Source organism: Alnus glutinosa, chromosome 10 (genome assembly GCF_958979055.1).
Source record: "Alnus glutinosa chromosome 10, dhAlnGlut1.1, whole genome shotgun sequence".
Classification (NCBI taxonomy): domain Eukaryota; kingdom Viridiplantae; phylum Streptophyta; class Magnoliopsida; order Fagales; family Betulaceae; genus Alnus; species Alnus glutinosa.
The window spans coordinates 3,457,289-3,590,916 of record NC_084895.1 but is presented as its reverse complement, the minus strand read 5'-3'; the positions used below and the strand labels follow the sequence as shown (position 1 = coordinate 3,590,916).

Here is a 133,628-nt window from a genome sequence, read left to right as displayed (position 1 = left end):
TAAAAAATTTGGTCAACTTGTGTAGTTAGCACATACAGCTCATCACTGATCAGCTCTCCCTTGTGGACAAATTTTTTGAAGTTGACAAGGGCTAGCTCATACTCGTTCACCTTGTACCCTGTGTCCCTCTTGGTGTTTGCCTAATCACACTTAAAAATGATACACTTGGTCCTATCGAAGTATTCAACCTCAATTATTTCTGTTAACTTATCGTAGTATATTTTGCCATCAACGGTCGGCGCACACACGCCGCTGTTTTGAGTCCTCTTTCTCGCATCATGTGTAAGAGTGCGAAACAGTTTGACATTTACAACATATCTGTTATATCTGGCTGTTGTCTCCTTCGGCTCTCTACAATGCATCTCTAGTTTGTCACCCATTTCCTTCCTACGTTGATCATCCAATCAATCAACCTGCGAGTATATTACGTACAATAGGTGTGTACAAATGGGACGGTTATTAATCGGAAATAACCGGTAACCACCAACAACCACTAACCAGAAAAACCGAAAAATTGGAAATAACCGTAACCTGATAACCACTAACTAGGTGGGCATTCCTTGGCTTGATTTTCTTGATGGAGCTAATTTCTTGGGAACTATGCTCACGGATGGGTTTCTATGCCACGTTTGGGAGAAGGTGGATTTTATTTGGTACTACGAGGATGTCCTCATTAGGAGGCTTGTTCAGTGGGATTTCTATGATGGTAGTATGTACTGGTTTATTTAATTTTCTTTTGAAAATATAGTTTGATACTCTTTTGTGAAGTTATCCTAAAATTGTCTCAAAAATTAGGCTTTAAAGCCCTCAAAATTGATACCCATTTTTGCATCGGGTCAAAACCATACCCGTTTCAAATAATCTGGTTAAAATTTTAGAAATTTTCCAGATTGGGCAGCGTGGGGTATTTTGGATCTAATAGGCTGACCCAAAACTTAAAGCGACATCTCCTAAGATTTTCCAGACAATGGGCTTTTTTGCTAATGGGTTGAGAAAAAATAGGGTGGCCAAATCAGATCCAACCCATTCTCATGGTTGGTTGAAAATTCTAGGGATAGGGGAGGATTTTCATCCTATACTGCAATCTAACTTATTCAATCTATAAAAATAGTTGGTAGATCAAGATTTAAAACAAATGTAAGTTTTCTTTGAAAGCTTGACACTTTTGACTCAAAGTGTGTTTCGACTTTGAAAATCTTTGATAATCTATAAGAAAACTATGAGAAACCTATAATTTCTCTATTTACATACTTATAATCAAGCCAAAACATGCAAGTATAAAAGAATTCGAAATATCTTTCTTGAAGAGAACATACCTTTTCTGTTATCGGTTAATGGAATATATGACACGTGGCAAGGGCATTATAGGAATATTTTGACAAAAATGGGTCTTTTTGGCACACTTTGATAGTTTGATGAGTTACTTTAACACACTTGAAAATTCAGGGAGCTATTTTAAAATCGGCTGTTAGTTCATTGGCTTTTTTATATTTTTAATTCCCTTTCTTCTACCTTTAATTTGCACCCCAAATTAGGGTTGTATAGGCAGTGGCACACTGGCAGTTAGCGGTTATTTATGCCCAAACTGCATCGCAATAACTATCTGTCATGTATGAGCCTTTTCTTTAATTTGCTTCCTATTTTGATATTTTGGGCCTCTTTTTAGGGTTAGTTTTAAATAGTTTTGCTACTGTTTTGGGCTTTTTTTTTTTATTAAATAAATTCTGTTTTAAAGCTAAATTTTAAAATAAGATTTTAATATGATATATATAAGAGTAGATAGTTAGCGGTTATTAACCACTTCTGCTACTCTACCACTATTAGCCACACCGCTCTAGGCGATTAGCGGTTTTTGTCAATCGTCCACCCATACGGTTACATGGTTAGCAGTTAAAAATGGTTAGTAATCGTCTATCTCTACAATCCTACCCTAAATATAATGCTTTAAACCAAAAGTTAAAAAAATTAAAAATATCCTTTAAAACTACATGACTTTATCGGAATTTCTCATCTGTTTCCTTTCCTTTTCTCACCTAATTCCCTCCTGAATCTCTTTAGTTGAACTGGATCTGAGTGCTTTTATTCGTTCTGGATCAGGTTCATGGGATTAGTTTTACGTATAAAAAAGTTAGTTATTTTTCTTGTTAGGCAGTTCAAGTTACGGTTTTTAATTGTGGCTTTGGAAGACTCTAATTAAAAGAGAGAAATCTTAGTTGGGTTGATCAGTTCAACTAGAAATTCTCAGTGATTTTTAATAAATAGAAAAGAAAAGCAGTGTTGATCGAACTCATCAATGTCGACTAAGGCTTGGCGGCCATGGGCAGGGGCCGCAGGGGCAGGGGGGACAGACTTCTACCTCTCTATTTCCCTCGTCAGCTATCTTGACAAGAAAGTTCTTCTGCTGCTCTGCGATGGCCGATGCTTCATTGGCATACTTCGTTCTTTAGATCAGCACGCCAACGCTGTTCTTGAGGGTGCCTTCGAGAGAGTTGTTGCGGGTCATCTTTACTGTGACATCCCTTTGGGTGTGTTCGTGGTCCGTGGAGATGAAGTTATTTTAACTGGCGAGCTGGGGATGGAGGAGGAGCGTCTTCAACATATGACTCGTGTTTCAATGGCAGAAATCAAAAGGGCACGGAAAGATGAGAGGGAGGCTGAAGATCTTAAAAGATCCATAAGAAAAAGAGTACTGGGATTCCTTGATTTGGATTAGTTCTTCATGGAGTTCTTGATGATCATGATCATGTTACGTACTTAAATGCATGCATGCATGTGTTTGTTTTTCTTTTCTTTCTTTATTCATTTTCCTTATTAGGTTGTTTGGCTAATGCATGCATGATAGATGTTAGAATTTCAAGCTTGGAAGTTTTTTCCATAAGAAAAAAAGAGTACTGGGATTCCTGGATTTGGATTAGTTCATGGAGTTAATCTTGATTCTTGATGATCATATATCTTACGTACATGCATCATGCATGTGTTTCTTTTTTTATTCATTTTCCTAATTATCATAGATGTTAGAATTTCAATAAAGTATTTGTTTGCTTGATTGTAATTACAGTTTGAGAGGGATTTTGGATTGGTTTGAAGATTAATGGTTTAGATTTAGGATCTTCAGAAATATCCGACAGAGTGTAATTTGGGAATGAACCCCCACTTTCTAATCTGTAAAACGGTAGCACTCTGATTATTTTCTGTATGAATTTAATATTACGTGCAAAAGAGAGTAAGGAGTGTGGTTTAGCTGGAAGAGTATAAAGAATAGACATTTTGGAAACGTTACTAGGTTAGAATAAATTAATTATTCCGGTAATCGATATCTCCGTAATTATGTTAGCAGGAAAAAATAGTACATTTGTAAAGTAGTTATGGCATAACTTGTGGGATAACATATATACGGTAGTTTAAGACATAAAATCATGTTGATGAAATGTACAATATAATCTTTTCAGTTAATTTACAGCTTATATATGACCGTTCTCCACATGGCCTAACTAGCGATGCCATAGGGTGTGACCAAAATCTGTGCATGGTTGCGCCGATCATTTCCCGACGTTCGATCCAAGGCAACTAATACTAAACTAAACCTAGGTGAGATGTAAAATTTAGACCTTAACGCTCACAACCACCAATTATGCAAGAATTTAAGTAATGAAAATTATGGAGGAATACAAACAAAACCAGTTGAAAGCAATAAACACATGCGCACATCAACATATATGATTTTGTTGACGAAGTAAAATCATTTGAACTCTTCAAATGTAGAACCATTTTGAACTAGTCAAACCCAAAAAATTAACACTAAGAAATATTCAATATGTATGCATAGTACACTTATATTCAATCCCTTCCCCTTTATCTTTAGTTTCAACATCATTTTGTTTGAAATTGATCTTAGATCTACTACAACCTCTCTACCCATACAAGCCACCCACCTGTTTTCCACCATCTCTGGCCAACTCTCTCCCCTCTAACGTTAGCTGCTACAACGCGTGAGCTGCAAGTGCCAATTAATGCCCATTTTGTAAATAGTATGTGTTAGTTTTATTGGCTACATTTTGTTGACAAAATCACTGCCATGTAAGTGTGCTGCTGAAACAGGAACGACGTAATTATTCAGAGTTTTCAGAATATTCAGAAATTATTTCTCAAATATAGAAAGGGCTTTAATATGACAAGTATCAGTGTCACAAGCATCAAGAAGGCATTTTTCGGTTTCGAGGAAGATTCTACACACATCTCAATATTTTTATCATAACTTTCTACTCAAATATTAGATGAAATTTGTGTCCTTGGAAAGTTAATAAAAAAATACTACAACTTGACCGTCTGGACGGCCCATTGAAACGTCCGAATGCTTCTCAGTGTTCGAGAAGATTCTGAACAGCTCAGCAGACATGTCGGTGAAGACAGCAAGCAACCGTCCGAACACTATTCTGTGTTCAAGGAAATTCTGAACAGCTCAGCACATGCTTGGTAAAGACAGCTTGCAACCGTCCAGACGCTAGGGCAACACCGTTCGAACGCGGAGATTGAAGCTTAATAAGGAAACACGTGAAACCCGTTATGGAAGTCGATTGCTGCTTGCCGTCTAGACGCCCTCGGTCTAGGTCCAGATGCTGCCCAGAGAACTTCGAATCAGTGATTGTGATATGTGCTAGCTCTCTTAGGGTAGTTTCTATGTGATTTGATCAAGCTGTGAAGTCTAGCTTATGGAGGAGCCTTAAGCTAAAGGATTCCATTGAAGACCCTTTCAGGTAGGAGACCTGGTTGGGAGGAGTTCACGTTGGGTTACGTGTCAGAGTTCAAGGTACCATAACTGCATCAGAGGTATGTGAGTGCTACTTCTTTGTAACTAGCTTTGTCTTCTGAATAGTAGATATCCTAGGTTTGGCTATCACAGAGTGATTTTTCTCTTAATTAAGTTTCCACTTCGTTAACAAAATATATGCCTTCTTTAAATTCCGCGTTTAGATATTTTGTTACAAATTGATCACACACACACACGGTAAATTAGGAGTTTATTATTTTTCAGCATGATAATATATTTATCATGTAATAACATATAAATAATCAAATCTATAAAATTTAATCTAGGTCATAAAATAAAAATAAACATATTTCGTTACGAGAATACTCTCAATTTTACTAATCTATGAATCCTCAGAGAAAATAAAAGACTTGAAGAAACTGATATATTTCTGTTTAGAGAGGCCATCTTACCACCAATTTCATGGATATAGGCCTAATTTCTCGATTTGATTTTGAGTATTGTGGTTGGTTGCAATACCACCATTTAGAGTATTTATCAAATAGAATGTATTTAGTCATCCATAGCATGCATGCTGATGCAATGATCAACTACCCTCTCAGTAAAAAATAAAAATAAAAATAAAATAGCTTTACACTGCAAAACCCTTCTAGATCTCAGTAATGGCTCTTCCCTCCTCTGCACCTTCCCCGGCCAAATAACCCTTTACCAATCTCTTTTGGGAGACCCTTCTCTTTTCTCTTTAATTTCAACAACATTTTGTTTGAAATTTAGATCTTAGATCTACTGTAACCTTTTCATGATCATCCACACAAGCACGTGCCCCGGCCTCCATCATCTCCGGCCAACTCTCTCACTGTTGATGTTAGCTGCTGCAACGCGTGTATGCCATGCGTCGCCATGGCGTGCGTGGGTTGCACATGCCAATGCCTATTTTGGCTTCTTCTGATAGATCTGATGTTCTCTACCCTTGCTCCTCTGGCTCTTTTCTTGTTGAGCTCTTTTGCTACAAAATAAATAAATAAATTCAAATCCAAATCTAGACCTCAAAATACATTGAATTTCTTGTTATTTGTTTCGCAACAATGGTAGGGATTCCTTATCATTCCTTACAATCGGGTCTGTTACTACTAGCACCGACATCTTTCCCTTTTACTCCTTTCATCTTGAGGTTCCTCTTTGTGGCTGTGGAATGGATTGTTGAAATAGGTCGAGTTGTTTTTTTTGCCTATATTTTTGTTATCTGTAATTCTTTTTTTTTTCATTGGTTTTTGTTCTAATCTTATTTTTCTTTAACAAAAAAGAAAAAAAGAAAAACTCATGCCAGTCAATGACACTCTTCTAAATATATGAAGGAATAAGTACAAGAAAACAATTTTTTTTTTTCCTAAAGTACACCTATCATGGTGTCACTTGATGTAGTCCATGTTCTATGATGAAGGAATTTCTATATCCCACTAGGGTATAATTGAGTTTGTTTACAACACTTTGTCCAAGCTTTTTGCTTTTTATAAAAAAAAAAGGAAAAAGAAAAAGAGTAAAATTATTAACAAAAAATTCAAAACACAAAATACTCAAAACTATTTTATCCTTTATGTCAAATCAAAACATTTTTTCAAACAAAAAAATGGATTGAGATCCACCGCAATTTTGACAGGTCAAAATTTATTTGAGCAGGTAAGTCTCATATATGCCTCTCTCACAATAGCACCCTCTAAAAAAATACTCTAATTTTGGTAATTGCTTTTCTTTCACGTGATCCACCTTCTGAACTAACGTCTATGAGGTTCATTCCAACAGGAGCACAATGCCACTATGTGTAACACCTACCCCTAATGACACAATATTGTTCGCTTTTGACTCCTTCGAACCAGACTTCCTAGGAGGTAACCCATCCTAGTACTACTCTTGCAGAAACACGCTTAACTGTGAAGTTCTGATAGATTTATGACCATCACGGCTTTAAAACGCATTGTGTTCCATATTGGGAAGATGAGTAGCCTACATAGAGTGTGTGGTTTATAAAGATAGTTATGAGTGCTAATTAAGCCCACATTGCTTAATTATTAGGTGAAACTGGGTTTTATAAAGAATTTTAGGGAAATTCCAAATTGACTAGTCATTTTGGGGTGATAGCGCAGATGTGACTATAACTTTTTTCCTATGTCGTTTGTAACACACCAGTCCCATATTTTGGAAAGATGAGTAGCACACATAGAGTAGATAGTTTATAAAGATAATCACGAGTGCTAAGTCCCACATTACCTAGTTATTATGTGAAACTGGACTTTATAAGAAATTTTAGAGAAACTCCAAATTGACTAGTCCTTATGGGGTGATAGCGCAGATGTGGCTAACGCTTTTTCCTTGGGTCGTTACACTACGGATGTGTTAGGTAAAGATTGTTAAGTTGAATTATTTTCTGAGTAGTAGTAAGAAGTGATTGATGTAATATAAAGTAGAAATAATTTGTATGGAAACGTTAAAAAAGTTTTGTATTGTAGTTGATTTTTTTTATTTGAATAGTATAAAAAAAATTATTGATGTGATAGAAAAAGTGATAAAGGTTAGAATATTTTGAAGTCGATTATTTTTAGGAGAAGTGAAAATAAGAGAAGGAAAGGGAAGGTGTGTTATCGGACAGAGGCGGAGCCAGGAATTTGTCCTAGTAGGGGCAAAATTTGAATGATAAAATAAATCCTAAAGTACAAAGAAAATCTTCTCAAAAGATATTAATATTGTTCTTCTCTTAATAAGAAAATAATTATAATAAAAAATAATAGTCAATAAATCACATAAATGTAAAATAAATAATCAAAAATATTGTTAGCATAAAAAAAATTGTAAATTCATGAATACACCACAAGTGAATAATATTAAAATTATTCAAAAAGTCTACTAGATTAGTCTTTACGGTATATGATTATTCTACAAGGCTAGTCTATATACTGATTATTCAAATAAAATAAAAATAATAATTTTTATATTCTTCTAAACTAGCCTATTACTCGACCATTCTAGACTCTCTGATTAGTCAATCAATCAATATCACATATGACAGAGTGAAAGACTATGTGGCCTCTTTTGTGTTTTTTTTTCCAACCTATTATTTGTGTTTGTGTTTGTGAAAAAGAGAGAGGTGAGATCTAGTTGTAACTGTAAACGGTCGTGAATAATGAGAGAGTTCTGTGATATCAAGTTATCAACCCATTTGGTTCCACAAAAATAATGGGCAGATGGTTAGCACGAGTTCTACTTTTTCGGTGCTTAATTTATAGAGTAATGCTATACATCATCCCCTTGTCCTTCTTTTGTCCTCTCAAAATTGATGTGGCTCTTAAAATCACCATTGGATTAAAATTCAATAGTGATATATTAAAAATTCAATAGTGATTTTATGAGCCACATCAATTTTGGGGGAACAAAAAGAGGAAAAGGGGATGATGTGTAGCATTACTCTAATTTATATATACATACACGATCGAGTTAGGGCTGCCTCAATCATATACTTCCCTTATGTTTTTTGTTTTTAACTTTCTTCTTCTAATTACCTAATCTCTCTCTCAGAACAAGTCGCACACGGCTGGATTGTTTGTTCATAAAAGAAAAAAAATACCATACTAGTCTTCACATGTTTTTTTTGTTGTTGTGAAGAACCCTTATTATACAATTATTAATTGAGGGCCTTAATTAGATAACTTTTTTCTATATTAGAGCCTTAATTTTTTATTTTTTTAAGAAATATTTATTGTGTAACTATTAGTCGAGGACCTTATTGATATGGATCGTTACTTAATCAAGCTAAGTATCGTGGATTGACCTCAATTGTTATAAATTCGATAGGTACAAATATTTTCCATTACTTTGACGTATTCAAAGATTTACACACATGGGACACCCCGGAAATCTTCAACGAAGCACCCAACTAGCGCATCAGATCAAGCAAAGACTATTGTCGCTATTTGGCCTCATTGAAAATTAGGAGCATTTGTTATACTTTTTATTTTTATTTTTTATTGACATGGTGTAGAAATGCATTCAAATTGTTCTCAAGGGGTAACTCAATCGGGTGGGGAACACGCCTCATGAAGCAGAAGTCACTAGTTCGGATCCCCTCCATCTTTTATGTAAAGAAAAAAAAAAAAAAAAAAGGAAGGAAGGCATACAAATTAATATGCAATCATTTATAGCCATGGCAATAGTATTTGATTAATACAGATTCCCTTTTTGGCTGCAAGCACAAAATAAGCAATGAACCGACAAATTTTAAGCTAAAAAAAGAATCAATATCAATTAGGACATAGAATTAAACAAATGTACCTCATAGAACTCGGTGATATGACATGTTTAAATAAAATATTTGAACGTATTGTTGATAAACCACGTTATTGCAAGACAAATGCTGTATATTACATTTTGCACATGTAATACTGCCTATCAGAAGGATTAGCTAGCTGATTCAAAATAATAATAATAATAATAATAATAATAATAATAATAATAGTTAATTGACAATGTCACATTAATAAAGTTGAATAAAAGTGTAGTGTATGTTTAACATTGCCCTTACTCTTACGGCATTTAATGCATGTGACTCGTGAGTAATGCTCATGCTTTAATTTATCCTATGGTTAATTAACATATAAAAGTGTCAAGTTTTTTTTTATTTTTTTTTTATTTTTTTTATTTTTTATTAAAAGGCTAATCCAAGATTAGTTGACATTGTCAAAAAGTAAATAATAGTATGCACAAAGGATATGGCTTCAGTTATGTAGTTTAAACTACAGCACGTACACAATATATCTGCTGTAGAAAAAATAAAGGGTCCAAATTTAATTAAGACTTTTTCAATATAAACTGCATCGTTTCTTTTAACAAACAAAACGTCTGTTGTGTTTTTGTTTCCTTTCCTTTTCCTTTTCTTCTTTTCTTTCATTTCCTCTTCTTTCATTTCTTCTTTTCTACAAGCACAAAAGAAAAGGGTGTGTTGTGGTGTAGATATTTGCGGGGAGAGGGGTACTTGTGGACAAAAAAATGTAAACCATTTGATTGAAAATAATGAATGTTTTAAGGTTGACCACGTTTTTCGAGTGCAACCAAATACCAAAAAATGTTGTTTTATATATTTAAAAAAAAATTATGTTGCCATTTTCAATAATTTGTGCAGACAAAAAAAATATTCAATGAAAATTGTTTGCAAAGTCAACGAAAAATAAGGGGTTTACGGTAAAAAAATAAGGGGTTTAAGGTAGAACAATAGCTTATCTCTAGCTCTCAAGAGATGTAAGCCATTTTTTGCCCTCCCTCCCTCATTTTTAATGTCAAAGTGTACGTATTTTCCCACAAAAATTCATTGGACGACTTTCTTAAAAACAATTACAAAAGCACGCATGTGGTAAAAAAGCTAAAAGACACCCATTACTTCTTTTTTTTTTTTTTTTAAAAAAAAAAGACTTATGCAGTTATGCTTTAGCAAGTTTTTGGGTCGCCCGTCGAAAGACTATTAGGAAGCAAAATGACCTAGTTTTGGAGGCGAGCTATTCTCTTTTAGGGACGACATTTCAAGTGTGCTCCCAAAGTGCACTTTCAACGACGACGTCAATATTGTCCCAGAAGGCTCTTTTTCCCTGGTGACAATCCTTTTCTTTGGTAGTACTGGAGTTAGACGATAGTCGTTTTTGGATAATCAGCAGCTATCCTTAAAGATGATATCACGACGGTCGTCTCTGGACCGCCCCACAAGAAGGGATCTCTTTGTCAAGCTATAGGAATTTGTCGAAGATATGTTATATGAGTCATCATTTTTGTTCCCTTTAGAAAATATGCATGCCATGAGTATATATTAAGTGAAGTTAATTAAAAAGAGCCATTTTTGTTTGCCTATATACGCGGAAGCATTAGTCACGTCTACGCCATCCCATACCCCAATATCTTTACAATCAACCTGTTCAAAGTAGGAGTTAACTTTCTGGTGTCACATTAAAACTATTAAGCAAATGTTGCAGCATTGAGATAAGGAAGCAAACACCACTTTTATGTACCAAAATATAGGAGGTGACCCAAAAGATTTTGCAGCTTGGTCGCCTTTCCAATTTCCATCAAGAAACGTTTTTCTACAGTCTTACAATCTTAGGGTTAAGGATCAATCATCTTTCTGATGAAGCATGAGTATAGATTAATAGAAATAAATACAGAATTCCCATGTTATTTAGAATTTATAGTGACTTTGTTTAAGCCTTATAGATTTTTACTACATTCTTTTCAAGCAATATAATTGCAGAAGGAATTGTTAATATGGTATGTCATTTGTATGACTCTTGCTTATATAACAGAAATACTCTGAAAATAAACACAGGTAAAGCTTTGTTTGTTAAAGGTTTTTTTTTTTTTTTTTCTCCATTTTGTTTTCTCTTTTCAAAACAAAAAATTTACAAACAACCTAAAACACAAAACACTCAAAACTTCTTTCACTATTTTTTTCAAACAAATACCAAAAATACCATCCAAAAAGTATTAACAAACGAAACCAATCTAATTAGTGATTGAATTTATCTTAGAGGAGTCTCCATATTGAACCTAAACACTATCTTATGCAATGGGTTCTTGTCATGCATGTTGGTCTTGCTTTTTAATGTAAAACAAACTAGGGGAAGGAACGACATGTTACACATTGTCATTGAGATGGTGGCTCACATAGAAGGGGAGTTACTGTTTTGTAGCTTAATTAAAGAATAGTAAGCACCACCACGTCCAATAGCGAGGAGATCATAGTGTGATCCTCGTTCCTCAACCTTCCCATTACTTATCACAGCTATGGAGTCTGCCTTTTGTATTGTGGACAGTCGATGAGCTACAACCACACATGTTCTGCCTACCATCATCTTCTCCAATGCCTCTTGGACTAGATTTTCTGACACACTATCGAGGGCGCTGGTTGCCTCATCCAAGAGAAGTATTGCTGGGTCCTTGAGTATAGCTCGAGCAAGTGCTATCCTTTGCTTTTGCCCTCCTGATAGCTGGACTCCTCTTTCTCCACAATAAGTATCATAACCATCTTTCATAGAACTGCATAACAAAAATGGCATTTAACCAAAAACACAACTTATGTAACCTGTTTCTGTAGCAATATAAAGAGGAGAGATGCATACCATATAAATTCATGAGCATTCGCAAGCCTTGCTGCCTTCCTTACTTCAGATTCTGTAGCATCCTCTTTACCATAGACGATGTTCTCACGAATAGTTCCTCCAAAAAGGGTGGGCTCCTGACTCACTAATGCAATATGTGACCTTAATTTCCTCAAATTGTAGCTCTTGATGTCACGTTCGTCTATCAATATAGATCCATTTTGGGGGTCATAAAATCTTTCAATCAACCCAACGATAGTGGATTTGCCTGAGCCACTCTGTCCTACCAGTGCTATCGTTTTTCCACCTTCAATCTTGAGACTAAGGCCCTTGAAGATCGTTTGGTCAGGCCTTGCTGGGTAAGAAAAAAACACCTTCTTGAGTTCTATGCGACCCTCAAAAGTTTTTTTAACTTTAATACCATTATGGTCTTCAGGCTCAATCTCACTTTTTCTATCTATGATTGCAAAAACTGATCTAATCGCGCTGCCACCTTTGGCTATATCAGAAGTCATGCTTCCTGCATCTGCAATGTTTTTACCAGTGCTAATCAACAAGAAGAAAACTTGAAAAAGGTGTTTTGGAGTAACCAATTTCTGATTCACAAGCCTCCCTCCATACCAGTAAGTCAAAGCTATAGCAGTTGTCGTCAAAAATTGAGAGAAGAATAGGCCAAAACCTGAAAACCATGACTGTTTGACACTTTCTTTTCTAGGTCCTCTCATTGCTGCTTCAAATAGGCTCAATGTTCTCTCCTGAGAGCCAAATGCAGTGATAGTCCTGTGGTTGATGGTAGCTTCACTTGCTAGTTGGCTGCCCTGACTTTGTGCTGTCTTTGCTTTTCCAGACAGCTTTTTCATTAGAACACTCTTTGAATAGAAGCTTACGATGAGTAAAGGCTGCATGGCAATCATTACAATTGCTACCCTCCAAGCAACTACTAATCCAACTATAAAAGCCAAGCACGCACTAAAGAAAACCTGAACCAGCAAAGACATTCGTTCTACAATAAGGGAACGAACCATGTTGGCTTCAGTGGCTAACCGTGCACATATGGCTGCACTTGTATTATCATCTTTATCAAACCATCCAACCTCAAAGGTTAGCAATTTCTCAAGCATCTTTTCTCGCACCCTCTTCGTTAAACTCTCTCCCATAATTGCGAAATTGCAATGTTGTAAGAGATTGGCAATGAAGCTGAGAACTGCCAGGCTTAAGAAGATGCAGCAATAAACTCTGATTTCTGATTTGATGACAGACTTGTCATTTATGAAGTAAACAGAGATAATTGTTCCCAGGCAATAGGCTTGAATTGGGTGAATAGTTCCATTGCAAGCAGCCCCTAAACATCCTAGTAGAGCTTGCTTCCACTCGGGTGCACTCATTTGTACTAATCGCCATTGGGAATCTGGAGGATAATCATTTTTTTCTAACTTTTCATCATTATGGTAATCATAGGGTTGCATTTGGAATGTGTGTGTGAGATCGATGGAAAATGCTGAGCTGATTGGATAAGCTGGGCTGCTTTGCCAGCTTGATCTCTCACTGATTAATGGTGTTTGGGGAGTTCTATGACTAATTTGTTTCCAATGATATGTATGTTCTCTTTGATGATAGGGACTACTGAAGCCTTCATTTTGCATGCTCGGTTGCTGCAAATGCACCATTTTGCTATATGCCCCACCCTTTCCATTGTTCATACGCATTAGCTTATCATGAGAACCAGATTCAACCACTCTTCCCGATTGAAGAACCACTATCAAATCAGCCTTGAGGATTGTGGAGAGGCGGTGGGCTACGATGATTGTTGTCCTTCCTTTCGAAGCCTGATCCAAAGCTCCCTGTACTATTCTTTCCGACCCTGCATCCAAAGCACTTGTGGCTTCATCAAGCAAAAGGATTCTTGGGTCCCTGATCAAAGCTCTTGCTATGGCAATCCTTTGCTTTTGTCCTCCAGACAATTGAACTCCAAATTGCCCTACCTGATTAGATACAAGCAAAACATTTCCAAGGTGAAATTCAACATTAAAAACCAACTTATTATTGGACTAATTAAGGAGTAAGAAAAACATTTGTCGCTTACTTGACTTTCATATCCTTGGGGTAGTTCAATGATGAAGTCATGTGCATTTGCAGCCTTAGCTGCATGTATAACAAGATCCATTGGAGCTTCTTCCTTGCCAAACAGAATATTCTCTTTTATGGATGTAGCAAAGAGAATTGGCTCTTGGTTAACTAGTCCCATCTGGGACCTCAGCCATTTAAGCTGTAGTTTCTTTATTTTGTACTGATCAAGGAGAATATCTCCTTTGATAGGGTCATAAAATCTTTCAAGCAAAGAAATGATTGTAGACTTTCCAGAACCACTGCCTCCTACAAGACCTACAGTCTTTCCAGCTTCCACCTTGAAATTGAGTCCTTGAAGTATAGGTGTAGTAGATCTTGATGGGTAGGTAAAGTAGACCTCTTTAAATTCGATTTCTCCTCTCACATATGACAGGATTTTACCTTTTCCATCTGTAGAGTCTATTTCTGGAATCCGTTCAATCATCTCCAGAATCCTGGTAGCAGCAGTTGTTGCCTCTAAGATGGAGGAGAGATTTGGGAGCACATTCATAATGGACCTGAAGATACAAAGAATTCCCCGAATTATTTTAGGATAATTTCTATACAAATAAAACGAAGACTCTTCCCAAACACAAAACTTGTCATTTCTTATTAATGGGAAAAATGATAGCAGTATGAATGAAGTAAAGTAACTGACAATCCTCCCATCATGACACAGAGTCCAGAAACGAAAACAACGCTGCCTTTCTCTCCTCTTTCAGTGACAAGAACACTCCCAACCCAAGCCTGGAAAGCCCAAACTGCATAAATTATCCCCATGCTCCCCATCAGCAATCCCTTTACAAAACCCTGCTTTATTCCAAGATCCATAGTTTTCTGGAGTGAATAGCTGAATCTATCTAGTGTTTGATGCTCCCTTGCATATGAATAGACGGTGCGGATTGATGAGATTGCTTGTTCCACAATCCCACCGGCAATCCCATAAGCATCCTTCATCTTTCTTCCTAGGTCCTTCAGTACCTTACCAAATCCAACTCCTGGAATGATAACCATGAGAGAGAGTGGAAGAGCGGCTAGTGCAAGTCGCCATGAAAGCATGAATGCAACTACTATGTTAAAGATGAATGATGAGATGTGAGCCAGGCAGTTGGGTATCTACAGTTGAAGAAATATAGATCATGTTAACACAATAGCAAAAAGAAGAAGAAGAAAGAATATCTTAGACAGTCAAAAACCTTCTCAGCTATAGCATCTTGGATAAAATGGGCATCAGAAGAGATGGTAGAAACAACTTGGAAGGTAGTGGAAGAAGCATCCTTATTGTCGAAGAAACCAACTTCTTGCCTGAGGATTGCCTTTAAGTATTCCTTTCTTATGCAATATGTTTGTCTTTCTGCAGTTCTCGTCCAACATAGCCCTTCTGTTGAGTGTTAATTTAGTATTTGTGTATAAAAAATTCATTCACTATTATTGTACTATATACGATACTAAACGCTAATGTTTCATGTCCTTCTTACCAATTCACATTATCACTATTACAAGTTATATTTCGATCCAGTAGAAAAACCTCGAAAGAAGCTTTGGAATGGCTCTAGATAGAAATGCCAAAATCTAAACTAGATAAATTCATTTCCCAGTACTCTTTCTTCTTGGGGGTAAAGACCAGAAAAGACAAATAATTTGGATTCGTTGTATCAAAACATATGATTTAAAAATTAACAATTTCAAATGTGCAATTTGAAAAACACGATTTTTAAAAATGCAGTTAATCGTTTGATAAAATCGCAATTTAGCTTATAAAATGATGCATACCTTTGCTCGTGATTTAAAAATGGATATTTTTCTACGTTTTTAAGTTTCAATTTTTTAGAAACACACTTCCAAATGTTACATTTTTCACAGTTTTGTTTAAAATCATACTTTTGACCAACAAAATCGCAAGACCAAACAGACTCAAAAATGTGTACAGAAATATCACTTTCAATGTTGATCAAGACCCTTGAGTGCAAGATGCAGCTACAGAGCCAAATCAAAGCCAGCTGATGGGAAAAAGCTTGGTCCTTGCTACGGTGTAATATAAAAAATAAAAAATAAAAAAGGAAAAACTTCACTTACCGCTACTTATATTTCATCATGTTTGCAATCAAACCCTTAAACTTTAAAAAATGTCAATTTAAGGGTATAATCTTTCAAAAGTTTGCATGTCAACCCTCTCATTCAAATTCACCGTTAAATCCTAAAGGGGGAAGTGAAATCACTAAAATACTCCGTCCAAATTTACCCAAAAAAAAAAAAAATTAAAAAAGAAAAAAAGCTTTGACTTTGAAGTCCTACGTACATGGGCGTATATATCCTTAAATATGTTAACCAGAGCAAATTTGGGTCTGCCCAAGGCAGCGAAGGTTTGATGTTCAAGCAACGTAACAACTAGACTTGCAGTTGAAAATTCTACTTTTAAAACCGCATTCATTTGTTAAAACATAATATTTTATTTTATTTTATGTTTTTAAATCGTAATTTTTTAGAAACGCATTCTCAAACCATACAATTTTCCTAATTTTGTTTAAAATCAAGCAATTGGCGGGTGAAATCGCAGGGCGAAAAGAAATATTGAAACGCGCGCGTTAGTTAATCAAATTATTCTTACCAATGAAAGCCGATATCCCGACTCCAATGGCAACATAGAGCAGCCTGAGTGAGTACTGCATGTACGTAATGAGGCATGGGAGAGCTTGTGAGTTAATTATGCTACAAGTAAACCATATATATTCAAGAAAATTTCACCAATCTGCAAATTCATTGATCAGTACTTGGCATATATATATACCTTGTCAACGACGTCCATGGATAAAGCAAAACCAGCTCCTCCATACTCATTCATCAAACCGCTGAGAACGAACATCGTGAGCGGGCTCATCGACCCATCGCCAATGCAACCCAACGTCCCCAACAACAAGAGCAGCTTGTCCACACCATCGGCAAACCGAAGAAGCCCACGTTTGCTCTCCATATCAGCCACCGCGTACAGACACCAATCCTCCTTGTGATGAAGTCGAAGTCTTGGTCGATCTGCTCAGCTATCAGCTATGTATTATATATTCCAAGTAACATCCATATATATCAACCAAACGCGCTGTGACAAAGATAACAGATCGCTTATTAAGGCAGCCCTCACCCTTTGGTTGTTTCTTTTGTTTCTTTCACGTCTTTTGCCATCAGTAGTAGCTACTAGAGAAAAACTTTACTTCTAACCCTTAACTTTGTATCACTTATTAACCTTTCAATTTTTATTTTTTTTAATTTCAACTCATCGTTAGAATTTTTCGTTAAATCCTATAAAAAATCTCAAAATAACCGTGTTTATGTTTTTTTTTTTTAAAAAAATATATATATATATATATATCTAAAAAATTTCAAAAATTTAGGTACGGATATTTTGACATGATTTAACGAAAAATTCTAACGGAGTGTTGAAATTGAGAAAAATTGAAGAATGGATACTCTAAATTGACACTTTTTAAAGTTTGAGTACATGTTTATAAAAGTGATAAAAAATTAAGAGTTATAAATAAAATTCTCTCTAATTCTTTTTGTCAAGAAATGCACTGTAGATCAGGTGGTACTAAATTCACCCAATTCGATCACCTGCTAATGCCAAATGGGCCAATATAAATACGTGTCTTTTGCAAAGCCGGCCCTTTTTTTTTGTTTTGTCAGTACTGTCGTCTTGTCATGATGTTTATCTGTAAATACAAATAGTATGGATATTCGTTTAGCCATACAAATTGCAAACCATGAAATGTTGTCAATGGCCTCAACGTACACATTCTCTTACTCCTTTCTTCACGTCATATTGTGCTATAGATTATCATTTTTATGGAATATTGAATTTATAACAGCCGCATTCAAATTGTGTTAATTGGAATTTGTTGGTAATTCCTTTTTTAAAATAAATATAGACTTCTAAGCAATTTCAACCAAACAGTTAACTAAATATATAAAGCAATAAAAGTAAATAACACGGATATTTAGTTATGAAGTTGAAACTCTTTGCACCAAAAAGAAAAACCACTCTGGGACAGCCAAACTCATAAAATCAATTATCAAAAGAAATAGCTAATTACAATAAGTTCGTACCCACAACCATTTACAATAGTCACTCTCTTGAATTCTAACAAGCGTCTATTTGTCTGCCTCTCTCCCACACCCTTCTGGAGAGTTCTGCTATTAACTTCCTTAATTGGAGCTCTTCTCCAATTAGACTTCAATGGTTGAACGGTTGAACAACAAAATACATGAAACACTCTAAGAGAAATACATAAATATGTTTAAGCCTAAATAATCTTCTCTTCGCACAATGAAATTCTCTACTGGAATTCTAAAAGAAACACTGCCTAGAAACCCCTTTAAATAGGCTTTGGAAACCTTAATTCAAGTCAAGAACAAATATCTAGGCGGTGGTGTCCGAACATGTCAACACGTGTCCAGACATGTATCAGAAACTAAACTTTCTGTGAAGTGTGCCCGAACATGTTGCCCTAGTGTCCGGACATCTGCATGAAAAACTTTTTTGTGTCCGGACATCATGCAAAACAAAGACTTTTTGGAACTTACGTCCGCTAGGCTATCTAGACATGTGAGAGAATAGGACCTTACTGTGATATGCGTCCGCTAGGCTGTCTAGACATGCTGAGAACACAAACTTTCTGCCAGTTGTGTCCGGACACAGCTTCTGGCTGTCCGGACACTCCTCAAGAAAACCGGAATTTCAGGAGCACTTAATTCTGTAGAATATTTTCCAAGATACTACTCTTTCCTTTCTTAATTAATATTCTGTAATACTCTCATTGTTCAACTCTTTCATTTCTTGATTAATATTCTGCAAATTCTTCTTTTTCAGACCTTTCATTTCTTGATAAATATTCTTTCAGTATTTTTCTGAAAGTCTTCAATTCTGAGTAATCGAATCCCCAAGTTCTTCAATAGTTAATTAACCTTTTATCATCGGAATGTAGCCAATCACCAAAAACTAACACTTTTCTTTTGTTGCACCGATTACTAATAGCAAATAAGGAGAATGTGGTCATTTGCAATTAATAGGATATATCTTCAAATATTTTGTTTAAAAATTGTTATTTGGGGCAGAAGAGGTGATATCTGCAGCAACTATAGAAAGTGTCTAGTGTTGATGGGTCATTTCTGATGGTGTTGGTTTGTTCTGGTGGCGTTAAGAAAAGAAATGCGGGGAAAGGGGTAAGTTGCAATTGAAGAGTTTGGGGTTTGTTGCAGTAGTTGTAGTCTTCTGTAGTTTCCTCTGCAAAAGAAAAAATGTTGTGGTGATGGATTTTTTTGGTTGCTAGTTTGGTTCTGGTGGTGGTAAGAACAGAAATGAGGGGATGGGGGAAAGTTGCAACTGAAGTTGTAGTGTCTCTATGCTCTGTTATCTGCAGCTCTTGTTCTAATTGAAAAGGTTGTGTTGATTTCGTAATTGTGTGATGTATTTGAGTTTTGTATAGTTGTTGTTGTTGTTTTGGGATGGTCCTTATGTAGAGTGGTATAGATGGTCCCTTGTTATTTTAAGCTGCTTGTCCTTCTTGTTCTGTCAGAAGTGATATTACATGCATGGTTCTACCTATGTATCTTGTTATACATACTTTTGTAAAAAAATTCGAGTTTTTTTTTTTCAAATAATTATTGAGTTTATATGGATCTTTCAAGCATCTTATTGTATTTGTTGAGTTATATGCCGGAGACAACATCTTCCTCTTAATTCCCTGGATTTACTTGATTTTAATTGATGGTAATGAAGGTGGATAAATTCCAAACTAAATTGACCAACATCCAGTACAACCCAGGACGACAATAAACAAAGTCTAAACATATATTACACAATAAAAAAGTTAAAAACCATAACCATACGGCAATAGTGTCCATGTTTACCATATAGTAGTACAAAAAACGAGATAGTAGTAATAATTCCTTGACCAAGAAACTTGTTGCTGGCAACAGATATGCCAAAGCTGACTATGTTTTCTCCTTAATATATGCCAAAGCTGCAAACAACAATATCACAGACAGATATGTCACCATATGAATGAGCAGTACCCAAGAAAACTATTGGGGCAAATACAAAAGGAAGAATCAATTATAAGATGCAAGAGACAAGTATATCTCTGAGAATATGATCCTGCTCTTCATATATTGGGAATAACCATTCTTGACACCAATATAGAAAGCATCAAAACTAAAGACCCATAATTCCAAATCAAGCAAATCAAGAAGGGTTGGACAGAATCTTTACATGTGAGAGAGGAAGAGCAAATAGATTCTAAAGTCAGGTACTGCCAATCTCTAAGCTCTACAATTCAAATCCTTCGATACTACCATTTTTTGAACCATAATAGAAAATCAGATTAATTGTAGACATTTATGACAAGTAGATGCATGTTACTGATATATAAATTAAAGTAGTGTTTGAGTTTTGAGTTGTAATATTCTTGCTGCAGCTATGTCTTTAGTACTGCTGTTGCTACCATTGCTTTTTATGCTACCACTTATTGGTGCTTGAAAATTCCATCAATCGAAGCTCTGAATCTATGTCCTTTACAAGACTAGCTTATATGGATGCATCCAGAAAAGGACATGGAGAGAAAACATGGATTGCAGTAAACAAGGGTATCTAATAAATCACCAAAGCACGAAGAAAAAAGAGGCACTATTTAGAAAAGGGCACAACTATCTAATAACTAATCAATACTCAAAACTAAATAAAACAAAATTGAAGTAATCAAGCCAAGACCAAACAATTTCCAACTACAAAATCAAACAACCCACATTTGTAACACCCCTGGAGATCACTTGGACATTTGAAAGTTCAAACATAATTTCTTACAATTTTTCCTTCATTTTTACAGAAAAAGTCAATGATCATTGGTTTATAATCTTTGCAAATATTCTTTCATTATAGAGTATTAACACAATAAGTAAATGGTCATCGATTTATAATCTCATAGTATAATCTTTGATCGTTGATTGTAATTTTTAATTATTATAGTCAATGGTCTGTGAAAATAATAAATAGACTCCAAAATAACCGCACCCAAACAATTAACCAAATATGTAAAGCAGTAAAGTAGTTAACACAGATATTTGGTTACGAAATGAAAACTCTTTGAACTCAAAGAGAAAAATCACGCAGGTTAATACATATCAAGTCAAAAGTTAAACCTTATCATACTAGAGCCTAGTCACCCAGACTCACCCTCATCTAATAGACTCCTTCTAAGACATAGCACAAACTTAAACATAATCCTTAATTGACCGTCTATTTCTACAATGATTTGGTTACTGACTGTTTCTATAGGAACATATTAAGTAATAATTTGACACTGAACTTTAGTACATATATTCCTTTTTGAGAAAGTGTCTTTAAACCTTGGTGCTTAAATCAGATGGAAAGAATGCAGAAATTTTTAGGTTCTAGACTCAACTAGCGAGTTAATCAATTTGACCGAAAAGCTAGTTGACTTCCCTCACATGGTTGCCTAACAAACATTACCCTTGCAGTCAAGCTCAGCTCAAATAAAAGCTTTAAAGTATACAAAGATTAACATACGAGAAGTATACCACAAAAGCTTCAAAGAACTCTTTTTGGAAGCAGGTCCAATCTGAGCTCGTTTGGCAAATCAGATTTTATTTTGGTTTATGAAAATTGTTTTCGAAAACAAAAAGAGGAAACTGTTTTTTTTTTTTTTTCTCGTTAAAAAAACGTTTTGGCAAACTATTTCCGAAAAGAGTTTTTTAACGTCAACTAAGTTGCGAAATGCACCTGATTTGGGCAGGGTGCAGGCACATGCATATGCCCGAAACAGGCTGGCTCTGTAGTTGTAACACCTAAGACCTCAATTTTATATTTGAGAGCTCCTTCTGTGGGGTTGTGGCACAAACCCACATTTTTGTACCCTCAATTATGAAGTTGACACCTCAATTTGGAACAAAATAACCAAATACATCCAAAGCACTGAATTTATTAATGTTTTTGTTTTGAAAAGAGAGAAAGAAAAAAAAAGTACTATGATCAAACAAAACTATTTTTTTTTAGAAAGGCCAAGATGACTAGCAGCTAGCCGGATAAGGATTTCTTGTTATTAAGATGCTCAAATTTTATAGAAATGCGGATAACTTAAGAGAGAGAGTTGCGAGACTCGCTTGTTCCGAACTATTTAAGATATAGGACACACCTACTGAAGACAAGTGAGCTCTGTTATTCTCTCTCTTAAACTCTTTGAATTCCATAACAAATTCGGATCTAAGCCGATCAACTTAAAAAAAAATGACACTAGAAAGGTTTAGGTCCCTCGCTTTGTTGTAGACTTGTAGGAGCTTTAACGTGTGATCTTTTTGGTTACATATCTCATTCTTCTTAGTCATATGCCTAATCCTCTTTGGAAATTTGGGACCTTACGATCAATTTAGAATAAGGGGAGAGATTGAATACGAAGATTTGAGCTAATCATGAAATTTTAGAACAAAAAAATCCAAGGTTAATTAGTTAACACTCTTTTCCTCTCATTTTCTTTATGAAAAATGTTTCGTTTATTACAGTTTTTATTATAAAATCATTTAAAAGCTAACGTGACAGGCATGACATTGCGTAATTGAGCGAACTATTTTTTTTTTTTTTTACGAGAGTTTTGTATTTTGATTGTATATTAATATTTTTATTTTAAGATGAAGAAAAAAAAACTAAAACCAAAATTTTTAACCAAAAAAAAAAAAAAAATTACATAATTTTATAGTGCAAATTGTACTACCCTAACTAACAGCTAACATTACTCTTCCTTCGTCCATTGAAGTCATTGAAGAATGTCGTTTATGATATTTCTGATTATACAAATGTCGTAATTGGGATTTGGGAGTTGGGAAAGGCAGTGGGTTTGAATGTAAAGCCCCTTTCGTTTCAGTTTAATTTTTTTATTATTATTATTGTTTAGAGTACGTTTGGAATTGCGATTTTTTAAATGGGAAGTGTGATTTTAAACTAAATTGCAGAAAATGAATCGTTTGAAAATTGCGTTTTAAAACAATTGCGATTTGAAAACGCAAAAAATCTGATTTTCAAATTGCTAATAAGAGGGTTTTTTTTTAAAATTCATAATTTTAAAGGCTAACCTGTAATTTTAAAGTCCAAATTCCGATTTTACCAAATACTTAATTGGGTTTTTAAAAATCACTTTTTCAAATCCCACATTTTAAAATCGCACTTTTTGAAATCGCAAATCCAAACGGACCCTTAATACAACCAAAAATCGTGGTTAAACCGAAAATATTTTTTGGTTGACCAGCAAAACTTTGTGTTAAACTAAATGGTTTCTTCTTTTTAAAACTATAAATTATTTTCTGAGTTTGAGTTTTTCCTTTTAGTACGTACTCTCTCGCAATTTATTTTCAATTGCTAGTATTGGAAACCGCCGTCGGTTGCCGAAATTCGCAGTTGGCCGCCGAAGTATGTCACTAAAGTTTGCTGAAATCCGATCCGCCACCGGAGGTTGCCGGTCATTTTTCGACGTCGCTGATTTCCTGTATGAGTCAAACACCAAAAATTATTCTAAAGAAATTATTTTTTTCCTTAAATATATTTTTAGCCCCTAAGTTTGACGTCCAAGGACAAGAAAGAATTTTTTTGTGCCACTCACAGGCACGTCGCTCAATCATGAACAATTACAGTATATATATTGTGTAGGGCCCTGTCCCATGTAATTAAGGTATCCCAAGTGGATCCTTTTTTGCATTTTCTCTATAAAATATAAAATAAATAAATAAACCAATAAATTGAACAGCTGGGTATCGCCTAATGTCGTCCAAAATCCTAGCAGAAACAAAAACATAATTTGACCAAATAAATCTATAAAAGAAGATGAGGGTTAGTCTTAAGTTCATGCCAACAATGTGACGGTGCATCATATTATAAAATACAAAGTGGTGTACTAAGAGATCGATATAATTTTTTTTTTTACGATATAATAATAACTTTTTTATTCATTTTAAAACGACTCTTATGGGCAGGTACCACGAGATTTTCTTTCAAACTAAGTTTGACTAAATTCTTTCGATTCGGCTTATTAAATTTACATTTTAGTTTAAATTGCATGATTCTCACGTGTATTTTTAATTGGATTAACACAATACGTGATATTTATCTTTAAACATATGATTTTCTTACGTGCATTTTGAGCAAATTGTTGAGGCTGATGGAGAAGATTTTTGAACCCTTTCAACATTTTGCCACACTTGCTGGTAATGCTCTAAACCAACAAACAAAGTACAAAGAGCTATTTATGGCTTAATATAGAGTTTTCGTCTCGGATGCTAAGGGCATCTTTGGGTGTTGCTTTATATTTTATTATATTTTATAATATTTGAAAAAATTGTTTGGGTCGGTTTTTCAAGGTAAAATGTATTCGGATTTTATCCAACCTATTTTTAACCCAATTTAAAAAAAAAATTAATCAAACTCAAAAATAATAATAAATAAATAAATAAACGAAAAAAAAAATATAAAAAAAGAAAAAGAAAAACCAAGGGTGGGCGTCTTGGCCACCACCAGATGTTTGGGGCGGATTGGCCACCCCCAAAATTAATGGGAGTGATCGAGCCATCCCCAAGCAATTTTCGGAGGTTGCTTGTGGTTACGGGTCATTCCTGTCTAATTGGACTCTTAGACACCTTATTTGTGTGTTGTACAGCTTCAAAAAAAAAAAAAAACCAAGGTGTTCCAATGGCAATAGGCTAATTTAGGTCCCATTTAATACTCCCTCCCCTCCCCTCCCCTCCCCTCTCCTTATGCGGGGAATTTTTTTGTTGAGTGAAAGTAAAAAATGATTGATGTGATATAAAATAAAAAGAATTTATATAAAAAAGTAAAAAAAATAAAATAAAATTATATTGTATTGTAGGTAATTTTTTATTTAAATAATAATAAAAAATTATTAATGTGATATAAAAAGTAAAAAAAATTAAAAATGTTTTAAATTTCATATTTTTTAAGAGAAATAAAAATAAAGCCCATGTTTAGCCTCGCCCCTTCCCCTCCCTTTCTCCCCAACAAAATATCCCTGCAAGTGTCCTTTTGGCAGAAGACTTTTGCTTGTTTTGAAGCATGAAGTTCACCCCTCTCATGAAATTTCAATTTTACCCCACATGGCATAAAAAAAATCATTTCCTAAAAAAACTGATCCTGAAATTCATGCAGGATAAAATTGAAATTTCATGAGAGGAGTGAAGCTTCTTCACGCTTCAAACCAGTAAAAATTTTCTGCCAAAAGTCTGACATTCAGACCCGGCAGGTAAAGCTTGTCGTGGGAAAGGGAGGGGGGAGGGAGAAGGGCGATACTAAACTGCCTTAAATAGGGCCAAAAAGAGGGGAGGGGAGGGAGTTATTAAACTGCCTTAAAGCTTCTTGGTCCCAAACTCTGACAATCACGTGTGCGAGGTAAGTCATTTTCAGTCGAAAAAATAAATTTTATAACAATTCTTATTAAATAATAAATTATATTATTTACGTATTCAATCAAGCTTAGCTTTCACTCTTTCAGCGTCGTGCGCACAAGCAAACATGCGTACACGACACGGCATGCGATAAACCTCATAAATAACATGAAATCCGCAAATAAAAGTCAACTTTTCCCACATAATTTATCTCAAATCATATGAAATGCCGGCATCGGCCGGCGAAGTGCGGCCCAGATTGCGTTGTCCGTGATTTGTGTGCACAATCCTAAACCCCAAACACACGGTTTACTAAATCCGCGTTATGACAGACATTTGCATATGCTTCCACTAATCATGCTCTCGGCCTCTTCGAAAAATGCTATTTCATGTTCTGTGTTACATTTTTTAATGAACTTGAAGGAATAGAACGAGGAGGAATACAACAGCTTAAGACAAAATGGTGAAAGACGACGAAATCATCCTCCATCATACTTAAAATTGCCCTCCCTTACTCAAATATAAACTAGAGGCTCGAGTTTAGGATTGAGATTTTCTGCAATTTTTTATCCAACAAAATGAGAGACATAAGAATTGTAGAAAAATAAAAGGAGAGGGCCCTTTGTGCCCGGATGAAAAAATCACATCCAAATGGTAAAATTTGTGGCGAGAAATAAGGCAATTTGGAGGAGAGAGATATTTAGTGGTTAACGTGATTTTTTATTTTTTTTTTTTATTTTTTATTTTTTTTTTTTAACAAAGTGACATCTTCATTGCCGAAGAACCATCCCAAATGGGTAATGCAATCAAAAAACACATACAGAGAAACAAGGCACGGTAGGCACCACATACAAAGCTACAAGCGCCCAAAGGCGAAGAACAGCAAAGCCCGAAGGCCATATGAGTGATTAGAGAAAAAGATTCTCTACCTACAAAGCTAAAAAACCTAGCTTAAAATAGCTACCATTACAATAAACTATGAATCAAAGACAATAATATACAACCAATACAAACAGAAAACCCCTGGAAACAATAACCGTAAGAACTGCCGCCGGAGCCGGCGCTTGTAAAGCACGCGCCTTCACCGGGAACCCCCCTTGCGCCGGACGACCTTCAGGAGTTTGAATCATCACCGTCCGAGACCGGAGAAGCAAACGGTGACCCACACGCGCAAGACCAGGGAAAGAAAATCCCTGGCGTGTGCTGGTCACGCGCTGAACAGCAGCGAACCACATGGACTCGCCAAATGACCACCATGACCGGAGAAGGCTGACGACCGCAACAAAAAGGTCATTGTCGAAGAAATTCCAGCCGAGTCTTGTAGATCTAGCTTTGACAACATCTTTGCCGGAACCACCAACACATGTCGTTCATCACGAACCTGGACTAGAAAATCTCCTATTTGCACTAACACATAACAACAAAAACAAAGAAAAAACCAACCACCACCAGATCTAACTCTGGGGGGACAAAAACCACCATTAGAAACTAGCCAGGGGGACAAAACCCACCATTGAAAACAAGCCAGGGGGACAAAAAATCACCCTAGCCTACGGAGGCTAGGGGAAAAACCAGCGCCGGGAAGGGGAGGCGTGAGCCTCCCCGGCAAACGCATCTCACACTGAGCTCTCTCTCTCTAGGAGCTTCAAACACTCTCTCTTACAAAGACTATAAATCTATATTGGTTAACGTGATTTCAATTGATGACACGTGTTAGCAAGTTGGAAAAGAATTGTATATCTAGCGTTATTTTTAATCTTCATGTTTGCCTAATAAAAAAAAAATGCCAAATATACTATTATTTTACAATTTTTTGACAACTTGTGACACATGTCAGAATGTGATTGGACGGTTTTAAATGCTTACAACTTTTGGGTCTAATAACTATTTGGGTGGGGTTCATCAAGATCTGCATGGAGGATCATCCTTATCCTTATACTTAGCTTTCGCTAGTTTAGAACTTACTTGTTTTTTAGTGGAGTTTTAGGACTTATTGGTTTATGACTCTTTGGAGTAAAAATAACTAAATTATTATATCTTATGATAACTTGGAATGAAGAATAGCCAGGAGAATTTCTTTGGATTTGTTTATCGATTCTCTGTACTAAAGTCGTTATCTCTTTAGTCTTCACGTAGGTCTTTATAATGTCTTCAACATGAATATATAATAAAAGGGAACTGCTACATATCTCAAATTTAATTTTTTTTTTTTTTTTTTAATCCTAAATTTGCATAGAAATTTATACTAAAAAAAAAAAACCAAATTAGTATCCTCTCAAAGTAAACTTATTTATTTCCTTTTTATCATCAGTTTCCTATTTTCAATATATAAAATCAAAGGAAGAAGGATATTCTTTCAATATCATCCATCACATGTTCGATTACACAGGCACGGAATATATGACAAATAAAATCCTTAATGGGAGATATAAATTGAAATTTAATGCGTGTCAAAAATAAAATAAAAAATAAATTGAAATTTAATGGTGTTGCCCTTTTCTAATGTCAAATATATATGTTGCCTTTTTCCTGTGTTTTAAGTGTATACAGTATACAATAGCTTTTTTATTTTTTAAAATTATTAACAAACTTTCGTTTCGTAAAAAAGAAAAAAGAAAACAAGAAATCTATTTTCATTAATTTGGTAAAATTATTCAATATAGATTTTCATTAAGATGACAAGTTTAAGGAATGAAAAAAGAATTAATCTTCTATAATATAACCCATTTATCCAATAAAATTTTCTTAAATCTAACCATCCAATTATTTAGTCCAATAAAAGTTTCTTTGTCACGATGTCTGATAACTCCACAGTTGAATCAAAATTTTGAAATTTTCTCGTACTAGAAAGCCACCCAAACGGGATAGCGAAGGGAATGTGTTGGTAGTCCGGAGTACTACCACTTCTATTAGCATTGACCCTACAATGGCCGAAGCGTGGGCAACTGTTCATGCGATTATATGCATTATAGAAATTGGAATGTTTGACATTATCTTTAAAGGCAATGAGAAGCAGAGTGTAAACGAGATCAATTCAGATAGTTGGATTCTCAATAGATTTGGGCACTTCATCGAGGGCATCTGATTTGAATTATGCTCTTTGCAACCCTCTCATGTTGCTCATGTGTGGAAAGAAGCAAATTCAGCAGTTCATTGTCTAGTTTGAGCAACTGTAACTCATGCCACAGATAATATATGGTTGGAAAAAATTACACCCATTATCTCTAACATTGTTCATAGGGAATGTATTGTCACTCAATGTTGACCAATTGTGTCTCTCCTTTTATCAATAAGATTTAAATTTGTTAAAAAAATAAATAAATAAATAAACTATCCCCATTCCCCCTCTCCCATGTTGAATAGATAAAATAATAATAGGGGTTAAATACTTTATTGGTATCTGAATTTTAGGCTTTATTAAATTTAATATCTGAGTTTTCATTTGTTTAATAAGTGGTACTTGAGTTAGGGGTAAAACTCGTTTGGTGTCTTTGTTACATTTTCTGTCCAAATATTAACAACCTGCCATATGTCAACCGCTAAAATTGACACATGGCACTATATATATAAAAAAAAAAAAAAAAATTAAAAAAGAATTGAAAAAAGGGGGAAAAAAAAAACAAACAAATAAACAAGAGGGGTGGCTTGGTTCGGCCATCCCATGACAAAAAAAATAAAAAAAATGATGTGTTTTGGCCCATGGGGTAGTTCGGCCACCACCCATAGGCAAACCTTCAATTTTATTTTATTTTTATTGGTTTTGGCTCTTAGGAGTGGCCGAACCACTCCCATGACCCATGGGAGTTGTCTGGCCACCCTCATGAGCAAACTTTCAATTTTTTTTTTATGGGTTTTAGCCCTTAGAGGTGGTCGAATTACCCCCAAGGGACACTGAACCACCCCCAAAGGCCAAAACCCATCATTTTTTTTTTTTTTTTTTCTTCTGCCATGCCACCCCAAACCGGCCAGCCACATGGTGGCCAAGGGGGATGGCCCAACCACCCATCTTCTCTTTTTTCATTTTTTTAATTTTTTCTAATATAGTGCCACGTGTTAACTTTAGCGGTTGACACGTGGTGGGCCGTTAATATTTGGACAAAAAATGTAACAGAGGTACTAAACAGGTTTTTACTCCTAACTCATGTACCACCTATGAAACAAATAAAAACTCATATACTAAATTTTAAAAAGCCTAAAACTCAGGTACCAATAGGATATTTAACCCTAATAATAATAATAATCTCATGTCCAACTAATAATAAAATCAATTTTTTTAGATGAGTTTGACGCTTGGATTTAACCTATTTGTTCAAGCTAGACAAATAGATATTTTGCGACAATCTCGTTTTCCAAACACACCTTTACTTCCAAAATTTCTACCAGCAAATTTAGCATCCGTGATTTGTTCAATTTGGCCCATCAAATCGTTTGCGTCCTCAATGAGTTTATGGCATTTGGTGCAGCAACGTGTAATAATTCTTTCACAAAAGGATAACCACTAAGGCTTGAGACACATTTTTATTTTATTACAATATCAGTCTTTTGGCGTATGCCGTGTGGTAGTATCAATCAGCTTATGTTTTATTTTAAAAATAAAAAATAAAAAATAAAAAATTATGAATTGATTAGTGTGAGAGTGTAAAATGTAAATCAACCTTTTTTTTTTTTTTTTTTAAAAAAAAAAATCTTTTATATTTAAGAAAGCAGCTTTTTATGAAATCTTTCGGTGAAGGAATTGAGATTCTTTACAATTTAAGCATTGCATGCCTCCAATTCTTTACATAATCTTCATGCACCAAATAAATAAATAAGAAAAACTAAGACTAAAATAGTAATTAGACAACAATTTTAGATGATGCATTTTTTTACGTTTAAATATTAATAATTTTTTTAAAAAATTTTTAGACTACATTTATATATAATTTTTTTTTTCCGCTTTTGAGATACAACGTTGTTACATTGATATTAATAAATTTGTTAGAAATTCTTTTGTCGATTCAATTAATTTTTTATTATTTTATTTCTAACGTTTTTCATATCCCATATTCGAATGCATATTTTTAGCATACATTTATAATAAAAATATTTATACATAAAATTTTTAACAAAATAATACTTGAACCCGATTTATCAAAAGAGCTTCACTTTATAACAACATAATCTAACACTTTTGACCTGCACAGCAGCACAAGTAAACATAAGTAATAAATAGTAATATGTGGCTAATTAATAATCGACTATAATCATTTCATGTGCCTAATATTAATTTAGGAATTTGAGTTTTTATTGACAAAAATAAAACATAATATTGTTATATATATATATAAGAAAGAAAAATGTAAAATGTACTGTTTACGAGTAACACTGCGTCCTTAATATTAATATATCAGTTTTTATTATCTTTTGACGGTTGATATTTTCTATGTAGGAGTTCTAGAGTTTTCCAATGGCCAATGTTTTCATTTTTTAACAAAATTGTTGTGTTCCTGGACATGTAATGGGGTTTTTTTTTTTTTCGACAAAATCGTTTGTGTATTGTAATTTGGCCTTTTTTTCACCTCTACCTCTACTGAATATTGCCAAAAAAAAAAAAAAAAAAAAGGCTTTTTTTATTTTTTTACTACCTTGTTCTTTTTTTATTTTTTATTTATACTATTATAATATTGTTATTGGGGCTTTCTTCTCTTGAGGGCCTTAGGCCGTTGTACCCTAATTTGCCTAGTGTAGAGTGGCCCTTATAAAGAAGGATTTGTTTGGATTTTCGATTTTAAAAAATGCGATTTAAGAATGTGTAATTTGAAAAAATAATTTTTAAAAAATCAGTTAAGTGTTTGACAAAATTGTAGTTTAACCTTTAAAATCTCATGTTAATCTTTAAAATTCAGCATTTTCAAAAAAGTACCAACTTGCCTGCGATTTGAAAACGCAGATAATTGCGTTTTCAAATCGTAATTTTTTAAAAGCTCAATTCTCTAATGATTCATTTTCTATGATTTCGTTTAAAATCGCATTATTTGTTTACGAAATCGTAATCTCAAAGGAACCTAATACATTATATTTGTCAATAGAATATCACCAAAGTGTAATAATATTACAAAATCTAATAAAAACTGAAAGACAAATGAAACGATATATTGAATTTACTGGCCCATATATCAAACCGTATAATAAATAACAAATATTTCACAAAAAATAAATAAAAAATCTGCTGATATCTCAGATAAAAATGAGGTATGCTTTTCTTCATACCACTCCAACATCATGGACATTCTTCAAAGAGTAATATTACACATACTCTTATTTCCTTATACTTATTTTTTCACATTTATACGTGGTTTTTAAAATTACTATTTACTTTAATATGAATTTTTATTGAATTTTAATTTAATGGTAATTTTAAAAAGTCACCTAAAAATGTGAATAAATGAGCGTAAAAACGTAGGAGTGTGTTTAACATTAATCTTATTGAGAAAGAGTTATTTAATTATAAAAATATTAAAACATAAAATCTAAGAAGAAACAAAGAAGATGATTCCTATGTGAATAAAGCAGTTGAACCGTCCTTGGTCCCAAACCCCCCTCCCCCCATATTGATACAATCAACCGAAAAGCCCGGGGAATGGGAATAATGTCCCACCAAACGCGTTTACTTCCGCACCGGTTTGAATATAATACTTCCCTCAACAGAAAGTAGTGGAAAACAAAGCCCGGACTTTGCACGCAGAGACACCCACGAAAACGCCGCCATTTATTTTTCTTCTACAATATTCATTTGGGAGAGACCTGGTAAACATGAGGTCCATTCCTATACTTCATTTTAGACCAACCCTTTACTTTGTTTATCTTTTCCTTGGGTTTTACTCACTTGGGTAGCTCTGATTTGGTTTGAACTGTTCAATTTTGATGAGCTTTGAGTTTTCGTAGACTTCTTCTTAGTTTGTGTATTTATTTACTGGTTCTGAGATCCAATAGTTGAAGGGCCTTTTGCACTTTGTTGTTGTTATTGTTGCTAGATTTCATTCTCGATCGAGAAAGGTTTCAACTTCTTTATTTGTTTGTATTTTGTCAGACTGATCTCACTTCTAGACAATGGGGTGCAATTATTATCATCTCTGATGATGGAAATCAGCAACTGTTAGAGACAGAAAGGATTCTCCAAATTTGGTGAGAACTGCTTTTATTTGTTGATTTCATAGTTCATATTACATGCCGTAGTTCAAGATTTGACTTTCTTATCTGCCAAATTTGGAGTATGCAATAGGTTGGTTTGACTTAAATAAATCACTCAGAGACTCAAGATCAGATCTACTAGGCTCTGTGTCAACACAATCAGTAGGATTAGATCTTGTTGTTGAAAGTAGAGGAAGCGTAGAAAGAAATCAGTATAGGACAATATGGGGAATACTTGTGTTGGACCAAGCATTTCTAAGAATGGTTTCTTCCAAACGTTTTCTGCCGCAATGTGGCGTTCACGGACGCCCGATGACTCAGTTTCTCCTCATACTAATGGAGAAACAGTCAGTGAACCTGAATCGCCTTTGCCGGTCCAAAATAAACCGCCAGAACAAGTGAAAATGCCGCAACCGAAAACTAGTCAGGAACCGGAGCGACCCAAACAAGCCAAGAAAAACCCTTATATGAAGAGGGTGGGTAGTGCAGGGCTTCGTGCTGAGGTGTTAAAAACAAAAACTGGTAATCTTAAGGAATTATTCAGTTTGGGGAAGAAACTAGGACAAGGGCAATTCGGGACAACATTCCTATGTGTGGAGAAGGCGACAGGGAAAGAGTATGCGTGCAAATCTATTGCAAAGAGGAAGCTGTTAACAGATGAGGATGTTGAGGATGTGAGAAGGGAAATTCAGATAATGCACCATTTGAAGGGGCATCCAAACGTTATATCTATTAAAGGGGCTTATGAAGATGCAGTGGCGGTTCATGTTGTGATGGAGCTATGTGCAGGTGGTGAGCTTTTTGATAGGATTATTAAGCGTGTACATTATACAGAAAGAAAGGCTGCTGAGCTTACAAGGACTATAGTTGGAGTTGTAGAAGCTTGTCATTCGTTGGGAGTGATGCATCGAGACCTTAAGCCTGAGAATTTTCTTTTTGTCAATAATCAGGAGGATTCACTTCTCACAACTATCGACTTTGGGTTATCGATTTTCTTCAAACCAGGTATATTAAGATGGTTGTTGTACTTTTGGAAATTATTTGAATTGCTTTTCTGATATCTTTCTAAAATTGATAGTTGGGTGAGATTTCACAAGTTGATGACGTGAAGTAACATGCTATGCTACCTGCTTTCTGTGTAAATTATAAAACACTGCTAGAAATTTTTATCTCCTAAATAGAGAGATTGCTCATGGGATGTCTGAAAATCATTTTAAATCACCAGTTCTTGTACTCACCGGTCTTCCCAGATCCTATCAATTGGATACTTGGTCTTCTTTATGCAATGTATGGATTTGGTTTGAATTTTCGCTAAGGACTTTGTCACAATTTAAACTTTAGGTGCAATCAGATTTACATTATACCTCTTTAATCAGTGGAATGTGAACTTATAGATGATTATGGTCACAGAAAGTACTGATTATGATTATTTACCCCTAAATAAAAAACATGATGAAAATGCCTTTATAAGTTATTGAACTTTTTCTTTATGTAGGATTTCAGAAATGTTATATATATATATATATATATATTCAACATAGGTAGAAATGGTGGCACCAAGTAGGGGTGAAAATGCGTGCGAATAATATCCGCCCGCATCCGCTATCTGCTATTTGCATATGCGGATGTGGATGTGGTTAGCAAAAACAATATCCGCATATGCGGATGCGGATAGCGGTTTTAGGGAATGCGGATGCAGTCAATAACCGCATCCGCATTCCCTTTATATATAATATTATAAAGCATGTTTTCAACTTCTTCTTTTTTAGGTAAATTGTTGTTTAATTTGTGGTAGTGTGTTGCCTCTTATTGGCTCCATGGTTCCACCACTCTTTACTTCGCTTCTTCGTGACTTCATAGAACTAGAAGCAATGGATTTGATTTTCTAATTTATACTAAGAAATCGATGGTTCTTTTCCTTCCAGGACAAAAATTTAGAGATGTGGTTGGCAGCCCATATTATGTTGCACCAGAAGTTCTGCGAAAGAATTATGGTCCAGAAGCAGATGTTTGGAGTGCTGGAGTGATTGTTTACATTCTATTAAGTGGAGTGCCTCCATTTTGGGCCGGTAAGTAGTTGGGAATCTTATAGTTCTTGATATTTTACTCTATAGCATTTGTGTATGTCTAAATATGTTCCATTTTTTGCTTACTTTTTCCATTTTCTCCACTTTCTTTTCCATCCTTGTAATTATTATGTAGAAAGCGAGCAAGGGATATTCGAACAGGTTCTGAGTGGTGATCTTGACTTCTCATCTGAACCATGGCCTAGTATCTCTGAAAGTGCAAAAGATTTAGTGCGGAGAATGCTTGTTCGAGATCCTCGAAGGCGACTAACTGCATATGAAGTCTTGTGTGAGTCCTCCTTCGTTGTTTTGTTTTTTGATCAATTAATTCAGACTTGTAGGAATCATTTGGTTCATAGCTAGGGAATTGGGTTCAGTAGAACCTATTTCCAATGAAATACATATGAACCATGGAGTCTCTGAATTCACCTTGAATAGTTTCATTTTGGAGCTTTCAGAGTCACAATTGTGTTCCTTTTTGCACCAATCGTAACCTTGAAATCTACCCCTTTTCTTGGACTGTCATGATACACTGAGCTTTTGCAATGGAAATATTGGACTAGAACAATGACAAATGCAGTTCAAATGGCTCAATTATTATTCTATAATGATTTCTTTTAAGGTTTTTCTTGTGAGCCCTGATGAATGTATACCAAAACTACATTGAAGGAAAATGAGAGTTCTTCAATCTCATATTAATGTTAGTTTCTGCATTCTGAATGAAAGAATAATGAAGAGAGGAAGATTTGTCATTCGAGGTGAAATCTATTTCTCAGTCTTGATGGAGAACCACTACTGATGTATTTTTATAGTCTTGTAACCTCTGTTTTGGATCATTAAATTGCTGAAACCTTGAAAAGGTCTGAAGCCATTGAACCCAGGTTTGCCATTGTACACAAAATCAATTGTAATTTTATATGCAATTGGATACAAAGGATCCTGTACTAATTTTTTTATTTTTCCCTTTTGAAATTTCAAAAATCTTTAGAATGACCAGGTCATCTGCTTCTGCTGTTTGTTTTGAGTCATTATTATTATTATGAATGTATACGTAAATCCTTTAGTATTTATGCAAGGTTTCAAGCAGGGGTTTTCTTTTGATAGCTAATCTATAGTTTAATTTCCTGTCAGGTCATCCCTGGGTTCAAGTTGATGGAGTTGCTCCTGACAAGCCTCTTGATTCTGCAGTTTTAAGCCGCTTGAAGCAATTTTCTGCTATGAACAAGCTCAAGAAAATGGCTCTTAGAGTAAGCATCTGTGTAAAAGCTGAAGGCTATTGAATATAGGATCACTGAAAATCTCTATAGTTAGAGTTGCTACATAAAATTATGTATTCAGATACAAATTTGGTGCATAGTTTAGACTAAAACAAATGTTTTGATGTTCTGTTAGATAGAATGACTCATCTTTTTCTCAACCTCTTTGTTCTTTGCAGGTCATTGCAGAGAGCTTATCTGAAGAAGAGATAGCTGGCCTAAAAGAAATGTTCAAGATGATAGATACGGACGGTAGTGGTCAAATAAGTTTTGAAGAACTTAAGGCTGGTTTGCAAAGAGTAGGAGCTAATCTTAAGGAGTCTGAAATTTATGATCTGATGCAAGCAGTAAGTATTAGAGTGAATTGGATGCAAGTCTTTTGCTAAGTGCTTCAAAAGGTTTCACTTAATTGATATTATGCTAGGTAGTTCGAAAAAGCAGAAAAATAGTTTCTGAATATCAAACACTAGCAGAGTGGTAATGCATGTATATGAACAAAAATAAACGAGAGAGAGAGAGAGAGAGAGAGAGAGAGAGAGAGAGTCCCAATTGTAAGACTTTATATTATTGATAATCTGAACTCCAGGAAAAAAAAAAAAGAAAAAAAGAAAGAAGAAGAAGAAGAAGAAGATCAAACTGTATAACTTTTTTTTTTATTTTTCCTACAAAAAACAATATTTAGCTATCACTTTATATCAGAATTTAATTAATATGTGTACTAAAAGTAAACTTAGCACATCTTTAAAGTTACTTATTTAAGTATACTTACTTTCAACTAAGGAACTCGTGCTTATTTTATGTTGATTTTCCTGGAACTTTGTATATCCTGTCCAAAGAATGCTTGTATTCGGGCAATGGTGTTCATGTTGAAAATATTCGAAATTTTAATTGGGAGAGAAGACTATAGAAAAGGTCCAATCAAGATTTAGGTAATTTAATTTTCGATCATCAGAAGAATTTCACACAGAAATACTGTATGTTGTTTGGCTGGTCAACCACTCCATGAGATGGATGTGGAGATCCAGAGTGTTATTTAGTGGGCCCCTGCAGGTAGAGGGATTGACAGGAGGTTAAGAATTAATGGCTTCAAGCCTCAAAGTAATCATTAATGTGTATAGATAATATGACAAACCAAGCAATATGTTTTTTGGAAGAACCAATTTTCTTCAATATAATTGTTATTTTTCTCCCGTTATCATTAGGTCAATAAAATTTGAGTACAAGATCAGGAAGTTCTCATTATTTCCCTTATAACTTCACTGTTTATTTTTGTTTATGTTATTGTTTTGGGACTAAAGGAGCTCCTGATGTGCTACAAGAAAAGGGTGGAAGACATTAAAGAAATGTTTTTCTTTTCTATACTTCTGACTAACATGATATGTAGTGTATGAATAGGAAAATCAAGTGATTCTCTCTTCCTAATGATATATTAATTTGGATAAGCACAATTTAGCGGAGGGGATGATTGGGATGAGGATTATTACTTTGAGGCGGATAAATTTTATTTTTCTATCTATTATTTTGAGGTATATGGGAACATTAATACACTCTACTCTATCCTTATAAAACATGAAATGACTTTAACTGCTTTCTGAAAGAGCTCACTTGAGAAACGTCCCTAGTATCATTGCACCAATGAGTTGTTGACAAGAATATGAAAACAGGTTAAAATGTTTCTGGGAATCCGGTTTGCTGCAATAAGACTATGAAATAATGATGCATTATGTTTTTAATCTGCTTACATTATTGAATTGCAGGCAGATGTAGATAACAGTGGAACCATTGATTATGGTGAGTTCGTTGCTGCAACATTGCATCTGAACAAAGTTGAGAGAGAAGATCATCTATTTGCAGCTTTTTCCTACTTTGATAAGGATGGAAGTGGTTATATTACTCCTGATGAGCTTCAGAAAGCTTGCGAGGAGTTTGGCATAGAAGATGTTCGCCTGGAAGAAATGATCCAAGAAGTTGATCAGGACAACGTGAGTATTTTCTTTTATCATACTTCCACATTTATACTAGGGGAAGGGATTGAAAGACAAATCTCTCTTGCTTTTTCTCAGTATTTAGTTCAGATCAAATATATGCAGACAACTATTTATGGAGTTTGCCTAAATGAAGCATGACCTACTTTGCTTAGCTTAACAACAATTTGACTCAGAACAAGGCTTCCTCCAGAACCCAACTTTCTTCATTTTAAACTCGTGAGGCCTTGGCAACTCATTTAAAACCTGATTTGGGTATTACTAGGTTAAGCTCTGTGTCTACTCAAGATAACTCCAAAATAATTTAAGTTGGATTTGACTTATGGTTTTTCTGATGAAAATTAATTCGTTTTAAAAGTTAAGGCCATCCTACCATGGTGATTAGGCATTTGGAGTGGTGGGTGAGGTTGAGATATGGATCTTATTGTTGACCTCTTTAAAAAATAAAAAATAATAAAGTGACACAAATTTTACACTCGTTAAGGTGGGATGAGGGTGTAATATGTAGCTCAGTCACAGGATGATGCTACCGCAGTTGCAAGGAGAGCTTCTTTGATTGCATGGTCTGTCTTTGGCTTCTAACATCAAGCCTTGCCAAGGAGAAAGAATCCTCTATTCAGTAACTTTCTTATGCATTTCTTGTATAATAGCCTAATGATTCCTTGTTTCAAACAATTTTGCAGGATGGACGCATAGATTACAATGAGTTTGTGGCCATGATGCAAAAAGGAAATGCTCCGGTTGCCTGTAAGAAGGGCCTAGAAAATAGTTTTAGCATCAGTCTTAGAGAAGCTCTAAGACTATAGTCACATAGACAGCGGTGAGATTCTTGATTCTTTTTCTTCTTTGTTAAAACCTTTTTTGTGGGATCAAAGAATGTATAGTAGGCGCACAGGTGCTCATCTAAGAAGCAGCCAGGCCTTTTTAGAGTAAATTTTGTTGAATTTATTCAGAATTTCTTGTGCTATGAGTTTTGCAACTATAATCAGCCTTTTTAATTGTGTTGCATTCTATGTGGAGGAAAAGAAAAGAAAAAGACTTGTATGGTCGTCTGGATTTTTTTTGGTGTTATCTCTTCTCTATAATGTTCAAAATCAGATGTATGCCAAAAATATTTGGATATTCCTGGAAGTACAACAATTTGTTTCTGTTTTTAATTTGTAAGCTATACATGCACCCAGTGGATATTGAATTTTTTTACCTCATACTTCAAAATTTTCTTTTGAGGGTTTGGGTGGGAGAGGGGAAGAGATACCATTTCACATTGCTAATCTTGATTTTAGCTTGGTTTTAATAATCTTTTTCTTGTTTGAGTTTCTTAAAATTGGTAGAGGATGTTAACCAGCTAATCAGCTCTTGTGCTAATCAGGAAATAGGATTGTCAAATTTTTATACGACTCGCGAACCTAACAAGAATTCAACATAAAATTAGTGGGTTAGGGTTGAAGTGTCTGGCCAATTTAATTAAATAGATCGGGTTATGATTGACCTGTATAGTCTTATATTCATTTTTCGACATAAACTGAACCTGATACACGACATTTAGGACTGTCAATTTTGACACGACTCACGAACTTAACACAAAATTAGTGAGTTATGATTGATGGGTCTAACATGTTTAATTAAATAAGTCGGATTAGGGTTGACCCAAAATAATCTTATACGTATGCCCCAACATAACCCACACCCGAGTCCCGACAAACAAAAACAATTTGCATACCCTACCAAAATGGGTCGTGAATGCTCAACATATTGGAAAGCTAGTGGGTTGTGAAGCTGAGTTTGCAGAGATTTATGTACACAGGAGCCTGAACTAAAAATCTGCTTGACCATAATCATTAATAGTGTGAGAGAAGCAAGCCCTTTTTCTCAAAATAATTTGAGTTTAGTGAAAAACACACCCGAGTGTGAGAAAAACAGGGGCTCATGAACCCAACCAAGAATCTAATTTAGATTTTATGCTCTTTACCCTAAAGTCAATTTTTTTTTTTTTCATTATCTATGTTAAAAATGCATTCCAAAACACATATTTAAACATGATCTGACATAATAAAATTTCAAATTACAATTTATATATATATATACACACTTTAGGGAATAAATATAGTTTAACCCCTAAACTAATAGCGCCATTTTTTATTTAGGATCACGAACCGACATGTGTGACACTTAGGTAGTGCTCACATTTGTTTATTAAGATAAATCAACAATGGACTCATCATCAAGAGTGAGGCTTACAGGCTAGTTGAGTTACCTTTGGATATGATGATTTCAATTTTTGTACCTAATGCTAAATTTTCGGTTTCCATTCATATGGGGTTCTTAGCAGGATCTTTTCCCCCAAGTGATTGGAATTTTACACAACTCAAGTAGGGCTAAGACCAAAAATGTTTCTTCTAAGCAGTTTTAGAAGCCGGAACATCCGAGATGAAGGACTAATTAAGGCACAAACATAACTAGCACAATTTTATAGTCTGTCATTGCTAAGCTTTTGCAGAAAAATTCAAGTTGTGTCTTCTAATTTGCTACATCAGCAGAGCAACGAAGCAGATTGATAGTAACTGAAGCCCCTTTTGTTTGCTCTTACACCAGTTTGAAGAATTAATCCAAAATTCCAAAATGGTTGTTTATGTTTAGAGAGATCAACGTAAGCTCTTAATAGTTTGTCATGTCTGAGCATAATAATTTTTTTTTTTTTTTTTTTTTAGATAAATGAAACAGAATTACAACAGGAATGAAAAAGAAGAAAAACAAGTGCCGGATAACCCGAAATTTAAACTAAAAACGAAAACACACAGGGATAATGCTTCAGAAGATGCGGCCCTGTGATTCATAGCACGAATATCAAAAACCGAGGCCACCGGTTAAGGTGGTAAATAATATATAAAGAGTCCCAAGAAGAGAGAAGTTCCACCAGAAAAGCCCAAAAGAAAACGTAACAGCAAAGCAAAAACATGAAGATAGCCAACAACATAATCTTGATCAGAATGCGAACCCCACTAAATCAAAAGGCAAAAGTGACACTTTCCAAACACCCATTCTCAACAGTGACGAAATGGACCAAGACAAAGCATGCATATTTGTTTCAGACATTTTGTGGCTTTCTTCGCTCTCTCTCTCTCTCTCTCTCTCTCTCTATGTTCCCTAAATTCCTAACCCCAGCTTTCTCTCTTCTCTCTCTAATGGACACGGCGCGGGAGGGGAAGCCCCACGACGCCGTTTCGGGGGAAGGATTAGGCGCCGGAGGCAAGTTCCGGAAGCGGCCGTTCCGGCGGGGCGCCAAAACCTCGCCGTACAACCGTCCGCCGACGGCTCTCAGAGTCAGAAGCAGATCCACTGCCTTCAGCAGTAGCAGCCTCTCTGTCTCCACTGGAGCAGCACCTTCATTTTCAGCAACAGCAAATTTTAAATTTGGATGTACAGTTTCATCAACTTCAGCATCACCGGTAGCTGCTACTTCTGGAATAGAATCAGAAGCAGTCAAGACTAGGCCATATACAGGCTTTGGCAATCTCAGCAGCAATCCTTTTGTTGGCACATCTGCTGCAAATGCAAGTACAGGAAGGAGCAATTTTGGATTTGGTGCTGCAGTCACTTCAACTGCTAACGATCAGTCTCAGGGTTCTCTTTTTGGTGCTGGCAGTGGATCTGTGCTTAATTCACAGGCATCTTTTAGCAACAGCATGCCCATGCATTTCAGTTCGACTTCATCGTCCCAATCTTTTGGATTGGCTAGGAATACGGCTTTCTCTTCTGGCAGTTCTCTGTTTGCTGCCTCAACTTCTGCTGCGAAACTTTTCAATTCAGGTGCTGCTTTTAGGCTTAGCTCTTCTGCTTCCTCTTCTGAGGCCAACACCAGTAGTGCCATAGGTGGTGCTACTTCAAGCTTGTTTGGTTCCGGTTGGCAGTCTACAAAGTCGAACCCAATATTTGTTTCGGCTTTTAATTCTACCTCTTCCTCAGCTGGGTTGTCCTCAGCATCTACAGCGTCTGTTCCTGCTACTACGTCACCATCAACTGGGTTTCCCTTCACAGCATCTACAGCTGCTGCTAATGCTACATCTCCGCCATCTGTGTTTGCATTTGGAGCGTCTGCACCTTCTGTTGCCGCTACTAGCAGTTCACCTGGTATATTTGGATCATCTATTGGGGCGTCATCTGGTCCCGCCTACTTGTTCACTTCAGGTATGGCTGCTCCCTCGTCGCAGCCTGTCTTTGGTAACCTTAGTCCGGGCTTCGCATTTAATTCAGCTGCTTCAGGAAATAATGATCAAATGAATATGGAGGACAGCATGGCAGAGGATACTGTTCAAGCATCCATGCCTGCAGTTCCAGCATTTAATCCACATCCTGTCGCACCTCCTCAATCTAGCTTTGTGTTTGGTTCAACGCCTACATCAACAACAAATACCTTTAATTTTGTGGCCCTCCAACAGATTTTGGGCACAGTACAGAACCCATTTCAGGCTAAAAACAGTTTAGGAGGGAGCTTCTCAGTGGGTGCTAGTGGCGGGGACAAGTCTGGTCGAAAGATTGTCAAAGTTAGTCGCAAGCTGCGGAAGAAGTAAATTTATCAATCATTACAGACAATTGGTACCCTTGTCAAGTTCTACAGATGCAATTAATGGACAAATAATGATAATGGTAAGAGGTCAACAGCAAGAGACGGCTGTTTCTGTCGGTCGCCTGGATTTGATCGGTGCAGACAAAGGTAAATGACAAGTTTACATGGTTTCTTGCTCCTCTACAAGTTTTCTTGTCTTAAAGGTTGCAGTGCAGTCGTAAGTTTTCACAATTTTGTTTTAGTCTAGCAAATCTGACAACATTTGTGCTTGTACTAATTAGTAGACGTGGTTCTTAGGATTTGAGCTTGGGCAACTGTGCCATTGATGGTGTCAAATGTGAAAGCTTGTGAAAGAAGTTATCGAGAGAAAACAGAGAAAGCAGAGAATGGAGAGAAAGCAAAGTGCTCTGTGTATTGGATAATCTCGAATAATGAATACAAGAGGATGTTTATGTATATATACAGAAAGAAGCTAAAAAAAAAACCAAGTAACTAAGCTGACTAACTATTACATCAGTAAAACAGAAAAACTACATTCACTCATCCTCTAATTATCCCACGGGGTTAATACAATAACTGATTCTCTAACCGCTAACACTCCCCCTCGAGCTGAAGGGAAGAGCTCTTCAAAAAATAAAAAATAAAAAGATGAAGGGAAGAGATTAACAACATTCATCTTGGAAATGAGATGAAAGAAAGGATCATAACAGCTATTTGGTGTTGAGTAGTGACATGCAGTGTCCGAATCAAACCATCTTGAATCTTGTCTCTAACAATGTGACAATCAACTTCAATGTGTTTAGTACGTTCATGATACACGAGGGGTTAGCTGCTATATGGAGAGCTACCTAATTATCACAAAATAATAGAAAAGGTTGAGGATGATGTACATGGAGATCCTTAAGCAAACTAAATAACCAGATCAGTTCACATGCAGTAGTAGCCATGGAGCAGTATTTAACTTCAGCTGAAGATCTAGAAACTGTCACTTGTTTCTTTGATTTACATAAAATCAATGAATCACCCAAGAAGACACAAAACCCAGTAACAAATCTTCTGGTATCGGGACAACCAGCCCAATCTGAGTCACAAAAGCCTTAAGATGCAAATGAGAGTCAGCAGGATAAAAAAGACCTTGAGCAGGAGCTGATTTCAAGTATCTGAGTACACGAACAACATCATTCATGTAAGGTTGTCGAGGGGAATCCATAAATTGACTGAGAATCTAAACCGAATAAGAGATATCAGGTCTTATAATGGTAAGATATAGCAGTCGACCTACTAATCTTCTATAAGAAGTTGGATCCTACAGTAAGTCGCCAGAAGTGCGGCTAAGTTTGAGATTTGACTCCATGGGAAAAGTGACTGGTTTTGAGGCCAATAAACCAGTATCTTCAATAATCTCCAAAGTGTATTTTCTTTGGCAAACAAAAATGTCTTTAAAGCTTCTAGCAATTTCAAGGCTAAGGAAATATTTTAAAGGACCAAGGCTTTTGAGCTTGAATTGAGTATTAAGAAATGAAGTGAGATGAGAAACTTCATAAGTATCATTACTAGCAATAATGATATCATCCACATATGCCAAAAGAGCAACAAAAATGTCCCCTTTAACTCGGGTAAAAAGTGAACAATCCACCTTGGATTGTTGAAAACCATGTTGCAACAAAGTTGTAGAGAACTTAGCAAACCATTGCCGGGATGCTTGTTTGAGACCATAGAGTGACTTGGTAAGTTTGCACACACGATGCTTCCCCTTACTAGCATAACCGAGTGACCGAGTGGTAAACTCATATAAACTTTTTCACCAAGCTCCATGAATGAAAGCATTGTTGACATAAAGTTGATGGAAAAACCAATTCTTTGATGCAGCAAAAGCCAACAAACATCTAACTATAGTGATCTTAGCAACTGGTGAAAAAGTTTCGTAACAGTCAATACCTTCACACTGTGTATAGCCCTTAGCAACCAACTACCTTTGTCACTCCATTTGGTCATTACGATTGAAATGTAATGTCGTTCAGTTTAAAGAATGCACCTAGGGAATTCCAAAATATCATGAACGAGATAATCAATCCCTTTAGTCACTTTTCTATAGTCTATATTGATGATGTTCTCATTTTCTTCAAATCTATAGAAGAACACTGGAAACATCTAAATACCTTTGTCAACATTGTCAATGCCAATGGTTTAGTAGTTTCTGCATCTAAGGTTAAATTGTTTCAAACTAAGGTTAGATTTCTTGGGTATAATATCCATTAAATCCAACATTAGTCCTATAGACATATTCATTTAGTTTGCTAATAAAGTCCTAGACGAAATCCTTGAGAAAACCCAGTTACAGTGATTTTTAATATCCCTCAATTATATTACTGATTTCTATCAGAATCTCAGAAGACAATGTAAACCATTGTTTGATAGACTTCGTAAAAATCCACCTCCTTGGACATCTGTTCATACCTCCATAGTAAAACACATTAAAAAATATGTTACTTTGCCATGTCTTGGTATTCTAACAGTCAACTCTTTCAAAATCGTTGAAACAGACGCCTTCAAAATTGGTTATGGTGGCATTCTCAAACAACGAATTTCCTCCAATTCTCCTGAACAAATTGTTTGCTTCCATTCAGGAGTTTGGAACCTAGTACAAACCAACTATAGTACTATTAAAAAGGAAATTCTTTCCACAGTCTTATGCATTTCAAAATTTCAAGATGATCTTTTGAATCAAAAGTTTTTTGGATTTTTCGGCTGGGATATTTCATCGGCCCAACTTGTAGAAACCTGTAGATGAATGTTGACTTTGACCACCCAAACTAAGGTCCAGTATCACCTTGGTTTCACTGGCTGCATGGCTTCACGTGCAACCAACTCCTAGTGCAAGTGAAACTTTCGATGTACCTACCAATTTACAAGGAAGAAAAAGTTCCTCTTACAATCTTACAATAAGAAACGGTGCTGCTTTAAGACTAAACCAAATCCAACAAAATAAGTGAAACTGTGCGTTTGAATAAGTTTTTCTTTTTGTAAACTCATAGCTTAAAGATGCGTTTTGCAAAAATTAAAACAGGTCATCTTCAACCTTGGTTTCGTTGACCTTCACCTGAATTTCTGAATAACTCTAACCTAATTTACCAAAAACGACTAAAATAGTGACAGATCGTTGGCTTGAGTCGTGAATCTTGATCCTCCTGAAAAATATTTGACTCCTAATGAGTGATTGAGGGCCAACAAGGATATTTGAAAAAAATTCACAAGGAGTAAAGAAAATTTTAGGAAGGTGAGAGGGGGCAAGTGCCTCCTCTCGACCCCCCCTCCCTCCGCCCTTAATCCCTACCAAATACTTCAGTAAAACAACTGAAACCTTATGGTCAGCCAATGGCAGTAAAATGGAAATCGATTATAAGATTCCAAAATCCCACTTTTGTCAAGACAATGTGATGAAAATCAACATGCACCATTAAAGGATTCATTGCATGTTCCAGTTGGGCCTATTACTATAGGAAGATCCAAGAAGATTAAAGAAGCACTTAATAGGCTGATTCAAGAGATTTGGGGTAATTCTAAAACAGGGCATTCCAAGCTTGGCCCAAAGGAAGATGCATGCGTAATAAATTTAATCCAAGCTATTGATGGGGCTGATCTTGCTTGATTGAGCGTAGATTAATGGCTGTAATTTCCTTATAAATGGCGTGGATTAATTGCTGATTATGGCTTGATTGGGCGTGGAATTAGAAGGTGGAATTAGAAGGAGAAGGCGGCTGATTACTTTCTAATTTCAGACCAATTAATTGGTTGATTGACTTGCCAATTCTATACCAATTAATTGGTTGATTGGCTTGCCTATTATTAGTTCTAAATTTTAGGCTCCTATGTTTTTAGTCCTTCTTTTTTTTTTTTTTTTTTTTTTTTTTTTTTTTTTATCTATTTTCTTATTTTCGAAATACGTTAGTTTCTTTTTCCTTATAGTGGGCGTGTAGGGCTGAAAATGTTATAAATAGCATACACTTATTGTAATGAAATATCATTGAATCGAAAATGTAAGGTTTATTTTCTTCTATTCGTTCTTCAGAGACCTTGTGAACTTATCAAAATTCTTCCTTGTGGCATTCAAATTTTATACCTTTTGTTCGTGATTCAATTATAATAATTGGGTCGAGGTTTGTTACTTTATACCTTTGATTCACGGTTGATTTATAAATGTTGGGTCAGAGTTTTCTATCAAAAATTTGAATTTTAGCTTTCTTGGACAAATATTCCAATATTGTTTTTTGGGTCTCAAAGCGTATCGGTTGAGGTTCGCATCACAATGTTTGTTTCAAAGATGTACTCAGGGAACATCTCACAGCAGAGTCCAGAGAAGATATTAAACAATCTATCAAACGAGATAGGGATTGAAAACCCACGCTTGATGAAGTAAATAGAGCAATCCCTAATGCAGTTAACACATTGTTTTTCACAATAGTAGAACATTTCATAAGTACCCCCAGTTATATAGCCTCAAGATTACATGATCAACTCAGTAATCTAAGATGCCAAATCCAGAGTGATTTTAGATGGTACAAAGATGTATTTATCTCTAGAGTCATGTTGAGAGAAGATAGTAATCAACTCATAAATGGTTTGCCACACTTGTTTACTCATAAAATCAGACAAGTTCTTAGTAGCAAATACAACATAATAAATTATGATAAACTCACATACGGAATATCTACCCGGTTATCGGTTATAACCGGATATATATAAATGCTAAAATCGGTAACTAGCTTCGGGGTAGTTGGTTATCGGTTATTTCCAATCGGGTACCAAACCGGTTTATCGATTATCGATTGGTACCCGGTTACCAGTTATCGACCGGTTATAACCAGCTGAATTTACACCCTTAATCAGTAATAAGATATGGATTGTTCAAAGTAGTGATAATTGGCCACATTTTACATGTAAGCAATGATATGGAAACACTGGTTATGAAATGTGCATGATATTTGCTTGTCCAACATGATCTAAACATGTTGAACATCTTTACATATCTTCACATGTGATATGTGTGCCACGTGGAATAGTAATTTGAGTTGGACTAAACACATGGAAGTTGGGACATGTGTCAGCATTTTGGTGGGAGTGACGTTGCCTACCGTTAAATTTTTTATTTAATTAATTTAGGTTGCTTGTGACAAGGGGTTGTTGTGAAGATGGGCTTAGCAGTTTGAATAAAGTACATGCAGTTCTTACCCTTCTTCGTCTGTGGTACATTGGTATTGGTGGTCTGTCTTTTTCATGGTGAGGCCCAGACTGAGGTCTAGGCTTTTAAAGGTGGCTATGGAGGGAAGGTGCAGAGTTTGATGTGTGTATATATATATATATATATATATATATATATATATATTTTTTTTTTTTTAATTTTTGTCATTCTCCTTTTAATTTTTTGCTTTCAAAACAAAAAATTAAGAAATAAACTAAAATACAAAATATTCAAAATTATTTTTATATTTATATAACTTCATAAATTTTTTTTTTAAAAAAAAACAAAAAAACAAAATATATCCTTTAAAAAGTATTAACAGACAAAATCATATGGCTATATAGAGAGTAGACTCTCAATAGAATTCTGAGTGACTTGTTTTTGAGATCGAGAATAGCTTGTCTTACATAAAATAATAGAGGTTGCCCTCTACTAAAACCTAATTAATTTAGAAAAATAAATAAATTTGAGTATTACAATTTTTATTATAATATTCTTACAATCTCATATTATCACGCTGTTTATAATTAAATTTAATTATTTAGTGATTAGCGTAATAAATGTTACATGAATTTAGAAATTGAATGTGGCCGTCCATGTGGCATTGTCAAGTCAGTCACAATCAAATTTATTTGTTTAATGATTGGCATGATAAGTGTAATGTGAACCGGCACATTAGGTCGGCGATATTAATTTTGAATTAATTCCCCTATTTTAAAAGTTCTTTTCTCCTATATTTTTTAAAGTATATATTTAGTTCACTAACAATTTTAATATGATTTAAAGATGGTTGATGTTATAATTATTGCCCACAATCTAGTCCAATGAAATATTAAAAAACAAAAAATAAAAAACAAAGAACAAAGAACAAAAAAGAAAGAAAGAGGAAAAAGATTCCTAGATCCAAACATTTTCTTTAAAATTTAGATCATCTACAGCAATATGACCATGCGACACATCAGTGGAGTGACTTTTGTAAGACCACACTACTTCTTCTATTGTCGGTGTACGGCGTACCCGTCACTTTGTGGCTCTCTCTCTCTCTATATAATTATATTTTATAAAAAATGTTATATATTATATTTTTATTTTATAATTATTTTATAATAATGGCACAGTAGCTCAATTAATTTTTATGTTTTTTTTTTAACAATGCTTTAAATCACATTTTTATCTTATAATTATTTCACAATATATATATATATATATATATATATATATATATATATTTTTAATAACAAATGAGTTGATCCAAAACACAGGATCTATGGACCACATTGTTCCCTAATAACAATACTAAAAATACTCAGTGGAGTATCCTCCAACCAAATACAATCTATCTTTTTATGAGCAGCCTCCTTAGCCAATACATGAACTACAGAATTAAGATCTCTAGACACATGAGTGAAGCTCGCAGCTCTAAACCATTTCAATTCTTGTTGGATGCTCTCTATTAAGTGTCATGTCTTTGATAAGTAGAAAGAAACCATATTGATATATGCAACTATTTGGGCAGCGTCTCCTTCAAGGAGGACTTCAAAAAATTCAGCTTCTTTACTAAACTTTATTGCACACATAGCTGCCAACACCTCAGCCGTCTTTCAATCGACCTGCATTGTCCGAGTAACACTTCTAGCTCGAACAACGTGCCAAATCTAACTAACTATTAATTATCATTTTTTAAGAGTTAGTTGAGAGTATGACCTTAGTATTGTAGAATAATTGTAAGATAAAAATGTGGTATATTACATTTTTTTTTATAATGACTAATTTAACAGTTGGTTAGAACTGTCACGTTAAGACTGTAAAATAATTATTAGATAAAAATATAATTTATATCAGTTTTTTTTTTTTTTTTTAGAGAGAGAATTTATGCCACTAGGATATATATTGGTTTGCGCCTAAAAATAGACACTCAGCATATCCCACTTTTTGGGCCATCCACGCTCCAGCACCCATTAATTATGCCACTTCAAAAAGCTCCCACCCACAATTTTAACTAAATTTTAAATACCAAATCAAAATCTTTATTGATAGGATCTATCATTACTAACGTTGTCTCAAAAACCAAAAAATAAAATAAAATCGAGACCGTCCATTTTGTTGAATACGTAAATTCTAAATGCACTTTCCTGTCATCCTAGCCTGCCCCATAATCCCAACACACAAAAAGTGCATGCGGCGGCCCCCAGAGAAACAAAAGAAAAACCCAAAAAACAAACTGAGGTTTCAAACCCAATATCAAATCGGAACCATCCATTTCGCTGAACACCCGAATCCAAGGTCCACCCTTGCCTGTCATTGTGTCTAATTCCCGTTTTGCGCCACATTAGCACTGCCTCATAATTTCCAAAACACAAATAACCAAAAACTTTTGGACCGTTCACTCTCATCTCTCTCTCTTTCTCTCTTATTGACGAATATTTTAATTTATATTTTTTTTATTATTGTGTCTGTTACACTAAAAACCCTAATTTTCGCTCCCTTCGCTTTCTCTCTCTCTCTCTCTCTCTCTGCATCTGTTCCCTAAATTCCTAACCCTAGCTTTCTCTCTTCTCTCTCTAATGGACACGGCACGGGAGGGGAAGCCCTACGACGCCGTATCGGGGGAAGGACTAGGCGCCGGAGGCAAGTTCCGGAAGCGGCCGTTCCGGCGGGCCGCTAATACCACGCCGTACAACCGCCCGCCGACGGCTCTCAGAAACCCTAGCATCGTCAACCACAACAACAACGGCAATGGCTGGCTCTCGCGACTCGTCGATCCCGCTCAGCGGCTCATCGCCTCCAGCGCCCACCGTCTCTTCTCTTCCGTCTTCCGCAAGCGCCTCCCTCCGCCGGCGCCGCAGAAGCCTCCGGAGTCACCTTCCACTTCGGGTTGGTCTTCTTGGTTTTCCTTTTCTTTGTTTTCGAGAGCGATTTCACGTTGTTGGTTGTGGAAATGGTTAGGGTTTAATGTTCGTTTTTTGTTCTTAGTTGAGATTTAGGCTTCGTCTTGGGGATAATTTAGGGCCTTTTTAATTAATTATACTTGAATTGATAAGTAGGTTCGAAATTTTTGTATGTTCTTGAATTTAGGTTCGTTTTTTTTATGTTGTTAAAATTGTTGATTTGTATCTTCCTGTATGGAAAGTAATAAATTTGCTTTAATATGTGCGGTATTGTAGTAGAAGAAAGTCAAGAAATCTTCGTATGTTTTGGAAATGATTTGATCTTTCAATTGGCTAGAATTATCTCGTAGTGGAATTTTTTGTTGTATATTTGCCAAATATGGCTCCCGACTGTTGGCATATTGTCTTTGAGGCTTGCTCAAATTTGCATTTTTTGGCTTACTGATGAGTGCAATAGGGTCTGTATTTTTTCGTACTGTGTATTGGTGGAATTTTCTCATGGTAATATCTTAAGAATGCTTAAGATTAAGCTAATTGTTTGTTATAGGAAAGCTCTCCCACTAGATGAACATATCTGTGAAATCTGCATTGGGACACTAAGCTTAAAAGGATTCTATTGTTTTTTTTTTTTTTTTATAAGTAAGAAGCCAATCTCATTAAAAGCTTGAGGCGCCCACTGGGAGTATACAAAAGGAAATGCCTAACTAGAGAAACGAGTAAGGAAATCAAGAGAGCTTTATAGAATAAATTTTATTGTTGCATTTGCTTTATAGAATAAATTCCAAGGAGATAGTCATTCCAATTTGAAGTTAGGATCGTTGTGTTTTATTTTCATGAATCCTGTAACTTGAATTTGATTTCTGTCATTTTCATTATGATTTTTTTTCTTGTCAATGGGTCGCTATTACCGTTTTTCTTCTGTAGGTTGCAATAGTTTTCTATTAGATTAATTTTGCAGCTACTTTATGAGTTGCTTTACTTTTGGTGGCATGAGATGTGGATTAGTTTGCAATTTGCATAATCATATTCTCATATCTTACAAATGTAATGTTTGACCAGAAGCAAACCGGGAAGTGAGGGATAAAGAACAGGAAGCGAGGGATAAGCACCAAGAAGCGATTGTCATAGTAAGTCAAAATGCTCTTATATATCACTCCCATGTTTCAAGGTTTCTGGTGTTGTCCTGTTAGACAGCATACTTAAATTTTGTTAATTTTATCCTTACACATAAAATTGTGGCGTATGTTAATTTTGTCAATAGGCTACTTGAGCAAAAGATTTTAATTGATTTGGTTGGCAAAAGTTTCTTGGCATTGTACCAAAGAATTGGGATCAAATCCTGCCTTCAGAAGTATTTGGTTCTATAAGTGGTTGAATATAGGTTGCTCCCACTGTGTAGCACATACGTAAAACAGGCATCAAAGGGGTGTCCTTTCCCCCGAAAAAAGAAGGGTTAGGGGGGAAGAGCTGCATGGCCCATTTTCTGTGAAATCATTTTAGAAGTACAAGCATTTCAGTAAAATTTTGATCAGTGGTGATTTTTAGACACTAGGGCATCCTTGATTTGGAGCAGAAAGTAACTTGCTAATGCAATGTAATTTTAAACTATGAGCACATTGTTGGAATGTTCAAAGGGTTGTTTGAATATTCTACAATTTATAACTGGTGAACTTAACCTGCTTCTTAGATGGGTATCTGATATTTATAAAAGAAAGGTGATCTGTTTATTCATTTGACTGGTCAGCTACTGTATTTAATGATCCACCACGTGCATATTATATTTACACAACATGTCTGCAAAATATACCTTCAAGTCAGAAGGAATCTAGTTACTCTCCTGTGCATCATTTGCCTAAAAAGTTTAAATTGAGTTTTAGCTTTGAACTTATGTTTGCAGTGTGGGGACCGTTTATGTTTTGGTATCACTAGTGGCACAAAATGGTGACGTGAAACTAGAAAATTAACCCATAATTTAATCATTGCTCTGACGAATAACCAGTAGCCATAAGATGTAATGAAATTTTAGAGGGGCTAAAAAGGGATGGACTTGGTGAACGGAAAGAAAATATGCAGGAAGAAATGTGCATAATTTCTTTTTTTGGTTCAGGAAAATTACACAATTCTGTGATGGAGCAACTGACTTGGATGTAGAAGAGGCTTGGTCTGGAAGAAGAAACCTGAGCTTATTAGACAGCTGAGTTTCTTTGGGCCTATTTTTGGTAGAGATCCTATGGTTTTGTAGACAGGATTATTAGAAGCTGTTCTATTGCTGGAAAATAAGAACCGTTTGTTGTCAATTGTCATAGGTGATGTAGTTGGTTCTACTTCTTTCTATGTATGGTACTTTTTTCCTTTTCCATGGGAGGGAAAAAAAAATAGGAACATAACTTTTGAATCGCTGCATGTGTAAGGGTACCTCAGTAGCCTTGTGGTACCATAATAGTAGAATTTAATTGCATTCTAAACTCTTGGGCCGCTCATTCGTCTCTTGGTGAATTTTTTTTATGACGGCTCTCATTGTTGACATGTTTCTGTACATCTGTTATCCATTTAAGTGGAACAATCGGAGATAACTAGACATCTCGAATCTGTTCAGTTGTGTGGTCGTATTTTGCTTCCGAGTAAATACTTGCCAATTTTTTTTTTTTTTTTTGCTTCCGAGTAATTATATGCTGTGTATCATGTTGATTTGTCTGTGCTGTTTGCAAATTTGCCTGCAAAGGATTCGTCTGGACTGCAACCAGGGGCCATTGATCGGGGTGACAATTCACGTAGTTGTTCTGACAAAGGTGGTGTGACTGAGCTTGAGCAACTTTTAAAGCAGAAGACCTTTACAAGGTAGTCTTTATAATATTTATATTTTATTGACCTTGTACTGAAAATTCTTCCTATTTTCAAAGTTTTGGTCCTTGGACCATGAATATTTTATTTCTCATTATTGTTTGTACTGATATGCAATTTTTATATGAAAATGAGATATTGATTAGTTCTTTGGTGCTTTGTCCAAGTCGGATGCTGTAGATGTGGAGTTTATTATCTCCTTTTGTTCTTTTTTCCTCTGAGAAACTTGAAGTTTGGTAGGCACGGGATGTCAGTGGAAGTTGTTTTTGCCAATTTGGGTTGCACCTGTCCCTGTGCTTCTGTGCCTACATTCAGTAGCAGCAATGGCTTCTGATTTTGCTGTTCCAACTTAACCATCTGTGTCATATTACCATTTGTGGCAGTTAATATTCCTTCATATCATGCACATTCCTCTTCTTCTTCTTTCTTCTGTTTTTTTATCATGACTTAATGCTAAATGCATTTTTATCAAAAAAAACTACTATGCAGATCTGAGATTGATCGCTTGACAGCCTTGTTGCATTCAAGAACTGTTGATATACATATTGGGGATGAAGAGAAAAAGTCTGAAGGAATTTCACCAGAAGCATCAGTGTATCATGACAGAAGGGAGGAATTTACAAAAGCTCCAGCTTCAGAAAATGGGATTGGAAGCCACCTCATTTCAACCCCTCTCATTAGTTCAAGAGTTAGTAAAACAGCTTGTGCTCTTTTTATGGTTTATGTAATTTAAAATTCTTTTTGGTGGTTGTCCATGATGCTCTATCTCATGAAAAATAAAGTATATACATATTGCATGCATTTCTTTTCACATGCAGTGACTAAAAATGTCTTCAGGTCCTTGATGAGGATGTTGCTTCACCTGCAGAGCTTGCAAAAGCTTACATGGACAGTAGGCCTTCAAAAGTATCCCCATTAATGCTTGGTATACGCAGTCAAGGATTTGTGGAAGATCCAATCGTGATTAGTAGTCGGCCTTTTCCGCCAAAATCACCCATTATGCCACTTGTGCCACGGTCCACTGGACATGCTGGGTATCCTGAAAATGGTTTTATGACACCGAGATCTCGAGGCAAATATGCAATCTATAGCATGGCTCGAACACCATATTCCAGACTTCAACCAGCCTCTACCCTCAAGGTTTAAATGCTAGGAAATATAACTCTCTTTAGAACATCGATGTAACTCCAGATTTAAGTTCTTATATTGTTTTTCCATTTTTCAGGGTGTTGGGCCCATTGTTGCTTATGATGGGCCTTCATCGTCATCTCAGGCTGCATGGGAGCAGAATAAACTTTCTGACTCTAAACAGGGGGTATAAGTCCCACAGATTATCAGATGCTATGCTCTATGTTTTGGTGTTCACCACCAAGATCATATCACTGAATATGTTTCTTTCCTTTGCAGGCTTTAAAACGTAGAAGTTCAGTCTTAGACAATGATTTGGGATCTGTTGGTCCTATACGTAGAATTCGTCATAAACCTAATCTTCTATCTTCAAGAGGGTTGAGTTTCCCAGTTTCTGGTAGTCCTCTTTCTATTCGTGGAACTGGATTTGGTCCTGGTGCTGCTCAACACCCTTCCTCTTCAGTGCAAAAGCCACTTTTACTGGTTGAATCTAAGGGAAACTTGACAAAGATGTCCACAGAAATTGGGGATAACAGCATGCCAACTACAAGTTTCCCCCCTGTTTCCTCCAAGTCCAGTGAGATGGCTTCGAAAATTTTGCAGCAACTTGAAAAGTTGGTTTCGCCAAAAGAGAAATCATCTGAGCTCAAGCTAGGTTCTTTGAGGGACAGCTCACCCACTAAGTTGTCGACATCTATGTTACATGGAAAGGCTCTTAGAAGCCTGGAGACTGTAGAATCACCAAAATTTCTGGAAAATGGACGAGATAATAATAACTTGGTTACATTATTTGACACTGTGTTACCTGATACTCTAGACACAACTTCTCAAAAACAAAACAAAGTAAAAGAAAATGGCCTGTTGAAGCTTGTTGCTCCTTGTGACAGATCACTTCCTGTAGTAAACATGGATTATAAAGCTCCAAACAAGGACACCTCGCCCAGTGTCAAAACTGCAGATTCTGCATTGATGAACTCTGTCACCCATCCTTTACAAACGAAACGGGCTTTCCAGATGAGTGCACATGAGGTATGTGTTTTTTCATGTCGCTTTTGGTCTGTCTTGATGCATGCCTCCTTCAACTTGCTCCTTCTGTCATCCTATCTGATATGACAAAGATGTTTTTTTTTCTTTCTTTTGTTTTCTTTTTTCCTTTCTCAAATTTCTGGTTATTGATGAGATCACACTTATGAAATTATGTACTTTTTTATATTGGCGAAACCAGTTCTATTCCCTCCAGAGGTTTCTGATACATCAAATATGTCCAATGCTATGGATCTCCTTGTAGGATTATTTGGATCTGGATGATGACCATCCTGATGGAGCTGCACCTACTCTATTGGTTGAAGAGAGAGACAAGGTTGATGTTTCTGTGGCAGAGAGGAAACCCAATTTTGCCGAAGCAGCAACACCAGAGAATCCTCCATCTCTATTGGGATTTCAGCTGCCTGCAATTTCTGAATTGAACCGAAAATCAGATTTGGTTACTTCTGACAGACCTGTGGTTGCTGAAAATAGCACTGGCTTTTCCTTTCCAAAGGCTACTTCTGCCAATATAGCTGCTGTCCAGCCTGCTACAGCAGTGAGACAGTCATCCTCAGCATCTGATAAATCTGCACCACCAAGGGAATTAAATGTTGCACCTCCCATTTTTAACTTTGGAGATAAAATTGCTTCACCAAAGGAACCAAATGCTGCTTCCACAGCTGCTACCTTTGTATCTATTTCGAGTGCTGATAAAGTTCCACAGTTTACATTTGTTTCCTCGTCTTCGGCTGGTGAATCTTCAGGCCTCCAATTTGGTGTTTGTTCTGACCCTAAACCGGAAAGCACAAGCAGGTGAGTCTATATTGTTTTAGGAGTAACCATGTTTATCCTCCTTTTTATGTTTTATGTGATGGGTGGTGGAGGGGGTCCTGTTTGAAATATATGATCAGAAGCTGTATTTGATATTGTGTTTGATTTCTTCTTCTTCTTATTTTGGGGTGGGGTAAAAGCCAGTCTTAAATTTGTTCCAATATTGTCTTGACTGGAGTCTTCAACTATTTTAGAACTCTTCTGTAATGGCTTGTGGCTGTGCGACTTTTAATTTCTTATTGATAAAGTGGTTATTTGCGTGCAAAGTTTAAAGTTACATTTATGTCTTATATCTGGTTTGTCAATAATGAAAACATTTTGAATGTTTTGGTACAGCCATTTTCAGCTTTTAAACTACGATCCCTGCCTACATAAATTTTACTTTTCTAACATTATCTGATCCTTTTACCTTTATACCCTCAAACCTGTGTTGCCTTTCACAAGCACACACTTCAAGAATGTGCATTGAATGTTTAATGATAAAAGAGTAATGCTGTAAACCTCATTTTTATCCCATAATTGTTTACTTCAGCAGTGTATGATGGATTTTTTTTTTTGAAGATTTCTGTAATTGAGTTATATTATCATTTGGTATTTATGGGATACAAAAGGCATTACTTCTGTTTGTGTTCTATGGTAATTTGATATGCATTAATAATGATGATTCACTTTGGCAGTGCTGCGACATAGTTTGTGGATTTATGAAGCCTTCTATGCACATTTATTTTCTTCAGTTTCACTTCCTAAGTTAAAGCCCAAAAGTTTTAAGACATTATGCTTGACTTCTTAGATTTAAATCTAGTTCCTTACATTTTATAATTGGTCTTAATGACTTGGAGATCTTTAATTCATATATATCTCTATGTGCAGCTTTTTCACTATTAGTGCGACTGATTCTGTACCAAAAGTACCTGAATTGGATGGAGCTGGAATCACTTCAAGGACACCAGAAACTGCACTTTCATCTGCTACATCATTACCTACACCTACTGCAAGTATTGGTGCCAATAATTCCATCTTCAGTAATGGGTATTTTGCTTCGATCCCTTCTTCAGTCTCTATCCCCATTCCACCTGTTTTTAATAGTGTTCACGGTCAAAATTCATCCAATAGCTCTACCCCTGCTGTTACTCCCACTGGCAGCAGTAGCAGCAGCACCACCACCACCACCACCACCACTGCCTTCACCGCCATTACTGGCAGTAGCAGCCTCTCTGTCTCCACTGGAGCAGCACCTTCATTTTTAGCAACACCTATTTTTAAATTTGGATCTACAGTTTCATCAACTTCAACTTCACCGGTAGCTGCTGCTTCTGGAATAGAATCAGAAGCAGTCAAGACTAGGCCAGATACAAGCTTTGGCAATCTCAGCAGCAATCCTTTTGTTGGCACATCTGCTGCAAATCCAAGTACAGGAAGTAGCAATTTTGGATTTAGTGCTGCAGTCACTTCAACTGCTAATGATCAGTCTGAGGGTTCTCTTTTTGGTGCTGGCAGTGGATCTGTGCTTAATGCACAGGCATCCACTGCTGTCTCTGGGGTCTCAACTTTAAGCAACAGCATGCCCATGCAATTCAGTTCGACTTCATCGTCCCCATCTTTTGGATTGGCTGGGAATACAGCTCTCTCTTCTGGCAGTTCTCTGTTTGCTGCCTCAACTTCTTCTGCGAAACTTTTCAATTCAGGTGCTGCTTTTGGACTTAGCTCTTCTGCTTCCTCTTCTGAGGCCAGCACCAGTAGTGCTATAGGTGGTACTACTTCAAGCTTGTTTGATTCCAGTTGGCAGTCTACAAAGTCGAACCCAATATTTGGTTCGGCTTTTAATTCTACCTCTTCCTCAGCTGGGTTGTCCTCAGCATCTACAGCATCTGTTCCTGCTACTACATCACCATCAACTGGGTTTTTCTTCACAGCATCTACAGCTGCTGCTAATGCTACATCTCCGCCATCTGTGTTTACATTTGGAGCGCCTGCACCTTCTGTTGCCGCTACTAGCAGTTCACCTGGTATATTTGGATCATCTATTGGGGCGTCATCTGGTCCCGCTTACTCGTTCACTTCAAGTATGGCTGCTCCCTCGTCGCAGCCTGTCTTTGGTAACCTTAGTCCGGGCTTCGCATTTAATTCAGCTGCTTCAGGAAATAATGATCAAATGAATATGGAGGACAGCATGGCAGAGGATACTGTTCAAGCATCCATGCCTGCAGTTCCAGCATTTAATCCACATCCTGTCGCACCTCCTCAATCTAGCTTTGTGTTTGGTTCAACACCTACACCTACATCAACAGCAAGTCCCTTTAATTTTGGGGCCCCCCAACAGAATTTGGGCACAGTACAGAACCCATTTCAGGCTTCAAACAGTTTAGGAGGGAGCTTCTCAGTGGGTGCTGGTGGCGGGGACAAGTCTGGTCGAAAGATTGTCAAAGTTAGTCGCAAGCTACGGAAGAAGTAAATTTATCAATCATTACAGACAATTGGTACACCCTTGTCAAGTTCTACAGATGCTATTGATGGACAAATAATGATAATGGTAAGAGGTCAACAGCAAGAGACGGCTGTTTCTGTTGGTCACACGCCTGCATTTGATCGGTGCGGACAAAGGTAAATGACAAGTTTACATGGTTTCTTGCTCCTCTACAAGTTTTCTTGTCTTAAAGGTTGCAGTGCAGTCGTAAGTTTTCACAATTTTGTATTAGTTTAGCAAATCTGAGGACATTTGTGCTTGTACTAGTTAGTAGTCGTGGTTCTTAGGATTTGAGGTTGGGCAACTGTGCCGTTGATGGACGATGGTGTTATGTGTACTCTTATTTGTAACATAAATAGAAAAGGGCATGAATCTGTTTAAGATAGCAGATCGCTCACTCTGATTTTTGTTTTGGCAGGATGCCTTTATGGGGGCCATATTTTCTTGTTTGAGTTTTAATGTCCGTCCTATCACTTGTCTGTGGTCGTTCATGGGCGGAATCTTTGACATATAATTAGTGGTAGAAGGAAGAATTTTACAGTCAATGTAAGGATTGTTGCTATGACCATGAAATGGTGTTAATTAAGGATGATGATTCATCTTCCCCGAACAGCTATAGCTTAGGATTCGGGATTCATCTGCACAAGGCAGGTGAATCTTGTAACAGAAATCCGTGCAGCCTAATAACAGGGAATTTCAATTCGTTAATTAATACTTGTTCAATATCAGAAACACCATCTTCACCCAATTTCATGAGGCGTAGGAATCGTTGGAATTTTAACGATTAGTCCCCCCAGGAAAAGGTCTAGTAGCACTTGTAACCTCAACACCTCAAGGGAGGTGGTGTTGAGATGAAACATTCATATATCGTGTTGTGTGTGCGTCACTTACCAATGAAAAAGGGGAAAAATGTCATATGGGCTTGAAATCCAAAACGTGTACTATTAAGGATCTCTTCGAAGCAAAATTATAGGGTAATTTTTGACCCTTGGATAAAGGAGCCACCAATTATAAATATATATATATATTGCACATCCATCCTCTCCCGTTATACACACAGGTCTTCGTGATCATCAATTTTCTTTCAATATATAATAAATTTTGCACATTCTTCTTCCTCAATTTTTATTTTATTTTATTTTATTGAATTATACGGCCTACAGATATTAGGGGTGTAAACCTGGAGCCCGTTTCCGTTTATTGGGTAATAATCCGAAATTGGCTCCGGGGTCATCGGCTCCGAAACCGGGTACCCCGGTTATCCGGGCCGGATAGTTTTTTTTTTTTTTTTTTTAAAAAAAAAAAAAAAAAAAAAAAAACCTTTTTGTGCCTATTTCAAGTATTGAACATATGGACTTCATTTAAATTTTTTTGGGCTTTATTTAAACGATTTTAGCCCATTTTTAAGGTATTGGGCCTAATTCAATCAAAAAATTAAATTAAGGATGTAAAAATCTTAAATTTCAAAGGAAATTTTTTTGTTTTGTTTTTTTGTTTGTTGTTGGATGAATCAAATTCTTTATAAAGTTCAAACACAAAAGAATATACACTCCAAAAAACTAGATCACGCCACTTAAACAGCAGCAGCAACTAATCACTCAACTATTCACAAATAGCAACAAACTAAAACAACAAAACAATCAAATTGTAAAAACAGAGCAACAAACTCAACCAGAAAGTCCTTATACACTAGGAAACCCCAAAAAACGAAACTAACACCACTGCAATCCACATAACCATCAACCCTTGATCAATTTCTGTAAATTCCAATACTGAACAAGTCAAACCTCCATAAACCTGAAATTTAATGATTAAGAACAAGTCTACTAAAATTCAACCACCATTTTTAAACAAACCAACAACCAAAAGTTCATAAACATATTAAAAAAGTTCATAAACATATTAAACATATCTAAGCATGGTCCGGTTTCTGACTTTCTGCAGCTCTGCTCACAATCATCTATAACTACAATAAAAAAAAATAAAAAATAAAAAAAAAGAAGAGAAAAAAAAAAAGAGTTAAATGCATAAATAACAAAAATGAATTAATAATAATGAAGAGTAAAATGATTTTGGTGAGGACTAACAGAAGCTCTGCTCTCATCATTTTGGTTTTCTTCTACAATATTCTTTTCTTGTGGGGACTAACAGAAGCTGCTTTGTGCCTCAAAAAAATTCTATTGAAGAAAAATTGATTTGATTCAAATTTGTGTAACATGTTTGAGTGCTCCCTTTTCTCAGTTTACGACATTACCCATATAAGAACATCTAGCAAGTTGGGAGTTAATTGATTTAAAAACTTATATGTAGAACTATTGTACATAAAACTCAGGGCAGAACCAAAGATGGTTGATTAAAGTTTTTCGTGAATATTAAATCTTGTTTATTTATGCTTCTTTGTATGTGATGCTAGAAAGAAATATCTGTTTTATATACTCAAGCACCGCTGCACCATATCAAAACAAAAAGTATTCGAAGTATGTGATTTAAAGAGATCTAAAAACAAACATAACAGAAAGTATTCAAATTATCAAAACATATTTAAAAATGAACCAGATTTAAAGAATGAAAATTAGCCAGATCTAAAAAAATGAACCAGATCTTACCTAACCGTCTGTTTCTTTTGCTCTTTATGCTTCAAAAATCACCAGATCTGTAGAGAAACAGAGAAAGACGAAGTCAGTAAGGGTGAGAAAGAATAGAAAGATCAAAGACGAAGGCCGATTAAAAAATCACCAGGTCTGTCGTGGGTGACAGTGGAGAGCCGAGAGCGTTTCAGACTTTGTAAAGAAGAAGAAGTAGGCGGCAATAAGAGAAAAGAAAAGCGAAAAATGGAAATAGGAAAGGGTTAAGGGGCGTGTTTCAGGTGTAGCATTAGGGTAAAGGGTAGGGGTAATTTTTAATTTTTTTTTAATATATTATACACTTGGAGCCGGTTACTCGGTTATAACCGGATGTCTAGAAAACTAATACCCGGCTCCGGCTTCAGCTTCGGGTACCCGGTTACTCGGTTATAACAAGAGGTGGTCCGACCACCCAAAACAAGTAGGTGGTTCCGAACCACCCACAAAGCATCATTTTGGAGTTGGTCCAACCACCACAAGCATATTTTGGAGGAAGTCAACCCTCCTCAATGTGAGGAGTGATTGGACTGCTCCCAAAACATGCTTTTAGGGGTGTTCCAACAACTCACAACATATTTTGGAGGTGGTCTGATGAGTGCCAAAAAGTGTATATTTGGACCCCTTAATTTACATTAGTTAAACCTTTAGCTTTGTTATTTTCTAATGCTTTGGTTAGTTTTAGTGTTTTTATATTTTGTAGGACAATAAGAGAGAAATGATATAATTCAAGCAAAATACAAGGAAATTCGGATGCAGCAGACTATTAGATTTAGACTTATCATAACAGGACCAAACGATATCCGTTTTGAGAGTTTCTTAGGTCTAAATTGAAGTTCAAGATGTCAGCTTTCCAACGCAACAAGTTTCAGTCAGTTTGGAGATGCGTGGAAAAAGATATGGCTGTTTTAATTTTAGTCGTTGGATCATCCCGAAAATCCGGAAGTTTGTCCATCTCTCTTATTTTATTTTATTTTGTTCTATTCCTTGTCTCCCCAAGCTGCACGTGAAGAACAAATCTGGACAGCACATATCTCCATAATGGGCAGCAACTCTACACTTATTGACAACAAAGATTGAAGAAAATTCAACAAAGTGGAAAAGTCCAAAACTAATATTTCAACAAAGTGGAAAAATCCTTGAGTTATGCATGTTACTTTCATCATAACTTTTGACTCGAAAATCGGATTGCGTTGATTTTGGTGGCGTTGGAAAGATCATGAAAAATTCAACAAATAAGTCTGAAATAGGTTTTTTCTATTTCGGACTTTTACTATGCCCAAATTGCCCCGCAATAAAAGTGTGCAAATCTGTGCGAATTTGGAGTTTGTCTTTTCCTGCTTTGATTGGATTTTCTATAAGTAGAGAGAAAGGGAGAGAAGGAAGGGTGTGTGGAATGGGGCACAGCCCTCACGCACCAAGTCTCTCTTCTAGTTGTTCTTTCATTTTTTATTTGTAAGTGTTTAATTTTTATACTTTTAATTTAATGTTTTAAGTAGTAGTTATTTTTATCCATGAGTAGCTAATATTTTCAACTAAGGTTGATGATGAAACCTCACATTTGAAGAGCAATTATATTTTTATGTGAGTGTATACCATCCGATTTAATTAGATTTAATATTTCCAAAATTCTACTTCTTTTCAATTGTTGAGATGAATACTTGGGTATCTCTTGTGATTTCCGGATACAAGTGATGATTTGAGAATAGTCTCATTTAATTGATTGCTTGGATTTTTCGTTTATCAAAATATTGGATATTCATTGTGTTTCGTTCTACGGATACATTTGATGATTTGGTTAAAAACCGGATATCTTTTGTGATTTGTGCAAAAGAACGGATTCATTGAATGATTTAATTAATTTTTGAAGCATAGTAGAACATTCATAAGATTTTTACGGTGAGAACTTCGGATGTGTATTAACGAACATGAGAATGTGTTGCTGTGATTTGGTGGGTGTGGATTCTAAAACCTTAGTACATTTCTCTTTTCTTTTCCCTTTATTTTATTTTATTTTTCTATTATTCACCAAATTCGGAACTAGGTTAAAATAGAATTAGTTTAAATAGAAATTAATTTTCACAACACAATTCCCTGTGGGATCGACCTCGCACTTGCATAACACTATATTGCAAAACGATTCGTGCGCTTGCGAGTATTAAAATTTGCACATCAAGTTTTTGGCGCCGTTGCCGGGGAATTGTTTTGTTTGTGGAAATTGATTTTTGTTTGAATTGATTTTATTTTTCTACTAGTTTAGATAGACTTTTGTTTTGTTTTTCTTCTTCCAATTTTTGTTTCTTTTTATTTTTATTTGTTTTTGCTTTATTGCCTAACAAAAAAAAAAAAAAAAAAGAGCAAGGTTTTCTGTTTTATTGTTATTTCAGGTTGTGCGGAATTTTGCGAAGTCAATCGATCGAGCCAATACTGGAGGTGTTACCTGGAAAAGTTCAGTAGCAGAAATTCTTGCCAAAAAAAAAATTATTTTTTTGGTCCAAATTTTTTTTTTTTGTTGACATGTGTTTTGGTGTTTAAGTTTGGGGGACGCATTGACCTTTCACACCTCGATGTTTCCGTATTTCTGGTAATGTATTTCTACACTACACATTGCGGACAATGTGTAATTCAAGTTTGGGGGTATGGAAAAGCACTCTGTCCATTTGTTTGTTTGTTTATTCCATTTGTTTGTTTGTTTATTTTTTCTGTTTGTTTAGTTATTTTTAGTTGTCAAAAAAAAAAAAAAAAAAAAATTATGTTGTCAAGTTTGAGTTAAGCCATAGCTGTGGTTTGCATTTCATCGGCTTGCTTAAAGTTTTGAACACATCATGTCTTTGGGAATCTGAATCTTTTGACTTATTTTTGGGCTAGTGAGACTTCACTTGTTTGAGTTGAATTATCACGAGCACATTAGCATGTAATCTGTGGGGTATGAATTTGTGCTTAATTGTGTATTTTGAGAATTGTTGGATGACTTATTGATAAATAACCTTGGCTTGCAAGATATTTATATATATATATTAAAAAAAAAAAAAGGAAGATCATTTTGAGTTTTTCACTGAGTAACCGGACCTCTTGCCTCACTAAGCATTGAGTGTTCGCGTCAAAAGGTGAGAATTTCAATTTGGTTAATTGTATGGCTAGTTTGGCTTCGTAGCCTTTTTGACTTGAGTAATTAAGCCCTTAGGGATGTTTCTACATCTAGTGCCCTAAGACCATCTGGTTTGGGAGCCACTGGCCCAACACTCGTTACATGGGTCAACTAGAAAGCTTAAGGGAGCCGAGCATTGCACAGCCAACATATTAAAAAAAAAACAAAAAAAAAAAACAAAAAAATATATATATAAATAAAATAAAATAATTTGCATATCTTGCCTTGGTTGTTTCATTTGATAGGGATTCCAATGATTTTTGAAGTACTTATCTTGAGATTAAAATGAAACCTCATAATTGCATGTTGATTTCACTCTACACTTTTGAGGAAATGTGATGTCTTAACTGTCCATTTATGAGTGATTTGATGATTGGATCTCCTGTTGATGTTTATGATGGGGTTTGTCTTTTTAAGCATGCCAATGACGTATGAACCATGGTCTGGGTAAAACTCTTTCTCGTTGACAGCATAGTGTTTGAATGTTTGTGGGTATCATTTCTGGCAAACCCTCACGAGACTTCACTCGTCCACTTTTGCATTTGCTAAATGCAATCGTCTCTCCCACGAAAGCGGATTTATGTTTCTTGCTTTGATTTTATTTTTCATTTTGTTTTGCTAAGGGACTAGCAAAATGTAAGTTTGGGGGTATTTGATGAGTGCCAAAAAGTGTATATTTGGACCCCTTAATTTACATTAGTTAAACCTTTAGCTTTGTTATTTTATAATGCTTTGGTTAGTTTTAGTGTTTTTATATTTTGTAGGACAATAAGAGAGAAATGATATAATTCAAGCAAAATACAAGGAAATTCGGATGCAGCAGACTACTAGATTTAGACTTATCATAATAGGACCAAAAGATATCCGTTTTGAGAGTTTCTTAGGTCTAAATTGAAGTTCAAGATGTCAGCTTTCCAACGCAACAAGTTTCAGTCAGTTTGGAGATGCGTGGAAAAAGATATGGCTGTTTTAATTTTAGTCGTTGGATCATCCCGAAAATCCGGAAGTTTGTCCATCTCTCTTATTTTATTTTATTTTGTTCTATTCCTTGTCTCCCCAAGCTGCACGTGAAGAACAAAGCTGGACAGCACATATCTCCATAATGGGCAGCAACTCTACACTTATTGACAACAAAGATTGAAGAAAATTCAACAAAGTGGAAAAGTCCAAAACCAATATTTCAACAAAGTGGAAAAATCCTTGAGTTATGCATGTTACTTTCATCATAACTTTTGACTCGAAAATCGGATTGCGTTGATTTTGGTGGCGTTGGAAAGCTCATGAAAAATTCAACAAATAAGTCTGAAATAGGTTTTTTCTATTTTGGACTTTTTTGTTGAATTTTTCATGAGCTTTACAACGCCACCAAAATCAACGCAATCCGATTTTCGAGTCAAAAGTTATGATGAAAGTAACATGCATAACTCAAGGATTTTTCCACTTTGTTGAAATATTGGTTTTGGACTTTTCCACTTTGTTGAATTTTCTTCAATCTTTGTTGTCAATAAGTGTAGAGTTGCTGCCCATTATGGAGATATGTGCTGTCCAGCTTTGTTCTTCACGTGCAGCTTGGGGAGACAAGGAATAGAACAAAATAAAATAAAATAAGAGAGATGGACAAACTTTCGGATTTTCGGGATGATCCAACGACTAAAATTAAAACAGCCATATCTTTTTCCACGCATCTCCAAACTGGCTAAAACTTGTTGCGTTGGAAAGCTGACATCTTGAACTTCAATTTAGACCTAAGAAACTCTCAAAACGGATATCGTTTGGTCCTGTTATGATAAGTTTAAATCTAGTAGTCTGCTGCATCCGAATTTCCTTGTATTTTGCTTGAATTATATCATTTCTCTCTTATTGTCCTACAAAATATAAAAACACTAAAACTAACCAAAGCATTAGAAAATAACAAAGCTAAAGATTTAACTAATGTAAATTAAGGGGTCCAAATATACACTTTTTGGCACTCATCAAATACCCCCAAACTTACATTTTGCTAGTCCCTTAGCAAAACAAAATGAAAAATAAAATCAAAGCAAGAAACATAAATCCGCTTTCGTGGGAGAGACGATTGCATTTAGCAAATGCAACAAGCCTTTTAAACCCCTAGGACTCCCTAGTGGACGAGTGAAGTCTCGTGAGGGTTTGCCAGAAATGATACCCACAAACATTCAAACACTATGCTGTCAACGAGAAAGAGTTTTACCCAGACCATGGTTCATACGTCATTGGCATGCTTAAAAAGACAAACCCCATCATAAACATCAACAGGAGATCCAATCATCAAATCACTCATAAATGGACAGTTAAGACATCACATTTCCTCAAAAGTGTAGAGTGAAATCAACATGCAATTATGAGGTTTCATTTTAATCTCAAGATAAGTACTTCAAAAATCATTGGAATCCTTATCAAATGAAACAACCAAGGCAAGATATCCAAATTATTTTATTTTATTTATATATATATATATATATATTTTTTTTTTTGTTTTTTTTGTTTTTTTGTTTTTTTTTTAAAATAGAGCGTATAAACAAAAGAACATTCCTTACCCCCAAACTTCAAAAGCATGTTTTAGGAGTGGTCCGACTACTCCCAACATGTTTTGGAATGGTCCGTCATCTCTTGAAAATTGTTACCACCTTTGGGTTTACTTTTTTCGCCTTTTTATTTTTGTTTTTTGTTTTTCTTCTTTCTTTATGATGTGGCTGAATCATGTGGTTGAATCTGATTCTTTCGATGCAAATTATATTCTCTTGCAACTCCTATTCTCAATCCAATTAGATTGGGATCATTGTTACTTAAAAGCTGGGTTATGGCTAGTCATAAATAGTTACACAAGTACATTGATTTCTTTTCACATGTGGGATAATAAATACTGGTCCTTTTTTATTTTATGACAAAATAAACATTATTAGGAGTGACTCTTACCATTAATTGTGTATTGACCTATTAACCATTTAAACAACAAAACCATTGCACCAACAATCAAAATAATGTCCTTAGGAAAAAAAAAAAAAAAAATCAACATCGTGAATGAGACTTGACATTTGTGTAGGGGCCTAACAAGCACAAACTATATCTATAACTCAACCAAAATAATATAATACAATGAGGATAGCTAAGAGAAAAATAAGGAAAAGAAAAAGAAAAAGAGGAAGAAGAATGAATAGAACCAGAAGAAAAAGATGATTTATCGGATTCATTGAATAGTGAGTCTTCTTCAAGCTTTAGTATTTTGTAATATGTATCTTTTATGCTTTTTGCATAGTAAAGAAAAAAAAGAAAAGGAAAAAAGTGAGGGCATGAAGAGAGAAAACTGAAAAGAAAAGGAATAGATCGAGAAGAAGTTCTAAAGAACAGTATGGGTAAGTAAAAAAAGTGTGAAAACGTGTCATATTATGTTTTGAGAGGCCATTCTATATAATTTTATCTTTTCAAGAGATAGGGCCTTCTTTTCTTTTCTTTCTTTCTTTCTTTCTTTCTTTTTTTTTTTTTTTTTTTTTTTTTTTTTTTTTTTTAAAAAAAAATTTAGAAATTTTGATAGTCAGTCTAGGAGCTTTTTTTGGGTTTAGGCTTAGAAACTGGCTCTGTTTGTTAAAATTCTTGTTTTTTTGTCTTTTTTTTTTTTTTTTTTTTTTCTCTTCTCAAAATAAAAACATTAACAAACAACCTCAACACAAAACATTCATAAAAATACAAAAAAACCATTTTCCACTTCAGAGCATTTTTTAAAACCAAAAACCAAAATCACCCCCAAACATTAACAAGCATAGCCAACAAACCTTTTTTATTTAAAAAATTATGTCAGATGGGCCTTTTCTATATAATTTTTTTAAGGACCCAATCACCACGAGAATTTTAAGGAGAAAATACAATTAACCCCACCAAAGTTTGACCACTTTTTCAATTCTGCCTCAAATGTTTAAAAATTTGTAATGTGCCCTAACCAAGTTTCCAAATTTTTCAATGTGGCTAATCCGTTAGTTATTTCCGCCTGCTATGATGGAAAGGGCCTCACATGCTTCTCTATTTTATCCTTAGTTTGACGTGGTCAATTACCAAATTGACCTTCAAATAATTCATTAGTGTTTTTGTCCATACAAACTTCTCAATTGCAGCCCATAACTTATTCTTTAGGGTCACTTCTCGATGCCCGTCATCTCTAAAGTTGGCATATAAATGCCTAACACAAATCCAATAATCTGCCATTGGAATCACATCCTCAAAGCAGGCATAAGACCCTACAAAATCAAATAGTATCAAAGTTGGTCATAAATAAAATGACTAATGGTATACAAAACTTTGAAGTAATATATGTCACCTTCCACCGATCTGAAATAAATGTAAGCGTAAGATGCCGCTCGTGTGGTCCAAGATTTGACACTAGAGTTTCTAATAATCAAGTTCAATTGTCTTTGGTCTCGGCTTCAATAACCACAAATGCAATCGGATACATATTGTTATTGCCATCCTTACCAACTGCAACCAAGAGTTGGCCTTTAAATGACCTTTTTAGAAAACACCCATCCACCCCTATCACTGGCCTACAACCATCTAGGAATCATTTCTTCATGGCTGCCAATGAAAAGTATAGTCATTGAAATTTTGGTGACACACCAAAGTTTGGTCTTTCCACCTTCATCAACACACTTCCTTTATTGGTCCATTTCACTGTTTCACAATAATACCTTTTATATTGACCCTCCAATTTGCCATGAATTTTCTTCTCATCTTCTCCTTACCCTATACATAAAACTTGGAGTTACATCTACCTTCAACTTTTCTTTCACTTCATTTTATATCACATCCAATGGCATGTTGGGTTGAACTTTGAACTTGTCAATGAGTTTGTCAGCTATCAAAATTGAGTTTACAATTGAATTTTTATATTTCCTGCCACACACATGTTTAGGCTGCAAAAACCTTATTTGAAATGACTATTCATCTATCATCTATCATCTGTCGGGCATACACTCAATAATGACACTTGGGATCTTTGCACACTAATATATACTTTCTGCTTTCATTTTTTAAAAATCTTATGTTTTTCTCCATTCTCACATTAAACTCCTTAATAGCCTCTCTAGACATTTATATGTATTTCATTCGAAGATCCAGGACTGGATCTTTTAGGTCCACTGCATGGAAATCATAATTGGGTATATGTGTACCTTCTTCATCTTGTCCATTAGGACATGGTGACTCCATATCACATCTACTCGTTTCTAAGTTATTGTCAGCATCATCACCATATTCAAATGATCTCATGAACTTACCACCGCTTTGAGACCTATCAACATCATGCATTTCATTATGATCCTCAGCCTGTTGACCGTGAGAATTCTCAACAAATCTCTCATCATCACCCCTCTTCATAACTAACATATCCATAACCCTCTTCACCACCTTCCACATTTTCATCATACCGACTACTAGCTTCTACATTTGAAGTGCTACCATTTCGTATGGAGGGTCCAACCCCACCACCACCTTCATCCACATCAACATCAAACCTATCTTCATTATCTCTCGACTTATCTGCCCACCAAGGATCACGCAGATCAACCCTACCTCTATCATCATCTTCTTCTTCATAATATATTCATTACCTCCTCCTTCCCCAAACGATATAATATATTAGTGCACATAAATGGCCAATATGGGAAGAAGACAAAAACAACACATCATGGTTAGATGTTATTAGGTGCAAATCATTAACTAGACTCTTCTTAGGGTCTCTAAAATACATTAAATCTCCGAAGTAATAGCCATACGGTTTTGAAAAATCTTACAACTCAAAGTATGACAACTTTTCAGGATCATAACTCTCGTGATGCACTGCAACTTCACCACCCACATATTTACAGCCAAAGTGTAACGATCCACTCCCAATGACACAATATTGTCCGCTTTTGGCTCCCCATACCAGACTTCCCACTTCCCAAGAGGTCACTCATCCTGGGATTACTCTCGCAGCGGCTCGCTTAACTGCGGAGTTCTGATAGGTTCATTGCCATCACGGCTTTAAAACGCGTTGTGTCATAAATGGTGCATTTATACATATAAGCATATCCTCATTCCCAGGCGATGTGGGACGTCACAATCACCCCCCCCCCCTTGGGACCCAGCGTCCTCGCTGGCGACCCTCATGGGATCACCCCATTCTTGGCATCCCAGCGAGTGCCCGCCGGCAACCCTCTTGGGCTTGTGCACGCTCCCACCATCTCAGGCTGGGCAATGGCTCTGATACCATTTGTAACGATCCACCTCCAATGACACAAAATTGTCCGCTTTTGGCTCCCCATACCAGACTTCCCACTTCCCAGGAGGTCACCCATCCTGGGATTGCTCTCGCAGCGGCTCGCTTAACTACGGAGTTCTGATAGGTTCATTGTCATCACGGCTTTAAAACGCGTTGTGTCATAAATTGTGCATTTATACATATAAGCACATCCTCATTCCCAGGCGATGTGGGACGTCACACAAAGTGCCTATTAAACCTACCCCGTAATGAACCTCAAACACCAAATTGGGGGACCCCATCTTACACTGTGAATTAGTAACATACTTAGAGTGTTGCTTCCATTTAAAAAAAAAAGGGGGGGGGGAGGGATATGTTTATGATAAATAGTATTTTACCTATGTTATGAAATTATTACTTAATCACAAGTGTTTGTCAAAAATTTTGTTTCTTCTGCATAGTAAGTACATTAAACAAGACATAGTAGGCGGTGACATATTAAAGAAGAATATTAAAGTTTCACCACATACCAGACAACGGCGTTGAACAATTAAAAAAAAATAATGAAATCTATTTGGGGAACACTATTGTTATTGCTACGCACATGGACCAAACTTCACAAAAATAGACAGATAATACATCACCAACACAATCTGTGTACACGTAAAAGCAACATCTGAACACAACTCACAAACTAAAGGCGACCCAAAACAAGTTGTCGATAATAAAGTATCAACCCCATCATTTACATGTGAAAGCAACATCTCAACACAACTCAAGACATCATTTATCAACGAAAAAAACAATAAATTGAAGGAATTTCAGAACAAAATATATGGACATTTCATATCCAAACAATATAAACCCAAAATCCCTAATTTCCACACAACCCTAATTTTAAAAGATTCATTTTGTTACTAACCTCCAACTGGAAAAGGGAAATCAGTGGCCTCGTGAGAGAAATCAGAAGATGAAGACCATATTTTTGTAACATGATTACTATGTCACACTTTGTTGATTCGTTCAGAAAGTTGCTATCTTTGGACTTGTCAAAGAATTGAGTTTGACGAAGATGGCTTGTCGTCTAAAGCCTTACTAAACATCAAAATTAAATTTGTCCGAAACACGCATGAATTATTTGGAAGTCAATTTGGTAATTGATCGCGTCTAACTGAGGGTAAAATAGAGAAGTTCGAACGAAAAAAATCACGTGTGGAGCATGTGAGACCCTTTTCGTTAAAGTAGACAGAAATCACTAACGGATTTGCCACATTGAAAAATTTGGAAACGTGGTTAAGACACATTGCAATTTTTTAAACATTAAAGGCATAATTGAAAAAGTTGTCCTACTTTGAGAGGATTAATTGTATTTTCCCCTTTCTTTAAAGTTTTTGCAGTAACTTGGCTTTGGGCTTAAAAGGTCATGTGATTTCTTTTTGGCTGCGGGTAAAATTTTTTTATTATTATTATTATTATCATTGGAATTTTGGAGGGGTACAGCCAAAAATGAACTTTCAAACCTAGCCCAATATAATTTGTCGGGGTGGACCCCTCTTATATAGTCCGTCGTATACGGGAGAAGTTCATATACACCATAGTCCATAGATACTCACATGCAGTTGAGATTATGACCCAACTCAAGCACCCATGTATTTGTATGATACAAGCTTCAATTATCAACAACCTACGACTACAAAAGCCAAATGGAATGCAACCAGAAGAAAGATTGTAAGGAGAGGACAGGAGGCGTCAGTATTTACAGTTCTTCAAGTATATATGGGTGTTTTATAAATTATTTACGGGAAAAACTAAAGAACATTTATAAGGACCTAGAAACAAAAGAAAGAGTATAGTGATCTAAGTTAATAAAAGGTTGAGGGAACAATGATCATTTCCATTTCAAATGAATGGTCGAGATTTAATGTTATTGCATCTAACATTATAAATAAGCTCACATCATTTATTTATTTTTAATGACGTGACAACATATTTATCACGTAACATCGTCTATACCGTTAAATACAACATTAAATCATGACTTCCTCTTCATGAGGAGAGAATCCTATTGCAGAAGTATGTCATTAGTAATTGTGGGCAGCATTATTGTAAACCCGGCCACTAGGGTATGGAACCCTAACCTCGGTTCCCCGAGTTTTCTCCCTCCTGAGAACAGGAGGTAGTTCTCTATATGACTCAAACTGACTAGTGGCATAATCTCGATGAGCTTCAGCAGCAACTGCAACTGGAGTTCCAATATAGTCATGAGCATCGTGCAGACCTGAATTCCGGTAGTGAGTCGTCCCGGGTTGCTGATACCGATTCAACCGTGCCTGTAATTCCTTGCGGAGGAATTCTTCTCTTGCAGTGGCTTGTTTAGCATGAAGCGCTGATACTATTTCCTGATGCCTAGTATTGATCTCGATTATTTTCTGAGAAAATAAATAAATAAATAAAACATCAAAGATTGCTCTAGAGACAACTTATTCAAGGTACAGCACAAATATGATTAAGAGTAAATTGTGGTTCAATCATCATAATATGCAACAGTAGCACTAATAAGTATGATTGGCTGCTCATCATGTCTGCTTGAACAGTATCAATTCTGCTAATTCTTCATGTCCACAAATAGTGTCAATCGTGGCAATAAACAATTTGAATAACTGGCAGTAAAACTAAAAGGCCTATTCATACATTATCAAGTTCTGTATAAGTAGCAAAAATGAAGAATTGTATTGTTTTTTCAAAAGAAAAAAATATTCAATAGCTTTTTCCAGATTGTAGAGCATCAAGTATATTCTATGCTTAAACACAAGTCACACATGTATGCATATGCATGTATGAGCTAATTAAGAAAAAAATGACTATTGCATCATGCCAAGTCCAAGTAATTTTCTTTTCCCAAATATTGTAACCACAAAAAAAGAAAAAAAAAAGAAAAAAAAAAAAAAAAAAAAAAAAAAAAAAGAAAGAAGAAGAAGAAGAAGAAGAAGAAGAAAAGAAAAGTAACCATTCACAATTAAGCATTCGAAGATCGGGTCCTACAGACCCCACAAAGACATACAAACAAAACCAAGAAAAGAGATCCCGTTCTAGTATTTGCGTAGTTTAACGACTATTTTACTCATCGCCTCATGCAAATTTCACTTTGATCAAGATTATGAGCCAGCAATTTATTTCCCACTCTTACAGATCTAGATGCAGCATAATTACTGCTAAAAGTCAGTTGGGAAAATATATATCACAATCTACTGACCTCCCTGTGCCTTGCATTTTCCACATCCTCTGCATCACACTGTTCCTTTGCCAAGTTCATGATTTCATCAATGAATTTTCTCTCAAGACCTTCAAAAGTCACTGGTGATGGATTGTCTTCATAGCCAACTTCCATATCTTGCTCATGAGATAGGCTTCTAGGTTCTCCATCTGCTTGGTTATCTGAACTGCGTCTCTGATCTGGCATCTGATCCTGGTAATACGATCTTGTCCCATTGCCCCCCAGACCTGTATCACCAAAAGAGAAAAAAAAGGGAAGAAATATAAGATTTTCTTTTCTTTTAATTTTTTAATGGTTTTGGATAAATGTCACAAATACAAAAATTCATATTATTACGGTTATTCCATTTTTTTCTTTTTCTTTTTCTTTTTTTCTTCTCACAAATCTATATCAGAATCTCCATACAAAGATAATAGATCGAAATGCTTGTTTAACTACATTACATGTACCTTCAACTTTGCTTCACATAAACAGCTTGGTTAGAAGGAATCGTAAAAAATAAGAACATCAGACAGTACTCACATCAAAATAAATCATGGTCTTTGATAAAAATTTCGCTTTCTGACAACATTGAATATTGATACAGATTATGTCTAAGAACAAGAACAACATATCAATTATGGAAACTCTTCTCACGATTACACTTGTATAAAGAACCCATAATCTTGAAGCCAATTTACTATCATTGCAAAGCAGGAAACTCTATAGGATGTCCTGTAGGCTGGAAGGCACTAATGGCTTGGTGCGGGGTTACACAACCTCAACGATCAGGCTTCCTGCAGTGTATTCTGGACTAGAAGATTGAATTGACACTAAACAATTCCTTACTATCCCAAACCCCTCATGCAATTAAAAGAAAAAATTAATATATATATATATATATATATATATATATATATATATATATATATATATATATATATATATATATATATATATATATATATATATATATATATATATATATATATATATATATATATATTTTTGTTCCCTACAATGTTCAATCAGAAGAAGTGCAAGTCTTTGGAATATGAACTTGAACGATACCTAATAAGAATTCACTCCGTTTGATCTTTGCTCATTTTATGAATAACTTGAATTACAAAAAGAAATCAAGACAGGTCTTGGAGAAGAATTCAAGGAGGGATTTCTCCCAAAGGAATGGAAAAATACACCCATACAATTTGATACACAATGCTGCCAAAGGCGTAAAGATGTGTCACATCAACTTATGTGACTAACATAACAATCACCAACTAGCAAAAACTTAAAAAGAAAACATCAATGAAAGTGGGGGAAAAAAATGAAAGGAAAGATAGACATAAGGCAGACTGAACTACATGATAAGGACATTAAAACCTTTCTGACTAGTGAATCCACTTAGCTTATGCACTTTTGATGCTCTGGCACCAACCTACTAGGACAGAGAGAACTCAATTCCAACAAGCCAGCACAATGACAGAAAGCATCTAATTTTGGATTCACAGATGCACACATTTGTGCACAAAAGGACTTTTTCTGAAAAATCATGGGTTTTCTGAGAAATTATATATATGGGTATGGATAACTTGGAACTTGGAGAAATGGAATCCATCAGTTTTTATTTACCATACCCTACTTATTACTTCAGCATCTAGTTGTCACAATTAAAAACTACATGGCCACATTTGCATCGGAACTTGACGCACATTGATGCAGCTATTCAGTTTCTGATTGTAGCATATATGTGGTTCCGTATTTGGTTTGGATCTTCAATGATAAAAAGGGGGAGAATTTGTTAAGCATAACCATTCTAGTAATTTCTAATTATTAATATCCATAAACATAATTTCAAAAATAGAAAACTCATGATTTTTCTAGTGAAATGCTATGGATATGTACATGTGTGTGCATGTGTGTATATATATAGATGGATATGTAGATGCGTGTGTGAGTATGCAGAGTAGGTAGATAGATAGATAGACATACATAAACAGACACAAAGGCTGATTTCTATGGCAGTATTAACCAGGGCCTTTCATCCTTGCTTCATGTAGCTGCTTCAAGTAGATAACGTGATCTAACATGTCTTGAACACTTGAAATCCTAAAAAATTGAAAAGTCGTTATCTCTAGGGCTCGCTTGGTAAAGCTTTCAAAAAGTGGTTTTGTTTGAGTAATAGCACTGCCAATCAACCTTTGAACTTTTTTTTTTAACAAGGGTTGATCCAAGGACTGATTGGTAGTGTCACATCAGTAAAGTGGGATAAAAGTGTGTTTTTAGCATTTCTTTTTTTGTTTTATGTTTTGAGATGTTGTAAAAAATAAATAAATAAATAAAATGTGGAGGCCACATCTAAAGAAGTGTTGCCTGTGGGGACACGTCTGAAAACTCGATTGGATAACACTACTTTGAAAGGTGTTTTTGAAAACATTTTTTTCAAAACATAATCGGACCGCCAGACAGTTCGAGCGGCATATATGATACTGGTTCTTATTTATTTATTTAATACTAGTTTCCATACTGTTACCAAACCTGTTTTTAAGAAAATAATCAACAAAAACCTTCTTCTTCTTCTTTTTTTGTTGTATTTTGAAAACGAAAAAAGGAAAAATATTGTGGAGGTCACATTTGAAAACTTGTTTGGATAATAATTTTTGAAAAGTGCTTTTGACCAATGGTTTGTTACTGACCTTCTGAAGAATGATCGCCAAAACAAACTTTGCACAAGGCTATCAAAGACAATGAAAACTTTGACAGACAACAAATGATCTAGTTGTGGATAATCTCAAGAAGATGCATGTTATTATAGTGAACAGATGCTGCTTGTGCAAGAGAAATAAGGAATCAGTGGATCACCTTCTTCTTCATTGTGATGTGGCTTCCGCTCTATGGAATGCTTTCTTTACTGGTTTTGGTATGTCTTGGGTTATGCCTAGAAGAGTTATCGACTTGTTTGCTTGTTGGTGCTAACTAGAAGATGGTGCTAATTTGCCTTTTTTGGTGTGTTTGGAAGGAAAGCAATAATAGGTGTTTCAAGGACTTGGAGAGGTCCATGAAAGATATTTCAGCTTCGTTTTTTCATACTTTGTATTTTTAGATGGTGGCTTTTGTGTCCCCACTGTCGCTTAGTTATATCGATTTCCTTATTTGTTTTTCTCTTTCTAGTTAGGTGATTTTTTTTGTATACTTTCAATGTACTTAAGGACGTCTTACACTTTTAATAAGACTTGATTTATTTTTTATTTAAAAAAAAAAAAAGAAGATCTAGTCAATTACTTAGCTATTAAATGAATAAATTATCAACAGATAATGGACCAATGGTCTCTAAACGCAACACATAAACTATCTGTGACGAAGAAGAATAAATCAAGTTGTATTGCTATTTGCTAATATTCACACAAAAATATATCATGCATGTCTACCGCCGGTAACAAAGTTCATATAAACTGTCTTCAGTAATTGCATCTTACCAACACAATTAACACCTCATCACTAGTTGCTCAAGAACTCAATGCATTTTGGGGCCAATAATTGACACTCACCAGTGCCATAGTCTTCTCCATGCTGGAATAAGCCCCTAGGCCACCACTCTATGACACTTTTTTTAAAAAAAAAAAAAATTAAAAATTTATGAATGCCACTGCTCTATGACACTGAAGTATTATTATTGAACAAAACTCCTTCTAGGACGCATAATTAACCACCATTAAGTAGATACCATGTAAATTATACAAGAAATATTAGAGTCATCATCATTATTAAGACTACATAACCAACCAACCCTATGCATAACTTATTCACATTTGTGAAGTGGCTGGACGCATATGGGACTTAGAGCATCTCCAACAGAGTAGCCAAATCTCTAATAATAGATAAATTTGACTATTATGAGCCAAATTTCATCTCTAATAGATAGACTCTTCTGCCTATTTACTGTTCACACTAGATTTTTTTTTTTAAACATTACTCTCTTGTTGTCACAAACCCTAGAAGGAACAAAAAATTGGGAAGAAACAGAAAGCCTCAACAAAACGAAAAGCCACCCAGTACAAGCCAAAACCCCACAACCACCCTCCTCAACAATCCCACTAGTAATCCCATTGTCCCCAAACCCTAACCCACATCCCTCCACCGGAAGATTGTTGTGGATTTAAAAATAATAAAATTAATATTGAAAATTAATATTTAAAGAAAATATATAGTAGGATAGATAATCTGTTGGAGTTTGTATTGAAATACTACTAGCTAAAATATAAAAATGTGTGTTTTGAGTATCTAAAATAGAAAAAATGTGTATTTTGAGTAGCTAAAATAGCCACTACTACTGGAGATGCTTTTGGAAGTGTCATTGTGGTTGGTTGAAGTTGTATATGCAAAAGGAGTGGATAGGTTGTAGATCATCTTCTTCTCCATTGCGAAACTACAAGTGCTTTATGAAATGCTATCTTTAGTCGTATTGGGTTGGACAAGGTTATGCTTAGAAAAGTTGTTGACCTTTTCGCTTGTTAGAGAGGGTTGAGAGGTAGTCCTCAATGTGTAGTTGTGCGGAAGTTGGTTCTAGCCCACCTTTTGTGGTGTCTTTAGAGGAAAATAAATGATAGATGTTTTGAAAATCGCAAGAGGATAGTGGCAGATCTAAAGTCTTTCTTCTAAAAAATTCTTTACCTCTAGATAGCTGCATTAGATTTTTATATGCCTAGTTTTCATGATTTTCCAACCTGATTTCCCTTTCTACCTAGGTGTTTCTCTTGTATACTCTCTATGTACTTGGGTTGATATTTTGTTTACTTCTTAAAAAAAATTAGTTCTATTATCTCAACTCTGCTCTCAAACTCATATACTAGAACCTATGTTTCTTAAGAAAAAAACTTAACCAGCATTTTCTTATGCAGGGTAAAACATCAACATATAAAACACAATAAGAGCTCAAATATTAAGATACAATATCATGACCCCAGTACCGCTATTAGCTTTCTTCTAGTTGCATGATCTCATCAACTAACACCACATTGTTGGAAAACATATAGACACACACCGTGATTCCTCATCTTGAGAGCCTGCCTAAGCCTAGCCAATTCATTGCCTAGATGTAAGCCAAACATGCTCGAGCGTCTTCGTACTAACTCTCTAGCATGCATGTCCTTGATCACTTCAATATAAGTTGTATTGATAACCCTATTTTTCCCCACGCTTGACCTATTGTCTACAAAGGAAAGTCTAAAGATTTTGTTATTCCTATAAATAATAGTGCTTCACAAACACATTACATATCTAATATGCCTTAAAACCTTTACATAGCCCAAATATAGATATCAGAAAGATGATTAAAAATTACAAGCCTGTATGGTGTACAAAAATGGCAATAGAAAAGTGTCAAACTTTCCTTAAGGAAATGATAATCACAGTTTCTAGGAATAATATGAGTTTAAGGACAGTACTTGCCTTCATTAAATGAATAAAGCGATATTTGATTTGATACATTTGGTGCATCTCTATCCCATTTCCATTGCTCCTCTATTTTTGAAGACTTATATGAATGCTCTTCCTCAGTAGAAAAAGAATCTGGACGCCCTGGAAAATCTTTCATTGCAGCATTCAGCTGCATTCTTTGTGTGGACATGTGCTGCATTCTCTGTGTAGGCATGTGCTGCATCTGAGAAGCAACATATGGATTGATTTGGGAATTGGTGTAAGCTGGATTCACATGGGAATCAGGATAAGATGCCCGCCCCTGCATCCTCCCACTTGACTAGAAAAAAATGTTTACTCCAACCTAAAAACACAATAGACTTGAATAACAATGATCCAATTGGAGAGAACTCAATAGTCATGCCAGAAGTTCTAAATTCTGTATGAAACAAACAAAAAGGAATAAACAATTCAAACCGCAAGTAGAAATCCTGATATAAGTATTCTATGCTAAAAGATCAAGGCAGGATAAGTAATTTTTTTAGAGAAAAATTTCAATGCAGGCAAGGATATATCATATAATGGCACAACCAACATTGAGGCAACGATAGACAAACATAAAAGCAAAATATGACCACAGCAATCTAAATGTCATGAAAACCAAATAAAAATGGAGTCTAACAAGTAGAAGGAGAGAAAAGAACAAGAAAATTATGAAAACTAAGCTCCCAAGGAGCTACAAATGCAGCCATCCAAGTAAAAACAGTAAAAAAGAAAAAGGGGTAATTACCTTTTCCCCCATGAACTACCAAAAAATGCGCGATGCCCCCATGAACTACCAACTCGACCAAAATAGAGCATTCAACTACCAAAGACAACCCTTTTCCCCCCTTCCGTCAGTCAAAGGGGTTAAAACAAACGGTCAACGGGACCGTCACACGCCGTTTTACCCTCATTTTCTTCCTCTTTCCCCCCTATGAACTACCACTATCTTCTAACAGGCCCCCATGTAAAACGGCACATGACCCGTTGACTGTTTCTTTTAACCTCTCTAACTGACGGAAGGGGAAAAAATTGTTGTCTTTGGTAGTTGAATGCTCTATTTTGGTCGAGTTGGTAGTTCATGGGGGCATCGCGCATTTTTTGGTAGTTCATGGGGGGAAAAGATAATTACCCCAAAGAAAAAAGACTCGAGCTCTGCTGAGGATCTCTCACGGTCCTTAAAACTTATGTAATTTATTTCTCTCCAAAGACCCCACAAGAGACAGGAAGGCACAATCTTCCACACAACAGCACTCCGGGTTTTCCCACCAATCCACCAAGCAGCAAACAAGTCAGCAACACTACTAGGCATCACCCAAGATAGCTGAAAACGACTGAAAAAGGCATTCCATAAGGTGCAACAATGGAGGAAAAGATGATCCACAGACTGCTCATTTCTCATGCACATACAACACCTATCAATTTTACAATGTCATGCCGCTTCTTGAGATTGCCCATAGTAAGGATCTTCCCTAGAGCCGCCGACCAAGCTAAAAAGGCCGCCCTCAAGAAACCTTTGTCTTCCAAATACTCTTCCAATGGAAAAACTCTTAGCATGAATTATTCGGAAGGAACAACTTGACAGGCTCTTAGTCAGAGAATATCTACTTCCTACCCACCCTTCAAATCCAAGCATTGTAAGTAAAGACATCTTCATAAAATTAAGTAGACTAACAGAAACAAAAAATTGGAGGAAAACATGTCCACTACACGGAAATTGCAAATAGGGGAGGCAGTGAGATGAGAACGAAAAAGTTATCCATCCTCATGATTTTCCCAGCAAAATTTGAATCTTTTTACCTCTTTTTCACATCTTAACAAACCCTAAATTTAGCAATTCGTAAGACTCAAGAGTCTGAACAGGGAAGTATCAACAAACAGGGTTAAAAAAAACCTTTTTTCAACATTATGAGGAAACCTTTTGCAGGCATTGATTACGTATGTAGCAACTCTCTGTTTGGTTGATAAAGAAAATTTAGGAAAAGAAAAAGGTGTCAAAATTTTGAAGAACACATATTCTCTTTCATTAACTGCAGCAGTAAATATCAAACAACCCAAAACCCACAAACGGAAAAAGATACAACTATTCATAGTCATAGAATTTTCGAATACCCATGATCCTATATCTTCCAAATTTTTTCTCAGGAACCATAAAGAGAGTAAAGAAACCGTTTTTAGCACAAGCAGCGTGAGCCTAACCCAATACACCTCAAGTAAAATAACTAAAAAAAGAGCTCGAAATCATAGCACATACCCGGTGCTTGCCTGCTTAATTCTTGTTCTTTCTGTTGTAAAAAGCCGTATAGACATTGAATGAGCCGCAGAAGGAGGATGATTTGGAAGTTGGAGGGTTTGGTTTCTTCTGGTATGTTATTATATAAATCTAAGTTTTAGGCTTCAACTACTTTTGCACTGGAATGGTTTTTGTTTGCTCGTTTGTGTCTATTTTCTGTTTTCGCCTCTCTTTTTTTTTTACCCATTTTTGTTATAAAAACGTCCAAGATTTTAAATATGTTTTTGGAAAAGTTTGAAAATAAGTTTTTTTTTTTTTTTTAAAAAAAAGACAAAAGTTATATTTCCTATTTTCTAATGTCTCTTTTTAGTTTTTACCCTAGTAAAATTTAGAGTTAATGTTTAATAAAATTTAGAGTTAATGTTTAATAAATCATTGAGTTAATGCGTGATTTAATTTAAAGGGTAAATGTCATAAATCTTTGAGTCGGAGCGCCATTTGAATTCGACCCCTCACTTTTTAAAAATCAATATTCAGTACTTAACTTTTTCGCGAATTTGAAATAGGTCCTTCCGTGATTTTTCCGTCCATTTTCGCAACCACCGTTAGTGCCACGTTAGCATTTTTGCCACATCATATTAAAATATTAATTTTTTATTATATTATCAAATTAAAAAATTATTTTGTATTATTATTAAAAAAAAAAAAGAAAAAAAATATATTTTTTGTACAAATCTTATACAACTCTAACAACCTTTTTTTAAGATCAACTATTTAATATTTAAAGCTTACATGTAAGAAAATAAATATAATAGTTAATCATTAAAAAAAAAATTAAAATTATGCAAAAATTATATAAAAATTGTGCAAAAATTATTACTCTATTAAATTTTTATAGGGTGTTAAGCGGACGCCTACTCCGCGGAAAGCTTCAGCCGCCCTGTCTCATATCCGTTTTGCGCACATAGGAAAGCTTTCTTTACCGCTGTCTGCCACCAAACCAAACCAACTGTCCGTGCCGTCTGTACGTGCGCAATTGTTCATAACTTCCGAAACGTCGTCCAATGTTTGAGCAATCATTACAAGTAGCAGTGATCGGAGCCGGCATGGCTGGCCTGCTCACCGCCCGTGAGCTCAAAAGAGAAGGCCACCGGGTCATAGTCTTCGAGAAAAGCAATAGGCTTGGTGGCACCTGGTTGTATGACCCACGCGTCGAAACCGACCCGTTGGGTTTAGACCAAGGTCGCGAGATTGTCCATAGCAGCATGTACCGCTCGCTCAGGGTCAACCTTCCGAGGCGGCTCATGGGCTTCTTGGATTACCCATTTTCGCCGAAAGAGGGTGGGGATCCGAGAGAGTTTCCGGGTCACGAGGAGGTTCTCCGGTACCTTGAAGATTTTGCCCGGGATTTCGGGTTGATTGAGTTGATACGGTTCGGGCACGAAGTGGTCCGGGTTGAACGAGTCAATGAAGTGAGTCATGAGTGGGTCATTGAGTCGAGGACTCGGAAAAGTGAGTCACAGGTGGAGGAGGAGGTGTTTGAGGCCGTGGTGGTGTGTAATGGTCACCACACCGAGCCAATAATTGCCGAGTTTCCAGGTATCTTTATTTATACTTTTATTTGTTGTTTTAATATATATTGCTCATCTTTTTAATAGAAATTCGGGCTCTAAACGAGCTCTGCGAGTAATATATGCGTAAGCTTGGTTCATTTAAATTTATCACGAACTTGAACTTGTTTGAGCTTATTTATCACGAGTTCAAGCCGAGCTCTCATGACGAATTTGAAAAATTAAGTTCGGCTTAGCTTGCAAAGTGATCAAGTTATCACTAATTCCTTGTTACATAGATATGACTTGAGCTTGGCATCTTCTTCAGACGACCATGGGCCTTTCTTGACGTTTGCTTTGTCATAGCAAGGAGCTCTCCCCATGTTATCTTTTGTGTTATGGGTATGCGAAAGACCTGTTCTTTGGTGTTTTTAGGCTGTGGATATGTAAAAAGGTTAGATGGATTTGTGAAATTTTGTTAAGAATTTGAGTGTTAAAAACGCTTCGGACTGTGCCCTTTTGCCAAGAGAACCCAAACCCCTTTCAACAACGGTAAAGGCCTAAAGGGGGCTTTTGGTGGAGGATGGGTCATCCACTCCCCCTACCCCACGCATCAGTTCATGCGGTCATGCATCACCCCTCTTTTTTAAAAATTAATATTACATTATATAACATATAAACAATATATATTTATATTGTATGTTAAATAAACTATATAATTTACAAAAAAAAATTAAAAAAAAATAATAAACTATATACAATTAATATATATATATAAATATACGAGTCGAGCCTAACAAGCGAGTCGAGTCTAATACGAATTTGTTCACGAACATTAACCGAGTCGAACCGAGTTTTGAACGAGTATGTATCGTTTAATATTCGAACTTAGTTTCATCTTCACGAATAGCCTATTTAATAATCGGACCAAGTTCGAGTCTAACTTAGTCGAGCCGATTTCGAGCGAGTTTACGGGTAGCTTTGTTCATTTACAGCCCTAATTAGAATTTTAAAACAAACAAAAACTACAAAATCTTGAACATTTTTTTTTAGATGAAGTTGTTTTTAATCTCTAATTATCTTGGTATTTTGTAAGCTCAACAGTGTTGAGTATGTGGAGGTGATAAATGTAAGGGTAGATAGTGAATGAAATATTGTTATTACGAGAAATTATTGAAAAATCTTGTAACTTCACCATGTGTATTTGAACTTAAATATTAACCCCGAGAATTGAGAAATATTTTGTGGCATAGGCTAACACGTGTCTCAAAAACTCTCTCCATCCCTCAACACATTTCAGCCATGCAAAACTTGTGAAGGAAAGAGCCACGATCGTCCCCTGCTGTCATTCTCTCATAAAAGCCTAACACTCCTCTCCTTTCCTTTATAAATGGAGTTTCTATAAAAGATTTTTCCCTACTCTTTTCTCTCATCTGCTCTCTCTCCCTATTTCTTCTCTCTCGTGGAATATTACCTGGATTTTCGTGGGTTTCATTTATTTGATGGGTTTGGTTGAATCTCTATATCTAACCTTTTTTACGATGGATTTTAAAGAAGAATTTCTTGGGTCCTTGTTAGAGGATAAGATATCCTCTGCAAAGGACTCTCAAGACAGGCATGAAAATAAGCCTACAGCAGCCCCTCAATCCAAGATTCACTCCACTCTACACGCAGCCTAGACCGTCTCAAGCTGAGCAGTTCTAACCCATGTTCCAAGCTGACACAAGACAACAGCTCCATGCATCATGCCTGACAGCAGCCCAACTCCCTTGACTCACGCACTCCATGTTTCCAGCATATTTCATTCCATGTTTTATGGGATATGCTTCCCTTTACAGCCCTATATATTATTCACTCTTGTAACTGAAGTGAGTACTGAGAATTAGTAAAGATGTAGTTCTTGAGTTTACCTGTGTTCTTCTCTTCTCTGTTTTATGTTTTTTCTCTTGTTATTTTACACGGTCTAGGCTGCGTGTAGAGTGGAGTGAATCTTTGATTGAGGGGCTGCTGTAGGCTGTGCTGTAGGCTTATTTTCATGCCTGTCTTAAGAGTTCTTTGCAGAGGATATCTTATCCTCTAACAGTCCTTGTGTTAGTTTCGGTTATGTTGATTTTTATTTTTATTTTTTAAGGGAATTTTAGTTAGAACAATTGTATTTGATGATTGTTTTTGAGATACCCACTTCCTGGTTTAACAGGATTATCGACAAAAGTTTAGAGAACCAAAACTGGGATGGATTACTTGAGAAATGTTATGCTGAGTTTTGATAGACCCATTTAGTAATACCCATGGAATTTATGGTTAGATTAATAGACCCATTTAATGTTTTCCCTCTCTCTGTTCTGAGTTTTGATTATTGTTGTAAAGATGATTATATGGATGAATGTGGCTATGGAATGGGACTTAATATGAGAGTTCCTGAGTTTGTTGAAGGGAAATCTATGGGTATTCTTATGTGTTTGACTTTTATCTTTGAGATTTGCTAATCCACCCTTATATGTGTATAGATGTACTGATTTTGAAAAGAATATAATGTATGTATACTTGTGGTATGAATCAGTGGGACATGATGATTTATTAACGTGTTGAACCTCTTGGAGTTAGAACCTTTCATTGCATGTCTCTAATATTAGGTAGAATGTTGATACGCTGAATTGTTTTGAAATATTAGTATGGGCCGTGACTTAGTGTTTTGAGTAAGATGATGTGAATGTATCCATTTGTTAGTACTAGCTAGAATTATTGGTAACTTTTTCTAAAAATTAATTTATTTGAGTTTTTATACTTCAAATACTATCAGCATAGCATTGAACAGTGCAATGTGTTTCTTTTGGTGATCTTTTTAATTATTTGGAACCAAATAACAATTAAAAATTATATGCTCCATGTACCTTTCACCTGGAAAGACCAACTTAATGACATCTTATAAGGTAATATGTAACTTGGCCCATGTTGTGTAAAGAATAAACTAGGGATCATAACTACTCTTTCTAGTCTTTTTAAGTTAAAGCCACCAACCATAAATAAAATTCTTATAAACAATAATTTTGCACTACAAGTGACTCAAAAGTTTTATCCAGTTTAAATAATTTGTACTACTATTGTTGTATTGTGTTTACTTTTTGAGTTGTCAAACTCATCCATTTTTTTCCTTATAAACGTTTCAGATGGCTCTATTCATTGTCGTCCTCCTAACTAGAATACCCATTGTGGTCGCAACGTTTGACGACCCAAAGTTTTGGTCCATTAATGAGAACAAATGGGCATATGTATGCTTTGAATAATAGTATTTAAATAGTTAGGAGTCTTTTGATTTTGTATAGTATATAGTAAACACTGTGTGACCAGATTATAGAAGTTTGATACCACCACCGTCACGCCCCAGTTTTGGGAAATAAGGGAAACGTGAACTTGAGCTTATAAAGATCAAAGTAAAAAAAATAAAACATCCACACAAATCCATGAAATAACACAGAGTAGAAATTTAAAATCTCTAATATATATGCTTTTTAATAAAAATAACACAGAGTAAAAATTAAAATCTCTAATATATATTCTTTTTAATAAAATTCTTGTAGTTAGTACAATCAAATGCCAGGGGTTAACAAAAAGAAACGTTGTACAATAACATAACAAAAGTTGGTCTAATTTATGAAGATCTACTGTGTTGGGGAGGTCATCACCATCCCATTTCTATAATTCTGCCACACAGTGTTTACTATAAACTATACAAAATCAAAAGATCCCTAACTTTTTAAATACTATTATTTAAAGCAAACATATGCCTATTTGCCCTCATTAGTGAGCGAAAACTTTGGTTCGTCGAACGTTGCGACCACACTAGTATTGGTGTAACGTATAGAAACTGCTTTTGCACGTCTTGTGCACAATTACATAACTTTCATCTGTGATGGGAGAGGTATTAGGTGTCCTTTTGAACTTGAGTGCATTGATGATAATGCCCCCATCTTAGTAACAGCGACTATGGCATTTATCAAGGAATGGGGTGGATTTTTAGGCTCAAATCAGTGTTTTATACCTCTTAAGAGTTAAATGCATAATTCATACATGTTTTACTCTTTATTAAAAAGGTACCTGGGGTTTTAAAAGTAACAAAGCTATATTTTTCAAGTTTTTCAATTTGATACTTGCGTTCATATGTTGTTTAAAAACATAACAAAATTTTTACGTGTATAAAAAGTAATTGAAAACCAATAAAATGTCACCACAGCTTGACACTTGATAAAAAAAAACAACAAAAAGAAAAAAAGGGTGGCAGAGAAGGGAGAGGGCTCTCCCCCACTTGAGGGTGCACGCCCTCACCTGGGGGTGGGGGGTCCGGCCACTTCTTAAGAAGGTTTTGGGGGCGTTAGAGCACCCCCGAGGGGTTGTCAGACCCTCCACCCCCAAGTAGAGGTCTTTTTTTTTTCTTTTTTTTTTTTTTTTTTTTTTTTTTTGTTAGGTGTCAAGCTAAGGTGGCATTTTGTACCTATGGCAACATGTTTTTGTTCTTAGATTACTTTTTGTACACGACAAAAATTTCGTTAAGTTTTTAAACCATAGATTGACGAAGATATCAAATTGGTAAACTTGAAAAGTATGGGTATCGGTTTTGTCACTCATAAAAAAAAATAATAATAAAAAAAAAGGCATCAGTTTTGTCACTTTTTAAAACCCAAGTACCTTTTTGATAAAGAGCAAAACCACCGGTATCAATTATGCATTTAATCCAAAAGAAAATGCAATCCTCACTCAGCCTCAAAGATCTCCCTTTGTCCAAAGCTAATATCTCTATTTGCGATTCTCAATTTCTCAAGGTATATAAGTACCTTGTGGTAAAATTACTTTGTTCACTTTACATAGAGAGGCATAAGCACCATCTCCATGGTAAAAATAATTTGTTCGCTTTTCAGTTGCATAAACCTTTTCTGTATTATGTTACAGGCATGGATATTTGGCCAGGAGTGCAAGTACACAGTCACAACTATCGAACTCCTGAATCATGTCAGAATCAAGTATGTAAATGTTGGTGCTTTTTTTTCTTTTCCTCATCACAAATTCCCTTACTTCTAAACTACTCTTACACTGTGTTCCATGATTGCATACAATTGGAAAGGATGTACTCGTGCACAGGGATTTGTGAACTTTTAGTAATATCTATAGCTGTATACAGTTGGAAAGGATGTACCTATTGAATTTCTAAACACTATATCCTATTGAACTTTTAGTAATCTAGGAACAGATCTTTATAGTCACTGGGACTCTCATATAGATCTTGCATACCCCCATACCCATGTCCTGATATGTCTATACATTGGCACCTATTACATTCTGAAGTGGCCATTTAAAATAGCTTTTCATGATATGTTCTGAACATTTGCTTCAGTTCTTGCATCCCAGTAGGTACTGCTCTAGGAGTTGACCTTGTAGTTTCATGGCTTCACTATAATACCAACTTTACCTAAATTGCTGATTTAAGAATTGTTAAAATATTAATTAAATGATTAAGTTTATCATTTCTCATGAGCTTAAGCATTTGGGACAACTAGTGATTAAATATGGTATCTGAGTAAAGATCTTGGTTCGAACTTTTAACTCCACGGTTCATCCCCTTTCAATTAAATATTTCACGTGTTTGGCCTTACTTGTGAGGGAGAGTGTTAAAATATTAATTAAGTAATTGAATTCATCATTTTCTATCCGCTTAACATTTTAGAAAAATTGGTGATTTAAAATAAATCATTAGATGTTTTGAAACATAAAAAGGGAAAAAAGAAAAAAGCGTAAGATGTAACCTTATTTTTGAAGTAGGTGAAATTCATTTTGTCTGCAATCAAATGAGTGGCTCCTTGCTTCTTAATTTAATTTCATTCCTGTAATGGCAACGCTTGTTTCATTAAATCTCTTAAGAGTTGCTATGCAATCATGTTTGACAGATTGTGGTGGTAGTTGGAAATGGACCTAGTGCACACGACATCTTGAGAGAGATCTCCTCTGTTGCAAAAGAAGTTCATCAAGCCCTGCGTGTCTCAGATGTGCATTTTAAAAAGTTGGAAAATCACAATAATATCTGGCAGCATTCAGTGGTTTTGTGTTCTTTCTACCAGAAAATGCTATTTCCTTTGATATCAGAAACTTCAAAATTGATAAGTTGCACTTCTAATGGGTAGTAACTTCTGCAGATAAAATGTGCTGATGAAGATGGTAAAGTAGTATTTCAAGATGGATCATTTGTGTATGCAGATGTCATCATCCATTGTACCGGGTATTTGCTATAAATGTGATTTCACAGTCTCTGCTTTATTTTCTTTTTCTTATTTGATCAATTAACAACTTTTGTTTTCACATCCCTGAGTTATTATTTATAAAGTTTAGAACCTCTCTTTTTTTGTTGAATATTATTCTCCTCCTGCAGATTCAAGTATCATTTCCCCTTTTTAAGAACAAATGGAATAGTGAGCGTGGATGACAATTGTGTTGGACCTCTGTATAAACATGTTTTTCCACCGTGCTTAGCTCCTTGGCTTTCTTTTGTAGGACTACCTTACAAGGTATGCTATTATATAAAATATATTACGAAGTTGATGCATTCTAGAAAAAACATAAATGGTTCTTGAAGCAATTTGTTGTTTGGAAGATTTACTAAACACATGGATTTCCCTTCTTTTAACTAAGAGAAATGCTATTTAGTTGACTGGTATATTACTGCCATATGACTGAAATGACATGACAATAAAAATTAGCTATTGATTTTTCTTTTTTACAAACCCTTGTTGATTTAAATACTGATTTTCACTATCATATCATCTTAATTGTATAACAGTCATAGAATAGTCTACTAAATAGCATTATTCGTTAATTAATTGCCAATTTTTTTTATCCAACTTTTTCTTGTAAAGAAGTGGTTTTGATAGTATCTGTTTGATCGCCATAGAAACGATAAGATGAATGTTGATGTTCGATGTTTTCTTTCGGCACTTCAAGTTATCTATTATTGCAACGTTATAGCCATCAAAGAAATGATTTATTTTATCTTGTTGAGATGATGATATCCAATTTTGATTGTGCTCTTATAGTATACCTTACAGCTCTCTTTTGGTATCTCCAATACTTCTTACTAATTCATCTGTTTGGTTAATTATGATAATTCATTTGCAATTAGGGTTCTCCCAGTTTAATAATTGAGCTACAATCCCGTTGGGTAGCAAAAGTTTTATCTGGCAAGGTGGCACTGCCAAGTGAAGAAGAGATGGCATCATCTGTTGAAGAACTCTACCAGCATATGAAGGAGAGTGGATTGCCTAAGCACCACACTCATCAACTTCAACAAAACAAGGTTTTAAGGTCTCATATTCAATAATCTTTCTTTGATCTCAGGCATTGCTTATTGACTTGATCTCTTTGGTCTCAGTTCGAATACGAAAACTGGCTAGTCACTCAATTGGGATTACCACCCCTAGAGCAGTGGAGAGAAGAGATGTATTTCTATGCGTTGCAGAAGATTACTTCACATGATGATGAATTTCGGGACACCTGGGATGTATCCCATAGGTGGATAGAGGTGTACAAGCGGGACGGTTATTAACCGCTTGTAACTAGTAACTGCTAATAACTACCAACAACTACTAACCGGATAACCGGAAAACCGGAAATAATTGCAACCGTATAACTGGGTGCTCCAGTTGTGGTTACCGGTTATAGAGTTTTAGGAAATCTGGTAACCATATTATATATATATTCCAGCCAAGGCCTAAACTGAATTTCCACTTGAACCTCTAATAAAATTAGTGTATTCCAATGTATTGTTTATAATAATACTGAGTGTACTCCAATGTATTAGATTGTTACTATATAATGTGTTGAAGGCAATGATAATGTGTAGGAAAATCAAATATTACAATAATAATGTGACTAATATCTGGAAAGTTCTTTGACTTCAAAAATATATCAGTTTATAAGGTGACATTTGCTCCTTGTAGGTAGATAGTAAGATCTTCGAATTACATTTAAATTAATTTGGGGTTTACATTATTTACAAGAATCAATAGCATTGCCAATAAAGGTAGCACAATTTGGTGGGAAAGACTATTCGCTATACAAATAATTATATTTATTGTAGATGGCCTCAAACTCAATTTTTGAAATCAAGGAATGAATCATCTTAAGTTTTTTAATACGAAGGTTTGGTATTTTTTTTGAATTGTCATCATATTTTAATTACAATAGAATTGTCATTATATTTTATAATATTTGTTTGTTTGATTATTTTTTTTTTGGCAATCATTTTATTTATTCTATGGACTTGATTGTGAGCTTGTTAAGAGAAATGAATGGTAAATGGTAAATACAATTATGCACATCCAGTAGTATTTTCTATTTAGTATTGAATATTGAATGGTTGGATATTGGATTAAAAAAAAAAATTGAAAAAAATCAACAATGTATGAAAACCGTATAATTATCCGTTTAATAACCGTAAAACCGGTTGCGGTTATTTAAATGAGAATAACCAAATACTTTGATTGCGGTTGTGGGTATGAGGAAATAATCGCAACCGCAACCAATTATACACCCCTAAGTACATGTAAGGATACCACATCATGCTAAAGGCCAATTGTTTGTAAAGGCAATAGAGATTAACATGAAGTATATTATTCAATGGATGGGCCAAGTTACTAGAAATTTTATTCTCCTCTTCTAGTTCTTCTTGGACTGCTTACACAGCCTGTTCCCAACCTCATCAATGTTTAAAAGGGAACAATCTAACGTATGAGGCTTTAAATTTAGGATTAGAGTCAAGAGAAAGAATACATACCCCCTTCAAACTACCACATAGTCAATATTCTCTCAAAACTATCACCCCAATAACAAAAATGCCCTCTATAATTTTTTTATTTTTATTTTTTAAAAAAAAAATCTAAAAAATTTTTAAAAAAAACTAAAAACTAAAAGAAGAAATATATATTTAAAAAAAATTAAGGAAAAAAGAAAAAAGAAAAGAAGAAGATAAAGTCTCCCAAGGGTGGTTGAGCTGCCCCCTTGGCCAATGAGAAGTGGCCGAACCATCCATAATGGCCGTGAAGGTAAAGAATCAATATTAAGCTTTTAAGGAAAAGTATACATATTTCCTCTCAAATTATCATACCATTACCAATGTTCCCTTCAAACAATTTTTTTTTTTTTTTTTTTTTTTGGAGGTTTGGTGGGGGAGATTTCGATCTGAAAAACACTTTTCAACTTTCTGTCAGATTAAATTTGCGTCTGGAATTCTAAGGTCGGCATGTTGTTTGGACCTCTGGGCGTGGCCTGATTGGCATCTTGTTAACCCCAACAATCCTCATGGTGTCTACAATGAATCCCTAAAAGAAGAATGGTTTAAAAAAAAAAAAAAAAAAATGAAGAAGAAGAAAAGAAAGAAAGAAATAAACGGCAATTAATTATTTTTTCACACTTTGTTTGCTCCTGTCGATTTTGTTACCAATGATTTCATCCCAGAAAAAAAAAGAGAAGAAAATTATTTATGGGACAAAATTTCTCTAAACAAAGTTGGAGCCTTGAGGAATTTCTTTCTATAATGCATGTGTATTTTTAATAGATGTTCTCTAACCCATTTTTTTTAATGGATATTTATTAATTCTATTAAAAATGTATGTGATAAGACGTACATTAAGGACACATGTCACTTTCGGACGTCTATATTACTGTGCAAAAAACATTAACCACAAAATTATTTTCAAGAGTGTGCTACCGATGAGGTCACAAGTTCGAAACTTCATAAGGTGCAAACTTCATCTTGGGGCCAGCCACCCAGGTTGTGTGGGGGGGGGGTCTTCGGGCCTCTGACCATCTGCCTGCGATTTAATGCACAGTGCCTGGAGTGACGTCGAATATTGGGCCGGAAATTAGTCTGCAGTTCTTGGCAGGTGGTTACTGCGCTCGGAAGATTCGACTACCATTTTGTGTGGGCCAGTCGTTCAGCAAACGAGGTACATTATAGTTATAGGTACGGTAAGATACCCTGATAAAAAAAATAAAAATAAAAATAAAAAAATAAAAAAAAATAATAAAAGAAGAAAAATGATGAATCTCATCTACTCTTTTCTTTCTTTTATTTACTTAACAAGAATAAAATGACAGTTTTCAATAAGACGGGAAGGTCAACAGAGCTTCAATCTCAAGCCCAAATTTCAAGCAAAGACTGAACCCAATTCCAATATGCATGGGTTACGATTTTTAAGGTCGGCTATTTTGTGGGGACCTCTGGGCCTGGGGCTGATTGGCTTGTTGTCACCTGAACCGCTAACGAACAAAAAAAAATAAAAAATGAATAAAACAATGTTAAATTAGTCCAATTGGTTTTACAAATTTGCAATTAGCTCTCAATGATAGAAATGGGCTGACAATTTCCTTTGGTTAGCAAAAGAAAGAAATAGGTTCTTGCATTTAGGGTTGCACCAGGTATAAAACAATTGTTGGATCAAAAGCCAAATATAAAAGTAAATCTCTTTAATCACAAGGTCAAGTCCGTATAATAGTAAACACATAGCCGTAATACCGCACATACTAATATACTATATCATACGATGCAAATATTGTTTGTTTATATATATATATATGTGTGTGTGTGTGTGTGTGTGCATTTATATAATTGAAGCAATTTAAACATGTTATAAAATCAGTAAGCTGATGACATATCATTGTGAAGAATAAAGTATGCTCAGTCTGTTGACATATTGCACGTTAACGTGAAACTAGTTTCGTAAGCATTACTATCTCAAATGTTTATCCATAGACTCAAACATCTCAGACTCCTACTATTCCGAAACATACCCTCTTATTAAACATAATATAACAAGAGTTCTAACCCATGTAATTAAAAAACTCTAATAACAACTTAGGTATGCTAATCTATTATTAAAACTCTTATTATCTATTTTTGCTCACTGTCGAACATTCGATATCGAGGTTGAGCGTTCGATCAACAAGGGTCGAACGTTCTATCAATAATAATGAACATTCGAAGGGTACCAAAATGCATGAAAAATTCTAAACTTCTACCTAGACAATTTTCTATCCTGACCAAATCTCATAATAGTTTTATAAAATCATGTTGAACCATATCAACGTAAAGGTTTATAAAAAAATGAGGGTAAGCCCCCGACTGTTTAAAAATTATTCACTTTTAAGAGAGATAAATTATGAACTTTTCATGGCATGCATGTTTAAGACTCATAAAAAAGTATGGTAAATTACATGAATAGAACATGAACAAATGGGTTGGTGTACTAAGATGCATGGAGAATTTGTGAAGTCTGAAGGGTGTGGGGGTGGCTTTCATAGGCATGATTTGAAATAGATACAGCTGAATAATACGAATAGCAGGTTAAAATTGTTTTTAGGCAAGGTCAAATGTTCAGTGTACTACTTCAAATGTTCGGTGTACTACTTCAACCGTTCGGTGTACTACTTCAAATGTTCATGCACCACCTCCAGCCCCATTTAGGGTAGCTTGCTGGCTACCCTTAAGCAAGGGGTTGGCAGCAAGCCACTCGTAGCGTGCTACCCTTGGCCTATGGGGTGGCTGCGCAACCACTCCAGATGGGGTTAGGGTGGCACGCGGCCACCCCCAACCTATGGGGCAGGCGGCGAGCCACCTCAAAGGTGGCGCTAGTCGCCTATGGGGTGACTAGCGCGCCCCCCCCCCCAATGGGCTGGGGTGGCATGCTAGAACAGGCATGAAGTGGCCGTGCAGCTACCCCATATGCTTAACCACCCCATAGGTGGCACAGGCCACCTTTGGGGGTGGCTCGCTGCCAACCCCTTGCTCTGGGATGGCTCACGAGGTATGTGACATCCCACATCGCCTAATAATGGATATATGCTTATATGTATAAACACATCATTCTTGACACAACACGTTTTAAAAGCCATAATGACCATGAACTTATCAGAATTTTGTAGTTAAGAGTACTTCTGCGAAAGTAGTATTAGGATGGGTAACCTCTTGAGAAGTCTGGTTTAAGGAAATCAAAAGCTGACAATATTGTGTTATTAGGGGTGGGGTCTTTACAAGTTACCCTCAAACCCCATTTTCGTTTCTTTTTTTGAGTTTTTTTTTTCTTTTTATTTTTAAATAAAATTATTAAAAATATAATATTTTAAAGTGATGTGGCAAAAAGACTGTGTGGCACTAACGAAAGTTGAAAAAATAAACCAAAAAATCACAAAATGACTAATTTTAAATCCGCGACAAACTTAAGCAGTAAAAATTGATTTTTAAATAGTAAAAAACTGATTTCAAATCCCGTGTTGACTCAATGATTTATAAAACATTTGCCCTAAAATTTAAACGCGTGAGAATTGGGGCTAATTTTTAAGGGTTTGTTTAGATGTGCAATTTTTTGAAAAATTACAAATATCGTGAGAATTTACTTTTTTAAAATTATATTTGAATAGTTTTAAAAATTTGAGATAAAATTAAAAATATGTTTTAAATAAACTCTCGGTAGAATTTAATATTTGATCATCGGTTTGGAGAATGGCGGCCCCAAAGCACGCCGTAATAATAAGGGAGCAATTTTCCTACTATGTTAAGAGCACTCGAAGCTCCGAACACATTTGTCTGAACAGCGAAACTCCAACACAGCAATCGAGCAATGTGGAGGAAACCATTGGCAGCTGCAACCGGCAGGGCACTGCGCCATCCATGGCGCACCACCACATTCCGCCAATCAACCACCGCCTCCTCTGCCGTCAACTCCCTTCTACTCCGCTCCCTCAAAGACCACTATCTCGAAGTCTCTAGAATGTCCCCTCCTGCTGTAACAACCTCTCTCTCTCTCTCTCTCTCTCTCTCTCTCTCTCTCTCTATATATATATATATATATATATGTAAAACCCTCTTTCTGTGTGTGTGTGTTTGTGGGGTTTTAGGGACTGGTTTTGATTTTGTTTGAAATCTGAAATGTGAAACACAGAAGGTGAGCCCTCCCGCGCCGTTCACGGTTGTGAAGGGATCGCTGGACGGAAACGGTCCGGTCCTCAAGCGGAGCTACGGCAACGACGAGGAAATCAACGTTTCGGTGATGCGATTGGCGAACATAGTCCCCGGTGGCGGTGGTGAGGACGATGGCGATGACAGCATTAACCAGTTGTTTGTTCACGTGGACGTGTCGAAGCCCGGGCAGCCGGAGCATGTGCACTTTCTGTGCGGGTTGTACCCGGACGCGCTCGGGATTCACTCCATTTCAATGCGGCCCAAGGCCGAGAACTCGGGGTTCCTTGTCGTTCCGAATCAGTACGCTGGGCCGGTTTTTCAGTGAGTGAAATTCGTGCTCTGCTTTGGCTCTGATTGTTTTACTTGTAAATGTGATTTATATGATTGCTAGACGTTGTGGGCCTGTGGCCACTGATTGATGGTAGAGTTTTTGTTGGAATGACATGAGTAAGCAAAATATGTTAAGTTGGTGTGACTGACGTTTAATGATTGAAGTGTTTAGGAATGCTTTGGGGAGAGAGCTGAATGCAGTGTAGTGTTTCCAGTGATGTGGGTTCGTTTTTCACCATCTCAGACTAGAAAGTTTGCTAAAGTAGTTGCATTAATGATGCTTTGATAGATTGTGTATAATGAAAATGATACTGGTCATTTAAGGGCCGACCAAAATATCTTGTCTTTGCCTATTCTAGATGGGCTTTTCCTTGTATAGATTGACTTAATTCTTATTGTGTTCAGTTTGATGAGATATTTGTCTATTTAGGTTTTTGGTTTTTAACAAAAAGTGACATATGACATTAGCTACTGTAAAATACGCAGAGGGTGCTAGGTTCAAGACGATGTTCTTGAGGGATCTATTCTGGAGAGAGTTGAGGGCTGGTTGGTTTTTGTCTTGGGTAAGTGTAGTTTGTCTTTTCTAAGAGAATTGAGCTTTGAGGAAGATGATAAATGGAGTAAAGATTTATTGGTAGGTTCAGTTGAAGGAACATGCCATTTTTAAGATATTTAAGTGCCAAACAAAATGGAGGAAAATCACTTGCAGGAGTAAAATGTGAATACAATACTTGGGAGGGAATCCATCGAAGATAAGAGGGCCTTGTATTTGTGACACATTCCGAATTTCAATGTAGAAATATGGGGAGTGGAGTTGTTTTTGTCATAGTTATTCCTATAATACAGAATGATTATGAAATTGGGGACTTCTCTTGACAGTTTCCCTTGATTGCTTTGACTTTATTCATCCTTTTTTTTTTTGATAAGTACTTTGTTCATCTTTTATAGGTATGGTAATGGTTCTTGGCCACTATTAATGAGCTTAAGAATGGTACTGCCAAAGGACATATAAGACTTAAAACTGTGTTTGATTAAAAAAGAGGGGTGTAAACTTGGGAATTTGTTCTAGAAAATCACCATAGAGCATTATCATGTTTTTTTGAGTGATAAGTTACACATGTACTGAGTGGATGTTGAACCCATGACTTCACCTTCACCTTGCTTTTACAAGAGAAGATGCCATTTGAGTTAGAGATCATTGGTGTAAAATATTATCATGTTGTTATCAGCTGCTTAGATAGGACTGATATTCGGTTGAGAGTTGTATCCAAAACTTTTCAAAACAGGGAAAAGAGGCTCCATTATTATTCATCAAAAAAAAAAAAAAAAGATTGATATTTGGTGAGAATAGTATCCAAAACTTTACAAAACAAGGAAAAGAGGCTCCATTTTTTTTGAATGTTTTCATTTGGTCATGACATTGTTGAGATACATCTACGAAATATATTGCTTTCCCAATTCGGATTATCTTCTAAAGAGGCCTAAGGGGGGTACATCCCTTGTATATGGGATCTACAGCCCTAAAAGTCTCATTAAACCCGCAAGATGAAGAGTTGACAGTATGAATTGTTGTATGAACAATTAGTATTCACCGTCTTCTATCATGCAACTCATATTACCTTGACTAGTGGTGGTGGTCGTGTTGCACCTCCACTTCGCCTCCACTTTCAGCTTCATCTTTGCTCTGCCACATGCAAACGTTACTACCAAGGGAAAATGGAAGTTGACAGTGGTCTATAGAGACAAGGTAACAGGATCTGCTCACAACAACTGCCATCATCATGTTATTGTGCTCATGAATTGGGATGATAGAGAAGGGTCGCAAGCATACGTGCCCAGCAATTGTATCAATCGAAATTTGAATCCCCGCTAGTTGAGTGTTGCCAATAATTGAGAATGTAGTATTAGACGGGGCAAATGCATGACAAAAATGCTTACATCCACCTAATCGAGTCTGAATTGGTTTGATTGAAAAATGGAAGGACACGCTGGGTACATTAATCGAGCCTGCCCCATATGATATGTTATAACACGTATCCAACACGTACTTTTTGGAGGCCCAGGTGAGGTTCCCAGCTTGCGCAATGAAAGAGTTGCGAAACACCTTATAAGCAGACTTTGGTAGACTAGTCACTTTGGTGCCCGAATCCAAAACAACTCCTCCATCACCCTTTTTGGTCAATCGATAAATGCTTTTGGGAATGGGTACTTGCATGTGTCCAACTTTGAGGCCTAAGAGTCCAACATAGTACAAGCTCAAATGCCGTCAGTTGTGGACCAAAGGAACCCGTGCAGGTCCTTCAGTTAGCACTCCAACAGGACCATGCCCAATCTCCAACCACCTGAATGACCTTGTGGTGGCCCGAGGTGGCAAACGGTAACTAAAGACGCTACCAGGCAAGCCACAAAGCTGAAGTTGGCTCAAAAATGACATGGGCCCTCGTCCAAAATCGAGCAAGTCGTATGTTCCAGCGAACGGGCCATTGCTCTCATGTGCGCACCCGATGATTACGTTTGAAATATTGGTTTGCTCTAATGTAAGTGTTTCTAGCACAAGTGTGCCCCTGGAGTTGGACATGTCACCATAGTTCAAATGGGTATTGGCACTGACCTTGGTGGTAACTGGGCTTCTGGAGGTCGTCACAGAAGGTGGAGCTGCATGGCACTATGGCAAAGGAAGCAGAATTGGATGGGTTGAATATTGGGTTTGGTTGGGGGTAACACTCACAAGGGTTGCATTCAATCCACATAAGGTTACTTCCTGAATCGAAGATTACATACTGGGTCTTCGGAGGGATACCCACGTCTATTTGAATGAGATATTGGGTAACTCCTAGAGGCAAGCCCAAAAGTATATCGGTCCCTAGAATCCTCGCTTGAGAAGTACCAAGTGTGGCATTAGTAACACTGAGGCGGCAAAACAGGCTTGTGGCAGAGGTGAAAGTGAAGGAGGAGGCGAGGTGGAGGTGCAACACAATGACCACCACCACTAGTTTGGGTAACATGAGTTGCATGACGGAGGACAATGAATACTAATTGTTCATTCCACAATTCATACGTAACTAGTGAAATGGTTTCTATTTCAAAAGAGTTGCATATAATATCATCAAATAAACTTCGATATATAAAGCCCATGGACCTCAAGGCAGCTTTTTCGAACTTGTTCAATTTGGCTTGATGTAAGACGCCTCCATGGCAAAACATTTGGTGCTTTCGAGCGACTCTCATTAGTGGAATGTTAACTTTCTCATAGCGGCTCATGAATAGGAGGTGGATCTCTTTATCATGTTCTTTAGTTTGTTGTACTCAAATTGAGACAAGGTGACAAAGACAAACTTTGTTGGGTACCATTCAAGAGAGGGTTGTTTGAAGTTAGATCTTACTATATATTCATGTTCCCAATAACACTCATTTTCCTTGGAAGGGAATTTGGCGTGTTCAAGCTCCAAAGCGGGTGGCGTTTTTTGTTTGGACCGCAGCTTTAGGAAAGATCTTAACTCATGATAATTTACGTAGGCTTGGTATGGTAGTGGTAGAGTGGTGTGTTATGTGTAAGAAGCATGGGGAAACCGTTGATCATATCCTTCTTCATTGTGAAGTGGCGCGGGTTGTTTGGAGTTACTTTTATAGTTTGTTTGGGGTGGAGTGGGTTATGCCTAGTAGTGTTTTGGAATTAATGAGTGGTTGGGGCACCTTGCTGGGTCGTGGTTCCACTATCCGTATTTGGAAACAGGTTCCTTTATGTGTTATGTGGGGTTTGTGGTGTGAGAGAAATTCTAAGTTCTTTGAGGATGTGGAGGTTACAGTTGGGGCTATTTGTAGAAATGTGCTTCAGATGTTATATTTGTGGGTGTCTGCGCATAGCCTGGGTCGTATGTCGTTTGCTGATTTTTTACTTTCATGTTCATTTATTTCCTCTGACTAGGGGCTCTTTTGTATACTTCCTGTGTACTTGGGTTGCGCCCCTTTGCGCTTTTTTATGTATTATTACTTATAAAAAAAAAAAACACTCATTTCCCTTGGATGAGCATTTGGCGGAATAAGTCTTCCTTGGAGAGTGTTTTTCTTTGCTTGCTCAGCAGTTTTGGGGAAGATCCTAACGATGGATAATCTTAAAAAGTGGCATCTCTTTGTGGTTCATTGGTGCTCTATGTGTAAGAAGAGTGAGGAGTCAGTGGACCACCTTTTACTCCATTGTGAGATGGCTATTGCCCTTTAGAAGACCATTTTTAGCAGTGTAGGGTTGACTTGAGTAATGCTTTCTCAAGTAGTAGACCTTTCTTCCTGGTATAAAGGGCAACTTGGTAGGCTTCAGAATGCTGCTTTGTGGAAGATGGTCTCGTCGTGCCTTATGTGGTGTCTTTGGAGGGAAATAAATGACTGATGTTTTGAAGACCGTGAAAAAAAGATTGGGGAATTAAAGGATTTTTTTTTTTTTTTTTCTTTTTCTTTAGGGTTAAAGACCTTTTTAGTACTTGTAGTTTGGAAACTTTATTTTTTGGTACCTCAGTTTCAATTTGCATCGTAGATGGTACATAGGTTTTGGGAATAGACGGACTTCGTATCTTCGTTAGTTTTTCCATCCAAAACTAATGGTTGAACACGTGTCAACTCCTGAGAGTAGACACGTGTCATAATGTAAAAAAAATTAAAAAACAGAAAATAAAAAACTTTAAAAATTAATAAAAATTGAAAATAATTAAACTTAAAAAAAAAGTATTAAAAACTTATAAAAAATAAAAATAAAAAAAGAAAAAAGAAAAAAAGAAAGAAAGAAGAGGGGTGGCTCAGCCACCACCTTGGCCACCCCATTTTGGCCATGCCGGAGTGGGAACTACTATCAATATAACCATCGAACGTTGTATCCTTCTTATTCCTTATTTTCCTAGTTTCAATGGCAACTATTATCAAACCAAAGATGCAGAAAAGGGAGAACAACAATCCCATTGTCACGGTCCCTACAAGGGATGTTGTGAGAAATTCTACCACTCTATGCATACCTGTTCCAAGCAACTGGGAGAAATTCGATGTCAGGATTTGCAAATCGTGGTAGGTAAAATTCAATGGAGCACCTTCCAAGATCAAGGAGTTCTCCATGGCTCTCTTTAAAGCTCTTTTTCTATGAACATTGTAGTACAATAACAAACAAAGCAGCCCAATGAGAAACGTCATGCTAAGCACGATAGGAATAACCAAAACCTTCTCTTGCCTTCTACTCCCGAACCCTTCCGAAGAACCCCCAGAATTTCTGTCTGGCGTGTTCGAACCATTAGAGCTAACCTTCACGAAAAGGGTTGAACTAGCGTCCTCAAACCCACCAAAATCCAAGTTCTTCAATACCCAACAGTAAGGATTCTCCTCATTAAGCCCATAGACAGAAGCAACACACTAACTATCTGATAAACAAGCATCCCCACACTTTGACATCCTTGAAACATCGAATTTCTCACAACATCCCTTGCAAGGAGTGTGGCAATGGGATTGTTGTTCTCCCTTTTCTGTATCTTTGGTTTGATAATAGTTGCCATTGAAACCAGGAAAAGAAGGAAGAAGAAGGATGTAGCATTCGATGGTTATATTGACAGTGGTTCCCACTCCGGCATGGCCAAAATGGGGTGGCCGGCCACCCCCATGGTGGCCAAGGGGGTGGCTCAGTCACCCCTCTTTTTTTATTTTATTTTTTTATTTTAAGTTTTTAATATATATATATATATTATAAGTTTTATTATTTTCAATTTTTATTAATTTTTGAAGTTTTTTATTTTCCTTTTTTTAATTTTTTTACATTATGACATGTGTCTACTCTCAGGAGTTGACACGTGTCCAAATGTTAGTTTTTTTATGGAAAAACTAACGGAGGTACCAAGTCCGTCTTTTCCCAAAACTCAGGTACCATCTGCGATGCTAATTGAAACTGAGATACAAAAAAATAAAGTTTTCAAACCACAGGTACCAAAAAGGTCTTTAATCCTTTTCTTTAAGACTTTTTACCTATGGAAAGTTGCCTTTCACTCAAATATTTCTTGTTTTCATGTTTGTCTTGAGCTTTTTTTTTTTTTTTTTTTAGTTAGGTATTTCTCTTGTATACTTTCTGTGTACTTGAGTTACACATTTTTAATAAATTTCTATTATTTATAATAATAATAATTAGCGTAGGAATGGTACTACCAAAGGACATATGAGACTTAAAACTGTGTTTGATTAAATAAGAGTAAACTTGGGAATTTGTTCTAGAATATCATCATAGAGCATCATCAAGTTTTTTTGAGTGGTAAGTTACACATGTACTGAGTGGATCATGAACCCATGACTTCACCTTGCTTTTACAAGAGGAGATGATGCCATTTGAGTTAGAGATCATTGGTATAAAATATTATCATGTTGTTATCAGTGGCTTATATAAGATTGATTCGGTTGAGAATAGTATGCAAAACTTTTCAAAACAAGGAAAAGAGGCTCTATTTTTTTCATTTTGAATGTTTTCATTTGGTCATGACATTATTGATACATCTACAAAATATATTGCTTGGGAGGTGGGGATTATCTATTAAAGAGGCCTGAAGGGGGTACATCTTTTTTACATGGGATCTACAGCCCAAAAAGTCTCATTAAACCTGCAAGACTAAGAGTCAGGTGAAAAAGTGGGGAAAAGAAAAGAAAGAAAGAAAATGATTCATAGACAAAGTGAACAAGCTTCTTAAGAATACAAATGTTGTCTCATGCAGTGGAATTTGAATTTGAACTGATTTTCGGTTTTCACATGCATAGGCCAGCAGACCATGTTGACTTAGTATCCTATTTGCTAAAATCTAACATACTAGCCATGCCTTTGAATGCTGTAATTCATTGCTCAGTGTGTGTATAGATATATATTAAACGTTTGTTTTGTTTTGTTTGCTTAATATCTTGACATTGCTGATAACAAACTTAAAGCTTACCTAATGGAACAATTGTTAAATGTTTGCATCTGAAAATCTTTAGTCCAAGGCATTCATAATTCATCAGAAAATGTATATGATACTCTAAGCATCTAATGATCTTATGCAGTATATGTTCTGATGGCTTGTTTTCAAATTGTCAGAAACTTTTATCTATAACATTTGGCGTAGATATTTCTAGATAGGAGCCATACTCTTATTGGAGGATGTATATTGGATGATAATTGGATTTCTCATATGTTTACTGATATGTATATGACAGTATATGTATCCAATATACGGAACTGACTTACAATTTTTAAACATATTTGATTACTTCTTCTATACTTTCAACTTACTAATGGATGATGCCAATGGTTTTGGACCAAATGGCATCTTTTCAACCCATAATTTGGGGGTGGCGGCCGGGGGGGTTGTTAGATTGCTGGTTCAATTCTGTATGGGTGCTTGATTATTTTGACCTATTGAAATGATTAGTATCGGATAATTGAGCAGCGGGATAAAGCCCTATTCAATCACATGGTATAGATGGAGAATATTTAAACAATTGAAATATTGCTTATTACTGCATTCCCCTGTATAAAATCCTACTTTTAAAAAAATTTCTGCATCAGCATGTTCGTATTCTATCAATTCCTGTATCTTATATTCATATCCATTCTTCCTAGTATGCAAGGCCGAAACTGAATTTAATGCGTTCTTTACAAATTTGATGGAATAAAAATAACTTTACCATGCATTTTCTACTTGGAAGTGTACTCAAATGGCCCCATGATTATATGTTCTACCGAGCAGACGCCTAATATCTTTGTTGTTGTTCTTAGACATATTATTATGCATTTTTAAATTAATCTATGTTAATTGACAGAGATCTTGATGAAAGTATGAGAGATGCCCTTCACAGTTACATAGAAGAGCGTGGAATAAATGAGAGTCTCTTTCCGTTTCTTCAAGCATGGCTTTATGTGAAGGATCACCGGAATCTCATGCATTGGTTCAAATCAGTTGGCACGTTCATTCATGAAAACAAGGCAGCTAAAGACAGTTAACATAAAATGGTTTCCACACCAAGTTAGTCATGTCATGTGTCTCCTATTTGTTTAACTGGCACATGCTAATATTTTAGTGAAACAGTTTTGTAAGACAGTTCAGGCACATGTTAATATTGTTCCTTTTGTTTCTGAATTATAATTTTATATATTTAATTAGCCTATATTACAAATTCACATGTGAATTATTTTTCTTCCTTTTCGCAAATATTAATGTCAATTTGCAGTGTATAATTGGTGCCCATCCATTGATATGGACTTAGTTATTTGGGTGGTACTTGATTTACCAACATATGCAGCTAATCATATAACTATTGTGGCAAGTTGTGCCAATTTCTCCTCTATTTATGCTTATTGATTTCTAGAAATTTGTGTTATTTTGTCTACACAGGTTTAATAGTGATTAAATAACAAGCACTAGCAGCCTCTTATGATGTTTGGAATAACATGGTTTTTTTAGGAAATAGAAACTTTAGATCTTTAGGAAACGAATTCCCCAAGTAGCATTTCAGCCTCTTTTTAGTAGTGCCTCTTCAATCTTATTTTGTAATAGATCACATCTTCCCAATTCAACATCTAAGAGATGGTAAGACCCGCCATCATTAAATTATTATGGACAAATTAGGAAATCACATCTCATATACTTTTCTAGTTTTCTTGTTTGAGCTTATAGAAGGTAGAACTTTTTCCTGCCCCTTGCTAGTTTTGATTAGGCTTAACCTTGGGTTATTTAATCACGTTTTGTGTCTATGCCACCGTAGTTTGAGCTGCTGGACTGAAGCATTCTTGTATTCGTGTTAAAATAATGCTATTTTTCAAACTCATTTATCATACCTATGTCATACTGACTGACATGTCGTGTTTTAAGTGGCTTATATGTCAATAAGCTACTTAAAATATTTCATGTCAGTCTGTGTGACATAAGTGTGAAGTGTAACATTACTCTTGGTGTTAAGTGTTAACCCTTTACTTTGTATACACATTAGTTGTCATTTGTCAATAAGTGTCATTTGGATGTTTGGACTTGGCTGTCCATGGGCACATATCTACCTGGTTACCTTTTCCCTTGGGTCTTTTAAGTTTGTATCATCCATTCTTTCTCTCGTCTTCTCTTGCTCTGAATTTATTTTAGATTTAACCATGATTTCTCTTTTGCCACTTGCAGTCTCTGTTTTATGTATTTTGGTCACAGATTTTTGCTAGGATCATCCTAGTCTATTTATATGCTTTTTTATGTTTGAAAGATAAAAAATTAGGTCCATTTATATGCTTTTTTACTTGCAGAGGCTCGAGGGAAGTGTCTTCTGGTTTGTGAATTGACACATATCAGAGAGCTTTGGTAGGTATGAGTGTCTTTTTTTGACCGGGACACTCCGATACAGGGGCGGAGCCAGCTTTTAGGCTATGGGGGGGCCAAATTGAAAAAAAATAATTTGGAGGGCCAAAACTACAAATTTTTTAAAGAATAAGGATAAAAATTATATTTTTTCTTTTTTTTTTTTTAGATTTTTTTTTTTTTTTGGGGGGGGAGCCCTTTGGCTTGGGGGGCCCAAGCCCCCCCCCCCCCCCCCCCCCAAGCTATAGTGTGGCTCCGCCCCTGCTCCGATATCAGAGTACATTGCAAAAGCAATTGGGCCCAGATTTTGGACATTCAATTTCCATGCTATCCATCTCTGATTATTGGGATTTGAGTTTAGAATTTTTTGTCTGGTTCAGTAATTGGGCTGGCTTTGTGTTTGAGAAATTAATAGGAGTGAAAACTGAAAATGAATTGGGCCTGAAGAGAGTATATATATATATATATTTATTTATTTTTTATTTTTCTTCAGAATTTTCCCACAAGTTATTGTTTGATAATTTTAATTTTAGAACAGCTGGACTCATTTACATATTAGATGCTTGGGACCAACCTTGTTATGGTAAAATCCTGGACATACTAGTTGCATTTTCATAGGGACATATATAAGGTGAAGGGAAACTATAGGGTGGCTGGAGTCAATAGGTCGGTATCCTTCTTGACTAACATTCTCAAAGGTTATTTAAGGGTGTTGTTAGGAGTATTATAATTTTTACTACAAATACCTTACAAACTGACGTGAACTTGGCACTTATCACGTCAGTCGTTAAAATGTATACTTATCATATAATAGTCTAAACTAACATGTGGCAGTATATGTGACATTCACTTTCATAAAATATGCACCATCACATAAGTTTGTAAAGAAGTTATAGATAAAGTTAGAATTTCTCAAGCATTTTTTTATTTTAGGAAACTCAAAAGGAGATGCTTTTAGATGGCTCAATGCAATTTGTATCCGCAAATGCTATGTACAATTGAATAATCTGGCTTCTTTCTGATAAACCAATTGTTTTTCAAATGCTTCTTCCATGTTAAAATTGCAAGATGCTAACAATTGGGTTGGCTTGCATTACAATTGTAATATGGGCAATGGAAACTCTTTTTTTTGGAAAAGAACTTGTAATTTCATTAGATATTAGACAAATGAAGTTCATTACAAATAGTTCCTGAGATACACGATGGAAAAGAATCCACCCAAACTTGGTTAAGTTCCTGGTTAGTGGCAAACCTAGCAAGAAGGTGGGCTGCATTGTTCCCCTCTCTCCTAACAAGGTTCACTTTCCAAAAGTGGGCAATGGAAACTTAGAACAATGGAATTAGAAAGCTTTTAATTATTATTATTATTTTTTTATTTTATTTTAAAAAAAAATTATTATTATTCTTTTTTATTCTTTTATTTATTTTTATAAATTAGACAGCTTTAATCATTCTTCGGTTGACCTATGGGCGTTTGTGTAATATTAAATATTTATTTACCAAACCCAACATGGATGCGGTGGATTGGATGTGTGAGGCTTAAAGTCAACGATATCCTTTTAGTTCCGGCTTCAGTGTTGTACTTTAAAATAGTGGCATTTTCACTTCAAAAAAAAAAAACGGTGACTTCTTAAGCCGGAAGAAAATTAAACCAAACTTGCTGTTTGACGCCGTCTTAGAAAAATCTTCTGTTCTCTCACGTCTCTCTCTCTCTCTCGCTCAAATTTTCCTCCAATGAGATTCTAAGTTCTGACATGGATTGAGATTAAATTGATTATTTGTTGTTTTTGTTATACCCATTAGTTGGTTTAACTAAAATTTGGTAAATCCTAGAAATTGAAATTGATTGGTTGAACTTTGCTGAAATTCTGGATTGAAGGAAGCTTGATTGTAATTTCTGATTGGGTTATTGAAGTAGCCGATTGTGGTAAATTTTATGGTTGATTTTGTTGGCACGGCTCTCTGTTGGTTCGGCTGAGGATGCCAAATGGCCAATTGGTTTGCGATGGCTGAATGGTTCTGGTTTGGCTGATTGGGAATGCTATTCTTGCGGAGGATGATTGTTGATAAATATTGATTCCCAATAAAGCTCTGAATAAATTTGGTGGAACAATTATTACAGTAATCAAACCCAGAAGAAAATTAGAAAGTTCTTACCTTCGGCCGAGGTGAAGGAGATCAACGGAATGGAATGGTCCTGAAACAGCGAAATGAGTCCCACCTGCCATGGTTTACAGTAATCAAACCCAAAAGAAAACCAGAAAGTTCTTGCCTTTGTTGAGGTGAAGGAGATCAACGGAAGGGGATGGTCCTGAAAGAATAAAATGGGTCCCACCTGCCATGGTTGCCAAGGATGGAGCAGCAATGGGATTGGTGGCTTTGAGAATCCCACCACCATCGACTAGAGTAGTGGAGGTGGTGATGGGTGTGGGGATTTCCACCGCTCACAGTAGGCTAGCTACTACGTCCCTCGAGCACTGCCATTTCTAGCCGTTGGTCCTCCAGCAACGCTCGGCCTCCGGGTCCATGGCAGCACGTTCCCAGTACCCTGATTGCAACACTTATGCAGATGAGAGAGAGAGAGAGAGAGAGAGAGAGAGAGAGAGAGACGAAAGGGAGATAAACATGAGAGAGAAGATTTAATTTTCTTAAACGGCGTCAAACAGCAAGTTTGGTTTCATTTTCTTCATGGCTTAAAACATCACTGTTTTGTTTTTTTGAAGTAAAAAGGTCACCGTTTTAAAGTGCAATACAGAAGCCGAATCCTCTTTGGATCCTCTTTGAAGATGTCATGTTATAATATATTTTCAAACTAAACTATGTTGTTTCCTTAGCACAGTTTAATAACAATGTCTATATTATGTCTGAAGGCAATATTTCTAAAGTCTTAGATCAATTCAATCTTTCTCTTTGGTGGAATTAATTAAGCTAGACCAATCAAGAGCATATGTATTGCCATAGCTATTATTCATGTCTATTCCAAAGGTTGAGGGTTCCGATGTAATTGTAATAAAGTAAAATCTGAAAATAACAATGTTGAAGGGTTTGAATTTTTAATCCTTAGACTTCTTATACAAAAAGTTTATTTATTTATTTTTTTAAGTCTTTTATACAAAAAGTTAGCTGTTGTGCTAAACTAAAATAGAATCAATAAGTAAACTTAACAAAAGGGATTAGGATCTTTAGCAATTTATATGAGCTCTATTATAATGTCTTATGAATTTGTTGGCCAAATTACTTTTGGATGTCAATCCTAAGAAAAGTTGTATGGAACATTTGCAATAAAGATTCAAAATCCTATGAATGGCGGACAAAATCAAGTTCCCAAAAATTGATAATTTCTTGGGATAAATATTAAAAAGCTCATTCAATTACCAGCTACTTTCAATAAAGCTCTATAAAGTGAGTGATAGTTTGATACATCAAACTACCATTTTATATATATATATATATAAAAATTCTATCATTCTTCCTAAAATACCCCTATTTTCTTAAAAACTAAAATAAAAAAAGTAATTTAAAAAAATAAAATCAAAAACTAAACAAACGAAATTGAAAAAGTGGCCTTTTTATTTTAGTTTTAAAATTAATTTTTAATTTTAGTTTTTTTAAAGATAAGGATATTTTATGAATAATGACATAAAAGTGGTATTTTTGACAAAAAATGATAGTTTGATGTATCAAATTGTCACACGTCACTTTGTGGGGCTTGATTGAAAATGACTGGTAGTTGAAGGGGCATTTTTTTTTTATATTTTTCCCTAATTTTTTTGTTCTCACAATTTCTTTTTCTAACTTCTTCCTCTCTAATAATTTGAATGATGTGGGGGTCATAATTATCATGTGACAGCCATACAAAATCTTATAAAAAAGCGTGTTAGCATGTTAATGAAGTGAACATTGGAGTTTCTTTGCACCAGCTAAGTGTGACTGAACTGACATTAAAAGAACTCAAAATACTGTTTTATTATATAATGCTTTGATGTTTACAAAATCTAAAAGCAGAAAAAAATAGAAAAATGGTAAGATATTGGAGGAAACTAATTTTTACTCTTGAACATGAAATAAAGAATGGGCTAAGCTTTACTAGGGCTAGCCTGCCTAAGTGACAATTATATTTTACAAAACTTAGAACCTGATTCGACATTGCATGTGCGAGACTATGTGGTCTCGTCTACACCTAACATAAACTCAATAAACCCTTAATTTTTACAGTCCCTCCTCGCTTATATCTTGCCTTTGCTTCTTCATAATTCCCACCTCTGTTTCGCTGCCACGCAGTGCTCTCTCCGAATCTCCTCAACTTCTTCATGTATAGTAAGTTCTCCTTCATGTTTACACTTCTTTCATTTCGTTTGGTTCGCGAGAAAGATGAGTTCATGGTGTTTTAATTTTGGTTACAGTTTTTTGTTGTTTACCCAAAAAAAAAAAAAATAATAATAAAATAACTAAAATTGAAAGGTTGTACTCAACTGGAAGGAGATAATTTATTGGAATAAATATAAAAAAGCCCCTTCAACTATCAACTATTTTCAATAAAGCCCCCACAATGTGACAGTCGCGATATTTTGTATCAAAGAGGCTAATTTTCTTTCATTCTTCATAAAATACCCATACTTTCTAAAAAACAAAAATAAAAATAGTAATAATTTTAAAAAATTAAATCAAAATAAATCAAAAACTAAACGAATGAAATTGAAAAAGGGGCCATTTTATTTTAGTTTTTTTAAATTAATTTGTTAAGAAAATAGGGATATTTTAGGAATAATGACAAAAAAAATTGACATTTTTGACACAAAATGGTAGTTTGATGTATCATACTATTACGCATGTCAATTTGTGCGGGCTTGATTGAAAATGACTGGTAGTTGATAGAGGTTTTTTTTTTTTTTTTTTTTTTTTTTTTTTTTTTAAATATATATATATATTTTCTCTAATTTCTTTGTTCTCACAATTTCATGATGTGTGGATCATAATTATTATATGACAGTTATACAAAATGTTATAAAAAAGCGTGTTAGCATGCTAATTAAGTAAACGTTAGAGTTTCATTGCACTAGCGAAGTGGGACTGAATTGATATTAAAAGGACTCAAAATACGTTTTATTGTATAATGCTTTGATGTTTACAAAATCTAAAAGCAAAAAAAATAAAAATAATAACAATAAAATAAAATAAAAAATGGTAAGGTATCGGAGGAAACTAATTTTTCCTCTAGAACATGAAATAAAGGGTTGGGCTGAGCTTTGCCCGACCCAAAATATTATTCTGTCGAACCCTACATCACGAGGGCTAGCTTATCTGAGTGACAATCATATTTTACAAAATTTAAAACCTGACTCGATATTGTGTGTGCGAGACTACGTGGTCCCGTCCACACCTAAGATCATGTAACAGGTATGTTACTGACTTGTGTATTTTTTAAAATGAATTTATGACATTGAAAGAGAGAAATGCTTGTATTGATACTGAAATTCTGATTACACAGCTGGTCTAAGTGTTAATCTAAGACTAATCTGATTACAATTCACTAAATGACCTTTCTAGGATAGATTTGGGCTATTTATTATGTAGTCCACTTGTGTGCCAGCTAAGCCCAAGTGGACAGCCCACTAGCCTTACAACTAGAATCAGTTACAACTACTAACAAAAAGCCAGTCTCGTATAACAACTATGAGTAATGTTTTATGCACAATTCTTATACAACTTTAATAACTATTTTTTTTAAGATAAACTATTAAATATTTATGGCCCACGTGTAGGAAAACAAATCCAATGGTTGATCATAAAAGAAAATTAATTAGAGTTATACAAGAGTTGTGTAAAAGTTGTGCAATAATCATTATTCAAAAACCAATGATCTGTTTGGGTGTTGAATTTTTTGAATAAGAATAATATTCTGAAGCTGTTCATGAATTTTGAGGCAAAGAAAATGTGTTTGGATGTTAAATAGAATTCAGATTCTTTTTGAATTTGTGTTTGGGTGTTGAATTTTTTAGAATGGAAAAAATTATTTTTTAATGATAGGAAGTGATTAGATTGTATGAAAAGTTGTGTATAATGATTGATGTTAAAATTTTGAGATTGAAAAAGAAAATATTTTTTAATGGTAAGAAATGATTGGATTGTATGAAAAGTTATGCATAATGATTGGTGTTATGAAAATTAATGTTGATAATGATTGAAATAATCATGGCATTTGTATAAGGGAATTTGAAAATTAGAAAATTTAAATCTGAATTTTTATTCGGGTTGAACGTGGGTTTCTAGGTTTTTGAATAAAACTCGATTAGAATATTGAATAATATTCTAACCAAAGCCCATGGAATAAAGCCCAATCCGGTCTAACAACCAAACTGACCCACAAGACCCATTAAACCAATTGTCGGTACAATTACTACCATGCCCATTCATCAGATATGGCTGCAAGCATAGCAACCCACGTAGTTATAGACTCCCATCGATACCTGAACACCCTTCTCAAACCCAGATGTGCAACACATAAACTCAGTAAACCCTAATTTTTTCAGCTCTCTCCGAGTCTCCTCAGTTTCTTCGTCTCTGGTAAGTTCTCCTTCACGTTTACACTTCCGTTGTTGCGTTTGGTTCGCGAGAAAGTTGAGTTCTTGATGCTTTGCTTTAGGTTACGGTCTTTTGTTGTTTACCCAAAAAGAATAAAACGAAAAGTGAAAGGTTGTGGAAGGAGATATTATGGTTTCGCAAAACGTTGACAAAGTTTTAGATCCTTGATGTGGGATTTCGCCCTCTTGCATTTTCTCGGCAACGAAACAGGGGCAGCTGTTGTGCCTTTTGGTTTTTGTGTTGTGTGACCCCTGGATTGGTTGGGGGAGGAAACCGGGGAAAATACTTTACTGGTATTGAAGGGTTTTGGTTGTTTTCGTCTTCTCTCATGATTTTTCGGTAGCCAAACGGAGCACAGAGTGATTTGTTTATCTTTTATTTTTGTTATACCTTGTATTGTATTAGTGCTCGACAATGTGTTTTATATTACGCCACATAATTGTAAGGTTCACTTGATTCAGGTTGTTGGTGATGGATCTAAGATCCTTGATTTTTTTTTTTTTTTCTTATCGTTTATAGATGTCACGGGCAAACAAGCATAGATTTTTATTGTACTTTAAATTGCTTGGTCTTACTAAAATGTTAACTGTGAAAAGAAAGAAGTGCATTGTGTCTAATGAGTTGTTCTGTTTGACTACTGAGAACGTGTGTGTGATGAATTGATGATATCAAAGAGTTTGAATTATAATTGAAGTAAAATAGTTTCAAGGCTCTCATTGATTGTAAATTTATAGCATCTTGTATTTTCTGCTCTTAATGGCAGTCGGAATATAAAAAAATTTACTCTGGCAAGCCAAAATGTTGGATTAAGATCTGTTATTGGGGTTTTAGCATTCCTTGTGGAATGTTTATTGGGCAACCTACTGTCTCGAATTAATTTCATTTCTTATAGGTTTTGGATAGTCATTTTGTTTTTATTTCCACTACAGCATCCATTTGCCAATCATTTTATAAAGTGTGGTTGAACTATTTGTTTGTTATGACCCTATGAATCAGCATCATGGATGGTTCTGTTCTAACTTCCCTTATCTCTGTTTTTCACCTAGTGTTTTGTTTTTTGTTTGTTCCTGCTGAAATAGTGAAGAGGTGATTGTATCTTTAATCATTGCCTGTCTCCTTGCAGGAACTACTAATTCCCTGAAATGGGTCGTGTACGTACCAAGACTGTGAAGAAGTCCTCACGCCAGGTGATTGAGAGGTACTACTCTCGGATGACCTTGGACTTCCACACCAACAAGAAGATCTTGGAGGAGGTTGCCATCATCCCCTCGAAGCGGCTGCGTAACAAGATTGCTGGATTCTCTACCCATCTGATGAAGCGGATTCAGAAGGGACCAGTGCGGGGCATCTCATTAAAGCTGCAAGAAGAAGAGCGTGAGCGTCGTATGGACTTTGTGCCAGATGAGTCAGCTATTAAGATTGATGAGATTAAGGTTGATAAGGAAACCATTGACATGCTTGCTGCCCTTGGCATGTCTGACATTCCTGGGATTGTTGAAGCTGAGCTACAGCCCGTGGTTTCTGCCCAGACATTTGGTCGTGGTCCAGGTGGGGCTGGTGGAAATAGGAGGTACTGAGTTAATTTAGTTTTTTTGGGGTTTTAAGAACTAATATTGTAGCTGTATTGAGGCACTGGATTCTTTTTTGTTTTAATTTTATTGTTTCGTACTATCAACAAGGTAAACTCGTCTTGTTACTTTTGGTTAAATGGGTGTTTAGATGTTTTTGATTTGGAAGACGGTTCCCCTGGATTATTTGCTGGAGAGATTCTGAGGGCTTTTTTGTTACGATTCATGGTTATATATGAATGTGATTGGCTTTTGCTATTAATGAGTTTCATTATGTGGACATGCGATTATATTGCAATTGAATTGGTGTTTTGGCATGAAGTGGGGATGTATTAATTTTTAACCATTCCTTATTTTATATACAGTAGTAGATATCTGTAGATTACAATAGTTAAAGTTACATTTTTTTTTCCATCATTTGTGGTGACAGGTAAGTTGGTCTGTGTATATTTTTAAGTATTTGCTTAATTGTTTCTTGCAATTTACTTGTGACCAAGTTAAGTTGAGTTGTTTATTGAAGTTGTTCATCTGTCGAGCCTTGTCTTGTTTACCAGATTTGAGTTTTTTTTTTTACTCTTTCAAGGACATCTCTTGTACATGGGATCTACAGCCCAAAAAAGTCTCATTAAACCTGCAAGACTAGGAGTCAGGTGAAAAAGTGGGGAAAAGAAAATGATTCGTAGACAAAGTGAACAAGCTTCTTAAGAATACAAATGTTGTCTCATGCAGTGGAATTTGAACTGATTTTCGGTTTTCACATGCATAGGCCAGCAGACCATGTTGACTTAGTATCCTATTTGCTAAAATCTAACATACTAGCCACGCCTTTGAATGCTGTAATTCATTGCTCTGTGTGTGTTAAACTTTTGTTTTGTTTTGTTTGCTTAATATCTTGACATTACTGAGAATGAACTTAAAGCTTCCCTAATGGAACAATTGCTAAATGTTTGCATCTGAAAATCTGGAGTCCAAGGTTGTCAGAAAATGTATATGGTACTCTAAGCATCTACTGATCTTATGAAGTATATGTTCTGATGGCTTGTTTTCAAATTGTCAGAAACTTTTATCTAAACATTTTGCGTAGATATTCCTAGATCAGAGCCATACTCTTATTGGAGGATGTATATTGATGATACTTGGATTTCTCATATGTTTACTGATATGTATATGACAGTATATATATGCGTCCAATATACGAAACTATGTCTTACAATTTTTTTTAACATATTTGGTACTTCTATATTCTCAACTTAGTAGTGGATGATGCCCAATGGTTTTTGGACCAAGTTAGTCATGTCATGTGTCTTCTATTTGTTTAACTGGCACATGCTAATATTTTAGTGAACAGTTTTGTAAGACAGTTCAGGCACTTGTTATATTATTCCTGTTGTTTCTGAACTATAATATTATATATTTAATTAGCCTATATTACAAATTCACATGTGAATTATTTTTCTTCCTTTTTCGCAAATATTAATGTCAATTTGCAGTGTATAATTGGTGCCCATTCATTGATATGGACTTTGTTATTTGGGTGGTACCTGATTCACCAACATATGCAGCTAATTATAATTAATGTCTTTAAGAAAAGGAAAAATATAAATTATCCCTCAACTTTGGCTTGCTCAATTGGTGTGTTGAGAGGCATGCACAAGCCCATCTCAAAAGCAATTATCTAAAGAATTTGTAGACATCTCCTCTTAGGGTTATTATAATTTTCACTATAAATTCTTTTACAAATTAATTTAGGAGAACATAATTGGTAAATAATTAAACAAAAAATTAATTTGACACGCCAAACTAAGAAAAATGGTCTTTAGTGACCATGTCACCAGCGCCAACAATTTGAGGTTGCTGTTGATGTCATGCAAGAATTTAAATTAGCGTAGGAAGTTGAGAAAGGGTATTAACCACGAGTTGAAATTGGACATATTTGCGATAACAATTGACTAATTTAATTAGTTAATGGCTGATTTATTAATCATACGTACACTCTTATTCATTTCACTAATTATAAAATGGCACATCAATTTGTTTTAATTTTTAATTATTTTTTTTTTTAAAAAAAAAAAAAAGAAAAAAAAAAAAGACTATAATAATCCAAAATAAGTTGGTGCATGCCACAAAGAAGACATCATGCATAATATTTTTAGTATTCATGCCAAGTATTTGTTCTGGTTTTCTCCTAACAATGACTATCTCTGTCTCTCTCTTGTACATCTATCATCCTAACCTCAAAGGATTGGCTCAAGTGGTAAGAGTTTTAGGGACATCTATTCGGTATAAGGTTTGAATCTCTTTGAGTGCAAATAATTTTTTGGGGCCATGCCTGTAGGCAAAATCAGAGTTTTACTTGATCTATGTGGAGGGAGCGCTTTGCACGACATTGTTAGATACACGAAATGACCATAACTTGAAAGAGTTCTCCATCATTCTCCTGAAAGCAGTAGTCAAAAGATGTTGAAGTACTCATCAAGTTAACATCAAAAAGATCAATTAATAAGAATATATGAAATGTTTTCCATTTATTTTTCTGTAATTAATGGCACCTTCCTAGCTCGGCTCTCCTTTGAACTACCGCAAGTGGAATATTCAATATTGATCAACTTCTTTACCAAAATAATAGGTAATATATGAAATAATTCCCTTTTATTAACTATATAAACAGGCTCAAATATTCTAACCAAGAGGGGAAAAAAAGGAATGCACTAATATCTTTATGTGGTTATATTATTCACAATTGTTGAGACACAATTTTGTGCGTTCATTCGGTGCGAACACCGATAGATTTTAGGCAGAATGACAGCTCACGGTCCGATAAAATTGAGTGATTAAAATATTAATATGTCCCCACTTGTGTTATGATGTGGTTTGCTTATCTAAATACATAGATAAATATTAATTTATTTTTTATTTTTAATAATTATTAGTCCTTGCTTATAATTACAAGAAATTTTGCATCTCAAGTTTCAAGAGAGCAAAAGCATATTTTTTGATGGTTGGATTGGACAATGGGTGACCTCCAAGACAAGGAAAAAAATTACTTGGAGTAGTGTTGGTTGACCAGAAAACCTTCGATGTTGAAGTCAGTAAATTTGTTAAGAAAATAGAATAGAGTGAGTTTTAGGGCAGATCGAAAAAGTTCTTATCTTATATGCGATGATGGCTCCTTTTTATATTAAACTCTTTATTTAACTGCCACATATTGAGTCTATGATTGTGGAGTACTGATATGTTGGCAGGAGGCTTATCGGCTTTTTATCATTTCTAGTGAGTAGGCTTTTATATTAACTGACCCCAGGCTTTGGGTCCTCGACTTACTTACGGTATCATCAAATAGTACATACATACATACATTGTCCGAAGACCCACTAGTAACGATCAATTATCAACTATTTCAATATATAAATGAATAATAATAATAATAATAATAACTACCTATAAGTGACTAATTAACCATACCAAACCAAGTTTAAACAAGTAAATAAATTTTGTAGGTAAATAAAGAATTACGCAACCATAAGAGACAGATATTTAGGTGGTTTTAGTATGACGACCTACTTCCACGCACAATCCAACAAAGAAGAAATCTATTTTTAATAGAAGAAATTACAACAAAAGAGGTTCATCAAGCACTTGTCTCTCCACAAAAAAAATGTAAAATGCTATTAACTCTTATAATCTCATAAGTGTAGATAATCCGATTAGAGAAAGACCATCTCTTATGTACCATCAAGTCACAACAATATATAAATGAGAAAAATATGTAACGATCGACACTTAATATATATGAGAAGTGTCATCAATTTGTCTTCTATAATTATAGCCTGTAGGGAGTGGCCTAGATATTCGTGCACCAAATCCCACTTTGCTTAAAGTTGCTTAGGTTATTGACTTAGTCCCCCCTTTTTCATGTTGTTTTGCTATAATATGACGTGTATTGAACTAATTGTCTAATTAGTGTTGATCAGATTAAGTGGTACAATAATATATTGAATACAATAATCCAAATAATAAATCTAGGTGATAAAGTAAATGTATTCCAATACATTCGTGCAAAAGGCATTTAGGCCTCGTTTAGTTCACGTAATAGATATTCTATTAGAAAAATGAATAGTTATTACTGAGAATGAAGAAGAGTATAATAGAATAATTATTCTAATTCCTTTGTTTTGTGACAACATATGTACCACAATTGGAATTGACCCAAAATTACTAAAAAAACATACACAATTTCTTAGTTTTCAAAAAAAAAACTCAAATCTTAAAAAAAAATAAAATAATAAATGTTGGACCTTAGATTTGTGACCACAGATCTGATCTAAATTCTTTATTTTTTTTTTAATTTTTTTTTTAAAAGTTTAGTTTGGAAAAATTAAAGAAAAATATGGTTTTTTTTTTTTTTTTTTTTTTTTTTTTTTTTTTTTTTTATAGAAAAAAGGTTGTCTATTCCCTCGGGTAAAATGAGAGGATCGGAATAACTATTCATCTTCGTAAAGGAATAGTTATTCTCATGGAATAGTCATTCCATTCCAAGAACTTATTCAGTGAATTAGTAAAGAATTTTGAAAGGAATGTAAATGATTTTTCTACATTACATTATCCTACATTAATTCTACACCAAGACACATAGGGTGTGAGACCCATGCATGTGGGTCTCATATACATGAGTTCCACACCTAAAGTGTCTTGGTGTAAAATTGATGTAAGATAATGTGGTATAAGAATAACACATCATTTCAAAGGAAGGATGGATAATAACTCTCGTTAGAGTGTTACTCATATGAGAGAACCTTTTGAGTAGGTAGAAATCGTGGGCCAATGCATCCTTTTATAGATGCAGGGATATCCATTCCTAAAAGATGCAGCTCTTAGAAGAGATAGAACCCTTGGAATGGTTGTTTTTTTCCTTACCGATCCCATAAGAACCTATCACAAATGGAAGATAATTGAATATGTGAGGATACACGCTATTATAGTGTGATCACCCACATAAGCTTGATAGGATTTTCAATTGGACATGATTTAGCTAGGTATCAAAATTTTGTCTCATGCAAACTCTCATCTATAAAACCTACATATCGGCATCAGATTGTGACATGGTCCTACTACCTTAAGGTCTATAAACTTTTACATGGTATCAAAGCGAGTTTTTTGAACGATGATGGGTCTTTCTCTCCTAATGTTAAACACGTATTTAGCCAAAAATTACCACAGGTGAGGGAGTGTGTTAAAGTGTTTCACATGCTAAGAGATATATGACCTGTGTACTTTATAAGTCATGGACATCTTTTCTCTCTCAAGGCGTCTTTTGAAAGTGAGTTAGGCCCATGAACTTTTACAGTGATTTCCTTTAGCTTGAGCAAAAAAGCACCCTGAACTCTTGATTGATCTTAGCCGGTAGGTCTAAAGGGCCTTTTGTAATTGGGAGGCATAATAAGGTCCTCAATATATTAAGCACACCAAAAGAAAATATAAGTTAGCACAAAGACTTATATATATATAATAGCAAGGAGATGCTATTATATAATGCTTTGATATTTACAAAATTTAAAAGTAGAAAAAATAGAAAAATTTTAAGATATTGGAGGAAACTAATTTTTACACTTGAACTTGAAATAAAGATTGGCTAAGCTTTACGAGGGCTAGCCTGCCTGAGTGACAATCATATTTTGCAAAAATTAGAACCTGATTTGACATTGCGTGTGCGAGACTATGTGATCTCGTCCACACTTAACATAAACTCAGTAAACTATTAATTTTTTCAATCCCTCATCGCTTATATCTCGCCTTTGCTTCCTCATAACTCCCACCTCTATTTCGCAGCCACGCAGTGCTTTCTCTAAATTTCCTCAGCTTCTCTTCGTGTCTAGTAAGTTCTCCTTAACGTTTACACTTCTTTTGTTGCGTTTGGTTTGTGAGAAAGTTGAGTTCTTGGTGTTTTGCTTTTGGTTAGAGTATTTTGCTGTTTAGCCCCACACACACACACACACACACACACACACACACAAAAAAGAAAAAAAAAGAAAAAAAAAAAAGAGGAAAATTGAAAGGTTGTACTCAGTTGGAAGGAGATAATTTATGGGGAAAAATATATATATAAAAAAAAAAAAACCCCTTCAACGATCAATATTTTCAATAAAGCCCCACAATGTGACAGTTGCGATATTTTGCATCAAAGAAGCTAATTTTCTTTCATTCTTCCTAAAATACCCATATTTTCTTAAAAACCAAAATAAAAAAAATTTTAAAAACTAAAATAAAAATAAATCAAAAACTAAACGAACGAAATCGAAAAAGTGGCCAATTTATTTTAGTTTTAAATTAATTTTTTAAGAAAATAGGGATATTTTAGGAATAATAACAAAAAATAGGCATTTTTGACACCAAATGATAGTTTGATATATCAAACTATTACACATGTCAATTTGTGGGGGCTTGATTGAAAATGGCTGGTAGTTGAAGGAGTTTATATATATATTTTTTCTCTAATTTCTTTGTTCTCACATAATTTGAATGATGTGTGGATCATAATTATTATATGACAATTATACAAAATGTTATAAAAAAACGTGTTAGCATGCTAATTAAGTAAACATTAGAGTTTCATTGCACTAGCGAAGTGGGATTGAATTGATATTAAAAGGACTCAAAAAATGTTTTATTGTATAATGCTTTGATGTTTACAAAATCTAAAAGCCAAAAAAAAAAAAAAATGGTAAGGTATTGGAGGAAAATAATTTTTTCCTCTTGAACATGAAATAAAGAGCTGGGCTGAGCTTTGCCCGACTCGAAATATTACTTTGTCGAACCCCATATCATGAGAGCTAGCTTGTTTGAGTGACAATCATATTTTACAATATTTTACCAAATTTAAAACCTAATTGACATTGCGTGTGCGAGATTATGCGGTCTTGTCCACACCTAATATAATGTAACAAGTATGTTACTGACTTGTGTACTTTTGAAAATGAATTTATGAGATTGAAATAAAGAAATGCTTGTATTGATAATGAAATTCTGATTACACTATTACAGGAGCTAGTCTAAGTGCTAATATAAGACTAATCTGATTATAATTCACTCAATGACCTTTCCAGGATAGATTTGGGCTATTTATTCTGTAGTCCACTTGTATGCCAGCAAAGCCTAAGTGGTCCAAAGTGGACAACCCACTAGCCTTACAACTAGAATTAGTTACAACTACTAACATAAGGCCAGTCTCGTATAACAACTATCAGTAATGTTTTTTGCACAACTCTTAAACAATTCTTTTTTTTAAGATCAACTATTGAATATTTATGGCCCGCGTGTAGGAAAATAAATCCAATGGTTGATTATAAAAAAAATCAGTTAGAGTTGTACAAAAGTTGTGTTAGAGCTGTGCAATAATCATTACTCCAAAACCAATAGTTCATTTGGGTGTTGAATTTTTTAAATAAGAATAATATTCTGAAGTTGTTCACAAATTTTGAGGCAAAGAAAATGTGTTTAAATATTGAATAGAATTCAGATTCTTTTTGAATTCATATTTGGATGTTGAATTTTATAGATTTGAAAAAAGTGTTTTTTAATGGTAGGAAGTGATTGGATTATATGAAAAATTGTGTATAATGATTGGTGTTAAATTTTTGAAATTGTAAAAAAATGTTTCTTAATGGTAAGAAATGATTTGATTGTATGAAAAGTTGTGTATAATAATTGGTATTATGAAAATTAATGTTAATAATGATTGAAATAATCATGGCATTTGAATAAGGGAATTTAAAAATTAGAATATTTAAATCTGAGTTTTTATTCGGATCGGATGTGTGTTTCCGAGTTTTTGCATAAAATTCAATTAGAATATTGAATAATATTCAAACCAAAGCCCAATCCGGTCTAACAACCAACTGACCACAAGACCCATTAAACCAGATTGTCGGTACAATTACTACCATGCCTTTTCATCAGATATGGCTGCCAGCAATCAGCATAGCAACCCACTTAGTTTTTTTTTTTTTTTTTTTTTTTTTTTAGAAAGGACGAGATCACATGTCCAATAGTGATCCCGGCCCAAATTTATTAGAAAAAGGCCTCACTTTCGGCAGAGGAAAACCATGATAACAACTGAAAGTCACAGGATTTACAAAGAGAACATCCCATGAAAGACAAAACACAAAACACAACACACAACTCACTTAATTCTTAAACAAGGTAATCCACATTTGTCTACCCGTAGAATCCCTTTGAGTTCCTTGGGGATATTATACGAAATATAATCATGCGTAATCCCCGCACTACCACGTTTACTGAGCCACTCCGCAGCTTGGTTACCTTCTCTAAGCACATGGTTGAACCGAGTATTCATGCCACTGAGTAGAATAACTAGCTATTTCCTCCCAAAAATCCTCCAAATACCAAACCCGACAACTACCTTTCTCAAGCCACGTTACAATCAGGGAAGAATCAAGTTCAACGACAATATTACGCAAACCCATCGCCTTACATTTTCGCAAGCCAATAAGAATCTCTAATAATTCTGCTTTATTATTAGAACCAATACCAATATACTCCGAGAAAGCAGTGATTAAATTACCTTCATGGTCTCTAATCAGACCCCCCGCACCTGAAATTCCCGGATTCACCAAGCTACTGCCATCCGTATTTAATTTGAACCAACCAATCTCTGGCTTCTCCCAAGCAACTGCAATGAACTTACTTTTCGCAGAAGGTACCGCCGGCAGATTTAAATCTTTAAGAATAACTTGATCACGATGATGCAAATTTCCAGCATCCCTGAGCCTCAAGCCAATCCAATAAATCCAGTATTTAACCTTCCGCCACAAAACATTAAAGCAATCTTTTTGTCCCTCCATCCGAGCCAAACATCTCCATATCCAAAGGTTCCAAATAATGACACAGGGGATCAAACCAATCAAATTACCAACCATAGAGGACTTTTTGGCACTACGAAACCAAGCTTCAAGGCGTGAGCCTCTCTGTACATAACGTCTTTGGCTTTTGTTCTCATGCAATTTTCTCTTTTGTAAGTCTTTTATTTTCTTTATGTTTTTAATAAAATTCAGCATTTTATTTTACCATGTGTAGCTAATATTTTCGTTTAGGGTTGAGGATGAAACCTCACCATTGAAGAGAAACTGAGTTTCATGCTTGTTTATGCTATTTGAGTTTATGGGTTTTGATTTCTCATTGTTCTACTTTGATTTTTTTGAGATGATGTTCTGATATCTCTTGTGGTTTCCGGATACAAGTGATGATGTGGAATAAGTCTCATTAAATTGATTGCTTGGTTTTTCATCTATCAAAACATTGGATATTCATTGTGTTTCGTTCGACTGATACATTTGATGATTTGGTTAAATCCTAATATCTTTTGTGATTTGTGCAATGAACGGATTCATTGAATGATTTAAATGATTTTTGAAGCAATGTAGAGCATACCTAAGATTTGTATGTGAGAACCTCAAAATATGTGTGATGAGCATGAGATTAGGTTATTGTGATTTGGTGAGTGTGGATTCCAAAATCCTAGACCCCTTTATTTTCATTATTTTTGTTTATGTTTTCTTTTATCAAAAACCCCTAAATTTGGAACTAGGTTAAAATATGATTAGTTTGAATAGAGATTAATTTTCGCTGTCCATTGAGTAGGCTGCTGGCCGAAAATGTGGAAGAGTGGAGTAAATGTGCTGGCCGAAAATGTGGAAAGAGTAGAAATGGTCGAAAATGGAAGGAAGACCTTGATTGCATGTGCTGCCGAAAAGGAAGGAAGACTTGATTGCATGTGGTGGCCGAAAAGGAAGACTTGATTGCATGTGGTGGCCTGCTTTGCTGGCCGAAAGGTGCTACCCTTCACGTCCTTATGCACATGCTGCTGCCTCTTTCCTTGGAGAAAACCGTGCCTCTTAGTCCCTCACATTCACGCTGCCAGGTTTGGAAAGACGTGGCTATTGCCTAGCTGCCCATGCTGGCCGAATGGTTGGTGATGGTGCAGGTGGCGTGGAAGAGGGTGGAAAGAATATTTTATGTTGGATGGAGTGATGGCCGGTTGGTTTGTGTGGAATGAAGAGATGAGTTGATTATTTTATGGAGTGATGGAAGTGGTGTGATTATTTAATGTGGTTTAGTGGAAGTGGTGAGAGATGAGATGAGTATTTTATGGGATGAGTGGAAGTGATGATGGAAAGATGTTATTTTATGTTGAGTGGGGGGGAAGGAGTGATTAAGTGGCCGAGAATGTGAGACTTAGTTGCTGCTTGGAGAACAAAAACGTGTATCGGCTCTAGCTTTGGGGAGACAAGGAATGAGGGAAAAAAATATATTAACAGAGATGGTTCCGGATTTTCGGGATGATCCGACGACTAAAATTAAAACAGTCATATCTTTTTCCATGCATCTCCAAACTGGCTGAAACTTGTTGCGTTGGAAAGCTGACATCTTGAACTTCAATTTAGACCTAAGCTCTCAAAACGGATATCGTTTGGTCCTGTTATGATAAGTCTAAATCTAGTAGTCTGCTGCATCCGAATTTCCTTGTATTTTGCTTGAATTATATCATTTCTCTCTTATTGTCCTACAAAATATAAAAACACTAAAACTAACCAAAGCATTAGAAAATAACAAAGCTAAAGGTTTAACTAATGTAAATTAAGGGGTCCAAATATACACTTTTTTTGGCACTCATCAAATATTACTTGCAGCAGACTATTAGATTTAGACTTATCATAACAGGACAAAAAGATATCCTTTTTGAAATTTTCTTAGGTCTAAATTGAAGTTCAAGATGTCAGCTTTCCAACGCAACAAGTTTCAGCCAGTTTGGAGATGCATGGAAAAAGATATGACTGTTTTTATTTTAGTCGTCGGATCATCCCGAAAATCCGGAACCGTCTCTCTTAATATATTTTTTTCCCTCATTCCTTGTCTCCCCAAAGCTAGAGCCGATGCACGTTTTTGTTCTCCAAGCAGCAACTAAGTCTCACATTCTCGGCCACTTAATCACTCCTTCCCCCCCACTCAACATAAAATAACATCTTTCCATCATCACTTCCACTCATCCCATAAAATACTCATCTCATCTCTCACCACTTCCTCTAAACCACATTAAATAATCACACCACTTCCATCACTCCATAAAATAATCAACTCATCTCTTCATTCCACACAAACCAACCGGCCATCACTCCATCCAACATAAAATATTCTTTCCACCCTCTTCCACGCCACCTGCACCATCACCAACCATTCGGCCAGCATGGGCAGCTAGGCAATAGCCACGTCTTTCCAAACCTGGCAGCGTGAATGTGAGGGACTAAGAGACACAGTTTTCTCCAAGGAAAGAGGCAGCAGCATGTGGGGTAGCACCTTTCGGCCGCCTCTTCTCCCCGGCAACGGCGCCAAAAACTTGTTGTGCAAATTTTAATATTTATATTACTCGCAAGTGCACGAATCGTTTTGCAATATAGTTATGCAAGTGCGAGGTCGATCCCACAGGGAATTGTGTTGCGAAAATTAATCTCTATTCAAACTAATCATATTTTAACCTAGTTCCAAATTTATGGGTTTTTGATAAAAGAAAACATAAACAAAAATAATGAAAATAAAGGGGTCTAGGGTTTTGGAATCCACACTCACCAAATCACAATAACCTAATCTCATGCTCATCACACATATTTTGAGGTTCTCACATACAAATCTTAGGTATGCTCTGCATTGCTTCAAAAATCATTTAAATCATTCAATGAATCCGTTCCTTGCACAAATCACAAAAGATATTAGGATTTAACCAAATCATCAAATGTATCAGTCGAACGAAACACAATGAATATCCAATGTTTTGGTAGATGAAAAACCAAGCAATCAATTTAATGAAACTTATTCCACATCATCACTTGTATCCGGAAACCACAAGAGATATCAAAACATCATCTCAAAAAAATCAAAGTAGAACAATGAGAAATCAAACCCATAAACTCAAATAGCATGAACAAGCATGAAACTCAGTTTCTCTTCAATGGTGAGGTTTCATCCTCAACCCTAAACGAAAATATTAGCTACACATAGTAAAATAAAATGCTGAATTTAATTAAAAACATAAAGAAAATAAAAGACTTACAAAAGAGAAAATTGCATGAGAACAAAAGCCAAAGACGTTATGTACAGAGAGGCTCACGCCTCTACTCCCACGCCCTTTTCACAAGAGAAACAACAAATATATATAGTGCAAGCTCTAGGGCATCAGCCCTCTCTCAATCACGTGTGTTTTGCTGCCAGGTATGGGAAGACGTGGCTATTGCCTAGCTGCCCATGCTGGCCGAATGGTTGGTGATGGTGCAGGTGGCGTGGAAGAGGGTGGAAAGAATATTTTATGTTGGATGAAGTGATGGCTGGTTGGTTTGTGTGGAATGAAGAGATGAGTTGATTATTTTATGGAGTGATGGAAGTGGTGTGATTATTTAATGTGGTTTAGTGGAAGTGGTGAGAGATGAGATGAGTATTTTATGGGATGAGTGGAAGTGATGATGGAAAGATGTTATTTTATGTTGAGTGGGGGGAAGGAGTGATTAAGTGGCCGAGAATGTGAGACTTAGTTGCTGCTTGGAGAACAAAAACGTGTATCGGCTCTAGCTTTGGGTAGACAAGGAATGAGGGAAAAAATATATTAACAGAGATGGTTCCGGATTTTCGGGATGATCCGACGACTAAAATTAAAACAGTCATATCTTTTTCCATGCATCTCCAAACTGGCTGAAACTTGTTGCGTTGGAAAGCTGACATCTTGAAATTCAATTTAGACTTAAGAAACTCTCAAAACAGATATCTTTTGGTCCTGTTATGATAAGTCTAAATCTAGTAGTCTGCTGCATCCGAATTTCCTTGTATTTTGCTTGAATTATATCATTTCTCTCTTATTGTCCTACAAAATATAAAAACACTAAAACTAACCAAAGCATTAGAAAATAACAAAGCTAAAGGTTTAACTAATGTAAATTAAGGGGTCCAAATATACACTTTTTGGCACTCATCAAATACCCCCAAACTTCCATTTTGCTAGTCCCTTAACAAAACAAAATGAAAAACAAAATTAAGGCATGAAACATAAATCCTCTTTCGTGGGAGACACGATTGCATTTAGCATATGCAACAAGCCTTTTAAACCCCTAGGACTCCCTAGTGGACGAGTGAAGTCTCGTGAGGGTTTGCCAGAAATGATACCCACAAACATTGAAACATTGTGTTGTCAATAAGAAAGAATTTTTACTCAAACCATGGTTCATACGTCATTGGCATGCTTAAAAAGACAAACCCCATCATAAACATCAACAGTGGATCCAACATCAAATCACTCATTAATGGACAATAAAGATATCACATTTTCTCAAAAGTGTAAAGTGAAATTAACATGCAATCATGAGGTTTCATTTTAATCTCAGGATAAGTACCTCAAAAATTATTGGAATCCCTATCAAATGAAACAACCAAGGCAAGATATGCAAATTATTTTATTTTATTTTAGTTATCATTTTATTTTTATTTTATTTTTTATTTTTTATTTTTTATTTTTTTTTATGTGTAGGCTGTGCAATGCTCGGCTCCCTTAAGCTTTCTAATTGACCCATGTAACGAGTGTTGGGCCAGTGGCTCCCAAACCAAATGGTCTTAGGGCATTAGATGTAGAAACATCCCTAAGGGCTTAATTACTCAAGTCAAAAAGGCTACGAAGCCAAACTAGCCATACAATTAACCAAATTGAAATTCTCACCTTTTGACGCGAACACTCAATGCTTAGTGAGGCAAGAGGCCCGGTTACTCAGTGAAAAACTCAAAATGATCCTTTTTTTTTTTTTTTTTTTTTTAAATATCTTGCAAACCAAGGTTATTTATCAATAGGTCTTCCAACAATTCTCAAAATACACAATTAAGCACAAATTCATTCCCCACAGATTACATGCTAATGTGCTCATGATAATTCAACTCAAACAAGTGAAGTCTCACTAGCCCAAAAATAAGTCAAAAGATTCAGATTCCCAAAGACATGATGTGTTCAAAACTTTAAGCAAGCCAATGAAATGCAAACCACAGCTATGGCTTAACTCAAACTTGACAACATAATTTTTTTTTTTTTTTTTTTTTTTTTTTTTAATTAAAAACGTCTTTGGCTTTTGTTCTCATGCAATTTTCTCTTTTGTAAGTCTTTTATTTTCTTTATGTTTTTAATAAAATTCAGCATTTTATTTTACCATGTGTAGCTAATATTTTCGTTTAGGGTTTAGGATGAAACCTCACCATTGAAGAGAAACTGAGTTTCATGCTTGTTCATGCTATTTGAGTTTATGGGTTTTGATTTCTCATTGTTCTACTTCGATTTTTTGAGATGATGTTTTGATATCTCTTGTGGTTTCCGGATACAAGTGATGATGTTGAATAAGTTTCATTAAATTGATTGCTTGGTTTTTCATCTATCAAAACATTGGATATTCATTGTGTTTCGTTCGACTGATACATTTGATGATTTGGTTAAATCCTAATATCTTTTGTGATTTGTGCAATGAACGGATTCATTGAATGATTTAAATGATTTTTGAAGCAATGTAGAGCATACCTAAGATTTGTATGTGAAGAACCTCAAAATATGCGTGATGAGCATGAGATTAGGTTGTTGTGATTTGGTGAGTGCGGATTCCAAAACCCTAGACCCCTTTATTTTCATTATTTTTGTTTATGTTTTCTTTTATAAAAAACCCCTAAATTTGGAATTAGGTTAAAATAGGATTAGTTTAAATAGAAATTAATTTTCGCAACACAATTCCCTGTGGGATCGACCTCGCACTTGCATAACACTATATTGCAAAACGATTCGTGCACTTGCGAGTAATATAAATATTAAAATTTGCACACCAACAAGTTTTTGGCGCCGTTGCCGGGGATCGAACCCGGGTCACCCGCGTGACAAGCGGGAATACTTACCACTATACTACAACGGCGAAAAACCCACTTAGTTATAGACTCCCATTGATACTTGAACACCCTTCTCAAACCCTGATGTGTAACATATAAACTCAGTAAACCTTAATTTTTTCAGCCCTCTCCGAGTCTCCTCAGCTTCTTCGTGGTGTCTGGTAAGTTGTCCTTCACGTTTACAATTCTGTCGTTGCGTTTGTTTCTCGAGAAAGTTGAGTTCTTGATGTTTTGCTTTTGGTTACGGTCTTTTGTTGTTTACCCAAAAAGAAAAAAACGAAAATTGAAAGGTTGTACTTAGCTGGAAGGAGATATTATGGTTGTTTTGGACATACCCAAATCGCAAAACGTTGACAAGTTTTAGATCCTTGATGTGGGATTTCGCCCTCTTGCATTTTCTCGGCAACGAAACAGGGGTAGCTATTGTGCCTTTTGGTTTTTGTTGTTGTGTCACCCCTGGATTGGTTGGGGGAGGAAACATGGGAAAATACTTTGAGCAATGATTCACTACCACCTAAATATACAACTTTTTACCACCTTATCTATGTGGCAAGGTGGTCCCCCACTTTAATTTATTTTTAAAAAATAAAAAAACTCAAAAAGTAGTGGGGGACCACCTTGCCACATATGCAAGGTGGTGAAAAGTTGTATATTTAGGTGGCATTGAATCATTATTCAAATACTTTAATGGTATTGAAGGGTTTTGGTTGTTTTTGTCTTCTCTCATGATTTTTCGGTAGCCAAACGGAGCAGAAAGTGATTTGTTTATCTTTTATTTTTGTTATATCTTGTGTTGTATTAGTGCTTGACAATGTGTTTTATATTACGCCACACAATTGTAAGGTTCACTTGATTCTGGTTGTTGGTGATGGATCTAAGATCCTTGATTTTTATTTATTTTTTCTTATCGTTTATAGATGTCACGGGCAAACAAGCAGAGATTTTTGGTTGTGGAGTGTTTGTTGGGCAACCTACTGTCTAGAATTAATTTCATTTCTTATAGGTTTTGGATAGTCATTTTGTTTTTATTTCCACTACAGCATCTTTTGCCAATCATTTTATGGACTGTGGTTGAACTATTTGTTTGTTCTGACCCTATGAATCAGCATCATGGATGGTTCTGTTCTAACTTCGCTTATCTCTGTTTTTCACCAAGTGTTTTGTTTTTTGTTTGTTCCTCCGAAATAGTGAAGAGGTGATTGTATCTTCAATCATTGACTGTCTCCTTGCTGGAACTGCTAAGTCTCTGAAATGGGTCGTGTACGTACTAAGACTGTGAAGAAGTCCTCGCGCCAGTTGATTGAGAGGTACTACTCTCGGATGACCTTGGACTTCCACACTATTGGAGGAGGTTGCCATCATCCCCTCAAAGCGGCTGCGTAACAAGATTGCTGGATTCTCTACCCATCTGATGAAGCGGATTCAGAAGGGACCAGTAACCACATAATTAAAGATTTATATAAATGCATGCCTTTTTCTTTTCTTTTCTTTTTCCCTTTTTTTTTTCTTCTTAGAAAAAAAAAAGAAAAGAAAAGAAGTAAGAACACGTATTTTTTTTAATGGAGAAAGTAGAAGCCTGGTGGGTTTGCCGATTTGGTCGGTTGAAGGCAATAATTCATTATGCAGAATAGTCGGTTCAAAATTTTCTGTTCATAATTAGTCGTCGTTTTTCTTCTTCTTTTCTTTTCTTTCTTTTTTTTTTTTTTTTTTTTTATTTTATTTAATTTTTTATTTTTTATTTTTTTCTCAAGTGGTTCATAATTGATAATTACTTCAACAGTGCAAATTCACGGCATTTGGCAGGATGAGAACTTTGAAAGCAGAACATTCCACATGCACCTCAGCTTTCATGGTTATTATATATATATATGTTGGGTGGGAATGATGGTTTCCATTTTTTTATTTTTTATTTTTAATAATTATTAGTCCTTGCTTATAATTACAAGAAATTTTGCATCTTAAGTTTCAAGAGAGCAAAAGCATATTTTTTTGATGGTTGGATTGGACAATGGGTGACCTGTAAGGGTAGATCGAAAAAGTTCTCATCTTATATACGAAGATGGCTCCCTTTTATATTAAACTCCTTATTTAACTACCACCAATTGAGTCTATGATTATGGAGTAGTGATATGTAGGCACACAGGAGGCTCATCGGCTTTTTATCATTTCTAGTGCGTAGGCTTTTATGTTAATTGACCCCAAGCTTGGGGTCCTATGACTTACTTATGGTATCATCAAATAGTACGTACATACATACAGACATTGTCCGAAGACCCACTAGTAACGAACAATTATCAAATATTTTAATATATAAATAATAATAATAATAATAACAATAATAATAACTACCTATAAGTGACTAATTAACCATACCAAACCAAGTTTAAACAAGTAATTAAATTTTGTAGGTAAATAAAGAACAACGCAACCATAAGAGGCAGATATTTAGGTGGTTTTAGTATGAAGACCTATTTCCAAGCGCAATCCAACAAAGAAGAAATCTATTTTTAATAGAAGAAATTACAACAAAAGAGGTTCATCAAGCACTAAGGGTTAGGTTCGTCATTTCATCTTTAAAAACTGCAAAGATTCGTAAGGTCTGCCAAATATCTTAACTAGTATGCTGATTTAAATAAATTAAAAATAATAATGATTTTAAAACTCAGAGCTTTTAATAAATGCGGAAACGGTTATTTCGAAATAAACAATTATTTTTGATTTAATAATTAAAAATCCAAAGAAAACTAAATTTGTTGTGCAAGTGCACTTATTAAGAAAACATAAATGCAATATTCTAATGCATTCCTAGATCCCATTCCGGCCGCCTAGGTCTCTCTGTTCATAACCTGAAAACAAAAACAAAATAAGGGGTGAGCACAAAAATATGCTCAGTAAGGAAATCCTCAACCATAAAACAGTTGAGTTAAATTCTTTTAAAAATCTCCAAAACAATTGTCAAAACTCATTTTTTTATACACAAGATATAATATATGTTTGAAATTAATCATTACTCATAATAAGCCCCTGTACACTCTTACGCCCTGTGTAGATAGGGTTGCGCGGTCATTGCTGTGACCTCGGGCAGGTAACGCGGTTTACCTGTGGCCACAGGCCCTGCCCACGTCAGCTAATTAATTAAAGTGCACTTAGACTGACATAGAGACGGATTACCGCTTTCACTAAGTTCATCAGCGGGTGCGCTTCCATCTCGAGCTACGGTACCGAGCTTAATCTCTGCGAATCTCTGCGAATATATATGGGGCTCAAAATAATAGTCTCCTCCACACACGTGCCCTTTTTCTCAAAAATTTCTCCTTTATATATATCTCATAAAGTTTTCTCACAAAACTTTCTCATTCTTTTCTTGTATATCCAGGGGCAACGTGTTGGAGGGTTTCACAAAATTTTTCTTCTTTTATTGTCACTTCCAAAAAGTTGACTTCACATCTCGGTTAAAATAGTAATTTCTCAAAAATTTCAAAGTCCTTTAGAACCGAGGTTTTTCTCAAAATCACTATTTCCAAAATATCATTTTTACTCAATAATTTTCACATCAAAAACCAATTTAAGACAAATCCTTCATGTAAACAAAATAATTTGAAATACTGATTTAGGAATAATCAAATCGCAATTATGCAAATAAAGGAATAATTAAAGTAATACAACATAACAATTTGAGAAGGGGTAGAGGATCCCTTACTTGGACTTTCCATTAGCATCGGGATCGAGCTTTTACCAAAATACTTCCTTGCACATACTTCAAGCCTTAAACCACACAAAACTACACAAATCCCACAATTTTCTCTCTTGGCCTTAGGTGTGTGTGTGAGTGAAGCTTGATGGGTATTGTGTCTTCCATCTTGGTTCTATTTATAAGAGAATGAATGGTTAGGATCAAGTAGACACATTTTGATCCAATGGATGGGAATTAACCTTACCTACCATAATGCACTCAAACTTATCTACCACAATGCACTCAAACTTACCTACCACAATGCACTCAAACTTACCTACCACAATGCACAATGAATGGTTAGGATCAAGTAGACACATTTTGATCAAATGGATGAGAATTAACCTTACCTACCACAATGCACTCAAACTTACCTACCATAATGCACTCAAACCTTAATATATTATTCTAACATTATTATTATTATTATTATTTTTTAACCATTCTCATTGTTAGACCAATCTACTATGCCTAGTTTCTCACTCAAGGAAATTACTATTTTCTCAAAGGTGGGTTGGGTTTGTAGATAGCAATTGGAATGGGTTGAGTTAAGTTCAAAGATGGCCCATTAATGAATAATGTGAATTTAACATGTGAAATGTGGGTTGGGTTTGTGGATAGCAATTGGAATGGGTTGAATTCGAAATGGGCCCATTAATTATAACTTAACTGAATTTTCGTCCTATTCAGAGGTATAATTTTTCACGGATGTTTTCGG

The 133,628-nt window shown here is 35.4% G+C and overlaps 9 protein-coding genes, 2 long non-coding RNA genes and 1 other non-coding gene across 20 annotated transcripts in view; 7 read left to right on the top strand and 5 right to left on the bottom strand.

Moving 5' to 3' along the window:
- Window positions 1–2,293: 2,293 nt before the first annotated feature.
- LOC133879879 (sm-like protein LSM1B) lies at window positions 2,294–2,713 on the top strand. Its single transcript, XM_062318683.1, has one exon. The coding sequence runs from the start codon at window positions 2,294–2,296 to the stop codon at window positions 2,711–2,713; it is 420 nt and encodes a 139-aa protein (XP_062174667.1).
- Window positions 2,714–11,299: 8,586 nt separating this feature from the next.
- LOC133880490 (ABC transporter B family member 15-like) lies at window positions 11,300–16,989 on the bottom strand. Its single transcript, XM_062319434.1, has 7 exons — window positions 16,790–16,989; window positions 16,610–16,664; window positions 15,198–15,382; window positions 14,660–15,117; window positions 13,979–14,519; window positions 11,917–13,877; window positions 11,300–11,833 (listed from the first exon to the last, which is right to left on the bottom strand). The coding sequence occupies exons 1-7, from the start codon at window positions 16,970–16,972 to the stop codon at window positions 11,458–11,460; spliced, it is 3,759 nt and encodes a 1,252-aa protein (XP_062175418.1). The 5' UTR covers window positions 16,973–16,989; the 3' UTR covers window positions 11,300–11,457.
- Window positions 16,990–32,061: 15,072 nt separating this feature from the next.
- LOC133878837 (calcium-dependent protein kinase 1-like) lies at window positions 32,062–38,932 on the top strand. Of its 3 annotated transcripts, none has more exons than XM_062317382.1 (9): window positions 32,062–32,235; window positions 32,519–32,613; window positions 32,711–33,624; window positions 34,545–34,688; window positions 34,822–34,974; window positions 35,817–35,932; window positions 36,121–36,288; window positions 37,699–37,923; window positions 38,610–38,932. In XM_062317382.1, exons 3-9 carry the CDS (start codon window positions 32,844–32,846, stop codon window positions 38,730–38,732), a joined length of 1,710 nt encoding a protein of 569 aa, XP_062173366.1. In that variant the 5' UTR covers window positions 32,062–32,235; window positions 32,519–32,613; window positions 32,711–32,843; the 3' UTR covers window positions 38,733–38,932. The 3 variants fall into 3 exon arrangements, with proteins under 3 accessions (XP_062173366.1, XP_062173364.1, XP_062173365.1); XM_062317380.1 differs by having other exon boundaries at window positions 32,062–32,246; XM_062317381.1 differs by lacking the exon at window positions 32,062–32,235 and having other exon boundaries at window positions 32,360–32,613.
- Window positions 38,933–41,029: 2,097 nt separating this feature from the next.
- Window positions 41,030–42,946, top strand: LOC133878839 (nuclear pore complex protein NUP1-like). Its single transcript, XM_062317383.1, has 2 exons — window positions 41,030–42,637; window positions 42,788–42,946. The coding sequence occupies exon 1, from the start codon at window positions 41,064–41,066 to the stop codon at window positions 42,492–42,494; it is 1,431 nt and encodes a 476-aa protein (XP_062173367.1). The 5' UTR covers window positions 41,030–41,063; the 3' UTR covers window positions 42,495–42,637; window positions 42,788–42,946.
- Window positions 42,947–50,189: 7,243 nt separating this feature from the next.
- On the top strand, window positions 50,190–59,359 carry LOC133878815 (nuclear pore complex protein NUP1-like). 3 transcript variants are annotated; one of them, XM_062317358.1, is made up of 9 exons: window positions 50,190–50,603; window positions 51,680–51,744; window positions 53,340–53,455; window positions 53,948–54,146; window positions 54,296–54,598; window positions 54,684–54,773; window positions 54,866–55,615; window positions 55,875–56,425; window positions 57,314–59,359. In XM_062317358.1, the coding sequence occupies exons 1-9, from the start codon at window positions 50,294–50,296 to the stop codon at window positions 58,893–58,895; spliced, it is 3,966 nt and encodes a 1,321-aa protein (XP_062173342.1). In that variant the 5' UTR covers window positions 50,190–50,293; the 3' UTR covers window positions 58,896–59,359. The 3 variants fall into 3 exon arrangements, with proteins under 3 accessions (XP_062173342.1, XP_062173341.1, XP_062173343.1); XM_062317357.1 differs by having other exon boundaries at window positions 51,677–51,744; XM_062317359.1 differs by lacking the exons at window positions 50,190–50,603; window positions 51,680–51,744; window positions 53,340–53,455 and having other exon boundaries at window positions 54,013–54,146; window positions 54,327–54,598.
- A 1,468-nt stretch (window positions 59,360–60,827) lies between these two features.
- Window positions 60,828–61,765, bottom strand: LOC133879629 (uncharacterized). The gene is made up of 3 exons (XR_009902129.1): window positions 61,644–61,765; window positions 61,514–61,560; window positions 60,828–60,873 (listed from the first exon to the last, which is right to left on the bottom strand). It is a non-coding gene; the product is annotated as an uncharacterized LOC133879629 (long non-coding RNA).
- Window positions 61,766–72,857: 11,092 nt separating this feature from the next.
- LOC133879944 (uncharacterized) lies at window positions 72,858–82,047 on the bottom strand. Of its 3 annotated transcripts, none has more exons than XM_062318769.1 (4): window positions 81,888–82,047; window positions 79,625–80,030; window positions 74,177–74,424; window positions 72,858–73,352 (listed from the first exon to the last, which is right to left on the bottom strand). In XM_062318769.1, exons 2-4 carry the CDS (start codon window positions 79,917–79,919, stop codon window positions 73,005–73,007), a joined length of 891 nt encoding a protein of 296 aa, XP_062174753.1. In that variant the 5' UTR covers window positions 79,920–80,030; window positions 81,888–82,047; the 3' UTR covers window positions 72,858–73,004. The 3 variants fall into 3 exon arrangements, with proteins under 3 accessions (XP_062174753.1, XP_062174752.1, XP_062174754.1); XM_062318768.1 differs by having other exon boundaries at window positions 79,625–79,955; XM_062318770.1 differs by having other exon boundaries at window positions 79,625–79,955; window positions 81,899–82,043.
- A 789-nt stretch (window positions 82,048–82,836) lies between these two features.
- Window positions 82,837–91,280, top strand: LOC133879976 (flavin-containing monooxygenase FMO GS-OX5-like). 2 transcript variants are annotated; one of them, XM_062318809.1, is made up of 7 exons: window positions 82,837–83,465; window positions 88,361–88,431; window positions 89,353–89,502; window positions 89,599–89,681; window positions 89,832–89,967; window positions 90,579–90,752; window positions 90,828–91,280. In XM_062318809.1, the coding sequence occupies exons 1-7, from the start codon at window positions 82,931–82,933 to the stop codon at window positions 90,999–91,001; spliced, it is 1,323 nt and encodes a 440-aa protein (XP_062174793.1). In that variant the 5' UTR covers window positions 82,837–82,930; the 3' UTR covers window positions 91,002–91,280. The 2 variants fall into 2 exon arrangements, with proteins under 2 accessions (XP_062174793.1, XP_062174794.1); XM_062318810.1 differs by having other exon boundaries at window positions 90,579–90,760; window positions 90,828–90,984.
- Window positions 91,281–95,971: 4,691 nt separating this feature from the next.
- Window positions 95,972–104,972, top strand: LOC133880238 (uncharacterized protein At2g39795, mitochondrial). Its single transcript, XM_062319150.1, has 3 exons — window positions 95,972–96,237; window positions 96,394–96,734; window positions 104,550–104,972. Exons 1-3 carry the CDS (start codon window positions 96,073–96,075, stop codon window positions 104,728–104,730), a joined length of 687 nt encoding a protein of 228 aa, XP_062175134.1. The 5' UTR covers window positions 95,972–96,072; the 3' UTR covers window positions 104,731–104,972.
- A 7,500-nt stretch (window positions 104,973–112,472) lies between these two features.
- On the top strand, window positions 112,473–114,478 carry LOC133880539 (small ribosomal subunit protein eS17x-like). Its single transcript, XM_062319489.1, has 2 exons — window positions 112,473–112,630; window positions 113,772–114,478. The coding sequence occupies exon 2, from the start codon at window positions 113,791–113,793 to the stop codon at window positions 114,223–114,225; it is 435 nt and encodes a 144-aa protein (XP_062175473.1). The 5' UTR covers window positions 112,473–112,630; window positions 113,772–113,790; the 3' UTR covers window positions 114,226–114,478.
- Window positions 114,479–129,131: 14,653 nt separating this feature from the next.
- TRNAD-GUC (transfer RNA aspartic acid (anticodon GUC)) lies at window positions 129,132–129,203 on the bottom strand. The gene has a single exon. It is a non-coding gene; the product is annotated as a tRNA-Asp (tRNA).
- Window positions 129,204–131,827: 2,624 nt separating this feature from the next.
- Window positions 131,828–133,628, bottom strand: part of LOC133880694 (uncharacterized) — a 19,349-nt gene continuing 17,548 nt past the window's right edge. The window contains exons 9-10 of one of the 2 annotated variants that reach the window (XR_009902369.1): window positions 132,878–133,043; window positions 131,828–132,023 (exon numbers count right to left, since the gene is read on the bottom strand). This is a non-coding gene — a long non-coding RNA (uncharacterized LOC133880694). The remainder of the gene's footprint in view (window positions 132,024–132,877; window positions 133,044–133,628) is intronic. The other variant, XR_009902370.1, reaches the window with a different exon arrangement.

Bases quoted from the DNA above. Each gene is read 5' to 3' on its own strand.
- LOC133878839 (XM_062317383.1), top strand. From the start codon at position 41,064: ATGTTCCCTAAATTCCTAACCCCAGCTTTCTCTCTTCTCTCTCTAATG.
- LOC133879879 (XM_062318683.1), top strand. From the start codon at position 2,294: ATGTCGACTAAGGCTTGGCGGCCATGGGCAGGGGCCGCAGGGGCAGGG.
- LOC133880539 (XM_062319489.1), top strand. From the start codon at position 113,791: ATGGGTCGTGTACGTACCAAGACTGTGAAGAAGTCCTCACGCCAGGTG.
- LOC133878815 (XM_062317357.1), top strand. From the start codon at position 50,294: ATGGACACGGCACGGGAGGGGAAGCCCTACGACGCCGTATCGGGGGAA. The intron at 54,774-54,865 runs GTATAAGTCCCA...TTTCCTTTGCAG, and splicing joins TTTCTGACTCTAAACAGGGG to GCTTTAAAACGTAGAAGTTC. The intron at 56,426-57,313 runs GTGAGTCTATAT...CTCTATGTGCAG, and splicing joins AAACCGGAAAGCACAAGCAG to CTTTTTCACTATTAGTGCGA.
- LOC133878837 (XM_062317382.1), top strand. From the start codon at position 32,844: ATGGGGAATACTTGTGTTGGACCAAGCATTTCTAAGAATGGTTTCTTC. The intron at 33,625-34,544 runs GTATATTAAGAT...TTTTCCTTCCAG, and splicing joins ATCGATTTTCTTCAAACCAG to GACAAAAATTTAGAGATGTG. The intron at 36,289-37,698 runs GTAAGTATTAGA...ATTGAATTGCAG, and splicing joins TTTATGATCTGATGCAAGCA to GCAGATGTAGATAACAGTGG.
- LOC133879976 (XM_062318809.1), top strand. From the start codon at position 82,931: ATGTTTGAGCAATCATTACAAGTAGCAGTGATCGGAGCCGGCATGGCT. The intron at 89,682-89,831 runs GTATTTGCTATA...CTCCTCCTGCAG, and splicing joins GTCATCATCCATTGTACCGG to ATTCAAGTATCATTTCCCCT. The intron at 89,968-90,578 runs GTATGCTATTAT...ATTTGCAATTAG, and splicing joins TTGTAGGACTACCTTACAAG to GGTTCTCCCAGTTTAATAAT.
- LOC133879944 (XM_062318769.1), bottom strand. From the start codon at position 79,919: ATGCAGGGGCGGGCATCTTATCCTGATTCCCATGTGAATCCAGCTTAC. The intron at 74,425-79,624 runs GCAAGTACTGTC...TTGGTGATACAG, and splicing joins GCTTTATTCATTTAATGAAG to GTCTGGGGGGCAATGGGACA. The intron at 73,353-74,176 runs GTCAGTAGATTG...TTATTTTCTCAG, and splicing joins AAAATGCAAGGCACAGGGAG to AAAATAATCGAGATCAATAC.
- LOC133880238 (XM_062319150.1), top strand. From the start codon at position 96,073: ATGTGGAGGAAACCATTGGCAGCTGCAACCGGCAGGGCACTGCGCCAT. The intron at 96,238-96,393 runs GTAACAACCTCT...TGTGAAACACAG, and splicing joins CTAGAATGTCCCCTCCTGCT to AAGGTGAGCCCTCCCGCGCC. The intron at 96,735-104,549 runs GTGAGTGAAATT...GTTAATTGACAG, and splicing joins TACGCTGGGCCGGTTTTTCA to AGATCTTGATGAAAGTATGA.
- LOC133880490 (XM_062319434.1), bottom strand. From the start codon at position 16,972: ATGGAGAGCAAACGTGGGCTTCTTCGGTTTGCCGATGGTGTGGACAAG. The intron at 15,383-16,609 runs GTAAGAATAATT...AACACTCAACAG, and splicing joins CGGGATATCGGCTTTCATTG to AAGGGCTATGTTGGACGAGA. The intron at 14,520-14,659 runs GTCAGTTACTTT...TTGTATCTTCAG, and splicing joins TGTGTCATGATGGGAGGATT to GTCCATTATGAATGTGCTCC.